The 144,179-nt window shown below is 34.0% G+C and overlaps 5 protein-coding genes, 3 long non-coding RNA genes, 3 other non-coding genes and 1 pseudogene across 23 annotated transcripts; 6 read left to right on the top strand and 6 right to left on the bottom strand.

Annotated features, from left to right (window-relative positions):
• Positions 1-26,720: 26,720 nt before the first annotated feature.
• On the bottom strand, positions 26,721-28,461 carry LOC121230625 (uncharacterized). The gene is made up of 3 exons (XR_005928627.1): positions 28,345-28,461; positions 27,783-27,870; positions 26,721-26,962 (listed from the first exon to the last, which is right to left on the bottom strand). It is a non-coding gene; the product is annotated as an uncharacterized lncRNA (long non-coding RNA).
• A 1,335-nt stretch (positions 28,462-29,796) lies between these two features.
• On the top strand, positions 29,797-34,343 carry LOC107961669 (signal recognition particle receptor subunit alpha). Its single transcript, XM_016897746.2, has 10 exons — positions 29,797-30,088; positions 30,563-31,551; positions 32,147-32,231; positions 32,324-32,419; positions 32,525-32,677; positions 32,774-32,881; positions 33,024-33,143; positions 33,296-33,421; positions 33,514-33,597; positions 34,076-34,343. The coding sequence occupies exons 2-10, from the start codon at positions 30,584-30,586 to the stop codon at positions 34,199-34,201; spliced, it is 1,866 nt and encodes a 621-aa protein (XP_016753235.1). The 5' UTR covers positions 29,797-30,088; positions 30,563-30,583; the 3' UTR covers positions 34,202-34,343.
• A 9,368-nt stretch (positions 34,344-43,711) lies between these two features.
• Positions 43,712-49,793, top strand: LOC107961668 (uncharacterized). 6 transcript variants are annotated; one of them, XR_005928626.1, is made up of 8 exons: positions 43,713-43,899; positions 44,012-44,140; positions 45,462-45,581; positions 45,928-48,301; positions 48,664-48,781; positions 48,973-49,055; positions 49,278-49,354; positions 49,536-49,793. It is a non-coding gene; the product is annotated as an uncharacterized lncRNA (long non-coding RNA). The 6 variants fall into 6 exon arrangements; XR_005928623.1 differs by having other exon boundaries at positions 45,462-48,301; XR_001701347.2 differs by having other exon boundaries at positions 43,715-43,899; positions 45,462-46,726; positions 48,165-48,781.
• Positions 49,794-54,764: 4,971 nt separating this feature from the next.
• TRNAW-CCA (transfer RNA tryptophan (anticodon CCA)) lies at positions 54,765-54,836 on the top strand. The gene has a single exon. It is a non-coding gene; the product is annotated as a tRNA-Trp (tRNA).
• A 9,968-nt stretch (positions 54,837-64,804) lies between these two features.
• Positions 64,805-66,604, top strand: LOC107961667 (1-acyl-sn-glycerol-3-phosphate acyltransferase LPAT1, chloroplastic). Of its 2 annotated transcripts, none has more exons than XM_016897744.2 (5): positions 64,805-65,047; positions 65,207-65,371; positions 65,471-65,877; positions 65,953-66,054; positions 66,135-66,604. In XM_016897744.2, the coding sequence occupies exons 1-5, from the start codon at positions 65,014-65,016 to the stop codon at positions 66,393-66,395; spliced, it is 969 nt and encodes a 322-aa protein (XP_016753233.1). In that variant the 5' UTR covers positions 64,805-65,013; the 3' UTR covers positions 66,396-66,604. The 2 variants fall into 2 exon arrangements, with proteins under 2 accessions (XP_016753233.1, XP_016753232.1); XM_016897743.2 differs by having other exon boundaries at positions 64,820-65,113.
• A 926-nt stretch (positions 66,605-67,530) lies between these two features.
• On the bottom strand, positions 67,531-72,411 carry LOC107961666 (uncharacterized). 4 transcript variants are annotated; one of them, XR_005928622.1, is made up of 7 exons: positions 72,182-72,411; positions 71,761-71,839; positions 71,496-71,665; positions 71,330-71,384; positions 69,177-71,222; positions 67,808-68,497; positions 67,531-67,735 (listed from the first exon to the last, which is right to left on the bottom strand). It is a non-coding gene; the product is annotated as an uncharacterized lncRNA (long non-coding RNA). The 4 variants fall into 4 exon arrangements; XR_001701345.2 differs by having other exon boundaries at positions 67,531-68,497; XR_005928621.1 differs by having other exon boundaries at positions 67,531-67,857; positions 71,156-71,222; positions 72,182-72,400.
• Positions 72,412-78,237: 5,826 nt separating this feature from the next.
• On the top strand, positions 78,238-78,309 carry TRNAW-CCA (transfer RNA tryptophan (anticodon CCA)). The gene has a single exon. It is a non-coding gene; the product is annotated as a tRNA-Trp (tRNA).
• Positions 78,310-79,164: 855 nt separating this feature from the next.
• Positions 79,165-96,275, bottom strand: LOC107961665 (transmembrane 9 superfamily member 10-like; annotated as a pseudogene).
• Positions 95,409-95,511, bottom strand: LOC121231298 (small nucleolar RNA Z279/snoR105/snoR108). Its single transcript, XR_005929360.1, has one exon. It is a non-coding gene; the product is annotated as a small nucleolar RNA Z279/snoR105/snoR108 (small nucleolar RNA).
• Positions 96,276-100,250: 3,975 nt separating the features above from the next.
• LOC107961664 (leucine aminopeptidase 1) lies at positions 100,251-104,343 on the bottom strand. The gene is made up of 10 exons (XM_016897740.2): positions 103,977-104,343; positions 102,964-103,378; positions 102,677-102,871; positions 102,315-102,540; positions 101,840-101,966; positions 101,558-101,653; positions 101,362-101,439; positions 101,195-101,255; positions 100,669-100,856; positions 100,251-100,561 (listed from the first exon to the last, which is right to left on the bottom strand). The coding sequence occupies exons 1-10, from the start codon at positions 104,202-104,204 to the stop codon at positions 100,433-100,435; spliced, it is 1,743 nt and encodes a 580-aa protein (XP_016753229.1). The 5' UTR covers positions 104,205-104,343; the 3' UTR covers positions 100,251-100,432.
• A 26,199-nt stretch (positions 104,344-130,542) lies between these two features.
• On the top strand, positions 130,543-134,109 carry LOC107961663 (probable GMP synthase [glutamine-hydrolyzing]). Of its 3 annotated transcripts, XM_041115644.1 has the most exons (7): positions 130,543-130,876; positions 131,101-131,902; positions 132,920-132,977; positions 133,091-133,174; positions 133,251-133,392; positions 133,575-133,709; positions 133,805-134,109. In XM_041115644.1, the coding sequence occupies exons 2-7, from the start codon at positions 131,428-131,430 to the stop codon at positions 133,883-133,885; spliced, it is 975 nt and encodes a 324-aa protein (XP_040971578.1). In that variant the 5' UTR covers positions 130,543-130,876; positions 131,101-131,427; the 3' UTR covers positions 133,886-134,109. The 3 variants fall into 3 exon arrangements, with proteins under 3 accessions (XP_040971578.1, XP_016753226.1, XP_040971577.1); XM_016897737.2 differs by having other exon boundaries at positions 130,548-130,876; positions 133,575-134,109; XM_041115643.1 differs by having other exon boundaries at positions 130,548-131,902; positions 133,575-134,109.
• Positions 134,110-135,491: 1,382 nt separating this feature from the next.
• LOC107963011 (probable WRKY transcription factor 32) lies at positions 135,492-139,130 on the bottom strand. Of its 2 annotated transcripts, none has more exons than XM_041115642.1 (5): positions 138,728-139,130; positions 138,524-138,573; positions 137,016-137,680; positions 136,735-136,893; positions 135,492-136,162 (listed from the first exon to the last, which is right to left on the bottom strand). In XM_041115642.1, exons 1-5 carry the CDS (start codon positions 138,975-138,977, stop codon positions 135,805-135,807), a joined length of 1,482 nt encoding a protein of 493 aa, XP_040971576.1. In that variant the 5' UTR covers positions 138,978-139,130; the 3' UTR covers positions 135,492-135,804. The 2 variants fall into 2 exon arrangements, with proteins under 2 accessions (XP_040971576.1, XP_016755101.2); XM_016899612.2 differs by having other exon boundaries at positions 137,004-137,680; positions 138,728-139,104.
• Positions 139,131-144,179: the final 5,049 nt, after the last annotated feature.

Below are 144,179 nucleotides of genomic sequence, written 5' to 3'. Positions count from 1 at the left end.
GACCTGATAAACTAAATCAGGTTAGATTAAGTTGATTCTAAGTATACTATCCTTTTGGCTTCATCTACCTAAGTGACTTTCTATAGTCATCAATTCTAGGGTTTATTCCACTTAATCTAATCCAACTAGATAGATGCGAAACCCTTAACCCAAGCTAATCAATCCCATTTCATATCATCAACCTTTCTAGGGTTTAGTTCCAGGCCATTCTAGATGCAATATCTCCTATCAATTTATTAAACATACAAATATATGTAAAGATAAAGACAAAAGAGAAAGACCACCCAGAATCTGAAGATCTTGAGGTGTGATTGAATCTTGAAACCCTTGAATGATATGTTGATTATTGAAATTGGTGAAGAAAAAATTCCAAAAATGAAATAGAAAATAAAATAAAACTAAATTGAGATTGAAATTAAAAGAAACGTTTACAATTGAAAAGAAATTAAAAATTAAAACTAAACCCTAACTAAGAACAAAAATAAATAAATTTTGAATGATGAACTAAGCTAGTTAATTAAGTTCGAGAGCTATCATTTATAGCGTTTGGGTTAAATGACCAAATTAGGTTAATTACAAGCTACTGAACATGTTAATTATGATTGTGCAAACGAAAAATACCCTTGGCTATCAAATAGGCCTTATTGGACCGATGTCGTGATACCTTATAGTTTGTGTTGCAACATTGAAGGTTGCATGCTCCCCTTCTCGCTCAAAATTGGATGTCGCGATATAGGCTTTTTGATGTTGCGAAATTGATGCATGTGTACTCTCTCTGTGGCTCAAAGTAAAATGTCACGATGTTGGCTTATGGATTTCACAACATCGATTGTCGTAGCTCAGCTCTTGGAGTTGTGCTCAAAATTCTTCTAAGTGTTGAGGTTAGCTTCATAGTCACAACATTCCCTTTTAATGTTACGACATTTGAGGTAGTCCACAGACTCATCAGTCTAAAATATAGTCCTACACACTTAATCAACATGTTAGTTCCTCCTTAGGTCCGTATTGGCCTAACAGGTCATAAAACAACATTCAAAGCTCATTTTGTTAAATTTAAATGCAAAGCAAACTAAGTCTAAAAACTGAATAAAGATATAAAATTACTTGAATACAAGCTCATTAAGTGTTCAAAAGAGCTTAAATTGCCACAATGAATTTTGATAGATCAAATTTCCTTACACTTAACTCTTTGTTTGTTCTCGAGCAAACAGAACAATCACATGCAAACAAAACAAAAAAGACGTCCCTTGAACATGTTTCATACAAATGGTTAGTTCGGAAAGATAGAAACTAGGAAGGCTTACTAAAACATGTAATTATAACATGAATGTAATATAAACATAGTTTTTAAATTCAAAAATGAGATTTCATTCCCATTCTATGCTTTTATTTCTCTCGCTTTTCTTTTAATCTTCACAATTCTTTTATTCTCACATTATTTTTCATTTAGGCACTCTTTTTGGAAAAATCCTACACTTAATATATCATATCGTTTCTTAATGTTTTCACTTTAATTTTTTTCTAAAACCTTCATTATGTATCTACCTAAGCCTAAATATCTACAGATCGAAATCTAAATTCATGCATCATAAAAACAATACTAAGAAAGAGATAAGTAGATTTTCTTTTTAGTTCAATGTTTTATATTGAGGTTCATCAAAAAGTGGATTAAGGCACAATTATGGGTACTAACATGCACATGCATAAGGTTAGCTTTTTAGGCTTTAGTTTTCACCAAACAATGCATTAGGTCATCCCTAGGCATCTCAACATTCATGGATTCAATCATGCGAGTAATAAAATTATAACTACCTATAGTTCAAAAAATACCATATATGTTTAAATATGCAGTCATTTATCATTTGGTATATTCAATTTCTTTTATCTATTTTACAGTATAATAAAGTGAACTAACTAGTCTTAAATCTAAAAAACCTAAAATACATTACTATCATGTCAAATTTACAAATTCCATACAATCACTTCCTATTAACATTCTCCTAACCAATCATTTACATTATTGCAAGAAATCAAGTGTTGGTTAGGGATTTCTTTATTGATGGCTAAGATCCAACATGTGTTGTGTATTCTAGATAGCTTGATCGAATAAAGTCTATATAAGCAACCCTAATGTATAGCTTGTTTAAGCGGCTTAAAATAGTACAACTTGTGTGAGCAAATCAAATTATTCTTTATTGACAGTTTAGATCCAACACATGTTGCAGATCCACAATAGCTTGAGTGAGCAGCATCGAATAAAGCTTGTATAAGTAAACTAGCTCTACAGTTTGTGAAAGTAAATTAGTTTCATGTATCCAAATTTAAAATGTTATAGTTCTTCAAACAGAAAACAAAAATTACATGGTAATGGAATAATTGAATGTGAATTCCTTTGATGTCCTTTGGTATCGAACAAGGTTAAATAGTATAACGTAAAGTAATTTTGTTGTAAATGTATATGAATTTAAATATCATGATCTTGTTATACGAGGTAGTAACCTACATGTTTTCTTGTGGAATGGTTTATGAATATATATTTCAATAAGGATGCCAAGGATATGTCATGTTGTGCCTTTGTGTTTCAATTACTTAAATTGTTATAATAACAAGGTAAGTTAAGTTAATTTATTATGAACTTGCTAAGCATTCAAAATGCTTGCTCTGTTGTTATCCTCTTTTTTAGAGTGTCAATTTACGAAACTCGTAGGTCAAATCAAATTAAAGAACCATACTATTCCATCATCGTGGCATGTATATAGGGCTAAAATATATGTTTTGGATAGTAATTTTGGATTGGTAATAATTATATGCATGTATAAACTTGATGAAGGATTACTAGATGTTTTATGTATGATTTGGTATTATGTTGGGACTTCATGAAAGATACTTTAACAATATGCATGGGTATAAAATATTAAGGTTTATTAATGTTATTGAATGATTGAAAGACATGGTTGAATAGGTTAAATAGGTATAAAATGAATTGATATGCTCAAGTGCTTAATTAATGCATAATAATTTTGTTGATTCTGGAAATGGTAACATAGATGTTTTGGGACATGTTTTCAATTAGTTTTATGTGGGGTTTAAGTCTGCATTTATGCACCAATTCTGCTAATAGTTTGGCTTGGCATGAAATAGGTGCCAAATGGCCTAAAGTGTACCAAAACAAAGTCCACGTTGAGATGAGAAACTCTCATCGCCTCAACGTCAATCGCTAGTTTGTGATGTCCCAACGTTGAGTAGCCAGAAGTGACAACATGAAAAACTATTTGGCGAGATCATGACATCGACCTTGGATTTTTAAAACTTTGTAATTTGGTTCTTATTTCATTTTAAGTCAATTTTAGAGCTTACGAAAGCTCGTACAAAGCTTGGAAAAGGTTTAAAATTATTTTGATTGACTAAAATGATTGAATTTAATAATTTTTTACTTGAGTTATCTATTAAAATATCTATAATTGTTCCATTTTTTTACTGTAGCATCCTGTAGCTCAATTTCAGTGATCGAGATAGAAGAGGGTGTAACAGTGAAGCTACCCAGATCTTTCAGCTTAGGGGGTGCATTTATACTTATTTGTTCCCCTCTAACCATTATTTATTTTAAGAACTTTACATATTTCATAATTTTATCAATGAGTTCTAGCAAGGTAGATTTACATTTAGGGACTTAAATAAGTTCATGAAACTTACAAATTTAGTGTCGTCCATTTTCTTCTTGTCCTCGAGCCTTGATGGGAATGTTATAAACTTACCACTCGAATTGGTACTCTCCTTCATTTCAAGTTCTGTTATGTTTTCCTCTACCTTCCGAGTCTCATCATCGATTTGGGAGTCCACAGGATCATCTTCCTCATTTCCATCTTCTAGAGCTAGAATACTCGGGTTATCTAGAATTGTACCCAAGCGGAGCATAATTTCTTCCACGTGTTCTTCCCATCTCTTCGAGGATTACTTTCAGTATTGCTAGGGATGTCCGTGCCAACTTTTCTCTGCATCATGTTCATCGTCTAGCTCAGTTGGGCTTGGATGTCAACCAAATGTGTATTTGTTTGGGTGCACTCAGTCTACACCTGTCTCAGCTCACTACATATTGACTGCACCTCCCCCTTGATCTTATTCATCCGCTATTCACATGAGGTATGATTATTAAGATGTCTCTCATATTCTTGAGGTTACACAACATGTGGAGGTTAATTAGGAGAAATTTGTCTATTCTGATTTATATTCCCACCTCCTTGGGTACCTTCCCATTTCAGATTTAGATGGTCCTTCCTTCGTGACTAAATGAGTTTATAATTAATAGGCTAAAAGTTTAAACTTAATTATAAATCATTTGAAACCATAAATGAATTGCATAAAGAATCAAATGAGCAAAAATGGATGGAATTTATAAAGTTAGAGAAATGGGTCATATTTAGAAATGAATGTGTTTTCTCACTAAGCATAGACATGACTTGAGAATTGATTTAAGTTTTTCAAATTATTATTAAATTAAATAATTAAAATTAAAAAATTAAATTAAATTGATTATTCATTTTGAATCAGTTGATTGTGGAAATTAAATATATTTTCTCATAGATTCTTTTACGGTAAAGTTGTTATGGCTTTAACGAAATTAGAATTGAGTTGAGAAAATTATTTAATTAGAAAATTAATTTATCTAATTAAATTAATTCATAAATAATATTTATTTTAGAAAATAGAAAAATATGTATTGGGTTGGATTAAATTATAAATGTTGGATTAAAAGTTGAAGCACATATAATTGAAGAGACCCAAACTCCCTTTCCCTTATATTACATATAAGGGGCAACATCCCTACTGTATTAAACTAGAAGTCTAGTTTTTCTATTAAATAATTATTGTTTATGTTATACTAATTCAACCAAGAATCTCTTAACTCTCCCTACAAATTGATGACACTAGTAGAGCTATTTACAACAATTCATACAAGTTTTAAATATTGTTATTCTGCCAAAAAATAGTGAGAGTTTACTTCTTACTTATAAATTCTATTTTTTTGGAAATAACAATTCTATCTATTTCTATTGAGAGAGAATTACGTTCCTACTAAAAGTAATAAATCATTTCTAGTTTTGTATTTGGTTTGTTCTCTACTGAGAACAATCCTAAATAGAACTACCTAAATGTTCCAAGCTTTCAACCGAATGACCTTAAACAATTCTCTCTCAATAGATCTATTAAGATCTATATCACATAAACCACAAGTACTTTTTCAAGGAAAAAGCTTATTGCTATAAATATCAAAAACCAGCTAGATTTTCAAAATTTTAATTTTCTGTTGTGATAGACAATCATTTTTAAACTAGATTTTTCTAAAAAAGAAAAACCACAATATCATGGGTTGGATTATGTTCACCTATTGGCGGACATGAAAGATAAGGTAGATTAATATTTCCATCTCCAATCCATTCTTGGAGAATTGCCTTAACTCAATCCAATAGAACAAAAGATGGCAGAGAAGTGGAGAATAAACATCATTATTTTGCCCCTCTTCTCACATTATCTCTTTTGGGACGCAAATTAGGTCGTGGTGGGCCTCTTTTTTCTCTACCTCCTCCCTGAATTGCATTCACTATAGGAGTATTTCTCCAGATGCGCCATATACTCATCAAACATTCCTTGGATACATACCTTCACCAACTCCTTTTCATCATGGGAATCTTGGTTGTCCAACACTCTGTGTAACACCCCTAACCCGTATCCGAAGCCAGAACAGGGTTACGGAGTATTACCGAACTTAACTTATAAAACCAGGCATTTCATAAACAATTATCATTCAAAGTAAAAACCATTCATAATCATTCATATGGTCCCTAATACGACCCTTCGAGGCTAAAAATAGACATTAAAAGTGGTTCGAGACTAAACCGAGTACTTAAGAAATTTTAAAGAAAACATGGAAAATTTTCAAAGTACAGGGGACACATACAGGTGTGACCAGGCCATGTGTCTTACACGGCCTACGGACACGCCTGTGTCTCAGGCTGTGTGAGCATTCAAAATAGGATTACATGGCTGTGTCCCAGCCTGTGTCTGACCCAGTGTAACTCACTGACTTAGGTCACACGGCCAGACCACACACCCATGTGCCAGGCCGTGTACCCTTCGAAATGACCTCACACGCCTATGTTCCAGGCCGTGTGCTAGGCCGTGTGAAGCTACTGACTTGGTTTCTAAATAAGTATTAGGGGACACATGGTCATGTCCTCTGGCCGTGTGTCACATACGGCTGAGACACATGCCCATGTCTCTGCCAGTATGGACAAAAATAAGTTATTTTTCAAGCCATTTCTCTCACCCAAAGTGATGCCAACCTAGGCTATCCAATGCACCTACAATCATAGCCTAAATAGGCACTTAAAACCAACCAACATCAAGCCTATATCATGTCCTATCCATACATACAACATGATATACATAAGCACATACCAATGATCACTTTACAACATACCAAATATGCCTCCAAAGTATACCTAAATGGTCAAACTCACTTATTAGACTTTGTGCCTAATTCAACATGCATACCTCATCTCAAATTCAATCATTTGGTACTCAAAATACCATTGCTCAATTAAGGCATTCACCAAACAACTATACACCACATACCAAAAGATCATTTATACATATATACGTAACCAAGTATACCAAAATAAGCCAAATCACATGGCTAAACACATAACCAAAACAACATGAGACATATAGGCCACATTAGTCAAAACACCTACACATGCCATTTAGCCTAAAATATACAAAATTCAAAGTACCAAAATAAGAGTTTGATAGTGCGATGCGATCTCCGACAACTTTCAAAACGAGCGAGCTTTTGAATCACTAAAAACACGGAAAAGTAAACAGAGTAAGCAATTAAGCTTAGTAAGTTCGTATGGCATAAAACTCAGCTTACCATTTAATCACCATTTAAGTAATTAAACATAACATAATGCAACTAAATTTGATCCACAAGCCTAACACATATTCATCCACAAAATTTAAGCATGAAGTTACCAATCTCATAGATTCAATTCTCACCTGATTTATGTATATACCTGTACTGGTTCATTTTGAATTTACATACTCTCATAACATCACTGTGCCCTTTGAGCCATTTGGAATAATATCGGATACTCGGGTTCTCACACATTAAATGTCAATACATGGTCGAAACCATCTCTATCTCATATCTCATATAGATGTTCACTCTCGAGCTAACACTAGGTCTACTCACACAAGCTAACGGTCAAGACGTACTTACATGGTACTGCTCACACAAGCTGACGAGTAACCACAACACATGCTGGGAATGTAACACTTCCTACCTGTATCCGACGCTGGAACAGGGTTCGAGGCATTACCAAACTAAAACATAAACATTCATACAAAACCGAGCCATAAAATGTTGTCCTAATTAAAACCATTTGTTAACATGCATATTATCCTTTATATGGGCCTACGAGGCCTAAAAAATACATTGTGGTGGCTTGGGACTAAACCGAGAACTTTCAGAACTTTTACAACACTTAGAAAAATTTTCTTGATTTGGAGGGTCACAAGGCCCTGTGGGTAGGCCGTGTGGTCACACACACGCCCGTGTAGCTTGGGACACGCCCATGTCCTCAGCCTGTGTAACTCTCTGTTTATGACGTCATCAACATAATAGGGTCACACGGTCAAGCCAGTCGCCCGTGTGCTAGGCCGTGTGGCAAATTTAATTTTCATGAATTTTCATAAATAAGGTACAGACTTCACACGGCCAAGGCACACACCCATGTCCCAAGGCCGTGTTTCTCACACGGCAATGTCTCGTACCCATGTGTTTACTACTAGGCATTCTATTTTTTAAAACTAAGATGCAGGGGACACACGGCCAGATCACACGCCCATTGGGCAAACCGTGTGTCACACATGACCTAGACACATGCCCGTGTGTCTACCTGTTTGGACAACTTTGAGGCTATTTTCCAAGCCAATTACCACCCTTATTTGCACCAAAACATACAAGACTTCAAAGGCACTTAACATCGCATAATTAAGTACTTAAACATCATCAAATAAGCCATTTTCCTGGCAACACCATATCAACTTATTCATGCTCAAGTTACCATACCTTATTAATTCAAGCTTACCATATCACATGTCATATGTAACATCAATTTACTCCATTTCTACACATTCATCTCTTAGTTATCATCATGCCATATACTCACATTTCCATCATCAAACATCCATGATCATATCAATAATTCAACCATTTCAAAATTTTTAACCACATCATGTATTACCTTGGCACATGCATGCATATATGAATAGGCTTAAAACCCAATAATCAATATAAGCCATATTTTATGGCCATATACAAAATCTATCATCAAATCATTATAAGCCAACACACTTGGCCAAATTAATATGACACGTAAACAAAAAGACCAAGTCCCCTATACATGCCATATTCAAAATATCAAAACCAATTATACCCATATGACCAAGTTGATAATGTGATCGATACTCCGACGACTTCTGATCCCCGAGCTAGCTTAGCGTCACTATAAGGGATAAAAAGGAAGGGGGTAAGCTTTAAGCTTAGTAAGTTAGCATGCAAATAATTAACAACATTATTCATGTATTATTATACACATAACATAATATAATTTATCACAATGTCATCAAGTATCATAGATACATCTTAAATCATTTCATTTACATAGTGTCCAATAAAACTCATGATCATGATTCATTCATTCACTTCTTACTGAGGTCTCATCGATTCATAATCTCAATATTTACTAGCTTTGTGTACATACCTGTACCCTTCCAACTTGATCATACCTTGTCATTTCTTTGTCACAATCTTTGGGTTACCCGTTAAACCACTTGGAATACAAAATGATACTCAGGAAATCTCATACATGTAGTAAGATGCCAATGCCATATCCTAGATATGGTCTTACATGGGATCACATATCGATGCCAATAGCCTAGCTATGGTCTTACACGATGTCTCATATCGATGCCATGTCCCAGATATGGTCTTATACGAAGCCTCATCTTCGAAGCCATGTCCAAAACGTGGTCTTACATGAAATCGCATAACGATGTCATATCCCAGATATGGTCTAATACAGAATCTCAATAACCCTAATGTCATGACATTTGTATCCTATCTATTCCTAAGGTTCAACCAGGATTTTGAAGTACTAAATCTTCGTCGGATCGTCATCGAGTCATTACTAACCAAATCCATAGAGACAAATATACATTTCATGCAACATCAAAGCATTAGATACATAATAACATGATGTTGAATTATTTACATACGAACTTACCTCGGTACCAAAATATGGCTAACTATTCGATTTAGTCCACAACTTTGTTCTTCCCTCGATTTAGGTCTGGACTCCCTTTTTCTTAATCTATAATAGCAAATTTCACTTATTTAATTATCACATTGTTCAAAATAGCCCATAAATCATACTTTGGTAAAATTACAATTTTGTCCCTAAACTTTTACATATTTACAAATTAGTTTCTAGGCTCGTAAAATGAAATGTACTCATTTTCTTTGTTACCCAAGCCTAGCTGAACCTATATCATACTTATAACAGCACACATTTTCTTTCAAATTAGATTTTTACCACCTATTTTATAATTTTTACAAATAGGTCCTTTTTAGGTGTTTTCGTGAAAAATATCTTTATAAAAGATGTTTATCACACATCAAACTTTCATATTCCTCCATTAAACAACAAAATAGATGCATGTCACACATGGGTTGTAACAGCTTGATTTTGGGCCTAGTTGGAATAGTGGTTTCGGAACCACTAATCTGAGGTCAAAGAAATTATTTTTAATATTATTTTATGTGTTATAGCACATTTACAGGGATGCATGGAAATTTTGATGAATTAATTTTAGCGATTGTGAGTTAAATTGCAAAAAAGGACTAAATCGCATAAAGGGTAAAAGTTTTGTTTTCTAGCAAATGGTGTTAAATAGTTAGAGAATCATAATTAGGGGTCTTTAAAGGGCAAATAGACCCATTTCTATAGGGGTGGTCAGCCATAGAGACAAATAAGAATAGAAAAGTCAAAATTAGGTGAAGTTGGTAGCTTATTTTGACTAGAAATAAAACAAAAAGAAAGGGGTTGTCATCTTTTTCATCTTCTTATCCATACCACCGAAAATGTCAGCCATTTTAAGGGTTTGGGGAGTTCAAAATTTTAGCCACTCTTTACTCTTGCAAGTAAGTGATTTTGATGGCTTTTCTTGATAATTTTTTGTACTTTTGGGACCCTTGTAGCATAAGCTAGATAATGGGGGGCTATTTTGCAAAAGGCTGAATGTAACAGCCCAATTTTGGGCTTAGTCAGAATGGTGGTTTCAAGACCACCAATTCAAAGTTGAAGAAATTATTTTATTATTATTTTAGAGTTATAGCATGTTTATATTAGTGCATGAAAAATATGGTGAAGTAATTTTAGCGATTTCATGCTTAATGCTTAATTACGAAAAAGGACTAAATTGCATATAGTGAAAAAGTCTTGATTTGATAGATAAGGGTGTTAAATTGCCATGAAACTTAAATTGGGGGTCCTTAAAGGGCAATTAGACCCTTTAGAGAGGCTTAGCCGGCTATAAGAAAAAGAAAATAAAATAGTTAAAGTGTTAGGTATTTGATGACCTAATGTATGATAAAATAATACCCTAAAGCCTAGCCTTCATCTTTTTCATTCATCCTTTCTTCTTGACCGAAAATATCAGCCATATGAAGGTTTTGGAAGCTTGAAAATTTTCAGCCACTTAATCTCCCTACAAGTAAGTGGTTTTGATGACTTTTCTTGATAATTTTTGTATTTTTGGGACCCTTGTAGCATGAGCTTTCAAATGAAGGGACTATTTTGCAAAATGGTTGAAAGTCTAGGGTTTTAGCTTGAGTGTGTTCATGTTGTGTTCTGAAATTTTATGGAATAAAATGAATCACGGTTGTGAAATAAACAACTTTTGTGAAAGGACTTTTCATGAAAGCCCTAATAGGACCATTTTGTAAAGTTTGTAAAATAGATAATAATGTTGTGAAATATTGGAAATTTGGGGTTTTCATAAGAGTGATAAATGGTTGGTTAGGCTTGGTTAAGGAGAAAATATGATAAAAATTGAGTTTCGGGTCTAGGGCAAAATGGTCATTTTGTCCCATTATACATTGTTGAGTACCTAGATTGATAAAACGATTAAATTTGGGAATTTTTATCATTGTAGATCAAGAATTACAAAATCTGAACCTAGACCGGGGGAAGGCCAAGCAAGTAGACTAAAATCGACTAGTCACCTACATTTTGTAATCCGAGGTAAGTTGTGTGTCAATAATGCAAGTATATTGTTATCATGTATGAATGAATGAATTTTTATAGCATAAATTATTTGATTGAGGAAATGACTAAGCATGGTGAGAATTGAAGAAGTACAACACTCGGTTGAGCTTTAGGAATCTTTGAATATTCATCCATGACACTTGGGTCATTTGTGTGCTAGTGTAAGACATGTATGGGACATGCATCGGCCACAGTATAAGAGCCAGTGTAAGACATGTCTAGGACATGGCGTCAGCTTGTTGTGTGTCAGTGTAAGACCTGTCTGGGACATGGCATCGACACCGATAGATGAGAGCCAATGTAAGACCATGTCTGGGACATGGCATCGGCATCTTAACCCATGTTAAGGCTATTGAGTATCCAGTAGTATTCCAAATGGTTCAACAAAAGGTTTATGATTTATATCAAAATGAGAAAAGTTATGACCATGTGATGAGTCGTACAGGTACCTAATTGAAATGTATGAGATATGGGCTTAATGTATGCAATATGAGTTGTATTGGATGGTGATGAGTAAGTTGTATTTACGTCTATTTCTGGTATTCATGAATAAGCTATAAAAGGTTATCAGCATATTGCTTTATGATAAGTAGTTGTTGTTTATTTTCATGCAACTTACTAAGCTTTATGCTTACTCCCTCTCCTTTCCATTTTCTTATAGTGCCGTCTAATTAGCTCGAGGATCATCGAACGTCTGAGGCATCGATCACACTATCATTCGAAGCACTTGGTATAGTTAGAGCTTTTATTTTGATTATGGCATGTATAGGACCTTAACTTTTGAGTATTGTGTTACTGTTAATTGGCCAAATGTGTTGGCCCGATTTAATATTTGATTTATTTTGTATAAGGCCATGGAAAATAGCTAATATTTAAAGTAATTATACAAATGCAAGCTAGTTTTTCATGAATGTGAAATTGTTGGCATGGTTGAATTTATGAAATGTATGTAGACATTAGTTATGGTTGTTTGGTTGAGAAATCATATTCAGTTAGATTTTCATATGTTGGTTGGTGTTAGATTGTGTTATAGGGTGGCAATGGCTTGGTAGATAGCCTTATATTATCCACACGGGCGTGGGGGAAGACGTGTTATTTGGTCGTGTGTCCCCTGCACGTAAAATTTGCAAGTCAATATGCATGGTAGTAAACACACGGACAAAGACACGACCGTGTGTCTCTGCCATGTGGAGGACGTGGCCTCTGGCCACAGGCGTGTGCCTTAGTCGTGTACCCCTATTTGGATGCTGACGTCAGAAACAGAATGTCAAGGTTTTTAAACACGGGCTAAGACACGGGCATGTCATGGCCGTGTGAGGGACACGGGAAATGGACACGGGCGTGTGTCAGGCCGTGTAAAAGCCCCTGTAGGTTTGAATTTACAATTTAATTCGCACGGGCATGGGACACGGGCGTGTCCCTAGATGCTTAGGTCGTGTGTGTTACACAGGCCATCAGCACGACCATGTTATAATGACCACTCGAGCGTGTTGCCCTACTACACAGGCGTGTGCCCTGTTTCAAGGGTCATTTTTATTAAGTCGGTTTAAGAAGTCGAGTTGGTTCCGAATGGCTTCCAATAAATGTTTGAGGCCTCATGGGCCCATATTAAAGAGATTTAACAAAGTTCGAAAAAGTTTTAAATTTGATCAAGTCTTGGTGACTCAGAAATGTTTAAATGCATGTGTTTAAGTTTAGTAACGCCTCGTATTCCATCCCAGCGTAGGGCACGGGTGTTGGGTGTTACATTTAGTGGTATCAGAGCCATAGTTTAGTCGATTCTAGGACTAACCTAACGAGTACGAGTTTAGCTATACATGAGATAACTATATTTTGATAGTGTGGCGACTCCTGACGAGATAAATTGTGTTTTTATTTATATAGTAAATAGATCCTGACGTTGCTACGGTGGATGATGTGGTGAGTAATGCGTTGACTCCCGTTATAGGGACCGCACCAGTAGATAGTGGGCCCGTGACCCTGAGTCAGGGCGGAGGGGCTAGAGAAGCTTACCTCCACATGATGGATGCTTGGTACACGGAGTTTGTTCGTGAGAATCTGAACACTCCACCTCCCCTACCTTCTCCGATTCCTAAGTATGCCCCAGAAGCTCTGCAAGAAGTGGATATGGTTAGGAGGGAGAAACCCCCAGTATATAAAATACGAAAGCAAGAGGCCGAGGAATTTCGATCTAATATTAATGATGACACAAAAAGAGCAGAGTTCTAGTTGGAAAATACTATTAGGGTATTTGATAAGTTATCGTGCACGCCTGAGGAGTGTGTAAAGTGTGCAGTGTCACTTCTACGAGACTCAGCCTACCAATGGTGGAATACTCTCGTGTTCGTTGTACTGAGAGAGAGGATAACTTGGAATTCTTCCTGGAAGAGTTCCGAAAGAAGTACATTAGCTAGAGGTTTATAGACCAGAAAAAGGACTGAATTTTTAGAACTGAAGCAAGGCCGTAGGACGGTGACAGAGTATGAGCGTGAGTTTGTGAGACTTAGCAAATATGTATAGAAGTGCGTGCCTACAAAAGCCATTATGTGCAAGAGGTTTAAAGATAGTCTGAACGAAGATATTTGTCTATTAGTTAGCATCTTAGAATTAAGGGAATTTGTTTGCTCATGGAGAGAGCATGTAAGGCAGAGGAATTGGCCAAAAAAAAAAGAAAAGCTGACATCGAGTCCCGAGAGTCAAGGAAAAGACAGATGAGGAAATCATAGCAGACCTCACCTAAGAGATTGAGAGAGTTTCCCACCCAATCAAACGCGTCAAGAGAGTTCTAGAGCAAGAGCAAGAACAAACAGCACACGACGTCTAAAGCTCAAACCACTTCTATCGCTAGTGTTGGTAGTGCTCGGTCAAATAGGCCAGAGTGTTCACAATGTGGTAGGCGTCATTTCAACATATACCAAGGGAATGAGAGGGGTTGCTTTAAATGTGGATCACTAGACCACTTCATCCAGAACTATCTGGAATTAGATGAGAAAGAGAAAAAGCAAGATATGAGGGCGAATAGTGCTCCTTCGAAGGGTAGACCACAGAAGAACCTAGGTAATGGAGCTAGCAGCCATCGTGTTCGCATTAAAAATTTGGAGACACCATTTGTATGGCGAGAGATGCCCAAGTGTTCACTGACCATAAAAGCCTCAAGTATTTGATGACTCAGAAAGAGTTGAATTTACAGCAACGAAGGTGGCTAGAGCTGATAAAAGATTACGAGTTGGTGATTGACTACCATCCCGAAAAGGCTAATATAGTAGCTGATCCATTGTGTAGGAAATCATTGTTCACCTTGAGGGCTATGAATACTCAGTTGATCGTGATTGATGATGGCTCGATTCTAGCCGAGATGAGAGCCAGACCTACGTTCCTTCAAGAGATTTGTAAGGCTCAGAAAGGCGATAGGTACTTGTAAGCTAAAATGGCTCAGTGTGAGATGGAAAATGAATTAGAGTTTAGTATTGGTACCGACGGTTGCATTATGTACCGAGACAGAATTTGTGTACCCAAGGATAATGAGTTTATTCAGAGGATTTTGCGAGAGGCACATAGTGGTCGCTTGTCTATCCATCTGGGTAGTGTAAAAATGTATAACGACTTGAAGAAAATGTACTGGTGGTCGGGGATGAAAAGAGACATTTCTGAGTTTGTTTCTAAGTGTCTAGTTTGTCAACAAGTGAAGGCCGAACACCAAGTACCCTCAGGTTTACTTCAACCTGTGATGGTTCCTGAGTGGAAGTGGGATCGAGTAACCATGGATTTTGTGTTAGGGTTGCCTTTGACACCTAGGAAAAAGGATTCAGTTTGGGTAGTTGTTGATAGACTTACTAAGTCGGCCGTCTGGCATAGTAGTAAACACACGAGAAGAGACACGGCCATGTGTCTCAGCCGTGTAGAGGACACGGCCTCTAGCCATGGGCGTGTACCTTGGTCGTGTACCCCTATTTGGATGCTGACGTCAAAAACAGAATGTCAAGGTTTTTAGACACAGGCTAAGACACGGGTGTGTCATGGTCGTGTGAGGGACACAGGAAATGGACACGGGCGTGTGTCAGGCTGTGTGAAAACCCTTGTAGGTTCGAATTTAGAATTTAATTTGCATGGGTATTGGACACGGGCGTGTCCCTAGATGCTTATGCCATGTGTGCCACACAAGCCATCAACACGGCCATGTTATAATGACCACAAGGGCGTGTTCCCTGTTTCAAGGGTCATATTTATTAAGTCAGTTTAAGAACCTGAGTTGGTTCTGAATGGCTTTCAATGAATGTTTGAGGCCTCGTAGGCCCATATTAAGGAGATTTAACAAAGTTTGAAAAAGTCTTAAATTTGATCAAGCCTTAGTGACTCGGAAACGTTTAAATGCATGTGTTAAAATTTAGTAATGCCTCGTATTCTGTCCCGGCATAGAGCACAGGCGTGGGGTGTTACATTGAAAGTTTAAGGTTTTTTCATGGAAGCTTTTGTGTGATTTACTAAAATATGATGGAAGAAAATGAATTATGGTTGTTAAAGAAACCACTTTTGTGAAGTAGTTTTCATGGAAACCCTAACTAAGGATCATTTTGCATAAGTTATAAATTATGTGGTAAATATGTGAAATAATTAGAATTGTGGGTTAATTTTAGTATACAAAGATTTCAGCTAGGCTTGGTTAGTGAGAAAATTTGATGAAAATCGATTTACAAGCCTAGGGGTAAAATTGTAATTTTGTGAAAGTCTAGGGGCAAAATGGTCATTTAGCCAAAATATAGTTTGTGAAAAGTCTTGATTAATATGATAATTAAATTAGTGAATTTTATCATTTTAGATCAAGAAATACGAAATTCGGACCTAGACCGGGGGAAAACCAAGCTAGTGGACTAAATCCAACTAGTCGCCTACTTTTTGTATACCGAGGTAAGTTGCACGTAAATATTAAAAATCTATTGTTATTATGCATTAAATTATTGATATTTCATGAAATACTCGATTTTGTTACGAATATGCATGACAAAATTTGATGTGGTGAGACTCCCTATTGAACCGTAGGAATAGATTGGATATCCATGCCGTGATACTAGGGTTATGTGAGCCAGTGTAAGACCATGTTTGGAACATGGCATCGACATTGATAGGAGAGCTAGTGTAAGACCATGCTTGGAACATGACATCGGCCTCAATATGTAAGCCAGTGTAAGACCATGTTTATGGCATCGGCATTGATAGGAGAGCTAGTGTAAGACCATGTTTGGAACATGGCATCGGCCTTGATATGAGAGCCAATGTAAGACCATGTTTGGAACATGGCATCAGCCTTGATATGTGAGTCAATGTAAGACTACGTTTGGAACATGGCACCGGCATTTTACCCTTTTGTATGAGGCTTGTCAGGTATCCATTTGCTATTCCAACTGGTTCAATAGGTAATTTAAAGATTATACCATGATTGAGAAAAGTTATGATTACGTTGCAAGTGGCATAGGTACCTACACAAAACTCATGAGAATGAGCTCGGGTTATGTATATGAATAGTAAGGATGAAATGAGTAAGTTATGGCTATATTCATTCAAGAAGCTTGTGTAAGTGTATGATATGTTATAAGTATGATGTTACTTGGTAAAGCAATGTTTATTATTTACTTGTAACTTACTAAGCTTTATGCTTACTCCCTCTCTTTTCCATTTTCTTATAGTGCCGCCAAACTAGCATTGGGAATCAAGAGATGTCGGAGGCATCTATCACACTATCATCTGAAGTTTTTGGTATAGCTAGTTAAATGTTTTGAGTGTGGCATGTATAAGGACTTGTTCTTTTTGTTTAGTGTCATGTTAGTTTAGCCCCAAGTGTTGGCTCATATGAATGTGATATTCATTTTGTATAGGCCATTAATGTTGGCTAATACTGATTACTATTAAATGCATTTGATGAAAATTCTTATGGATGTGGATGTTTGGTTGCGGCTATTTTGCTTATGTGTGTTTATGCTTGGATTGGAGATGTTTGATGTTGTGTAAGTTGGTGCAAGTAAGGGTGGCAAAAAGGCTTGGTAGATAGCCTTGTTTTTGTCTACACAGGAAGACACACAGGCTTGTGTCTAGGCCATGTGAAGGACACGGGCCATGGACACGGGCGTGTGCCAAGCCGTGTAAAAATCTCTATAGGTTCAATCGAGAAATTAAATAGCACGAGCTAGGGACACAGACGTGTCCCGATATGTTCAGGCCATGTGAGCCACATGGGCCTTCAACATGGCCATGTTAAGAAGACACACGGGCGTGTGCCCCTGCCTACTTTGAAATTTTAAAAAGTTTTCTAAAGTGTTTAGTTTATTCTCGAACCACTTCCAAAGCGTGTTTTGGGCCTCGTAGGTCTATATTAGGGTCGTTAAGAGGAAGTTTGAAAGTTTTAAAATCGAACGAAATTTTATGACCCGAAAATGTTTGTATGTATGTGTTCAAGTCTGGTAACACCTCGTATCCTGTTCTGGCGTCGAACTCGAGTAAAAGGTGTTACATGGGTAAGTTTTTTAACATGAACCCTAGCTCAAAATAATGGTAGAAATAGCTAGATCGGTTGATGACAACTTCAAAAATGCAAAGAACATTAAAAACAGGGCTAGGATGCACTTACTATCAAGCTTGGAAAGTGAAGAAACCCTAGCTATGGTTCCTTAGAAATTTCGACACCCACATGAGAAAGATGAGCAAATTTTGCTTGATTTTTCAATCTTTTATTAACCAAATGACCAAAATGCCCTTTTTACTAAACTTTCAAATTTTATCCATGCATGCCCATTTTTGTCCATAAAATTAGAAATTGGGAAAATTGTTATTTAAGGACCTCTAATTAATAATCCAATGCTATTCATACTTAAAACTTCTAGAATCTCATATTTTGTAACTTTTTCAATTTAGTCCTAAAAGTTAAATTGGACACTTATTCATAAAATTTCTTCATGAAACTTTCACACAATCATACAAACATGTCATGGACCTCAAAACAATCATAAAACAAATATTTCTACTTTGGATTTGTTATCTCAAAACCAATATTCCGACTAGGCCCAAAATCGGGATGTTACAGGGAAACTCAGCCACCGATAGAACGTACAGGACTAGCGCCTATAACACGGTAACCCCTAATGACATGTCATTTGTATCCCATCTATTCCTAAGGTTCAACCGGGATCCATACAATTTTTGATATCTCGTCGGGAATTTCCATAGTGCATTATCATTACAATTATATTGATTTAGCATGTAAACACATATAATTTCAAGCTTATTGATATACTAACTTACCTCGAATGAGTACAAAGACAATTGTCCGATCAATCCACTACTTTGTCTTTTCCTCGATTTACTTCCGACTGTTCTTTTTCTTGATCTATATAATCAAATTTAACTACTTTAATCACTATTCTATTCAATTCAATCCAAAATTCATAATTTGGCAAAATCATTATTTTGCCCCTAAATTTTTACTTATTTACAATTTAGTCCCTAGCTCATAACAAAGCAAATTCATGCAATTTAGTATATACTCATGCTAGTCGAATTTCATCCAAGCCCATAGCAGCTCATATTTTTCATTATTTCACACATTTACCACAAAATTTTTACATTTTATCAATTTAATCCCTATTTAACATTTTAAACCAAGATCACTTTACAAAACTTGTTTATCTAACAACAACCATTTATTTTCTATCATCAAACATCAAAATATATACACATTCATCAATGGTAAAACCCTAATACTTTAACAGTTTCACAATTTAGTCCCTGGGCTAGTTAGATTAAGCTACAACGACTCCAAAAACATAAAAATCATTAAAAACGGATCAAAACTCACTCATCAATTGAGCTTGCAAGCTTGGCCGAACCTAGCATGCATCCATGGTGTTTTTCATCTTTTATTTCTTGTGATGGATGATGGAAAAAGATGATAGACATCTTTTATTTTACTTAATTTATCATTATATATCTATTTACTAATTTAACTTTTAAAAACATTAGAATTTACACAAATACCAAGTCATTATCATCCAATAACATATTAATAGTCTAATTGTCATATAATGACCTCTAATTTAAGGTTCTATAGTTATTAAACACTTTTAGCTATTAGAACCCAATTTTTGCACTTTACGCGATTTAGTCTTTTTTATCGAATTAAGCATGCAAACGTTAAAATTTCATAGCAAAATTTTTATGTAATCATACTATCATGCTATAAACCTCAAAATAATAATAAAATAATTATTTCAGCTTCAGATTTGTAGTTCCAAAACCACTATTTCGATTTGATTGAAAACGGGTTGTTACACTATTTCTCTGAAGCACTAATATACTCTATAAGATCTTCTCTTGATTTCTAGTTCACTTTTCCCAGATAACCAAATTAACCTTCTTATGTGTGGAAAAGCACTTCTCACCAAACATCTTACACCTTTAGCTTCTTGACTCAACAAAACTAGGAGTAAGGTTGACCTACCAAGTGTATACCTTATTTGTTAAAGAGTTAGAAAATTCTATCAGCTTCAAGTCATCATCCAACCCAGCTACTCCAAGTGTTTCCACAAACTTCATCACATGTTCACGAGCATCATTGGTCTTCCCTTTAAATTGCTTGAAATTTGGACTAGTATAGTCATTGGGATATGGCTTTGCAATTACCTTAATCGGGTATGAGAGCTTGATATCAAACTCAGAAAAGCTTAAGCTCTTATTCTTCTCCTCAAGTAACCTCTAAAGCTCCTCCTTAATGTCATAACCCTAAGAAGTAGTTTTAAAAGAAATCATAGTAGAGGTGCCAGCAAAACTAGTAGAAGCACCATGAGTAGTAAAAGTTCAGTAATAGTGACAAGGGGATTAGCAATGTTGGTGTTGGTGTTTCCAAATGACAAAGGATTAATGGGTGTGTTGTTTCCATTTTTGGTGTTCACATTTGGAAGAATTTTTCCATCAAAAATATTCATATATCTATTCACAGGTTGAATTTGTGTAGCAAAAGAGGCATATGCAAGTTTGGAAATGGTTTCCATCATCTTTCTATTGTTCTCCTCCAAGCTTTGAATCCTCTCTTGAGAGGCTTGAATCATATTCATCAATTTTTGGATGTAGGCAAGAACAACTACACCTTGGCTTCTTGTAAGAGGTTCATGTTTTTTCGTAAAAAAATGAATGGAAAGGTTTCACCTAATATAATCATTTCGCCCCTAATGGAGTCGCCAAAATGTAGAGGGTTCTTTTTATGGAAAAATGAAGCATTTCAAACAAGTGAATGGGATATACTAGAAGAAGGTGGAGAGAAAGATTTAAGCAGATCTAGTAACACTGAATGCAGTGGTAGGTAAGGCAAAAAAGGGGAAATTTGAATGACGATTAGGCTTAACAAAGAAGTAAGTTGAGAGAATTTTAGAGAGAATCCTTAAGAGTGCAAAAATGCCGAATGTGCCAAAAAGTCATTTCACCAGTGATGAAAGGTGTGGAAAAAATGGGTTTCAAAAACGCAGCGGAAAATAAATTTAGGGAAAAACCAGAGTTTTAATTTTTTTTTCCAAAACAATATTTTGGTTGTGATATCTAAAGTAATAAACACTTAATCAAAATTGTACATTTTCGATTCATTTAGGATGAACGCTTTGACCGATTAGTCTTCGTCGTTATCTTCAAGCTCACGTTTGTAGAGTGTGGGCTCGCTTCGACTCAAAAAAAATTTCAAATAAATTACCAGTAGGGTAATTTTGTAATTTCTCTAAAATTTTGGGTCAAGTTGTAAATCAGAAAAATATCTCTAGAAATTTTCTGGAATAATCTCTTCAGAGAATTTTTTCTCTACAACTTTCTCTTGAATTCAAGTGTGTAAATAATGACCCAAAGCTCTCTTTATATAGGGAAAGTTTAGAGAGTTCAATTATGATTAAACTTAATCACTTTAATATTAAATTAATATAATATTTATCAAGATAAATATTAGATTAAATTTAATATTAAAACTAATAAAAATAATAGAACGTTTATTTACAAGATAAACATTAAATTAAATTTAATATTAAGATAGTCACTTTAATATTAAATTAATACAATTAAGATAAGTATTAAATTTAATTTAATATTAAACTATTAAAATAATATTATTTTTGGAATAATTAATCTAAAACTAAATTCTCTAGTAGAGTCTTAATAGGAGTGTAACTCTTCCACTGCTCAACCACCGACGACTAACCACCGCCGACCATTGGGATGCCACTGTCGCAGCCACCGGCATCGCCGTGACTAGTGGTGCAGATGCAACACCCTTACGGCATCCCGAGCCAGTTCGGCTACTACCAGTCCAGTCCGAGTTAATGACAACCTGAGCAGTCTGGTCTAGCCACAGGTTGGACCGTCAGTCCGATTTCACATACCGAGGCCAGTTATCAGTTTTTGGGTCTTGGTCTCGATTTTGGGCTCCCGGGCCAATTTACGATCTCAGGTCCAATTTTCAAGTTCAATTACCTATTGGGCCAATTGTCTGACTTGAAAATCAAATTCCAAAAATATCATATTAATTTTAATTAATTTGGTTAATTTAATTTTACTTGATCAAAATTAATTTTTCTAAAAATCACTTAGATTTTCCAAATTAAGTTTCCAAGAAAATTCTTTAATCAAATTCTCTAATTGAATAATTTTCACGACCACCTAATTTAATTCCACATTGAATAAATTGACTCAATTAAATTATTTCCAAAGGCGTAGAATTTACTTTTGATTCAAATGCAGTCTAATCAAGATTTTGTTGAGCTAGCGAAGGGACCAAGTAGACATATACAATTAAGCTCTAGTAATTGCAATTATGTTCAGAAGCATCATTCCAATAATTCGCAATTACTTAATCACGGAGTCGGTCCACAAGAAGTACCATGATTGAAAACTCATTGTTGTATACTCTTTAAGAAAGCAATTCATCCAACTGTTTTGTCTAATGATCTCGTCATGTTTGTGTTACCCTCATATGATATCCTTGATTCATTTGAGTTAAATCCATTCACTTAATACAATCGATTTTATCTCATTGTCACCATCGTGGCTTCTTAATAATTAATGTGATCACTGTCAACAAATGACTGTGATAAATTGCTCGTTCGAGAATAAGCAACTTGTGGTCATGTTTCATATTTATCAATCCACATAATGCCAATGAGAAGATATCATTAACTCTTTAATTGAGCTATGAATTCCACTGTTGCTAGTAAAGCCATGCCATACACAAGTCATGTACCCAACATACCGATTATGGGCTCAATCATTTTTAGGCCATAAGCCTCCACTTATATCGAAGCACATGAGTTGCATATGCATGGTTAGTGACTAACCCAGGATTTAGGTAAATCACACCATGAATGTCACAAGTGAATTAATTTACAAACGGATTCAGAATTAATTCATCTTGGGTGCAATCCAATGTATCATTCTATCAATGAATACATCTATATCTCTATCCGTGGTGTCAACTACTCTGATAGCCAAGACTAGCCATCTCCCCAATTGGAATTGTACACAACATAATAATCCTTCTCAGTATTTGAATCAAATATTCACTTTGATTCATTAACAGGACTACGGACTTATTTAGATTATCTACTAAAATAAGCTATCTTTTTCGTAATGTAAATGTTCTTTACAATGCAACTTATCTTCAATTTGAACTTTAGACAATCAATGAGCTAATATTTGCCTGTTACAATTTCGCTATGCATGCAAAATATAAAAGATAGAAAATACAAAAGACATAATAGTGAAATGTGAAATTAACTTTATTTATTTATTCATCGTTCAAATAAATAGAAAATAGTTACATGTTTACTACAATATGGATGCATTTCCCAACAAAAGGCTCCTATTTATCGTGTTCCAAGAATAAAAGTTACAAAGCTAGTAATTAATATGAATAATGTAATTAATTTTCAATTATAATTACATTAATGATTAACAATGGATAGTGAAAGGTTTTGTTGATGATGGTGAATAGTGAAGAAGAATTCACAATGTTCCTGAAATGAGGGAAAATACACTCAACATTATAGGAAAAGGTTAAGAGGAGAACTCTTAACTGCCTTCATATATTATTCATCAAGCCAAGCTCTCTAGGACATTCCAAAAGTGAAGATAACCCAAGAACCTTTTCATATTTCGAGGTTATTTCCATTTCTTCTACTTTGGCAAAGTAGTACCATGTGAAAAAATTTTCTCAGAACATCTCTTGAAATGCAAGACGATGGTTGCTCTTGGATAAGAGTTGTCCCCTAAATAATGACTATTTTGACTTGTTCCAAACGTGAGTTGTTCTTGGCATAATTGTTCTCAATGTAAAGGTTGTTCTAAATAAGTGTTATTCTATAGTGATGCTTTTCTTTGTAAAGCTTGTTCTAAATAATGGCACTTCCAAAAAAGCACAATTGTTCTAAATACAAATTTTTCCAAACAATGATTGTTCTAAATATAGTTATTCCTGAAACGTCATTATTCTAAACAAAAGTTGTTCTAGATTTTAGCTATTCTCAACAAGAGTTGTTCACAAATAACAACTACACTAGATGACAATTATTCTAATCGAAGCCCTATTTTGAACATAGCCATTCTGGAAATAACTATTCTTGAACAATATTTGTTCTAAACAACAACTACTCTAAACAAGAGTTGTTGCTTCGAAAGAGGTACGCTTAGTAGCACAATTTCTTAAAATATAATATTTTTTATCTCAAGAAAATGATAAAAATGTTAGTAGCCAAAACTGAGTATCTACAATCATAATTCTCAAAATTTAATATTTATATCATTTTGTATTCCTTTTTAAATATAAATATTATTGGAATGTTAGAAAATTTAATTTATGCATACAATCAAATTTTTGCATGACACAAGATAAAAAAAATTTAGTTACTATATAAATAAGATGGTTTGTTTTACAAGTCAATTTCTGTTCAAGTCATTTTGGCTTTATGTCAATTTTAGGTTTGAATCATTTTGGATTTCGATCATTTGATTTTGAGTTTTGGGTTTTTAGATTAAGTTATTTTTGTTTTAAGTTATTTCAACTTTTTGTTCAAGTTATTTTGATTTCATATCATTTTGTGTCTAGGTCAGTTTTAAGTTTGAATTAGTTTACCAACTAAAATCAATGTTTTTTTTTCAAAAAATTTCAAGGTAAAAAATATTTTTTAGAGGTTATTTAAGAAAAATGATTGAAAACAATTTATTTACCATAAAAAAACAATTCAAAAATGCTCAAATCTGATACCAAATGATAGAGGCAATAGACTGAGATAGTATTCAAGTTGTTCAACTCGAAAAAAGATTCGAGTCTAACCTAAAATAAATAAAAACAAAAAAAAACACTAAAAGAAGAAATTCAAGAATAAAAAAAATAAAGATTCAAAACATAGATAAATAAAAAAAATGTAAATTAAAAGGTGAAAGATGGATCGAATAAACCAATAGATATGGATAGAAGATAGTTGTCCAACTAAAGCTTCTGAGATATAAACCCTAACAAATTCAATTAATGGATCTAGTCAACCCTCCAAGAAATATAGAACTCCTCATAACTTTAAATACTTAAAAATATCTTAAAATTCGTAATAAATAAATAAGAAAATAATAAAAATTAATATATATATACAATATGAGGGTCATATATAATTAAAATTAGGCCTTAAACTCGAACCCAATATATTTAAACTTGAATTGAAGTTTGAAATCATAATTTCCCATAATAATCTCGTCCAAAAAAAATTTCGCATAGTCTTCAATAAAATGGTCATAACTTGAGCTCCTGGACTTGAAATTGATTATTAAAAGTGAATTTTGAAGCTAAGAGATAGCTTTTCAAAGTCTATGTAAACATCTCAGCCCAAAAAAGCTTGGATTCTATCCAAAAACTTGTTGCAAATTGACTAATCTTCTAAACTTGAAAATTGACAGCTTAGTAGAATTGATTTTAATAAATTTCACCCCATACACAAAGGCAAAGCCAGGGGGCTGAAATGAAATTTTAATTTTTCTATATTTTAGAATTTTTAAAGGATTAAATTAAATTTTCATAAATTTAAGTGAGGCTAAAGTGTAATTTTACCTTTACTAATTTAAAATTTTAAAATTTTCTAAAAGGTCAAAACAATAATTTTCCATTTTAGAAGAGGTTGGGCCCTTACCAATCCCTGAATTCGCCTCTAGAACCCAAAATAATAAAAAATTAAAAACTAATCCATCCAAAATCACTCAAAAAGCTTGACACGTGAATCTACCAGACTCAGATTTATCCGATTTGAAATTTGACCCACCCAATTGCTACCTCTAATGAACGTGATGCAGCATAAAACATGATTACGATGTAAAACACAGTGTTCCGTTACTTCAGAAATTTGCCGACACGTGGGGTACATTGTAACTCCAGAAACGCAGTTTTAATGGATTTTCTTTTCTTGTTTCTTAACTCCCACAAAATGTCTTAAAACCTCAAGTAAAAACATTGCCGTGACGTGGTATTATTTTATTTCGGTCTAATTCTGTATTCAGTCCCTATATGTTTTAGACTTTTGATGTAACACCCCTCTCCCTTATCCAACGCTGGGACAGGGTTTGAGGTGTTACTGGACTTAAACTCATCCAATATTAGAAAATCGAGCCATAAAATTTTGATCAATTTAAAACTTTTCATTTCATATGCAATTTGTCCCTTAATTGGGCTTACGAGGCCTAAAACATACATTCGAGGTGGTTCGGGACCAAATCAGGGCTCAAGAAAACTTAGAAAATTTCATGCTTTAAGGCTCCACACTCCGTGTGGGTATAGGGCACACGCCCATGTGCTTGGGACACGCCCATGTCCTGCACCCGTATGGCCAATTTAATTTTTTTACAATTTTTCATAAAACAAATGCAGACTCCACACGGCCTAGACACACGCCCGTGTCCTTTCACACGGCCACAACACGCCCGTGGCGCAGCCCGTGTGCAAAAACCTAGGTATTCTGTTTCTGATGTCAGCATTACACAACCACGGTACACGCCCGTGTACTAGGCCGTACCCTCCACACGGCTGAGACACACAGCCGTGTCTCTGCCCGTGTGACCCTTACCATGCATTCTGACTTGAAATTTCTAGGTACAGGGATGCACGGCCTTCTCGCACGCCCATGGGGCTGATCATATATCACACACGACCTAGACACACGCCCGTGTGTCTACCCATGTGGACAATATGAGGCTATCTACCAAGCCTCTTTGCCACCCTAGTGTACCTATTTTCATGTCAATACCAACCAATACCAAAAGAAGCATAATAGACATTCATTCAACCATGAAGATGCTTCTTTTATAGATTCAAAATGAAAGCCCTCATTCAAAGCTCAATGTAAAGAGTAGAATCTATTTTAAACCAACACATTTGGTCAATTCTCAAAGACACAAAATAATAAGGTCTAGCCCTATACATGCCATAATCAAAAATATAAATCCAACTATACCAAGTATTACGGCTGATAGTGTGATTGATATCTCTGACTCCAAAGGATCATTGAGCAAACAAATCGGCACTGAAAGAAAATGGAAAAGAAAGAGAGTAAGCATAAAGCTTAGTAAGTTGCATATAAATAAATATACAACAACAATTTCACCTCTAGTCATCATACTCATAGCACAAAGATAGGCATAAGCTTGACTTACTCATTTTCGTCTACTCTAGTCACATTTTCTATTTTGTGTTCATTCTCATGCATACCAAATAGGTACCTATACCACTTACAGCATTTTTATACTTTCCTTACTATCTCACTTTCATAACTTTTAAAGTTAAGCCTTTCGGAATACTACTGAATATTCTATAAGCCTCAATCATAGGAAAAGTTGTCGATGCCATGTCCCAGACATGGTCTTACATTGGCTATCATCATCGAGGCCGATGCCATGTCCCAGACATGGTCTTATACTAGCTCTCGTATATACGTGCTGATGCATGTCCCAGACATGTCTTACACTAGCACAACTCTTAGCCGATGCATGTCCCAGACACGTCTTACACTGGCTATCATCGTCGAGGCCAATGTATGTCCCAAACATGTCTTACACTGGCACTCATCTCTACGCCAATGCCATGTCCCAGACATGGTCTTACACTAGCACTCATAATATGGCCGATGCATGTCCCAGACATGTCTTACACTGGCACACAAGAAATCCTAATGTTATGACATGAATATCCGGTTTGTTTCCTAGGGTTCCAACTAGATCTTTCTACTATCTCAATCGTTAATATGCATTCTCAGTTCACAATCTAGCAATTCATATCATATCAATTCAATGAAAATTCGAATACATACATTAACAATGTATTTTTATTATTTATATACAACTTACCTCGGCTTACAAAATGTACTCGATTAGTCGATTTAGTCGATTTGCTTGACTTTCCCCCGATCTAGGTTCGAATTCGGTAAATCTTGATCTATAATAGCAAAAATGCACTCATTTAATCACTAATTACAATTAGGCAATCATAAATTCATTATTTTTGGTAAAATGACTATTTTTCCCCTAGACTTTGGCAATTTGACCATTTTACCCTTATGTACGAAATTCATTTTTTATCGAATTTCCTCTTATCTTAGGCCTAGCCGACCCCTTTTTACTCTTATAGCTACCCCAATTTCTCACTATTTCACACACTTACCACATATTTTGCAACTTATGCAAAATAGCCCCTTTAGGTGTTTTCATGCTAACACCTTTCACAAAAGTTGTTTAGAACTCTTCTAAGATTCATCTTCTTCCATAAAATTTCAGAAAACAACATAAACTCTCTCATGGTCAATCCCTAGACTTATCACCATTTTTCAAAATAGTCCTATGATTTGAAAGCCCATGACACAAGCATGCCAAAAATGTAAAAATCATTAAGAAAATCATCAAGATCACTTACATTATGAGAGGAATAAGTTGCTGCAAATTTTCAACTTTCAAACCTCCATATTTGCTGATATTTTTGGTGGAGAGAAGGGATGGAGAAGAAGAAAAATAATAGCTAGGCTTTTAAAGAGTATTTTTACCAAATCATGACATCACTTACCTAAACCTTGACTATTTGTTTAAAATTCATCTCATGGCCGGCCAACACAATTAAAAAGGGTATAATTGCCCTTTAAAACCCCTCAATTTTAGTTCTCTAGCTATTTAACACATTTGGGTACTAAAATGCAACTTTTGTCTTTTATGTAATTTAGTCCTTTTTTGCAATCGGGCTCACAAACATTAAAATTAACTCCCCAAATTTTTCATGCACTAATATAATCATACTATAACTTCATGATAAATAATAAAAATAATTTTCCCAACTTTAGATTTGTGGTCCTGAGACCACTGTTCTGACTAGGCCCTAATTCGGGCTGTTACATTTGAAACTTAATTTATTTATTTTTTAATTTCAAAAATTTAATTTTTTTACTTATATGATTTGAAAATTAGAATTCAATTGTTGGTTGAGTGTTAGTTCGGTTGTTATAGATATTATTACAAGTGCAGGAGAAGTTCAAGTGCATACTAAAGTGTATTTATTTTCTTATTTAAGAGTTAGATAGGGATTATGAGTAATTTTAAATATTGTATAAAAAATTAAAATTCAATTGGTAATATTATTAGCTCACTTGATAAACTTAAAAACTAAGTCTTGAATTTTTAAAGTTGAATTTAATAAGTATTTAATTTGAATTATAAAAATTGCTTCATCAAATTAAATGTTAAATATAATTATATTGTTCGTTTAATGTAAATGTTAAATTTTGAATGTTTTATTTTATATTTTTACCATTTATATGAATTTAAGTATAAAAAATATTTTATATAAATTAAATTTTTAAATATAAAAATATCATAAATTAAAAAATAAATATTTTTTAAAATGTCCAAATTAATAATAAAAATAATTATTTTAAATTATTATGGATTGATTTATAATTTAAAGATGAATGGATAATGAAAAAGACAAAAATAAAAGTATAAATTGAATAAATGTATTTTTTATTAAGTGCATCCCTCATTTTATTTTTCAATAGTTTTTTTTAAAAGTATAATAAGTATAAATATAAATTCAAGAAATCATAATTATTAAATTATTATAAATAAATAGTTTGGATAATTACAATGCAAAATTAAACAATAATATCATAAATAGATTAAAAATTGATACAATTTAGACTAAAGTTAACAGATTAATAGAATTAAAATTCATCTATAATAACCACACATAAAAAGACTCAAGACCTATACATAAAATTGTGCATAATCCTTTATACTTTATATTTGCTATTATGGTTAAAAAATTAAATCCCTAAAATTTTTTCAATAAATTATCAAACATAACATTATTTTAAATTAGGGAGTAAATTCATAAAGAAAGTAGAGTCATATTTAAAAAGCTTTTTTTTTTTTTAACAGTGGCGTGCGCCCATTTTTGTCTCGTTGAAGAAATCTGGTCAAGCCCAGATTCACTTTTTATTACCCTTCCAAAAACTCCATTTTTTTAAAATTTTATTTAATTAAACTGCCTATATATACACCCACACCATAAACATTTTCTCAAATTTTTTTTTTCTCTTTCAAATTAACCTCTTGTATTCTTTTATCTTTCTTTTTCTTTTTGTAGGATTTTAAAGATTTCCAAGAAACAGGTATTTTCCCTTTTTATTAACTTTTTTCAGTGTTTATATGAATCTGCTTTATGTTGATTTTGTTTAATTTTTTTTTCATTTCTATGCTTGCGTTGAGGTTTATCTTTGATTGTGATTCGGTGATCTAAGAATCGGCTTGAATTCGAACCTAGTTTCGTAGACTTTTAGGTTGAATTTCCATTGCGGATCATGATTTTCTTTCTTTTTTTAATAATTATTATTTTTCCTTAAAGAAAAGATCAAATCGATCATTTTAAAAACTCGTTTTTAAAGTCTTTTGCTTGTTTCAACGAATAATTTTCAAAGTCCATGCTTTGTTAGTTTAATTATTGAAACATGTCTCGTGATGTTCTGAACTAATATAGGATATGTTTTTCTAAAGGATAGAGAAAAAAACGTTAAGTTTTTTGTTTGAAAAGTCATTTAAATTTGTTGGGCATTTGAAATTTTGAGCTTTCTTTGATTTTATTGCAGGAGATTTATTGAGATTAAAGTATGTTAGAGCAGTTGCTGATATTTACCAGAGGAGGGTTAATCCTCTGGACTTGTAAAGAGCTTGGAAATGCTCTTAAAGGGTCACCAATTGACACCTTGATCCGGTCCTGTCTTTTGGAGGAACGGTCTGGTGCAGCATCATATAGCTATGATGCCCCAGGAGCTTCTTATACCCTCAAGTGGACATTCCATAATGAGCTTGGCCTTGTATTCGTTGCTGTGTATCAACGTATTCTCCATCTTTTGTATGTGGATGAGCTTCTTGCAATGGTCAGACGTGAGTTTTCAGAGATTTATGATCCAAAAAGGATGGTCTATAATGACTTCAATGAAACTTTTAGGCAGCTTAGGAGGGAGGCAGAAGCTAGGGCTGAGGAGTTAAAGGAATCAAAACAGACGGATAAGCCTGTCAATAATAAAAAGAAGCAAGGGCTGGTGCAGAAAGCTGGTTCTGATAAAGGAAGTAAGAAGAGTGAGGGTAGCTTGGCTACTGATGGTGGGGATGGTGATAAAGCGAAAGGTCGTAAATTGGAGAATGGACACTCCAATGGTAATCATGTTGAGATGGAAGAACCTAGGGCAGGTGTTGTTAATGGTAAAGAAAATACTAGCTCCAATATTAGTGCTTTTGATGTAAGTAAGCTTCAGAAAAGAACTAAAGGTGTAAAGAAAACTGATACTGTTGTTAACAAGGGTTCCAAGCCGGACCCTAAGAAAAAGGCTACAAAGAAGAATAGAGTTTGGGATGATGCACCTCCGGAGGAAAAACTGGACTTTACTGATCCAGTGGATGGAAATGGAAGTGGAAATGACAATATAGAAGTTGTTGCAGCAAATCAAGGCGAAAGTATGATGGACATAGAAGAGATTATCAGCAGTGATAGTGAAGGTGAAGTAGATGACAACGTGCAGAAGGATAGCAAGCCTGAAGCTAAGAAAAAGGGTTGGTTTTCTTCTATGTTCCAGAGGTAATTTATTGATGTAGTTCCATCATTTTGGTCCTTATTTTTATTGTTGGACACATCTATTCTTTGAAATTGGAGGGCCCTACCCCTTCCCCCCCCCCCCTTTTTTTTTTAATCCATAGCTTATATTGTGTTCACTGTTCAGATGTTTGTCACAAAGTTTGTCCTCATTACTTTTGATTTATTGTTCATAAAGCCACTTTCAACAGGAGCTGCAGATGTGGTTTAATGAGTTGATCACTTCAATGTTGTTATTATGTGGCTCAGTAGTAAACTGTGCAGGAGGTGGCATAAGTAGTCAATTTTTGAGATTTCTTCTCTTAGGCTTTACCAGTTAAAGAATGAAATAGTTAGACATCATTTTTTCATTCATTGTTACTTATTCTAGCCAAAAAGAGTTTTGAGTCTTTTTTGTTTCTCATCTTATCTTAAGATGACTCTTATTGTGCTAGCTTTAATTTGGAAAAAGTCCTATATGCTCCTAGGACATGTTTCATGTGGGCTTTATACAACTTGCATGAGAAGCTTTAAACATCACCATTGTTGAATTTACCATGCAATTGCATCATTTATTTTTTATCTATTTTGTTGGGCTCAGTATTGCTGGAAAGGCTAATTTGGAGAAGGAAGACCTAGAACCAGCTTTGAAGGCTCTCAAAGATGGGCTTATGACCAAGAATGTGGTATGTCTTCTGCTAATTTGACATACTTGATTTCTGATGTATTAGTGCGTCTGAACATTCTGAGGAACTTCCATTTTATGTGGCATTTACAGGCTGAAGAGATAGCTGAGAAGCTTTGTGAATCAGTAGCTGCTAGTCTTGAAGGGAAAAAGCTGGCCTCATTCACAAGGGTCTCTTCGACAGTTCGGGTCTGCAAATTTTCCAACATAACTTTTCTTTGTTCTTTTTCTTTTAGCTTTCCTGCCTTTTAATTTTCTATAACTTTACTTGTGTATTGTAATCCGTGACTGCAGGCTGCCATGGAAGATGCCCTTGTTCGTATTTTAACTCCCAGGCGCTCCATTGACATACTGAGGGATGTACATGCTGCCAAGGAACAGAGGAAGCCATATGTTGTTGTCTTTGTTGGCGTTAACGGAGTTGGGAAATCAACTAATCTCGCCAAGGTTAAGCTGATTTAACTGCTCTATATACAGTTTTGTACGTAGGGACATGCTTTCTGGTACAGTTGGCTAACCTTCAAATTCAATGTTGTTTTGTAGGTTGCTTACTGGCTTCTGCAGCACAATGTTAGTGCTATGATGGCTGCTTGTGATACATTCCGTTCTGGTGCTGTTGAGCAGTTGAGAACGCATGCACGTAGACTCCAGGTATCACATCAATCTTAAATGTTATATTTTCGACACATTTGGCGCCATTATTTTCAAAAGCTGATTGTTTCATGTACCAACATGTATTATTGGCATAGCTACAGTTTTTTTTATCTGACTTGCTACTTGTTGCCCTTGTCAGATTCCTATTTTTGAGAAAGGGTACGAGAAAGATCCTGCAATTGTAGCAAAGGAAGCAATTCAGGAGGCCACTCGTAATGGTTCTGATGTTGTTCTCGTCGATACTGCTGGTCGGATGCAGGTATCTTCTAAATCAGTTTATTTATTTTTGTACACTTTATAATTTAGCGTATTGCTTGGTGTGTGTTCTCTTCATAATTTTCATTTCTTTCTGAAGCCTGAATAAAAAAAATTATTGTACCTCTATAAGGATATTTATATTATGCTTATCAGGATAATGAACCACTAATGAGAGCCCTCTCAAAGCTTATATACCTCAACAATCCAGATCTAGTCTTATTTGTGGGAGAGGCACTAGTTGGAAATGATGCTGTTGACCAGTTATCAAAATTCAATCAGGTTTTACTTCCATATTTAAGCATTTGTATTTTCTAGTATTATACCTATTTGTTGTACCTATATATAAAGCTTTGCCCTGTTTTTTCTTGCAGAAATTGGCTGACCTCTCTACTTCTCCTACTCCTAGATTGATAGATGGGATTCTGCTCACCAAATTTGACACTATTGATGATAAGGTAAAATTTGATAAGGTTTTCCTATTGGAATGCACTGACAGTGTTTTATTTTTGTGACGACTTATCTTCTGGTTCCGTGATGGTGTACCACCAATGCATCAAAATATAGATATAGATTTTTTAGAGTTAATTGCAGCAAACGGCACTAAACTATTGCTTGAATTTTAAATTTTTATGTCCTTAAACTTCTAAACAAATAGAGTCTTCAAAGATTGTATTAGTTAGGTCTTTCCGTCAGTGTTGAATGTCAGTTTTATCCGACTGAACGTGAAAGATATGTACTTACTATATGGATTAAAAAATAATATCGTTAAAAATTAGGCTGACGGATTGAACTATATGTCTATAGAGTGGGTTGATTCATATGTTAATAGTTAGATGTAAAATAATTTGACAACGTTGATCTTTTGAGTTGGTCGGAGTTTACCAGCCTGCCATTAATGTGTTAGTTTTGTGATGCAACTGAAAATTGGTGTAGGTTGGAGCGGCGTTGTCAATGGTGTACATATCGGGAGCACCGGTGATGTTTGTCGGGTGTGGCCAGTCATATACAGACCTGAAGAAGCTTAACGTCAAATCAATAGTCAAGACACTGCTGAAATGAGTGAATGCACGGTGTGGGATAAAAGAACGAAAAAGAAAAACTCATAAATGCATTTTCAATGCTCCACTCTTTTATGACTTTGTTTTCTTTGATTGCGAGTTTGAGTGTTATTTCAATGGAGGTGCTTCAATCCCTTATTAAATTACACGTTTTAAAACTGTTAGTATTTATAATTATTTTGACTATTTTCTTTTCTTTAAAAAATTAAGTTATTGAAATTTCACAAAATTGGAAAATAATTAGAAAAGAAGTATAAGATATTAAAAAATTAGGGCCAAGCATAAAAAATCAAAAGATTAAAATGTTAAATAAGTCTTCTAATAATATTTAAAAAATAATTTTTTTATTGAGAAGTGCATTCAATTGAACAGTTTGAATTATGATTAGTAATTAATTGAGTTTTTTGAAATTATTTTTCCTTCAGTTAAAAGTAACGGTTGACATGATTACTTGTTTAATTTTAATTTTTTAAAAAAATTATTGTTGAAATTTTATTCAATATTATATATTATTATATAATTTTAGAAATTATTAGAGATAAAAATGATATGGAACGAATATGCTCTTGGAGGAAAATGACTCAATCTTTTCAAATTTTTGTTATTTCGGTTGGATAAGTGTAAGGCGTTTGTGGTTTCAATTACCAAAACATTGTGTTTTAATTTCTTTAGTTAAACGGTGCGTTGAAGGATATTTTACACGCACTGTTTTGGTCCATGTCTTTTAATTGAAACAATACATTTTGATAAAAGTTGTTTTGACAGTTATTAATCTGTTTTGATCCGTTATTCTCTTATTTTAGCACCAATCAAGCTAAAGGGAAAATGATTATGGAATGATAGTCATGACTTTTCTCTTTGCTCTCATCTTCTTCCTCTAAACTTTCTTCTCTACTTCTTTTCCTGTAATTTTTCTTCTCAAAATTTTCATTCTTAACAAAGGTATCAGAGCCTAGCAATCTTCATGGCCAACAAGAGTGTGACGACACGTTTATAGAAGGACATTAACCAATTGCAATAGGAGTTTTCTCAGCTAGATGCCGAACTTGATGTTTGTTTTCAAGAGATACAAATGACTTTGAAAAGAGAACTGCAATCTCTCTTGGACCAGTACATCGAAAATGGTTCCACCTTATCAGAAATGGGACTTAGAGGAGCATCCTCTCGGTTAGTAGCCTAGAAATTTTAACCAGAGGTTTTAAAATGGAGTGCCCTTGTTTCACTAGAATTGACTTCAGGGGTTGGTGGTCTAAGCTGGAGCAGTTTTTTGAAGTTGAATCAGCTCTTGACCATGCCAAAGTTCGAAAGGTGATGCTGTATATTGAAGGAAAGCTCTGGATTGGCACCATTTTTTTCTCAACATTAGGGAAACCTTCAACAACTAACATGGGAGATTTATGCAAATGGTCTCCAGGATCATTTTGGATCTGACACTTATTTGGATCCCATTGAAGAGTTGGTTTCTCTTAAACAACAGGGTATAGTGGATCAGTACCACGATCTATTTGTAAGTCTTCTGAACCAGTTGCATTTACCAGAAAGCTTGCATTGAGTATTTTCATTAGTAATTTGAAGTGAGAGATATGCCAATATTTATGGTTATTTAAGCCCCACACACTAATGGAAGGCTTTAAAATAGCTAGGTAAGTGGAGGGTCTTAGGGCTTGTCCTTATAGGAAGGCCCCTCTGATCAGTAGTAGGGGGTGTTTTAAACCTTATCTACACAATTTTAAAGATTATGCTTCTGTCCATTCTCTAATAGAGGTCAGAAAGAATTTTCCAACAACTGTAACTCTTAAACTTCCTACTACCAAGTTACTATCTCAGACTAAAATGGAAGATCAAAAAGGGAAGGGATTGTGTTTTTAGTGTGCCTCTAAGCACACTCAAAGGCATAAGTGTATTAAGTCTCAACTATATCAGTTCATGATAGAAACTTCTATTAAGTCTAAAGTGGATACTAAGTTCTAACCTCTTGTGGTGCTCCAAGATTGCCCTGATCAGCTTGAATTGGTGGATTCAGAATCTAAGGCAACCTCACCAATTCTGTTTATACATGCTTTTAAGGAATCCTAAAGGCATAATACCATGCATTTGCCAGCTACTATCAACCAGCAGGAGGTTATAATATTAGTTGATTCAAGAAGTACTCACAACTTTGTGAATTACAAGTTGACTAAGAGATTAGGTTTGCTTGTTACACCATCCAACCAGCTGAAGGTGATGATTGTTGATTGAGGGAGTTTGGCTACTTAAGGAATTTACAAGTCTATTTTGTGGGAATCTCAAGGACACAAATTTGAAACTGCCTTTATGGTCTATCTGTCAAATGATGTGATTTAGTACTTGGAATTCAATGGCTTCTGTCCTTAGGTTTGATTGTTTGGAACTTCGCTGCTCTCATCATGCTATTCAAGTATAAAGGCAACTCTTGTTCTTTACAAGGGATCATTCCCAGAGGTCTTCAGTTGTTGACATGTCCCCAAATGTCCAAGTGTTTCACCTTGTTGGATAAGGGTCCCAGTCCAATGCTTTTGGCTTTAAACAGTCATACAGTGCTCCATATGACTTCACAAGATCTTCCACTAGATTTACAACAATTATTGGTCGGCTTTGAAGATGTTGTTCAAATACCAAAAGAACTCCCTCTCCATAAGTTGCATAACCATCGAATTCTACTAATGGATGAGACTAAGGTGGTCAAGATTTGACCCTGTAGATATCCCCCTTTTTAAAAGGCAAAAATTAAAAAGCTTATTGGGGAAACATTAGGAGCTGGCATTATCAGGGACAATACTAATCCCTTTGCTTTTATTGTGGTGATGGTTAAGAAAAAATATGGCAATTAGTGATTGTGTATAGATTATAGATAACTCAATCAGATAACCATTAAGGATCAGTTTCTAATTCCTATCATTGAGGAATTGTTAGATGAGCTCGGGGCAGCTACACCCAAATTGGATTTGCAATCGAGTTACCACTAGATTCGGATGTGGGATCAAGACATCCACAAAACAACTTTCAAAACTCGTTATGGGCACTATGATTTTTTGGTGATGCCTTTTTGGCTTACCAATTGTAACACCCATAGCCCGTTTCCATCATCGGAATAGGGTTACGTAGTATTACTGTACATAATGGAACATTTATAGCCAATAGGAATTATTTTTTAAATTAATTTAATAAATACATATGAAATTCAAAATGTAATAAATCATGCATTTACAGGCATTAAATTTAGCCTACGTGGCCTTAAAAATAGCTTTCGAGTAATCAGGTACCAAATTGAAACAAATCAGAACATTTTTGGAAAACCTAAAAAATTTCACCTACAGGGGTCACACGGTCGTATGTCCAAGTCGTGTGATAGAACCCAAACTGTGTGGCTCAAAACATAGCCATGTGGCTATCCTACACGCCAGTATGCCTAATCGTGTACTCACCCATGTAACTCACTGACTTGGCTCACACGCTCGTGTCTTTGTCCATATGCTATCCCGTGTAAATCCTGTACCTAACATGCCTAGGGCACACACCCGTATGGGTTGCCCGTGTGTGACACATGATCATGTGACCCCCTGTATCCTAGGCAATGTGTGCCCAAACATGACCAAAATCATGTTATTTCCTCACCCAATTGTATAGGTACCTAAACCAATTCATAATACATGTTTACAAGTCTATAAACACACCTTTAAACAACCAAAACATGCAATTTTCAATAACCTAAAATCATGCCAAGTATCATATACCACAACTTTACAATACCATATTCCCAAATGATATAATTACCATATTAGTCCTTTTAATTATCTTTTTATAACTATTAGATAACTCTTAGTAATAAAGATCAACTTTCTCGACTTTTATGATTTAATTCTTTTACTTAATTGACTAACTAAATGTTAAATTTTTATAACTAAATTTAAATACCACAGTAAAGACCTCATAAATATTAATTAATACTTATGAACTAATACGTCAGAGTTATGGTCCTGAAACCACTATTTTCAATACCACTAAAAAATGGGTTGTTACACCAATGCTTCCTCTAACTTCCAAGCCTTGATGAATGTAGTGTTCAAGAGGCTCCTTCGAAAGTCAGTGTTTGTGTTCTTTGATGACATCCTTATCTACTCTAGTAGCTGGGATGAGCACTTGTCACATTTACAAGAAGTTTTGCAAGTGTTAAAAAGCAATAAATTGTTTGCCAAAATGAGCAAGTGTTGTTTTGGTTCTTTCAAGATGGAATACCTTGGTCATATTATTCAATAAGGGACAGTTTCCATGGATGCATCAAAGTTGATGGGGTTTTAGATTGGCCTCAACCATAATCTATCAAGGATCTAAGGGGTTTTCTTAGGTTGTCTAGGTATTACAGAAGATTGATCAGGAATTATGGAGGTACAGCCAAGCCTTTAACTGTTTTGTTAAATAAGAATGTTATGTGGAAGTGGAACACAGACACATAGGCAGCTTTTGAGCAACTGAAGCAAGCAGTTTGTCAAGCTCCTATGTTGACTCTTCCCAACTTTCAGGAACAGTTATGTGTGGATGTAGATGCTAGTGGCCAGAGAGTTGGGGCTGTTCTTTAGCAAAAAGGGAGCCCAATAACATATTTCAGCAAAAGGTTGGGTGTGAGATATCAAGCACTATCAATTTATGAAAAGGAGATGTTAGTTATCCTATTGGCAGTTAAGAAGTGGCATTCTTATCTTGTGGGAAGGCGCTTTCTGATAAGGATTGATCACCAAAGTCTCAGATTTTTATCTGATTAACAAGCCATAACCCCATATCAACAAAAATAGGTGGCAAAAATGTTAGGCTATGACTATTCTATCACCTATAAAAAGGGCATTTTAAATATTGTTGCAGATGCCTTATCTAGAAGGTCCCACGAATAGGAGGGTCAGCTACTTCAAATTATGGTCAACACTGTGTAGTCTGGTGTTTGGGATAAGGTGAGGGAATCCATTAGGTTGGATGCTAAGCTCTAGGATTTGATCAGGGAGCTTCAGCAGCAAGCCTCTTCTTACCTAAAGTTCACATGGGATGGTAAAACCCTTAGGAGAAATGGGAAAATTGTTGTGGGTAATAATACTAGCTTGAAGAGAGATTTGTTTCATTATTTCCATACTAGTTTGACTGGTGGACACTCTAGAATTCATGCCACCAAACACAGGTTGTCAAGTATGATCTACTGGAAAGGGTTATTGAAGGATGTTAAAATATGGGTAAATGAATGTTGCATTTTTCAGAGGTGTATGGCAGACTTAGCAGCATCACCTAGTCTCCTTCAACCCCTACACATTCCAGACTGAGCTTGGGCTGCTATTAGCATGGATTTTATCAAAGAGTTGCCTCATTCAAATGGGAAGAACACCATATTGGTTGTGGTAGATAAGTTGACTAAGTATGGTCATTTCTTAACTCTCCCCCACTCTTACGCTGCAGTCAATATAGCTCATGAATTTTTTATGTCAGGCTTACAAGCTCCATAGTGCTCTTGAATCCATTGTTTCGGATCGAGATAAGATTTTTATTAAGAACTGTTCAAGCACATGTTCACCAAGCTACATCTCTCCACTATTTACCATCCTCAAATTAATGGTCAAATAGAGGTATTGAATAGATGTTTGAAGGGTTACTTATGATGTATGACTAGTGAAAAGCCCAGCGATTGGGTGAGTTAGATTCCCTTGGCAGAGTGGTGGTATAATACTACCTATCATACAACCATACAAACCACACTATATGAAGCCCTTTATGGCCAATGACCTCCACTGCATCAACCCTATTTTGTAGGTTTTTAGTGTCTTGCTACTGTTGACTGTAGTCTACAAGCAAGGGAGTAGCTAAACACTTGCTTAAGTTTCATTTGAAGAAGGCTCAAGAACACATGAAGTAGTTTGCTGATAAGAAAATATTTGAGCAAGAATTCTAGGTTGGTGAATTGATGTATCTCAAGCTGCAACCTTATCATCAATGTTCACTCAAAAAAGTGGCCAACCAGAAATTATTACCAAGATACTACGGTCCCTACCCGATCGAGGCTAAAATAGGTCAGGTGGCTTACAAATTGATCGTGCCTGATGAATCATGAATCCATCCAACGTTTCATGTATCTCAACTCAAGAAGCACATCAGCCACACTCCTATATCACCCTTACTTCCACTGGTGGGCACTGATGGTGATCTTCCAAAAGTTCCAATCAAAATAGAATATCGATGTATGGTTAAAAGAGGGAATCAAGCTATCATCGAGGCCTTGGTGGAGTGGGCCAACACCTTTCCTGAATACTCTACCTAGGAAAGCTTCAGTGACCTTCCACAGAGATATCCAGCTTTTAATCATTGAGGACAGTGACCGTTTTTAGGAAAAGAGAACGAATCTACTCTTGGAGGGAAATGACTCCACCTTTTCAATTTTCTGTTATTTCGATTGAATAAGTGGAAAGGGTCTGTGGTTTTAATTACCAAAACACTGCGTTTTAATTTCATTAGTTAAACGGTGAGCTAAAGGATATTTTACACGCCCTATTTTGGTCCGTGTCTTTTAATTGAACGGTGTGTTTTGATGGAAGTTATTTTGACAGCTGACAATCTGTTTTGATCCGTTATTCTCCTATTTTAGCACCAATTAGGCTAAAGGGAAATCGGTTATGGAATGATAGTCACGACTTTTCTCTCTGTTCTCATCTTCTTCCTCTAGACTTTCTTCTTTGTTTCTTCTTTTCCTGTAATTTTTCTTCTCAAAATTTTTTTTCTTAACAAAAAAAATTCAAAAGATTATAAGAATTATTAACATTACAATATTTTTAAAATATAATAAAAAGTTTATAAAAGTAAACAATTCTTTAAATTTTATTTAAAATATTAAAAATTATAAAAAATTTGAAAATATGAAAAAGATTAATTTTTTATTTTATTTTATAGGTTTGGAGTTTTTGGTTTTGGTAATAAGGATATAGAGAAATAGAAGCGTCATGATGATCAGACTTGTGGGAGTGTTGAGTAAAGGATTTGAGTGATGGTGAGTTTAGTGCTTGATAGCTTAAGGTGAGTGATGGGTAGAAGTGTTTATGTACAATCCAACTTACTATTCAAAAATAATATATATATATATATAGATAAATATATATTTGTATATTTGTATATTTATAATTAAATTTGAAAAAAAATATTTTTATTATTTTTAAAATTGTGAAATAAGATATTTGGGCAGGCTAGGTTTAACTAGGCTTGGGCCTAAAAATATTTTAAAATCAGGCTTAAGCTTAGCTCGGTCCATGAACACATTTACATCTTGTTTGGTTTAATGTAATAGTTAAACCATTACAATTCTATTCAATGGGCCCACCACAAACAGCTTTTTGGTTGAATGGAATATTCTGTTACGGGTGTATTCCATTACAGACTTATGCAGAGAATAGAGAGCATTTATGTTCCCTCTCCTCCCCATAGAATGGTTCATTCCTTGTTTAGAAAATCATTCATGTCCCTAATTTTACCCTCCTCAATTTCTCACATTCCTTCCTTCCTTTCTTCTTTAAACTCCAACCAATAGCACTCCTCTCACTCATCTCCTTCTGGTAAACATTTTCCTCTCTTCCTTTGTTCCTTTCATTTTCCTCTCTACAAATTTTTCTTAGCCTAAATTTTTTCTTCTCTTTTTGTTATCCATTTGAGTAGATTTTGCTTCCTTCCATCGGAGTCTTCTTCAAGTAAATCTTTTCAATGTTCCATTGTTTCTTTCGTTTTCCTCTCTACCAATTTAAATAGAGTCTGTTGTGGTTTTTTTTTTCTTGATCTGATAGCTTACTTAAATGTCCAGTCATGGCTAAGAATAACACTAGAGAGATTAAAAAGCTTCAAATTTAATTACAAAAAATCTCCTCTTTTCCTTTGAAAGTAACCACCAATTCTTCAAAGAGGCACTACAGCAAAAACAGGTTTTTAGCGGCGTTTTTAGCAGCCCTTTTTGAAAAACACCACAAAAAAATAAGCACAATGCCATCATTTTATGTTGAGCTTTAGTCGCATTAGCAGCGCTTTTTGAAAAACGCCGCTATAGTTCGAGCATTAGCGACGCTTTTTGAAAAATGCCGCTATAAGTCGACCATTAGCGGCGCTTTTTGAAAAACGCCTCAAAAAATATTTTATCTGTCTATTTATTATTTAAATGGTTTATTTTTATTAATTAAAATACAATTTATTTTTAATTGTATATTTAAATTCTTCAAAAAAAATTTGGAAGAAAAAACATAGAAAAATATTTGTTAAAAATGAAAAAAATTAAAATACTATTATTTAAAATAATTTTAAATTTTTTTAGGTAAATCACTTATTGTTTTTTAATTTATATGTTAAATAATTTCTTATATAATCGTAAAAGAGAGAGTATTAATTTTAAAATATTTAATTAATTATCATTTTAGTTTATGGTTTATGGTTTAGGGTATATGATTTAGGGTTTAAAGTTCAAGAGTTACTATTTTAAGGTTTATAGATTATGAGTTTAGGGATTATAATTTATGATTTATGATTTAAGGGTCGGGGTTTAAGGTTTAGGTGATAGGGGTTAAGGGTTAAGGGTTGAGGGTTGAGGGTTTATAGTTTATGTTTTATGATTTAAGGTTTAGAGGATAGGGATTAGGGGTTTGGGGTTTAAATTAATTAGTGTTTTTTAATTTATATATTAAATAAATTTTTATATAATTGTAAAAGAGATAATATTAAATTTAATATATTAAAATTATGATTATAATTTAAATTATTTAAGAGATAATAGATAAACTTTATATATATTAAATGGTTTAGGATTTAAGGTTTACTTGAGATTTGTTAAATGATAAAATTTTATACAATCAGTTAATGCTTTTATATTTAAAAATATTTAATATAATTCATTTGATATATTTAAATATTTGATTTTAAAAAAATCATTGATAAATAAATAAATGAGTAACAGATTGATATGGATAAGTAACTATCTATTTTGGATAGGAGCAAATTATAACAAATAAAAAAAATACAAAAACTAAAATTATTCCCAGTGAAACATCTAGCAAAATAGTTATATTTTAGTTAGGAAAAAATATCTCTAATAAAATAGATATTAGATTGGAAAAGAATAATAAAAACTCATGATTAATGTCTCAATCTTTAATAGAAATTTGATATGTGAAAGATTGATTGCTTACATTGGATAATTCTAACTTAATAATTAATTACGGCCATTTAATCATTTATTTTCTTATTCAAAATTTATGATATTTATTTTGAGAGTACTTAATTTTTTTATTTATAAAAATTTAATTAATAAAAAATATTAATTAAAAATATTTTATAAAATTATTTAACTAATAATTTGTAGAAGACAAAATAAAAAAATTTTAACAGAGCAAAACAGCATGTTTTGTTTAAAATGAAATAATTTTTTGTGTCGCTTTTGATAAAAAGTTGCAAAAGGTAAACAATTCAAAAAAAAATCATTTTACATTATAAAAACCGCTCCGTTTTATCCCCAAATTGAAATAGAGCAGATTCCTAGTTCTTTTTTTCAAGAACTTTTTTGCGACCTTTCCGTGGCTTGTTTTAGGTAAAAAAGTGATTTCTCATTTTATTTTCTTATTAATCTAGATGGCACAACATGCATCTGCGCAAGGTGAAACTGGAATGCTTGTTGTCGACGCTGTGGTGAGTAAAGTTCTCTTTTTATTCAATTGCTGCTTTAAATTTGCCCACCTTTTGTTTCCATTTTTACTTCACTTCTTATTTCTGAATCTGAACCTACTTTTGTATACTTGAGCATTCAACAATGGACATGAGCATTCAACGTGTACCTTGAGAAAAAAAAAATCAAATCGCTTGATCTTTTCGTGTTCTAGATTTCTAGTCATGGCGGATCGCGCGTCCTACAATTTGGCTCCTCGATTAGGTTAGCTTTCTGCCGGTCTCTTTCACCTACTTTTTAGAAAAGAAATATTTATATAGAATATATTTGTTTAGATTTCCGTACCTTTTCCACGCGTTTTTAGTCTCAAATTTGCGCGTAGTTCTGTTATTCTCATTAGTGTTAATTTTACATTGATCCGTTTTAGGATTGTGTTTGTTTTATGGGGGTTTAAGCCTAGGGATGATAATTGAATTCTATTTACTGAGAAAAATGGAGTTTGAGTATAGAGATATAACTTAATTTGATTACTGAGACTGGGAGGGAGGAATTGTTAATTGTTAGCTTTGAAGAACTTATTATCATATAGGGAAATAGATGATTTAGGGTTTGATTGTCCAGTGATAGAATTAACAATGATTTGAGCTTTCTTCTGCTTGCATTGAAGAGTAGAATGCATTTTCATATTGATAACTTTGGTTTTGAAGTAAAAACACTTTGTATAACTTAACAAAGCTTTAAAGAGATATAGTAGTTTAGATTTCCATACTATATCAATGCTTTTTTAATCTCAAATTTGTGCGTAATTCCATTATTGTCATTAGTGTTAATTTTATATTGATCCGCTTTAGGATTGTGTTTGTTTTAGTGGATGATTTACAACTAAAGTCTAGATATATAACTTAACGGGATTACTGAGATTGGGTGCAAGAAATTGTTATATTGTTAGCATTGAAGGTCTTAATATCATATGGGAAAATCGACGATTTAGTGTTTGATTGTCAGATGATAGAATTAATGATGATTTAAGCTTTCTTCTGCTTGCATTGAAGAGTAGAATGTATTTTCAAATCAATTAACTTTGGTTTTGAAGTAAGAGCACATTTTATAACTTTAGAAAGCTTTGAAGAGATAATGCTAAAAAACTCTTATCAAATAGGCTTAATGAATTAGAGAATGTTCCTGGGTTCTGGATTGTTTCTTGTAATTTATATCAATTAATGAATTAGGTTATGCAGACAGAAGCATATGCATTATGAACAGTTTGCAGTTTTATCTCTCTTTAAGCACTCGGAATGCTCCAATGTAAAATTAACAATTGGATTACAAATAAAATTTTGCTTGGTTTGAGTTAGAATATCTTTCATTATCCAACTTTCTTGAGTTTTTGAGAGTGGAATATAGGTAAGGAATATTATTTAATGATAATACAAATGAAGCTTTTTGCTAAAATAGGTCTCTCTGTCTCTTGGACAGGTGTGAACTCTTATATGGATTAAGGTTTTCACGGTTTATTTCTCCATGTCATATGTTTGCTTGTGCCAATGAATCTTTTACTAATTATATTTTGTTTCCTGATTTGTAGATATTGAACAGATTTTACTAGAAGCGCAGCATAGATGGTTAAGACCTGCTGAAATTTGTGAAATTCTTCGTAATTATAAGAAGTTCCATATTACGTCAGAGCCTCCTACCAGACCTCCAAGTATGAACATTAATGTTTATTGTGGATATTCTTAACTATATTATGATTACTAAGTGCTTGGTAAAAGCATACAGGAATAATAATTTCAGAAGTATATTAATGTTGTTCTGTTGTCAACTTTGGTTGTTGCTTGCCTTTTTTCCTTTTATTTTTTTTATAGATATATATTTTTGCTTTCTTATACTTTACATTCCTAAAAACCTTGTGTTGTTTAATCATGAAAGGTGCACAGAAATGCTTTAAACATGGATGTTATCATCGTGAATTTTTTTTTTTTGTAAATGAAGTTATGGTTGATTTTAGGGTTAAACAACCAGACATATTGACATGAACTTAAAATTTTCAGGTGGTTCACTCTTTCTTTTTGATCAAAAGGTGTTAAGATACTTTTACCTGTAAGAAAGGGGATAATATCAAACTTACTTTTATATACTTGAGCATTCAACAATGGACATGAGACCCAAAGAAATTGTGCATACAGACCAATAAAGAAAAAAACATTTTGCATGTTTTTAGACACACATTCGTGTTGCACATTACTTCACTCAAGATTTTTGCACCTTGTGCCTCAGAAAAGATAAGAGTTCTAGTGCCTAATTTATTCCTTGTGCCCTTGACAACATAATATTTACCTCTGGCCTGCATGTTGATGTAAATCTGATGATCAAGTTATTTTTTATCTTTATAATTGGGTATCCTAGTTGTGCCCCATTATTGACCTGATGTAAGAGTTCCTGTAAATAATAAAATGTAGGCCCACCGCTTAAAGTTAAATATGATATTTTAAATTGCATACTAATAGAAATAGCAAAATGTGATATGTTTAGCTCTACTGAATTAAATGGTCTAGTAAATGAGGAACTTGATATCATTTAATGAAGTTGAATGTCTATTTATTTTCTTTGAAGTATATGAACTTGTGCTGTTAAACTTGTTGACAAAATACGGTATTTTGTAACTCTAAAAGAATGAATGCTAGAGCAGATATACTATGCATTTTTAACTTACAGGTGCATACTTTGGCTTTCTGTTCCGGTGATTTGGATTCTTTTGCGGTTAAATTGAAAGCATCAAAGGACTTCTCTAAGTTATATGCAGGCATTGCAATACTTTGGCTTCCTCTAAGCTTGAACCAGCCCTCTGTTGTATATTGTTTCTTCTTCTTTTCTAATCTTTTTCCTTTGATTAATGAATTTTGTTTTAGAAATAGTAATACTTTGTGAGTGTGTCAGTGTTTTTTTTTTTTATGTATTAAAGTACATATTGAATCAATGTTTTATGTATTACATTTAAATTCATTAATTTTTATATTTAGTTTTAAAGTTAAAATTTTAATAGAAAATTTAATTTAATTAATATTTTTTTTAATCCTTAAAAGTATATAGTTTAAATTTTAAATTTCAAAAATGAAACATAATATAATATTTATCATAGAAATAAATATTATTTAATTAAAATATTTTTTAAAGTCATGTTCTAGCGGCGTTTGTGGGAAAAGCGCCGCTAAAGGTCTGTTCTATAGTAGCGTTTTTTTAAAAAAGCGCCGCTAAAGGTCATTTTTTAGCGATGTTTGTGGGAAAAGTGTTGTTAAAGGTCCATTCTTTGTAGGAAAATTGTCGCTAAATGTCATGTTCTTTAGCGGCGTTTGTGGTAAAAGCGCCGCTAAAGGTCATGTTCTATATCGGCGTCAAAATGTTAGTGGCGTTGTTTTTAGGGGTTTTTTCAAATAGTTTTAGCGGCACTTATAAGCACTGCTATAGGCCCAAAAAATGCCGCTAAAAACCTATTTTGCTGTAGTGAGGAGTACTCATTTTGTTGTTGCTTCTAAGTTTTGGCCTGCTAGCCCTAATTTGAGTTTTTCTGGTTTTTTCTTTTTTTAATTCTCATGTTTTCTTTGCAATTTTTTATTTTTCTTGGGTTTTCTACAACTTCGATAGCTTGTAAATGTTATTTTTCTCTGTTTTCTTTGCAATTTTTGATTTTTTTCTGGGTCTTTTACAACTTTGATAGCTGGTAAATGTTAATTACTTGTATTTGGCTATGTCTAAAGGAGACTTTCGTTTTTTTGAGTTTAACAACTGATTTCTTTATAAATGGGTTGTGGAATCATTGATCAAATAATTTCCCTTGAGAAATCAAAGTTGGCCAAATGAGAATGATTGGAAAAATTTTGGGTTTTTAACAAAGAAAAAGAGACTTTTTTAATGATTAAATTATATGGTGCTTGCTGAAAAGTATTGTTTTATGTTATGAATGCTGATGTTCAATTCTTTTTGTGTAGAAATTGGACTCTTTTTTTTTATCTCTTTCCATAGTCTAGCTACTTGATTTTCTTTCTATTCAATAAAGCATTGCAATTTGAGATTTGTTATATTGACCAAAATTTTTATGCATCATATATGCTAAAAATTTGTAGTTTGAAGTACCATGTAGTGTAGGATTAAATTGGGTTTGGCAACCATTGATGAATGAATTTGAATAGAAAGTTCAAATTTTACTTGTAGTTGACATGCTGAAAGGGGTTAGAATGACCACAATATCATGCATTTTTGTTTCTAATTCAAACTCTAAAATGATTTTTAGGCTATGTGCTACTCTATTACCATGCCTGTGGATGAATACAGACTCAAATAAGGGCATCAATGCCCATGTCCCATTTATAAAGATGCCAACATAGGACAGGTCCATAATGTTGCTCCGAAGCCTGGAAATGATGCCAGGTGAATCACTTTCGATAATAACAATTAGATGGTTTTGAAGTTTTTGACTGGTGTATTTGTATTTGTTGCAACAAGGTTAGTTCTCATGGAATCCTATTGTATTATTTTGATAGTATCTATCCTTAATCTTCGGTTAATCCCCACAATGTTGAGTTTGGTTCGTTATTATCTTCACGTGATCGATTTTAACATGAGATGCATACCCAAATAAGATAGCTTTTCAAGTAGCGCAAAATTTTTAAAAGAGAATACGTTTCTTGATTTCAAGTTTTTCCATAAATATATGAGTTTCTTATTTCATGGTTTTCCTTATGAGTTGTATGGCTTTAATAAAAATTGACTTGAATTCTTCTCATAAACAGTAGACCAGATCTGCTTGATGCTGCATTACTAAGACTAAGTAGGCTTGATCGCCTCCGTTTCTGTGATTTTCCATCTCCGCGTGAAAGGTTGGATATTCTGACCTTTCTTTCAAGAAAGGTTAGTGATATTGTTTTTATGCCTCAGTTTTCTACGCTCTCTTTTATTTTTTTGTTTCATCATAGAAACTTAAGGTATAAAACTCTTCTTCAAGTATCTTTTCTTTTTGTTGATTGTTTATTTGTATGGTTTACTATTTTTTGTTTGTGTTCAGTGGATATTTGTATTGATTCTGCAACTTGCGTGTGTAGGGGAATCTACCAGTCGTATTGCAGGTCTCTTTTTGAGGATCCTTTGCTGGAATGCTTTGAGCTTGTTGATTTCAATTTTCAAGGTTTGTGGATTATATTTCTCTATGTTTTATAATTTGACATTGGTCATGACTCGAATGCATTAAATTGGCTTTGGATACGTTATTTCGTATGTTATGAGTTATTGAATTACTTCATTAAAGAACTCTATAAGGGGAGGTTGTCATAATTTAATAGAAATGTGCTTTGTTTCGTGTTGTTTTCTATATATGTTAAGACATTTGATGCTGTTCAACTTGTTTTAGAGGAGTTTGGTCGAAGCATGGGTGAAATTTTTCAGAAATTTGATGTAAATCATCTTGGTTCTGCATCAATTGCACAGGTATTACTTTTTCATTTCTTTACCTGGCTTGAAGTTTTATATAAGCATGCTGGGAAGGGTATAGGTTTATATATTTAAACATATAAAATCTTTGAAGGCTAAACATTTTCATTAAATTAGCTTCATGCTTGCCAACATACGGCAGGATATGACACATTTGCTGTTTTAATGCTACCATAAGGTTTAACAGTTTTGCGGGGCTCTCGGATTCCGGAAATAAGATAAGTGGATATACCTAAACATATGTTCGTATCTGAATTAGGCTCATCAAGCAGGATTGAGAGGTGATAAGATTGATGTTGTTGTTAAGGTGGAAAAATAGATATCTATATTCACACTGATGTTTCTTGCAAAACACATCTATCCTTCTTTTATGTATTTTTCAGATTATGTAAATTGAGAATATCGTTCCACTTGGATTTGGATTTCTTTTTTCTTCTGCATGTTGTTAATTATTTATCTTTTGTGTTATCAAGATCGGATATGAGTTTGACTTTCTAAGAGAAGCCAATGCTATGGAGAGAATTTGTTATTTCTTATACGAGAATAACATAAAGAACTATGAGTTTTTGAATAACAAAGGACTATGAGTTTTGATTTTTTTATTTCACATATGAAAAGAACTAATGTTACTAAAATTTTGTAACTTTTATGTAAAATTTGAAGGTATTTATTTCACCAAAAGATTGCTATAATAATTAATTTATTAAAGAGTATACCTTATAATTAATTGTTGTTACCATGTTATTATAAAGGATAAAATAAAATATAAAAAATATGTTTTTTTATTAAAATTGACTATTAAAATAAAATGTTATTAGAGGATTATTATATATTGTGACTTGAGAGAACAGGTGGGAGGCTAGATTAAAGCAAATATGTTAGGTATTGAAATATTCTTAATAATAATTTTATATTGAAATTATTAATAATAATTATTAATAATTATATTAAGAATGTTATTAAATTATATATTATTTTATTAAATTGTATTTAATAATAATTATGTTAAAATATGATTAAATTATTTATTTTTATTTTTATTAAAATGTATTTAACAATAATGTTATTAAAATTTAATAACAATAATCATCTACCTACAAAAATTCTGTTAAGGGCACTTTGGTTATTTAAGCATTTTCCTTATACTATTACAACATCTATTTCATTCAACCAAACACAAGAATTCTATTACAGTTCTATTTCATTCCATTCAACCGAACAATTGAATTACTGATTACAACTATATTCCATTACAACTTTATTCTATTACAGCTCTATTCAATTATAGTCCTAGTCCATTACAGTGAACCAAACGTACCCTTAATAACGGATAATGTTTTAATTGAGGAAAGTTAATTTTATAGAAGTTGATAATGATGAGTTGAGGTATGATGTAAGACCATTTGAGAGAGGGAAAAAAAAGAGCAATATATTTTTATGATTTTTATAATTTTTAAATAATTTCAATAAGTTTTATATTATTTTCTATCTTTTTATAATTTTCTAAGAAACTTATAACTTTTAAAATATTTCTATAAATTTTTTTATAATTTTTAATAGTTATTATAATATTTTATAAATTTTTAATAATATTTTATTATTTATATTAAAAAAATTGAGAATTTTTAATAATTTTTAATTTGAATAAACAATTAAGCTCTTGTAAAATACTTAAAAATTAATTAAGCCCTAGCAAATTAATAAATATCAATTAAGCACTCTATGTCATCTTTATTCCACATTGACATGCCATATCATTATTTTTCCCTAACAGCCACCACACAGCTTGCCACGTCAACCACTTCAACACTTATAGTCTGTCAAGAGTTTCAATGGAAAAATGAATTCAAAGAGCTCAATTAACTACCAATCTTAATTTAAAGGATTCAATTAAATTACACTTTTGAAAAGAGTTTAATTAATTTTTTAATTATTTTCGGAGGACTTATTTAGTATTTTAGCAAAAGAAAAGGGAATTTGAACTTTTTTAGGTTTTATTAGTTTACTTTGGTTATTATTAAAATATATTCTGTTAACAAGTTAAATTCGTTATTATTAAAATCAAATTGAAATTTCCTTTTTATTTAATTTTTATTACCTAAAAGTATTTTTTATTTAAATTAAGTGTGTTTGAAAATTAAAATTTTAAGTATTGAAAAATTAAGTACTGAAAAATTAAGTACTGAATTTTTACTACAATATATTTTTAAGTGTTGAGCTTATAATAGAAATTGATTGGTAAATTAATATGTTTTTATATGTGTTGAATATAATTATGTTGTTTGATAAAAATAAATGTTAATTTTTAAAATATTATTTTCGTCAATTCATAGAATATCATAGAAAAATAAATTCTTCATACAATAATTACTTTAATTATTTTATATAAAAGACTATTAAATATATATATATCATTCTTTTTTGAATTGTATCATCGTATAAAAGTAAAATAAATTATTAAATTTAAAATTAAAATAATTATAACTTGAAAATTTTAATTATTTAAATTCGTTAGAGCCCACCTTGCTCAATCCAAGCTTGAATCTAAAAAAATTTGAGACCAAGAAATCTGAGTCTAAAGTAAACCCAATATTAGCCTACTTATTTGTCACCTATATAGAGATGGCAAAATATGCCTGAACAAGAAAGTCTGCCCATTTCAATATGAATCTGAGAAAGCTCAAGCTTGTAATAAATCCAAGTTCAGAACAGCTCAAACTCAAGACTATTTCGGCTTGAGCCCAAGATAATTTCGACCCAAAACTTAAATTTATAACTGAACAATCATAATACACATTAATATTTAATATAATTTTATGATATTATTTTAAAAATAAAATATAAATAAATGATCAGTTTTTGAAAATAAATTCATAAGAATTATATATTTATATGAAACTTTTATTAATATGAAAAGTAATTAATAATAAATTTTATATTAAATTATAAAGTGAAATAAATTTTTAAAAATATAAATTAAATAAGATAATATTATAATTATATATGTCTAATAAATATATAAATTTTAATAATTATTAAAATCTATAAAATTAAACTTTAATGATAATATAAAATATATAATAACATAATATATTAATTTAATAATACTATAACTTGTGTTATACTGATTACAAATGACTAAAATTGATTTACTATACAATAATAATAACATTAATAATAAATTTAATTTTAAACCAATATCTTTTAATAAAAAAATATCTATAACAATATTAATTAGAAAATTTAAAAGTTGTTTAACAATTAAAAAATAAAATATCCAAATAAAATATATTAATAAAAATATATTTCAAAATACATAAAGTCATATAAATATACAAATCTGATTTTTAATACAATTACATAAAATTAAGTCATCATCAATGAGCAACATTTGAAATTTAAAATTTGAAATTTGAAATTATAAGTTTTGTAAATAATTTTTTAAAGAAATTTGTATAAAAAATATAAAAACAACTAATTAAAATGTAGAATCTCAACATTCTTCATAACTCTTCTCAACTAAGGCCTTGTTCCGTGGAATTTTTTTATTACTATATAAATAAGGTTGAACAATCAATTTTTATCTTCAAATAGATAGTATATGGTGGAACATTTTCAATATATATATATAGTGTTCCTATAGTTGCAAATGAAAAGATATAAGTAAGCAAAAGTTATGTCATTTGATTATTAATCAAAAGTTGTCACTATTTATTGATATCATTATTATGCTCTGTTCATTGAACTGTTTCCGTTAATACAAAACGTAAATAATAATTGTGTTTCATTATATCCTCGAGGTTTATTTGTCAATAACTCTTTTACACACTATAATATAGGTAGAGCAGATAGAACCTTAAAGAAAACAGCATCGATACACACCTTGAAGGCAAGGGTGAAGCCAAGGGGCTGGCATGGGCCCCGGCCCCCCTAAAATGTAAAATTATTTTTTAGGCTCTTAAATTTTTTTTAAAATTTTAAATTAATAAAGGTAAAATTACACTTTGACCCCCCTAAAATTATAAAAATTTGATTTAATCCTTTACAAATTATAAAGATATAAATTATAAAAAATAAAATTTTATCCGATCCCTAAAATTTTTTTTCTAGCTTCACTCTTGCTTGAAGGAGTGGTTAATTTCTCATAAATGTACTTTTATGCCTACTGTACAAACAACGCTAACATTTAGTTTGGGTAATTCGGTTTTAATTTTAAGTTAGATGAAGGGGTCTATTAAGATGAATATATACATCTTTTAAAGTTATCTACTTTTAGAATGTATTTCACAAACCGAGGTGTGTTATAATATTTCCCCAAATCCTAATAAATATACTTGGTATTTAAAGGAAAAGTATTTCATTAACAGTTAGTGGAATTAAAATTAATAATAAAAAATAGAAAAAGGAATATATAAGATTGGACACACGTCACCTTTGGACACAGTTTGGTGGCACTGGTTATGTGTTCCTAAAAATGCCAGTGGCCTTGGTTTCCGAGATCTTGGCAAATTCAATATTGCCTTGCTTTGTTGGCGTCTTCTTAGTGCTTCTACCTCTCCCGTTGCCGGAGGTCGTAAAGCTAAGTACTGATTTTCTTAATTCGCAGCTTGGGACTAACCCATCTCCTACTTGCCGATTCATTTGGAGTGCTACAGGGTTATTGATCAATGGTTTACAATAATGGTGAGTCAGTTTCAATTTGCAGGATAAGTGGTTACCTGCACCATTTAAACTTTTGGGATGATTTAATTAATGCGGACACTAGCTCATGGAAAATTGACTTGATTCATTGGATTCTGTATATTCCTCTTTCTTCGACTGCTGCAGATGATATTTGGTGTGGCAACACAAACATTCTGGGATGTATACCGTTCGCTCTAGCTATAAAGCCACTCCTCTCCAGCACTACTGCTTCTTCGTTATCCTTACTGCTTACAGACACCGAAACTCAATTTTACAGGAAATTGTGGGACTTACATCTACCTGAAAAACTCTAGGTTACAATTTGGAGGGTCTTTATGAAGAAAATAGAAGTGTTTTTAAATTAAAAACAGCTATTTCTCATATCTTTATTGCCAATGAGAAAACAGCTAATATATAGCTTTTACAAAAGAAAAACACAGAAAAAATGTATTAACTTTCAAATCCTCCAACTCAAAAAAAATATCCATATTGAACTTATCTAGAAATTTGTTATCTTTACTTGGATTGATTCGCTTTATGAAACTAAAAAATATATATTTGATCTATAGGAAAACAATTCAACTAAAAAAATTCATGAATGAAATACAAAAATTATCACGTATGGTATAATAAAAACTCAAATCTCCCCAAAAACTATGAAATCAAATCAAACCTCGTTCAGGGACTTTTTTCTTTTACAATTACATTAATAAGATAATCCCAGGGATCCGTGGCGCAATGGTAGCGCGTCTGACTCCAGATCAGAAGGTTGCGTGTTCGATTCACGTCGGGTTCAATTCCCAATGTATATTTTAAATAATCACTTTCAGTCCTTTTACGCTGGATTATTTTCGGATCAATCACTTTCAAGTTTGAATGATTTAAGTCACTTCTGCTTCGGAATTTTTCAAACGGTTTGGATTAGTTTTGTGTTCATTATCATTCAATAGGGTTAGTTTGGTCAAGCCAATCTAGATTGAGTAATTTTAGTTATTTTGATTTGAATCAGTTTTAAATTTAAATTATTTTAAATTTAAATCATTCGGGATTTTAAAGTAAGACTATTATAGGTTTAGATCATTTTTAAGTACTTTTATGTTACTTATTTGTGAAGTACTTCTAACATGTGATAGAACTCTAAATGGTTTAGCCGGATATATTGATTCTAATTATGCAAGAAACTTAGATCAAAGAAGCAAGAGACTTGGATCGAAAAAGGTCTCTCATATGTTACCTATTTGTTTTTGGGAATTATGTCATTAGTTGGAAAGTGACACTTCAAGCTACAGTAGTTTTGTCGACTACTTATGTGACACTTTATACTCGACCTAGTTGTTGGATCCAAATAAAAAATGTCACATTTTGTTGCTGAAACAACTCACTTTTTCGTTTTTATTTTGAAAATGAAACGTACAGGTAAAATTATTTTATAAAAATTTTGGCAACATTTTTGCCTATATTACGTAAAACCCCCTGCAAAATAATTTAGATTTTCACAAAATATTCACATTCAAATTATCTTCCAAATCAATTCTCAGCACTACGATTTCTCAAAACATATCAATAAACTAGATTTATACGCTTTACTATTTTATCAAAACATTAGTTATAAAATACTAGCTAAGAAAACATAATGAAAATACTTAAATTCATTTTACGACATAATATTATATATATAAGCCTAGGTACATGCCATTTACATCAACTATAAAGTAAACTTTTCACCAATATTGTTTGAGCTGAACTTTGGTTCTTCGTATGTTGTTGGAACGATCTAACTAATCTAACTACCTACGCATGGAGAAATAAACAAACCGTACGCTGAGCAATTTTTATACTCAGTGGTGCTAATATCATATAAATCATTACATAAGTATTTGACACAAATTAATTGATAGAAATAAACTAAAACATTATTATAAATATCATTAATAACATCACAATAAAAGAAAATTCTAATATTAATAAACTTTAATATTTTGATATTGACAAATTAAATAAAGAAAAAAAAGCTTTTTAATTAAATTCAAAATTGCGTGATTAATTTAATTTGCACAATATGAAAATTCAAATAAATTCAAGTTCTGTTTTTGTTTTTCTTTCAATTTAGACCCCGTACTAAAGTTTAAACTCATAACCAGATACACGAATCCGCGACCTCGAATTGTTCGACAACGATGGCTATCGAAGTAGTCCTCAACCCTTTGGGAATTGGGACTGCCCACAACCCTCTGGGAATTAGGGCTAACAATAATAACAACTGACCGACTTGGCCTTTTCTCCCTCAACTCTCTGGAAATTGAGGAGATCTAAATTCTCTTATATAAAGACTCTATGGCATGCCAACTATATCTAATTTAGTCTAACTTAGTGAAAAGGGATAAAAACCAAATTTCCTGATCCATTTTAATTTCATTTTCATATAATTCTCATTTCAATACCGTTTCATGTTCAAATCACATATCGCCTAATGTAAAATAGGCTTCCAATTTGATATATATTAAATATTTTCTTGCTCAATCATCTAAAATCATAATACTCAAATCTAAATCATAACCATGAATTCACTAATTTAGTCTTATGAAAAACATAGTATTCATCTCAAAACATAATTTTATAAATATTAACTAAATTATTCAAGCTCATCCAAAACTCATAAAAATAAAATAAAATAAATATAACTAGTCATATTAAATTAAATATTTTAAAATTTTATGTAATGAAAGTAAGATATTAGCACAAACTGAAGCTTTAATCGCTTTACTCCTTTTCTTTGCTTTTCTCTTTCAAGATTTTCTTTTTGTTTTTAGCTACAATAGGAGCAATTCAATACGAAACAACATCATTTATCCATTCTAAAACTAAAACTAATAAAAACAAACTTATATATGCATGATTATTCATATTGACAACGTAAGTTTTCTAGTTCAAAATTCGCATATCTTTTGACTTGATTATCCATTTTCAATTCTGTCTTCTCCAGAGTACTCACTGCTTCACAAGCTATTATTTAGCACCAATATTACACAAAGTGATCAATGTTCTCTACTTCCTATTTAACATGACCAAATATACCAATTAAATTTTTTTATCTATTTTTGTTTCTTTTTCACACTTCTAACAAGTTAGAACTCATCTTCTAATAATTTATTATTAAAAAATATATCTATTTCACTTAATTTTTCTAAGCTTCCATCAATGCCCTTTAATGGAAACTTCCAAAATACTTGATAAAATAAAAAAACTATTGATATATATATGTAAAGCAGGCTTCAAAGATTCAAAATCTAAAAAAAATTGAAGAAAAATCATACATTACACTTGAATTTGAAGGATAATGATGGAAGGAATTTTTTCTTTCTTTCCCCCTTATTCTGACGTGAAAAAGAAAGAAAGATGAGAAAGATAACATCTTTCTCTCTTTTTCTCTTTTTTATGTATTATAATATTAATTAATAAAATATTATTACTTAATAAAAAATTTATGTGAAAGTCATCATGAAACCATTAAATTTTTTAAGTAATGAAAAAATTGTCATTAAGTCCTTTCCATCAAAATAAAAATAGGATAATTGCACTTTAGTCTTTATATTTTTCTAATTTATCCCTGAACTCGATATTGAATTATTAACTTAACCACATACTCCTACTAATAATCCTCTATGTTTTCATATCTGACGGTTTTATCTAAAAGCGATCACAATTTCTTATACTACTATTTATTTATAGATCACTTATTCAAGGACTTCTACCATCTTCTCTTCTTTTTTTTTTTAAAGTGGAGATGTTACAACTTAAGTGGAATACATGACAATTACTGAAGCAATAAAAAAAAACAATTTGGTTAAGGGGTCTGTTTAGTGAACTGGTAAGTGGAAAATGGGCAACTGTTGTATATTGTGATAGTCAAAGTGTCATACATCTCACCAAAAATCAAATTCATCACGAAAGAACAAAGCACATAGACATTCGTTATCATTTTGTTCGAGAGGTGATCATTCAAGAAGATGTTCAAATTCTAAATATTGGCACAAAACTCAATTCAGCCAACATGTTGACAAAGAGCCTTCTAGTTTCAAAGTTCTAGTATTGCTTGAACTTGGTAATTATTAGATGAAGAATCAGTTAGGCCCGTAACATAATTTTTACTCTAGGTTTCTGTTAAACTCAGATTAACCTAGGGTTGTTACAGTCATATATGCTATAATTTTCAACCTATAAATATGCCTTAGTTACTCTAGGTTTCAACATAAATATTGAGATTCAGAGAATTATGTTTTTTTTTTGTTTTGAAGGGTTTTTCTTGTAGGGTTCAAGTTTTCCTTTAATTCTCTTCATCTTTTGTACTCTCATTTATTATAATAAAATCTCCTTTTACTCGTGATTTTTTATCCTCTTTTTGAGGAGTTTTTACACGTAAAATTTGTGTATCCAATCTTCTCAATTTTATTATATTACTTGTTTGTTGCATATACGGACTAAATCTCTTACATTCTAATTAAAATACTGATGTAAAATTTTAAGAATTGTTAATGTCATTAAAATTCTCTAATAAATAATGTCATTTTTTTACATGGATACCAAGTAAGGTTTTTTAAAAAAATTTAAAATATCAAACCAACAAATTTAACAAAATTTTTTTAACAATGTTAGTAAATGAACTTAAATTTTTAAATTTGGACTAAATTCTTGAAAATAAAAATACGAAAAATAAATTTCAAATAAAAAAAATTAACTTGGCAAAAGTAGTAAAAATTAGTCATTTAAGGTGTTTTTTTTACATTATTTAGAAAAGCGAACCGTTTTTTAGAGCCAAAAATTGACGTGGCAAAAAGTGCATCATGTAAAAAACGCTTTTCAAAAAGCACTTAATACCAAATGCGCTTTTGTTAATATATTAATTTCTTAAGTTGGTTAGTTAAATACTTTGCATATTCTACTTGTAATTTCTCATTTGATCCCCTTCCATGTTTATTTAAATTTTTTTTATTCTAACTAACGTGGTTTCAAGCTCTTTTTTAATTAGTAAGCATGTTATTTTCAAGTTATAATATATATATGTAATTACATAATGAAAACAATTATTTTTATTTATAAAAAAATCAAATAACCATTTCAAATATCATTATTTTTAGTAAATATTTTTTATACGTAAAATTTTTTTTCACTTACATTGTGGGTATGTTAAAATATAATATTATAAGATCAAATAATTATTTCAAATATAATTATTTTTATATGTGATATTTCAAATAATTATAACAAATATCATTATATTTTCATTTATGATAGAAACCTAGTAAGCTAATAAACTCTTGAAGAAAAGTTACAAAGAATAGAAAAAGATTTATTCAAAGATTGTTATGCAACTTTGCTTCCATTGAATTGTGCCCATATACACGTTTATATACACTTGAAAAATCCTTCACTGTTGTTAACAATTTACCAGCTTGTTAACTGCCTAACCACCTAACTAATCACACATTAATCACATGTGTAATCTCATACTATAAACATTCATCCAGCTTCCTCGATTGGGACGACTCGAAGAAGATGACGAAACCGGGTAAACGTCAAAACAGACAATGGTTTAGTTAGAATATCTGCCACTTGGTCACATGCGGGAACTTCTCCAACAACCAATTCGCCACTAGCCACTTTCTCTCGAACAAAGAACAGACCAAGTTCAATATGTTGGAACTTAGAGTGCAGAACTGGGTTAGCTGCAACAGCTACGACACTAGAATTATCACACCACACTGTCGGAAGATCAACCGAACTTAGTTTTAACTCTGTTAACAGCGAGACCAGCCACGTAACATCACTAGTGGCTGCTGTTAAACTTCGATACTCAGCCTCTGCCGTAGACTGAGAAACAACTTGTTGTTTCTTAGAACACCAAGAAATAGGTGTGTGACCAAAATACACACAGTATCCTGTAGTAGACCGACGATCATCGAAATCAAGTCCCCAATTCGCATCAGCATAACCAACCAAAAACAGCTTATCAGAACTTTGGAAAAGCAAGCCATGAGAAAGAGTACCACATAAATACCGTAAAATTCATTTTAACGCTACCATGTGTAGTGTAGTGGAACCGTATATATAATATCTGGCCGTGTCAAAACGATATACTGAAGAGCTCCAGCAATACTGCAATATTCAGTTGGATCAGCAAGGGGTTCACCCTCATCCTTTGACAATATAGAAGAGCTTACCATCGGTGTATGAACACTTTTAGCATTAGTCATAGAACTCCAGGCAAGAAGCTCACGAATGTATTTGCGCTGACATAAATGAAGACTACCTGAGGAAGATCTACTGACTTCAATTCCCAAAAAATAATGGAGCTCACCCATATCCTTTAGAGCAAACTTGTTGTGTAGCTGCTGAACAAAATAATTTATTTCAGCAAATGAACTGCCAGTGATAACAATATCATCCACATATGCAAAAACGTAGAGAATGTGACCATAAGAAGACCGAACAAATAATGAAACATCTGATTTTGACAACGTAAACCCAGCAGAAATAAGAAACTATTTTAACTTGTCAAACCAGGCACGAGGAGCTTGCAGTAAGCCATACAAAGCTTTAGTCAGACGACATACTAACTTTTCACCATTTGGACCAGATTGCACAAAGCCGGGAGGTTGCTGCATAAACACGTCATCGGTTAGATCTCCATTCAAAAAGGTATTATTGACATCAACCTGCCGGAGATACCAACCCTTGGTCACAGCAATAGATAAGATAGCTTGAATGGTAGCAGGTTTGACTACTGGACTGAACGTCTCCTTAAAATCGCAACCATGTACCTATGAGTACCCCTTGATGACCAATCGTGCCTTCCGTCGGTTAATCGTCCCATCAGAATTCTTCTTGATCTTAAAAAACTATTTACAACCGATCGCTTTCCGTCCAGGAGGGAAGGGACTAAGCTCCCAGGTCGAGTTAGCTAGTAAAGCATCAAACTCAAGTTGGACCGCTAGACGCCAGTCTGGATGAGCAAGGGCCTCCTCAACAGAACATGGCTCAACCTCAACATTGTCTGCACACAATGCTTTGGGCTTAAATATCCCAGCTTTAGACCTAGTAACCATAGTATGAGAATTAGTAGTAAAGACGGGTGGAACAGTAAGATGCTCAGTAGAAAAAGTTATAGTAGCGAGAACCTCCTCTCGAACAATAGATCCTGAATCAGAACTATGTTGAAAAGTACTACACGGAGCAAAAGAGTCATGCTGAGTTGTGTCACCATTATGACTATCTAGAGAAGCCCCAATTGCAGACTCAAGATTTAGACGAGTCTCTTTAGGGATAACAGACCGAATAACAGGTACATACGTAGTAGTATTCAGAGACAATTATCACTGGTAGTAGTAGAAAGTGAAAACAGAAATCGATTTTCATCAAGAACAATATGTTGAGAAACAATGACTTTCCCATCTGGCGTTAGACAAAAATAGCCTTTATGATGCGGGCTATACCCCATGAATGTAGATGGCTGAGACCGAAACTCAAGCTTGTATTTAACAAATGGATGTAAGTACGGAAAACAACAACAACCAAACACTCTGGGATGATCATAAGTCGATCCACAACCAAACAGTCTTTGAAACGGGGTCTTCCCTTCTAGAACCGAAGTGGACAATCGATTAATGAGATGAACCGCACTACAGAACGCATAACTCTAGTAAATCAGTGGTAAATTAACCTGAGCCAAAAGAGTAAGACCAGTTTCCACAATATGTCTGTGTTTACGCTCAGCAACACCATTCTGTTCAGACGTGTGACGGCATGAAACTCGATGAAGAATCCCCTGATTAGCTAAAATTGGAGGAAAACGCACGAAACTCACCTCCCCAATCACTTTGAAATCTCTTAATATGCTTTCCAAACTGAGTGAAAATCATATTCTAAAATTGACCAAAACACTCTATTGCTTGAGATTTGCGACTTACCAAATAGACCCGGGTAAAACGACTAGTCATATCAATGAAAGAAACATAATACAAATTCCCTTCACAAGTAACAACGACTAGTCCCCACAAATTAGAAACAACCAATTCAAACAAATCAACATATTTAGTGCTAGAATGTGAAAAAGGCAACTTATGCGATTTACCTTTCTGACAAGCTACACAGACACCATCAAGATGACTTTTATTTAAAGAAATCTGACATTTTTCAAAAATATTTTTTACAATATTATCAGCAGGATGACCTAGCTTTTTATGCCACAAGCTAAAAACATCATCAGTCGGAGAGCAACCTTGAAGAATAGTATTGGGAACAGAAGGGAACAAACTTCCCGAACCTGCCGAGAAATGGTAGAGCCCATCACAAACTTGGGCCTACATTAAGATTTACTGTGTCTGGATGTCCTTAATCACACAATACGAGGGGTGAAATTCAAAAAACATATTGTTATCAATAGCAAACTTAGATACAGATAGTAAATTCTTTCGAATGCTTGGCACACACAGCACATTCGAGAGATATAGTAATTTCTGCTTCGTAGGTATAATTGCACTCCCAATAGATGAAATTTCAGTGGTTACCCCATTACCCATTAAAAGAGAGGACTTGTCTGAGTACAGGGTGGAACTATGTAAATCCGAAGTATCTCTGCAGACGTGATGAGTAGCCCTTGAGTCCAGGTACCATGACGTACTTCCTACTAGAAATTGAACATAAGAGTTAGTAGTATTAAAATTGGAATCATATGCGGTAGCATCAGAATAATCCGAAGCGTGCAACTCAGGAAGCCAGGGGGAACCCCAACAAATTGAGACGAGTCATATGAAGACGAATCCACATTAAACAAGCGAACACGTGGTTTTGTTTGCCACGGAGCCTCAGGAACAGTATGCTAGGATCTATCAACATTTATATAGTTAGTAGAGGGCCTAGGCAAAATTTGATCATCATTTGGCCGAGATTGGACTGACCCACTAGGCCCACGTGGTCTGGAAGCCAGCCCACCATACTGGTGGCCCAAAAAATCACCACCAAGTTGTAGACCAAAAGTACGTCGCCCAACACCAAAATCATGCCCATAAGGTCCAAAATTTAAATTTGGGCCATCAATATTATTCTGCCCATTACCATATTAGACAAACGGATGGAAACCATTATTTCCATAGCTTACATGTGGCCCACGTGGAACAACATTATCCAATCCACCATTCGGCTGAAATTGAAACTTCCAATTTTGACCAAGAGACCTCCAATTTTGACCATACTAAGGAGGTTTGTTCTTACGCTCTAACTCTCCCCTAACCACACCAAACGCAGATCCGCCATGTCGCACCACCGGTGCTTCCAACTGCGACTGCCCATCACGATCATATCTGTAGTAACACCGCTGCATGAGATGACCAAACCTATTGTAGATCTGACATTGGATTCGTGGACGAAAGCTTCGACCACGGCCATGAACAGATGAGCGACCACCACGAAAATCCCCGTCCGTCAGCTGCAACTGAGTCCCCTCCACAATATTCGCAGCAACCAAAACATCATGAACGGACTGAATTTGTCGAGCTTCATATTCAAGTAGAGCATTGACAAGTCATTGAAAAGGTAACGAGACCGGGGAGAGCGAAGCAGAAGAGACGATGGCCTCGAACTGAAAGGAGATTCCGGCAAGGAGAACCGCCGTCTGTGCAGCCTCTGAGATCGGAGATCCAGACGCTGCAAGGAGAGCGCACAAGTTTTTGATCTTGTCAACATACAACCGAAGAGAGATTACTTTTCCGGAGAGAATGAAGCTCATGGCGCAACTGCAACTGCTTCGCACTAGTATTGGCCGCGAACAAGCTATTTGCCATGATCCTGACATCACCGGCAGTCCAAACGTTCGTGAAGGAAGACAAAAAAGAGGAGCTTATCGTGGACAACAGCCACGAGGTAAGTAGATTATCTTGTTGATCAAAAATTGATGCAGACGGATTGGCGACAAGAGTACCATCGGAGGACTAGACAAACCTCGGCAGAGCCGTCAACGTACCATCAAGAAAATCGAGCAATTCGTAACCACGAAGAATGAGACGGATCTGCTGCTGCCACTGAATGAACGAATCAGCATCAAGTTTCACAACCTCATGTCGAGGAAACGACGTGACCACACGATCACCAAGAAATACCGAGCCATTAGGCTCAACGAAATCAGATTCGGCCAAATGCGTGGTAGCCATGCCCGAGAATCACCGTGCGATTGATACCGTGATAGAAACCTAGTAAGCTAATAAACTCTTGAAGAAAAGTTACAGAGAATAGAAAAAGATTTATTCAAAGAATGTTATTCAACTTTGCTTCCATTGAATTGTGCCCATATACACGTTTATATACACTTGAGAAATCCTTCACTGCTGTTAACAATTTACCAGCCTGTTAACTGCCTAACCAGCTAACTAATCACACATTAATCACATGTGTAATCTCATACTATAACAATTTACATTGTGAGTATGATAAATTATGATATTATAAAAATAAATATTTCAAGTATCATTATTTTTATATGTGAAATATTTTAAATAATTATATAAAATACAAGAGGAAAGTATTTAACTAACCGACCAAGCTAAATTGTCAAAAAGAAATCACGTTTGGCATAAATTCTTTTCTGGCAAAAAAAATCACTAACTTCGGCTATAAAAACTTTTAAAACTTTTTTCTTTATAATTTGATAAAAATAAATAAAAAGGACAAGCAAGATTAAAGTCCGGCGCAAAAAAGCATAAATGCAAATGAACAAAATACAAGAACTTAGGAGTAGGCTGGCACAGTCCCTTCAAATTGAAATAGGCAAACTCTAAAACGCCATGCCCCAAAAGCTTCTCCTTTTCACCTTGCCGAATGCATGAAAGGCCAAAATCTAAAACAAATCCAACAACACACACTTAAACTACCGATTTGGGATCTGTAAAGACACCCACAATCGGGGGCATCACAACGCATTCGCTATGCAACTCTCTACACTTTCTCTTTTCCCTTTCTGTAACTTCCTCACTCTCTCTATACACTTTCCCATCTACCTAATCCTATCTTCTTCTTTATGCAAAAGTGATTATTTTCTTCATTTATTATACTTTTTAGAATGTTTAAAAATGGTTACTTGAGGGCTTACATATTAGCTTGTCTCCTTTGTTCTGGCAGCTGTTCCCAAATTTCTGCATATTAAGGCGAGCCGTGAGCGTGAATCTCGGTGTTATTTTACTCTAAATCAGGGATTCAATAGATCAAACAAATTGTCCAGATACATAGTTACAAGATCTCAACTTGGTGGGACTGGGATCCTTGATGCTACCAATTCTTTATCAGGTTTTCATTGAAGAGCTATTTTATTTAGTCACTGACCCTTTTTCTTTAAGCTCTTGCTGCTTCCCCATTTTATTAATTTTCCCAACTTTTAACGTGCAGAAATTAAGCCGAGTCCGAAATTTAGAGGAGTATGCTTCTATGGTATGACAGTTATGGCAGGCGTTTTACCGTTTGGGATACTGATAGTGGCTCATCCCTTGGCGCTCATCTTTGATCCCTACAAGACAAAATTTTACAATCTTATTCCAAAACTATGGGCAACCGCAAGTATTGCTCCCTTCTTCGATATCGAGTTGGAAGGATTGGAGAATCTGCCCCCGCAGAATGCTCCTGCGGTGTATGTTTCGAACCACCAGAGTATCATAGACTTCTATCCGCTGTTAACTCTGGGAAGAAGCTTCAAGTTCATCGGCAAGAATACGGTATTTCTTTATCCTGGAATCGGGTGGGCCATGTATATTCTGGGTATGATTCCGGTAAAGCGCATGGACATCAGAAGCCATTTGGTATATTAATTTACCTTGTTTTCTCTATTATTGTATTGTTGTTGTATATGGATTTGAAATGGTATGGGCATGTAGGAGGCTGTTAGGAGATGTATGGATCTGGTAAGGAATGGTGCCTCCGTGTTTTTCTTTCCAGAAGGCACCCGGAGTAAGGACGGCAAGTTAGGTGATTTTAAGGTACATAAACTTAATACTCTATGCATGTAGGTCCATTTGTTTGGATCATCATCATCATCATGCTTTATCATGTTGCGCAGAAAGGTGCATTCACTGTTGCAGCAAAAACCGGAGTGCCTGTAATACCTATGACCTTAATCGGCACCGGCGAAATCATGCCTGCAGGAATGGAGCATATCGTCAACTCAGGCTCCGTTAAACTCATCATTCATAAACCCATCAAAGGAAACGATCCCGAAATTTTACGCCTACTAGCTAGAAACACCATTTTAGATACCTTAAGCATCGAGGCTCAGAAAAAAAAAACGGCTCTCATAAGCTCAAAACCATCTATCATTTAAATAACTATCCATCATCTGTTATTTGGACTAAAACAATTCCCTTTTTCTATTAAATCAAGCTGGCGAGGATGGAGATGAGAAGTTGATAAATTTGAAACTTAATAGTGTCAATTAGAGGATGAATAATGAGAAGAGATTGTACGAAACTATGATTCCATATTTTTATTCATTTCTAATAGGAAAATGGGAAATCAACTTTTTCCTCTTTATTTTTAGCATTTTTAGCTAGATTTGAATTTTTTCTAGAGGAAAACATTGAAAATCAAGAAAAAAAATTTTAATTTGTCATTCTCCTATTGAAAATAAATAAAGATGACATGAAATCATAGTTTCGTATAATCCTTTCTCATAAATAATATTTTAGTTGGTAGCGAATCATAAAATAGTTTCACATATGCTTTCATGTTATCAAAAATGTGTGTTCATCATATATGCCTAACATTCTTGTAAGATTGTGGAAGGATCGTATGGAGGATTTTGACGTCACAAATTATCAAGTTGGCCTTTGGTTTCAAACATCTCATTGAAAAATTAAATATTCAGAACATAGGTTTTATAAATTTGAAAACTAAAGGACTGTCCAACAACTTAAGCAAAACAAGTTATCATTTGTTACCAATTGTCATGTAAGGCTCAAGGCTAAGTTTATTAACAAAGTCCAATCTTCATTATTTCACTAGGAAAACAGATTTTTAGCGACGTTTTTTTTTGCCTTTAAGCGCCGCTAAAACTATTTGCGGCGTTTTTATAAGCGCCGCAAAAAACGCCACTATAATTAATGCCGCTAAAGGTCATAAAATTTAAAAATATATATATTATAAAATATTATAAAGGTCATGAAAAATTAAAATTTATTATCAAAATATTGAGAAGAATAATATTCATGATATAGATATAAAAATTTTCTATTAAAATTCTATTAAAATTCATTATCAAATTAAATTTTCTATGAAAAATTTAACTTTAAAACTAAATATAAAAATTGATAAATTCAAATTTAGAATTTAAAATAATAAATTAATAACACAATTAAAATCCAAAAGTTAGAACTCAAGTTAGTAAATATTAAAATAAAAATAAAAATATAGAATCAAAACTAAAATAAATAATAAAAATTAGATTAAATATAAAGATATAAATAAAATATAGCAAGTCTTTTACTAACAACAAGTTCAAATACATCATCTTGTTTGCGAACCTAAACAACACTGAAAATGCAAAGGTCTTTTATAAAAGACAAATTGCTAAGTTTTCAACTAGGAATTCTAATACCTCGGAGGACAATGCAAAGGTTAAAGCTTCATAAACTACACTCTCATCAAGACAAGATGCCAATGAACCTACAAACAGAGGGAAAAAAATATTATAGATTTGAATAGTCTGAAAGTGTCTAAAGGATTTTTGTACACTACTCCAGTCTGTTAATACAGAAGTCGTTGAAAAGGCTGTGCATAATATGTACCTACAACATACAAAATAATGTAACGTGAAACCTAAATCCGTTAACTACAAAATTGCAGGAAAAGAGATCTCTTTTCCAGCAACTAAACACTTCAATTTGCAGCGATAAAACATCTCAATTTCCAACAACTAAACACTTCAATTTGCAGTACTTAAAACACTTTAATTTGCAACATTTAAGCACTTCAATTTACAGCGTTTAAACACTTCAATTTGCAGCACTTTAACATCTCAATTAACAACATTTATATAACTCAATTACAGCGATAAATCATCTCAATTTCCAGACACCAATTTACAACATTTAAACACTTCAATTTACAGCATTTAAACACTTCAATTTGCAGCATTTAAACAACAGCAGCCATCAATTAAATAAGAGGAATTTTAAACATTTAATAGTCATTTCCATCATAATCGACAGCAAATTATCCACCATTTAATTAGCTTAGTTTCAGCATTAATTCGGTAATGAGCAACAATATACAGCAGCATTCAATCCACTATACAAAGATATTTCAAACATCAATTTACTCAATTCTGGACCTCATTAACAGCAGCAATTTAACTGATTTCTTTCATACAGTTCTTCCAACCCGAAACAGCAAGATTAAACCACCAAGGATTGATCTTACCTAAACCTGATAAACCATGTTATTAGGATGTTGAAATTTGAAAACCAAGATCATTGCTAGTGCTAATTAATAAAAACAACAAAACATCTAAACGTTGCAAGACAATAAGTCAGGGAAAATAGCGCATGCTTTCAATACTTAAAGGCTAGCTCAAAATGTTCCTAAGTTGCCAAAAGGACTACTAGAGCACTGAAATTTAGTAGGGACTTGAGACAGCTAGAGTTCCTTTCTTTCTACCTTTTTCATTTCATTTTGTCCTCTATATAAATTAATTAGAGCTATAATTTCTCTTGCAAAATTAAAAAAAAAAATACTAGCTGCTATCATGAACATTTAAATACTTGTGCACATAACGAGATGAATTATTTCAAGGAACAATTATTTAAAAAATTAAAGAGTTGTTTCAAGGAACAAAATAATAAATACAGAGCATGTTCTGGGTAAAAAATTAACTTTGGAATAAATTATAACACAAAACTAGCAACAGTTTTAAGCTCAAACTTATACATTTATTCAATTATATAATTAAAACAACAATCTTATATAAAAATAATAATATAATATTTAATAAATATTCATAAAAAATGAATAAAATATGTAATTACATATTAAATTAAATGAAATAAGCCGACACTTGGAAGTGTAGAACATAGAGATATAAATATAAATCTCAAGGATTTCAAACCTCAAAAACAGGCTCTAATTGGTTCCTTAAAGTTCTTTTAACAAGCGATATTAGTATACCCATATGCTTTCAAGTAGAAAATTTTATTCAAGGGGGTTACTGTTTATGAATGAAATGCTTGTGATATGCGCCTTGGTGTAGGATCTAGTCACAGGTCTAGATGGGAAAGAATTCTTACTTCGACCTATGGTTACTCAAAAGGCAAATTCGTTCTTGACTGAACCCCCTCTCAAAATAACGTTTCTTTTGATAGAATAATTGCTTACCTCTTTATTTCATATTGACAGCCTTTTATAGACCGTTAATGACAAAGGAAAGAGTCCTAATTGACATAAAATAGAATTCCTAACTTAGAGTTTATGAAGGAAATAAAAACCTAATGTAATAGATAAAATAAGTAAAACTAAAACTCTTAGTAAAACCTGATATATAATAAATAAATAAAACTAAAGACTCCTACTGCAATTAAAGTGTCCATATCATTACTCCCCTTCTCGGAATTCAGCTTGTCCTCAAGCTCAAATTTAGAATAAACTTCAGAACTTATCCAAAATCATCTATCTCATCATCATCTTGCTTGCCTTCAACATCTGATACTTCCATCCAAAATAACCTTTTACATTTGTGTCCCATGGAATAAGACTCGTCACAATTATAACACAACCTTTTAGCCCTTCTTTCTGCCATTTCTATCCGTGTCAATCTTTTAATAAATGGTGCAGAAAAACCTATTTTGCCGTTGTTCCCTGTTGGTTCTATTGTTTGTCCCCCTCCCTTTGTAATGTTCTGAGTTGTTGGAATGATTAAATTGCTATAAGTGTTTTGGGAAGTTGACCAGTTTAGATTGGTTTGAGATAACATCTTGAAAGAGACTTTTTGTTTACGTTCCAAAGCTCGAGCCATATTCATTGCAACTCCAAGCTTTCCCGGTTGTTGTATCTCAATATCAATTCTAAGTTCCTCTACCAATCCAGCAGTAAAAAGGTTTACTTGTTGTCGAGGTTTAAGATCAGTAGTCCTAGCGAGTAGTGATTGAAATTGGCATTGATATTCTTCTACCGTCCCAGTTTGTCTCAAGTTTGCAAGTTCCCCCAAGGGGTTATTACTCATAGGTGGCCCAAACCTGATATGACAACACTCTCTGAAGCGTTCCCAATCCAGATTTGCCTCCTCTTCTTCGATTTGATCAAACCATAATTGTGCCTCTCCTAAAAGATGGAATGAAGCTAGGCCGACTTTGTCTTCTTCGTTGGTCCGTTGATTGCCAAAAAAATTTTCGTATCTTTTTAACCAGCCTAAAGGATCTCCAACCCCATTATAAGTAGGAAATTCCATCTTAGAGTATCGTGGCACCATGCCCCCACCGTGTTGCCAATCTGAATTTCTTTTCTTGCCTCCACTACTGCCTTGTTCTTCATTATTTTTTTTCTGAATCTCCTTTCGTTGTCTTTTGGACTGAAAGAGATAACATCGCCACCTGCTCCTCTAACGCTTGTTGCCTTGTAGCCATTTGTTCCATGAATGCCTCCAACTTGGCTATCAAAGTTTTTTCGTCACCCATGACAGCTGGCTCCGATACCAAGTTGATATGCGCCTTGGCGTAGGATCTAGTCACAGGTCTAGATAGGAAAGAATTCTTGCTTTGACCTATGGTTACTCAAAAGGCAAATTCGTCCTTGACTGAACCCCCTCTCAAAATAACGTTTCTTTTAATAGAATAATTGCTTACCTCTTTATTTCATATTGACAGCCTTTTATAGACTGTTAATGACAAAGGAAAGAGTCCTAATTGACATAAAATAGAATTCCTAACTTAGAGTTTATGAAGGAAATAAAAACCTAATATAATAGATAAAATAAGTAAAACTAAAACTCTTAGTAAAACCTGATATATAATAAATAAATAAAACTAAAGACTCCTACTACAATTAAAGTGTCCATATCAGCTTGTTAAGTGCCATCTATTAAAGACTACTTACAGTTTTCTCAAGTCCTTTGCGAACTAGTGGATCACATTCAATAACACCATATCTTCTACTGCCTTTGCTGGTAAAGGATAAACACAAAAAAATAAGAATTCTATTGTGAGTTATAAGTTATGAGGTAAGGCACAAATAATGAAATATAAGCATTATTTAAAGAATAAATCATACCAAGTATGGTAGCAGATATTTCCAAAGATTTCAGGTAAATTTCATTACTGGGATCCTACAAATACAAAGCTACCAAGTTAAAAAAAGAGCATTCAAGCATTGAATCTATAGATCCATCCATAAATGCAGTAATTGATACTTTAGCCAAACAAAACTACAGAAAAACCTCATCAACTGCTTGTTGGAAATATTGAGCTGCCTTTTAGAAGTAAGGCCTGGCCTCATCTTCCTTGTTAGTCAAAAATGCAAAAGAAGTCTGAGCATTTCCCAAACACCATAAAGCATCATGCTTCTTAGGGTTAATCTACAAAGCCTCCTCTAGCTTCGAAATAGCATCTATTCACAATTAATTTTTAGTAACCAAGAAAATTAATATTTGAATTACTAATGAATGAAATTAAATTTATTATGTGCATATATATTATGAGAACCTTGAATCATTTTTTGTGAATCTGGAATGCTTTGAAACTGAGACAACTCAAGTAAAGCTCCAGCCCATCTTGTTAAGTTCTGTAAACAATAAATATAAATTAGCTAAAAATCAATTTTAATTGAAAAAAAAGATGAAGAAGAAGAAGAGAAAAACGGATCAACAGAAGGAGGAAGCCAGCGTCGGCATCGAGAGGATTGGAAGCATAAGTAGCTTCGGAAATTTTACGAGCTTGCTCGAAAAAGTGCAGCCTATCGAGCTCACTCGACGATTCCATGACTGCTCGTTCTAACTTCTTTTTCTTCTTCTTTTATCAGGTTCGATATTTCTTATATAAATAGCTTGAAGATAAAAAATAAAAATAAAAAGATAAAATAAAACGAGAGAGAGTCCGGTGAAGGAAGTAAAAAAGCAGCAAATACCTAAGAACGAGCAACAAAGATAATCACACTCTCCATTTGCTTTACTTCTAGCTTTATTGTTCAATTCAAGAGTTACTGCTGTTGATGAGGGTGGTTGAGAAGAAGAAGAGCTTAAAGTAGCAAAAGCGGCAGAGAGAAAGGGTGCTTTGAAGATTCCGATTTTAGGGGAAAAATTAGGAGTTTCAGGGGGGAATTTGGGGATAAAAAGGCGCCATTTTTTTTTAAGTAAAATGATTTTTGCGGCGTTTTTTATAGCTTATCTTTTGCGGCATTTTTTATAAAAACGTCATTAATCTCCATTTTATATCTTAATTTTTTTGTTATCAATGTTTTTATTTATTTATCAATTTTTTTTAGGTCTAATATTTAAATACATCAAATGGTTTAGATTAAATATTTTTGAAAATAAAAGTATTAATTAGTTGTATAAAATTTCATCATTTAACAAATCTCAAGTAAACCTTAAATCCTAAACCATTTAATATATATAAAGTTTATCTATTATCTCTTAAATAATTTAAACTATAATCATAATTTTAAGATATTAAAATTTATATTTCTCTTTTATAATTATATAAGAAATTATTTAATATATAAATTAAAAAATACTATTTAATTTAAACCTTAAACCCTTAATCTCTAATCCTTAAACCCTAAAATCCTAAAATATAAACCATTAACCTTAAACCTCTAACCTCTAAAGCTTAAATCCCAACCCGTAAACCATAATTTATAAACCTTAAAATAGTAACTCATAAACCTTAAACCCTTAACCATACACCTTAACCCGTAAACCCTAAACTATAATAATAATTAATTCAATATTTTAAAATTAATATTATCTTTTTTACAATTATATAAGAAAATATTTATCATATAAATTAATAAACACTAATTAATCTAAACCCTAAACTTCTAATCCCTAATTCTTAAACCCTAAATCCTAAAACATAAACACTTAACCCTAGACCCCTAACCCCTAGCCCCTAAACCTTAATCCCCAACCCTTAAACTATAATCCCTAAACCCATAATCCATAAACCTTAAAATAGTAACTCAAACCTTAAACCCTTAACCATATGCCCTAAACCGTAAACCCTAAACTATAATGATAATTAATTCAATATTTTAAAATTAATACTATCTCTTTTACAAATATTTTAAAATTAATACTATCTCTTTTACAATTATATAAGAAAATATTTAACATATAAATTAAAAAACAATCAGCTATATACTAAAAATCTTTAAAATTATTTTAAATAATAGTATATTAATTTTTTTCATTTTTAACAAATATTTTTCTATGTTTTTACTTTCAAATTTTTTCTACATGTCATTATTTTTTCTGAAGAATTTAAATATTCAATTAAAAATAAATTATATTTTAATACAAATAATGTAACGCCCCGTACCCGAGACCGTCGCCGGAGTCGAACACGAGGTGTTAACAGACTTAATTCATTACTTAAACAGCTCATACAATTCATTTCAAAATTTCCAGACAAGCTGGCTAACTGCATCACAGTCGCTTTAAAAATCATATCTCGAGTTCCGAAACTCGAAATCCAATTCCGTAAATTTTTCCTGAAACTAGACTCATATATCTATCTACTAATTTTTTTCTAGAATTTTTGGTCAGGCCAATTAGTACAGTTTATTAGTTAAAGTCTCCCCTGTTTCAGGGTTCGACTACTCTGACCTCTGTGTATTACGAATCAGATATCTCCCTGTACAGAGCTTCAATGACTATGCCGTTTGTCTCTAATAAAACTAGACTCAATAAGGAATCTTTACATATAAAGCATGACTTCTAATTATCTTTGTAAAATTTATGGTGAATTTCCAAAGTCAGAACAGGGGATCCAGAAATCGCTCTGTTCCTGTTTCACAAAAATTTAAACATCTCATAAAATATAGCTCATATACCTGTCTCGCTTCTTCCATATGAAAATAGACTCATCAAGCTTCAATTACATAACTTATTCATTATTTAATTCCATTTCTACTATTTTTAGTGATTTTTCAAATTCACATCACTACTGCTGTCTGAATCTATTTTATGGTAAATTTTACCTATTTCATGGTTTCCATGGATTAGCTAGCAATTTGACATACATAACACCAAATATGATCATGATTAGCCATTCCAATGGCTAATCATTACCAAGCATTTCCATACCACTCAATAACCATATCATAAGACCATATATACAAAATGATTATAATGCTATACATGCCATACTCAAAATATACAAGTCATTATGCCAAGATGGTATACGGATAGTGTGAGCGAGCCTCCGACCGTTCCCGATTTCCGAGCTGGCTTGTCAAAACTACAAGGAATGAAAAGGAGGGAGTAAGCATAAATGCTTAATAAGTTCACATGCAAATAGCAAGTAACATAACCATATAAGCAAACATAAAACATCATTTGCATAATCATCACCAAGACATTCATATCACATTTTCATTTATCATCTTACCATATTGTTGTTATATCGATTTTTCAACCCGAGGGTTAAGTACATACCTGTTCAAAGTACCCATTTCACAACACTTACCAATACGTCCCTTTCATCTTGAGTATTCCTCCATTTCAGTAGAACTTTACCCATTGAACACATCGGAATATAATTCGGATACATGGAAAGTTTGCACATAAGTGCCACATATGTAGCCAAGCTACCATGTAACCCGCCCATAAGCGAACTCGGACTCAACTCAACGAGCTCGGGCGTTCGCATCCATAAGTGAACTCGGACTCAACTCAACGAGCTCGGATGCCTAGTTACATCTCACGAACTCGAACTCAACTCAACGAGTTCGGACGCTCGCATCCATAAGTGAACTCGGACTCAACTCAACGAGTTCGGATGCCCAAATATCCCAGTGACATGTCACTTGTATCCTAATCCATTCCTAAGGTTCAACGGGACATTTTTCCGAATCATATGTCTCAACCATCTTTTATGGAATGTCGATACCGATAGTCAGTAGTATTTCATATTTTCCAAGTATATCACATAATTTGACATATTATCAAACAATTGTCACGAGTATGATGTTTCATAATAATTATCATATCATTTAAATAACATTAAAACATTTAAAACAATAACTATGTTACCAACATTTACATATGAACTTACCTCGTATGCGAAAATGGCTACTTTTACCATTTCATTTCGTCCACAACTTGGTATTTTCCCTATTTTAGCCCGAATTTCAGTTTTCCTTATCTATCATTTAAAATATAGTCTAATTAGGACTCACATTATTCAAATTGACCCAAAATCATATTTTGGAAAAATTACAATTTTGCCCCTAAACTTTTGCATATTTACACTTTTGCCCCAAAGCTTGTAAATTAAACTTCAGCCTATTTTCTTATGTTTTATGACATGCTGATCATTTTTTCCTTCTATGGCAACATCAAATTCTCACTCTAACATGTACTTATGACTATTAGGTATTTTTACCAATTAAGCCATTTTGCTCGTTTTCACTTAAAACCGAGTAGCACAAGTTGTCTAACATAATTTAAAACCTCATATTCTATCATAAAACACCAAAATACACAAATTTCACCTATGGTTATTTTTCCAAATATAAACCCTAGGTTAAATTATTACTAGCATAAGCTAAATCGACCTACCGGGACTCCAAAAACGTAAAAATCATTAAAAACGAGGCTAGAACGGACTTACAATCGAGCTTGGAAGCTTGAAAAACCATAGCCATGGTTTCTCCTTGCTATATTCGGCCATGGGGTTGAAGATGAGCAAAATTGGCTTTTAATTTTGTATTTTAATTCATTTTACCCCTAAATGACCAAAATGCCCTTACTACTAAACTTTCCAAAAATTCCATCCATGTCCAATTTTTGTCCATAGACTTAGAAATTGGTAAAATTGCTATTTAAGACCTCCTAATTAATATTTCAAAACAATTTCATACTAGAAACTTCTAGAATGCAAGTTTTGCAAATTATTCGATTTAGTCCCTAATTTCAATTTAAGCACTTTATGCATAAAATTTCTTCACGAAATTTTCACACAATCATGCAATCATATCAGAGACCTTAAAATAATCATAAAATAATTATTTCTATCTCGAATTATGTGGTCACGAAACCACTATTCCGACTAGGCCCAAAATCAGGATATTACAAATAAACCAGTTAAATTATAAATAGACAGATGAAACGTTTTTAAAAAAAAAGCGCTGCTAAAGCCACTAAAAGCTCAATATAAAACGAAAAACTTTTTGTGGCGTTTTTAAAGATCAAGTATTAGCAGCGTTTTTTAAAAAGCGCCGCTAAAGGTCTACCTATAGTGGCGTTTTTCTAAAAAGCGCCGCTAATACTTGATCTTTAGCGGCGTTTTTTCTCAATATAAAACGACGACATTGTGCAAAATTTTTAGTTGCGTTTTTTCAAAGCGCCGCTAAAGATCGAGCATTAGCGGCGTTTTTTAAAAAGCGCCGTTAATGCCACTGAAGCTTAGTTAAAACGACGGCATTGACCATAAGTTTTGCGGCGCTTTTTGAAAAAGCGCTGCTAAAGGTGAACCTATAGTAGCGTTTTTAGGAAGCGCCGCTAATGCTCGATCTATAGTGGCGTTTTTAGTTCAAACGCCGTTAAAAACGCCGCTAAAAGTCAGTTTTGCTATAGAATTTATATGTTAATGTTTAAATGAAATATAATTTTTTAAGAAAATAATGTAAAATTTGGTATTAACTATTTATCTATAGTTCAACCCTAACAAGTTAGTAAATATTCTAATTAAATATTGAGTTTTACAAGTTTTATAATCGAATTTTTAATGTGTAAACTACACCGATAGTCATCCAACTATTAGTGAATTTCTTTTTTGGTCACTTAACTATGAAATGTTACAAAATGGTCACCCAAGTATTTGACATTTTTCTTTTTTGATCATCCAACTATTTGAATTTTTCTTTATTTTATCTCTTGTTGTTAACTTACTAATGGAAAGATAACTTGGCAACTTTTAAAATTGACATAATAACAACTTTAACCCTTAATATTTACACATTATATATATATATTGCAGTTTTACTTTTATTTGTGACATAGAGGGTTAATTTTAAAAGAATGAGAAAAAAATGAAAATTATTATCTTAGATTTTAGGTGTTCCTATTTTGGGGATATTTACGGTCAAATTTAGTTGATAGATTTGTTTTTCTTTTTAGCTTTTTTGATGAAATTGTCACAAAGAAAAGCAAAATTAAAATAAAAAATAAAAAACAAATTACACAATGTGTAAACATTGAGGGTTAAATATTTTAGAATCAAGACTAAATTGACACGGTATATAAATACTGAGGGTTGAAGTTGCTATTATGTAAATTTTAAAAGTTGTCACATCATCTTTTCATCCGTCATTAAACGATTGTTGATTAAAAAAGAAAAAATCGAATAGCTGGATGACCTAAAAGAAACTTACCAATAGTTAAATGACTAAGAGTGTAATTTATCATTTTTAAGTAAATGAAGAAATAGAGATTTAATAAATTTTTAAGTATTATAAAATTCTACTAAAAAAACATTTTCAAAACCTTCAACTCAAAAAATATCGGAATTGAACTTATCTAGAAATTTGTACTTATGTTGTCCAAACTTAAACTCTTAAAATTAGATTGATTCGTTTCAAATTGAATCATAAAACTAAAAATGAGAAAATTGTTGGATGAAGTACAAAAATTATCACAAATTGGGTGATGTTACAAACTCTCCTAGGTTGGTTTTAGTTGGTGATAATACAAAAGCCTCCTGAGCTTAGTTCACTGCTGTAGATGCAGATATGGATATGAAGGAAATGAAGTATACTCATATCCATTCATAAAAAATCTGAATTGGACAAATTTTATATATATGTAGTGAGATACACTTCACGTTGTAAGATACATGGTATAATAAAAACTCAGATCTCCCCAGAAACTACGAAATCAAATCAAACCTCGTTCAATGACCTTTTTTCTTTTACAATTACATTAATAAGAAAAGACATTTGTGGATTACTAATACAAGGGATCCGTGGCGCAATGGTAGCGCGTCTGACTCCAGATCAGAAGGTTGCGTGTTCGATTCACGTCGGGTTCAATTCCCAATGTTTCTCTTATTTGAAAATTTTCACTTTCAGTCCTTTTGCGTTGGATTATTTTCGGATCAATCACTTACAAGTTTGAATGATTTTAGTCACTTTTGCTTTGGAATTTTTCAAACGGTTTGGATTAGTTTTGTGTTCATTATCATTCAATAGGGTTAGCTTGTATGAAGCCATAGAGGAAGTCATTTAGGTGTTTTTAATTTGAATCAGTTTTAAATTCAGATGATTTTATAATTTAAATCATTCAGGTTTTTAAATTAAGACCATTATGAGTTTAGATTATTTTCAAGTTATCTTATGTTATTTATTTGAGTCATTTCTATTCAGTTATTTTGAGTTTCAGTTATTTTAAATCATTTTGAGTTTGAATCAATTTATATTCAAATTAATACGAATTAAAGTTGAACATATTTAAATGATTAATTTTTTATAATCAAATCAAATTAAATCGAATTTAGATTCAGTCTGAACATTCAAAAACATTTATAAGTTTCATATGCTTGAATATAACGAAATTACCATCAGGATATTATGAATCCGACGTGAATATGTTTGGGTCATTATTATTAACTCTATGTTCTATATGCTGTGAATCCTCTACCCACTCAATTGCTTCATAAAAAACAGTAACAGTAAATTAAAAAAAAAAAAGAGATCGAGTAAAAGTAATGGATCCAATTAAACAAGTAGAAGAAAAACACGAGAGTTAAAATATGTTTTCAAAGAATTTAATCTCACTTTCATTTTCAAGAATTAATCCTTCAATTTTTTGGATTTAAAAATATAACTTCAATTATAACATTATTAAAATTCTTGAGTCAAATCTTTCCTTTTATATATATATATATAAAAGAGTATAGGAAAACCAGTAACACCAATGAACCTTTAATGCTAAAATAATTAAACAATTTGTATGATCAATGATTCAAAAATTGAACTCAAATGGCAATCTCCATGGCCAATGATTTCCTGCATTTCTGATTCTGTTTGGGATAATACCTTTGATGAAACAAATTTGCAATTTCCCCTCAAAATAGATCATTCAATCTTCACTGATGAGTATATGAGCCTCGTGAACCGGAAGCATGCATAGAAACCGATTGTCCCCGTCAGCACGAAGAATGAGTAAGACACGATCAACATGTACCCGAAGTACAAGACTCCGGATACAGGCTTGGTGATGTCGAGTTTCGTGAAGAAGTAGAAGGCAGCGTAGAGGAATAAGTAGAGAGCAGAAGAACCTGAAGTCAAGTAGGATCTCCACCACCATCGGTAATCCTCGCTGCATAGCTGGAAGTAGCAGAGCACAATCGTGATCTCGGCGCAAGTGACAATGAGGATGACAAAGACAATGAAGAGGAAGCCAAATATGTAATAAAACTGATGCAACCATATCGAAGTGAGGATGAAAAAGAGCTCGATGAAAACAGCCCCGAATGGAAGTATGCCCCCAATTAAGATGGAGAATGTTGGGTTCATGTACCAAGCCTGTTCCGGGATTTGCCTTGGGATTTTACTAGTTTTCACTGGATCCTGAATTGTTGGCTTCTGAAAACCGATATGACTACCTATGAAAACGAGGGGGACTGAGATACCAAACCATAGCAATACCAGAGCAATCATGGTTCCGAATGGCACCGCCCCAGACGATTTCTGTCCCCATATCAGAGCATTCAAGGCGAAGAAAATGGAAAAGACGGTAGCAGGGAACATAAAAGCCGTTTTGAGTGTAATTTTCTTCCATTCTGTTCCCTTGAACAGCTTATAAAGACGAACTGAGGAGTATCCGGCAAACAGGCCCATGAAGACCCAGAGTAGAAGCATGGCTGTCATTAATCCACCTCTATTTGAGGGTGATAGGAAGCCTAGGAGAGCAAAGATCATGGTAACAAGAATCATACCAAAAAACTGAACCCCGGTTCCGACATACACACAGAGCATGTCAGAGTTTGCTGGAGCCCTAAAAAACATCTCCATGGACCAACTTCCACCCTGTCTCCTCTTGGGCTTCTTCTTGGATTTCGAGTTGGTTATACTTGGAGATATCCCGATAAAGAGTTCGCAGCATGATCATAGCCACCATTCCTGAGAGGAAAAGGACAATCATCAATGAATTAACGATTGAGAACCAATGGATCTGATCATCAGCCATCAGAAGATAGGTATCCCATCGGTACGCCCACTTTACATCACTTTCCTGCAAGACGACAACAAGAACCAAGTCAGTTAGAATAAAATAACATCAGGTAGAGTAACCAAGCTATAAAAAGCAGCACGCATTCTCTTTTTACGGAGTGGCACACAAGGCCTTACCTGGAACTCGACATCATATGTAAATATGATTTCCCTTGTTTCTTCAACCTCCTGAGGAGATTCGGAACTAGTAACTGCACGTTTTGCCTGGGGATCACAGGTTGTCAGACGGGTCTTCTCATTCCACTCACCCTTGTGTAGCGACGTAAAAATTTTAGCTTAGCTTGGTCGCTAATTGTGGCGATTTATTGAAAAAAAATTTGAAATTTGACGTTTGATTTTTGAAATAAACAGGGAGTCGCCACCGATCCTTTTTCCTAGGTGTGATCGGACACCTATTAGATCTCTTATTTAAACAAATAAAAGGCTAAGTTTAGGTCTACGTTAAAATCTAGAGAAAATTTAGGGTTCGGGAGTCGGTTACGCACGAGGAAGGTATTGGCACCCTCGCGACGCCCAAAATTGGTATCTTATTAAACACATGTTGTCTTGATTTTCAAAAATACGAATTCAATTTGACATTTAAGTGTGATCCGATTGAAGGAAATGAGAAGTTGCAAGTTTTTTGTTTTTTAGAAGGACGTCCCGTTTTTAACGCGAGCCGATTAATTTCACCCAACATAGCGATGAAATCAATGACTTAATGTTAAAATCGGTACATTGCCTTATTCTTAAAATTAAAATGTAAAAAGTTTTTAAAATGATAGTAAAAAAAAATCCAAGAATATTATTGTCAAAAAAATGCCAATAATGATGTGAATAATAAAATATATAAAATATAAAATATTAAAATATCAAAATATTAGAATAATAATAATTAATATTGACAAATAAAAAATAAAATAGAAATAAAAAAAATGTACATAATATATATTAGAAATAATAATGATGTTTAAAAATCAATACTATTAATAATACTACATCAATATGTACATATATAAAAAAAATAAGTGATAATATTAAAAATATGTACATAATATAGTGTTAAAAATACATACATAATATAGTTAAGATATATACATAAGATAACATGTAAAAATATATATATATAAATAATATAATATTAAAGATATATACATAAAATAGTATAAAATATATATACGTAATATAGAATTTAAAATATACCTAATATATTAAAAGAATATATATAATATAATATTAAGAAATATAATAATAACAAAAAAAAGGAGAGAGAGGGAGAGGGTGGATGATTTTCGGCCACAAGGTCGGCCATCGTCCGGTCACCGGACCGCCGCCGGCGCCACCGTACGCAGCAGCCGGACCTCAAAAAAACTTTTTCGGTAAAAATGGGTAAGCTTCCTCCTTTTATTTTTTTTTACTTTCGTATAAAAGAAACAAAATAAGATTGAAAGGAAAACAATAAGTAAACAAAGAACTTAAAATGAGAATAGACAAAGAAACCTCTTTTGCTTTGATCTTTGATTAATCTTCAAAAAAAAACTAGCTTCTCCAAAAACTAGCCTTCACAATAACTCTTCTCCTTAATTACTTTAAAAAGAAACCTCTCCAAAAATCCTTTACAATAACTTTCTCTCCCAAAAACTCTCCAAAAAAAAATCCCCCCATATACAAAATATGAGAAGGCTTATATAGCCATTTACAAAATATTTTTTTTATTGTTTATGTCTTCATTTGTAGGTACAAGTGGTGGTGGAGAATTTGTGGCTAGTGGAGTTGGTGGTGGAAAAAGAGTGGCTAGTGGAGTTGGTGGTGGAAAAGGTGTGGCTAGTGGAGTTGGTGGTGGAAAAGGAGTGGCTAGGTTTTTTTATTTTGATTTGGGCTTAGGGTTTGGGCCATTGGGGTTTTGATGTAAATTGGGCTTTGGGTAGTTAAGATTTTGGGTTTTGGGTTTAATTTTAGTGGGTTAGGTAAGGCTAAATTGGATTTTGATGTAAATGGGCTAAAATTGGCCTACAACAGCTGTCCCTCTTTGCTTATTATCGTGTAACGAGAATAGAGCAAAGATATAAAGAAAGGCCAATTTTGCCCGGTCTTGCTAAGTATGGACTTCTTTGGTGCTCTTCTCATCCAGGTAGTCTCTTTCCAGTTCATCGCATCTTGTAGCTTTGGTTCAATCCACTGCAAATTCGGAGATATGCCTTGTAGCTTCAATCTGTTCCAATGTAATTCAATATGCTCTTCTATCGCTTCAGTGAGATAAGGTTTTGGGTCTTCTCTTCTGCCACTTTAGAAAGGCAAGATCTGATATCCTCGATTAACTCCACTGCAACTTCAGGGAGTCAAGACTTGCAACTTTGACCTGCTCCATTGCAACTTCAGGGAGGCCACATTTGGTGTCTTTCATCAACTTCAATCTTTATTCTTTACTCAGCATGTAATCTTGAGCCCAACTCATTACCTCAGCGTGTCCTGAGGCTCAACTCATTTCTCGCAATATGGGTTGAATTTTGAAAAGCAGAAATTGAAAATACCTCAACGTGTCTTGAGGCTCAACTCATTTCTCGCAATATGAGTTGAATTTTGAAAACAGAAATTGAAATTACCTCAATGTGTCTTGAGGCTCAACTCATTTCTCGCACTATGAGTTGATTCTTTCAAAAACATAATAATGAAAACAGAAATGGAAAATACCTCGGTGTGACCTGAGGCTCAACTCACCTCTCACAATATGAGTTGATTTTTTTTTTGAAAAACAGAAATCAAAAGGCTTAATTGAAAATACCTCGGCGTGTGTCCTGAGGCTCAACTCACCTCTCGCAATATGAGTTGAAATTAAAACACAAAAATTGAAAATACCTCAGCGTGCCCCGAGGCTCAACTCACCTCTTGCAATATGAGCTGATTTTGGAAAAGTAGAAATTAAAAGGTTCAACCCACCTCTCGCAATATGAGTTGATTCTTGACAAACAGAAATTGAAATTACCTCATCGTGTCCTGAGGCTCAACTCACTTCTCGCAATATGAATTGAAAAAAATAGCACAGTGTGTAATCTGAAGCTCAACTCACCTCTCGCAATATGAGTTGATCTTTTTAAAAACAGAAATTGAAAATACCTCAGCATGTGAACCGAGGCTCAACTCACCTCTCGCAATATAAGTTGATTTTTTTTTTGAAAACAGAAATTGAAAATACCTCAACGTGTCTTGAGGCTCAACTCATTTCTCGCAATATAAGTTGAATTTTGAAAATAGAAATTGAAATTACCTCAGCGTGTCCTGAGGCTCAACTTATTTCTCGCAATATGAATTGATTTTTTTTTAACAACAGAAATTGAAATTACCTCAGCGTGTCCTGAGGCTCAACTCACCTCTAGCAATATGAGTTGATTTTGAAAAACAAAAATTAAAAGGCTTAACTCACCTCTCGCAATATGAGTCAATTTAAAACATAAACTAAAAATACCTCGGCGTGCCCCGAGGCTCAACTCACTTCTCGCAATATGAGTTGATTTTGAAAAAAAAAATTAAAAATACCTCAACGTGTCTTGAGGCTCAACTCATCTCTCGCAATATGAGTTGATTTTCCTTGGAAAGCATGAATATTAAACATCAAAATACCAAAACCAGTCCTTTGGTAGAACTCGGGTATCTTTTCCTTTGATTCAGTGCGACTCTCATTCAAGATTTCTTGCTTTACTGGATTATCTGTATATGCCATGCATGATGTCATCATGATATACACATGTTTGTCTTAAATGCCTTTATGCCTACATGATTATGCAGTGCTCCTTAAGCATATTGGTCGTATGTCATTTTCGCCATAATTGTTGAGGATCTGCGTTCATTGCTTTGATTCTCGACCTTCTCTTCAGGCCTCATACCTGTCTTCGAGCTTTACGAGTAATCGACGTTTCTCAGATATCACCCTTTTGCCATTGGTTAAACTTTGTTCTTGTTTTGAAGATCTTGCACTTATCAAATTCTTATCCGGGTAATGCTTGACATTTCTTTTGTTTAGAGTATGTCATTTCACTATTTATCATTAAATAAACACATAATGAGATGCATGAAAATGGTCAGGTAGGGACAAAAAGGATATCTCATATTCCTTTATTTCAAATGTGGCAAACAAAGAAAGTTAACCAATGAGAGTAAAAATGTCAAAAAGAAAGAAAAGGTCGTATTCAACGGATACAAATGCTCTAGATATTCAACACATGAACTCTTCCACGTTCCTCAATCAATAATCTTTTCGAGCATGGCTTCTTGCGTAGAAAATTTCGAGCTTTCAGAAGTGCTCCAAATACTGTAGTCTCACTACTTGACCTATCGTTCGACCGCCAGGTTTGTTTCATTAGGACGCCCTCTCGGGTTTTCATCCTAATCTTTTTATACTAATCAAGACGCCCTTTTCGGGTTTTCGCCCTAATCCCTTTTTTTTTAAGATGCTCTTTTCGGGTTTTCATCTTAAGCATAATATTTCTTCACCGCATCTGAATTCACCGAATTCGGTAACTCCTTCTCATCCATCTCGGTAAGGATTAAAGCTCCTCCTGAGAATGCCTTTTTTACAACGTATGGTCCTTCCCAATTTGGTGCCCATTTTCCTCGCAGGTCTTTTTGTATTGGGAGAATCTTTCTCAGAACGAGTTCTCCTTCATGGAACTCTCTTGGTCGTACCTTCTTGTCATGGGCTGCGATCATTCTCTTTTGGTACATTTTCCCATGACAAATTGCCCTTAGACGTTTTTCTTCAATGAGGTTCAACTGATCATATCGAGCTCGAACCCATTCTGCTTCTTCTAACTTTGATTCCATCAATACTCGCAGAGAGGGGATCTCAACCTCGATAGGTAGCACAGCTTCCATTCCATAGACTAGAGAGAAAAGAGTTGCTCCCGTAGATGTTCGCACAGATGTGCGATATGCAAACAAAGCAAATGGAAGTTTCTCGTGCCAATCTTTATATGTCTCAGTCATTTTCCCAATGATCCTCTTAATGTTCTTGTTAGCTGCTTCAACAGCCCCGTTCATCTTTGGGCGATAGGGCGAGGAATTATGATGCTTTATTTGGAACTGCTCGCACACTTCTTTCATCATCTTATTGTTCAGATTCGTGGCATTATCTGAGATGATTCTTTCAGGCAAACCATATCGGCAAATGATTTCCTTTTTCAAAAACTTGCACACTGCAGTCTTCGTCACGTTGGCAAACGAAGCGGCTTCAATCCATTTTGTGAAGTAATCGATAACCACAAAAATGAATCGATGTCCATTTGAAGCTTTTGGAGAAATTGGCCCTATGACATCCATGCCCCACATAGAAAAAAGCCATGGAGAAGTCATGACATGAAGGGGTGAAGGGGCTACATGAATTTTATCGCCGTAGATTTGACATTTGTGGCATTTTCTGGCAAAATTGATGCAGTCACTTTCCATTGTCAGCCAATAATAACCGAGTCTCATGATCTTTCTGGCCATATTGAATCCATTGGTATGCGTTCCGCAAATTCCCTCATGGACCTCTTCAAGTATTTTTCTGGCTTCAACATCATCCACACATCTCAAAAGCATCTGATCCTTTCCTCTTTTATACAGGATATCCCCATCAAGAACAAATCCCGCTGCCATTCTTCTAATTGTTCTTTTATCGTTCTCATTCACTTGTTCGGGATACCTTTGATTCTTGATATATTCTAAGATATCATGGAACCAAGGCCGTCCGTCTACTTCTTTCTCAATGCTACAACAGTGTGCAGGGACCTCGTATATGCTCATTTTGAGGGGCATTATTTCTGCTTCTCTACTTGCTTTGAACATTGAAGCCAAAGTGGCTAGGGCATCAGCTAGTTGGTTCTCTTCTCGTGGGAAGTAATGAAAAGTTATTTCTTTGAATTCCTTGATCAATCCAGCCACTAAATCGCTGTACTTAATCAATTTTGAGTCCCTCACTTCCCATTCTCCACGGATTTGGTAAATCACTAGGGCTGAGTCCCCGTACACCTCCAAGATCTCGATGTTTCGTTCGATAGCTGCACGAAGCCCCATGATACAGGCCTCATATTCTGCGATATTATTGGTACAGAAGAAGTTCAGTCTTGCAGTGAACGGATAATGATTCCCGTCTGGTGATACCAGGATTGCTCTAATTCCATGCCCTAAAGCATTTGACGCACCATCAAAGCACATCTTCCATGACTTCTCTTTTGATGACTCGGATTCTATTTTTGTGATGCACATTAAGTATTCGTCTGGGAAATTGAATCTTAAAGGCTCATATTCCTCTGTCGTTCGAGTTGCTAAGAAGTCAGCTATTGCGCTCCCTTTTATTGACTTCTGACTTACATAGGCAATGTCATATTCCGAAAGGAGCTGCCATCGTGCCATTCTTCCTGATAGTGCCGGCGATTCCATCATGTATTTTATTGGGTCCAGCTTTGAAATTAGCCATGTCGTGTGATACAACATATATTGTCTGAGTCTCCGAGCTACCCAAACCAGAGCGCAACAATATTTCTCAATGGACGAATATTTTGCCTCATATTCAGTGAACTTTTTGCTGAGGTAGTAGATCACCTTTTCTTTTCTCCCTGACTCATCATGTTGCCCCAGTACGCAACCCATTGAGTTTTCAAACACGGTCAGGTACAAAATTAAGGGTTTTCCAGGGGTCGGTGGTACTAGCACAGGAGGATTAGACAAATACCGTTTTATCTTATCGAAGGCCACTTGGCACTCCTCGTTCCATTCTCCCGGGTTATGTTTTCGAAGGAGTCGAAAAATTGGGTCGCACTGATTGGTAAGTTGAGCAATGAATCGAGCAATGTAATTCAACCTCTCTAAAAATCCCCTGACTTCCTTTTGTGTGCGCGGGGGAGGTAATTCTTGGATGGCTTTTATTTTATCTAGATCAACTTCGATACCTCTTTTACTAACAATGAAGCCTAGCAATTTTCCCGAGGTAGCCCCGAATGTACATTTGGCTGGATTACGCTTTAGCTGAAACTTTCTCAGCCTTTCGAACAACTTCTTGAGGTTCATCACATGTTCTTCTTCTCCTCGAGATTTAGCAATCATATCATCGACGTAGACCTCTATTTCCTTATGCATCATGTCATGGAATAATGTCACCATAGCCCTCTGATATGTTGCCCCAGCATTCTTTAACCCAAATGGCATCACCTTGTAGCAGAACGTTCCCCACATTGTTATGAAGGTAGTTTTCTCCATATCCTCAGGGGCCATCTTGATCTGATTATACCCCGAGAATCCATCCATGAAAGAAAACAATGAATGTTTTGCTGTGTTGTCCACCAACGTGTCAATATGTGGCAAGGGAAAATTATCTTTTGGGCTTGCTCAATTCAGGTCACGGTAATCCACGCACATTCGTACTTTTCCATCTTTCTTTGATACCGGGACTATGTTAGCCACCCATTCTGGATATTTGGAGGCTTGTAGGAAGCCAGCGTCAAATTGCTTCTTGACTTCCTCTTTTATTTTCAACAGCATTTCGGGCCTCATCCGTCTTAATTTTTGCTGGATGGGCTTGCATTCTGGCTTTAATGGGAGCTTATGGACCACTAAATCTTCATCTAGCCCTGGCATGTCCTGGTATGACCACGCGAAAACATCTTTGTATTCGTGGAGTAAAGTGATCAAACTATGCCTGGTACTTTTTGAAATAGAAGTCCCAATCTTCACTTCTTGTTTCCTCTCTTCAGTGCCCAAATTTATTGTTTCCACAGATTCTTCATGAGGCAGAACCTGTTTATCCTCTTGTTCCACCATCCTTAACAATTCAGGAGACGAGACATAATCTTCAGCATTTTCTTCGGCTTCAAATTCTCCTAAGTAAACAGCCTTCTCAAAATCAATTTCAAGATTCGTAACGGGCTTATTCATGTCGTCAATATCTGAGCACCTGAAAGTTGAATGGAAAAGGAAGCTATAGGGGGACATCCAAGTATTGGAAACAACAAACAAATGTTATGTCATGGCAATGAGGCAAATGTAAGGATGAGAAAATGATTATGAAATTAGTGATAATGCGAAAAATCGTGACAAAATGCATCTTTATTGATATTCATTTAAACGATAAAGGGCGAATGCAAACTCTTACAAAAGAATTCTATTATATCTAAGGACACAATAGAAGGTTTATGTTTAGCATTACTCTGAAGGCTTATAAACTACAAGAAGCTCCTCAGCAATCCAATTGTTCAACATGAAACCAGGAGGGCAAGGGCGTATCCTCGAGACATCTTTACTTGCACCAGCTTCTTTGTCAATGACATTTATACTGACATTCTGAAAATCCCTTTCAATTAATCCCAGCATGTTTCGTGGATCATCTTGTCCAGGGTACATCATTCCCGCAAATGTAAATGTTTTTGACAAAGGAGGGTACTCTATTGGTTCCCATTTTGGTTCTCGGCCCAAAGTTCTTGCAATTCTTCTCTCTTGATCCTTCTTCCACTGTCTTCTTCTTTGGCGCATGTCAGGCTGGAACCCCAAACCGTATCGGGCCTTGTGCTGCACTGGCTTTAAAACCCTCACTATTCCTTGCAGATGTCTCCCTAAACCTCTTCTCGCACGAGCTTCCCTTCCTACGGTCAACTTGACACCCATTCTGGTATTTCTCAACAGTTTTGGCATCGAAATTCTATTTCCCTCAGCGACGAAAGTGGCATTGATGAATTCAAGGGATCGAAAGGAACATTCCACTGCGTCCTTGCTTACTTCCAAGTATGGCGCATCAGCAGAGATAGATGCGATGATGTCTTCTTCGCCCTCGACTGTGACCAAACAGCCATCCATGATGAATTTCACCTTTTGATGGAGGGATGATGGGACTGCTCCAGCAGAATGAATCCAAGGTCTTCCCAAAAGGCAGTTATAAGAGGGTGTAATGTCCATGACTTGGAATTCGACCTCATAGATGTAGGGACCCACTTCCAAAGGGATTTCGATCTTTCCCATGACTTCGCGCCTCGTCCCCTCGAATGCCCTTACCGTGGAATGACAGGGCTTTAAGTAGGACAAATCCATCGGTATTCTGGAAAGCGTAGCCAATGGCATAACATTTATCGCTGACCCATTATCGATGAGTACGTTCGGTATTATGTAGCCCTTGCAGCGGGTCGTGATATGCAGCGCTTTCACCGAGCCTCTACCATTTGGCGGTATCTCATCATCACTAAAAGAGATGAAGTTGTCCGCATTCAGATTGTTTACCCACCTATCAAGCTTTTCGACAGATATGTTGTTGGCCACGTAAGCTTGATTTAACACCTTCAATAAAGCGTTCCGGTGTGGCTCTGAATTTAACAGTAGAGATAGAACTGAGATTCGTGCTGGCTGCTTGCTCAATTGTTCCACCACACTATATTCGCTGTGCTTAATAAATTTCAAGAATTCTTGAGCTTCTTCCTCATTCACAGGCTTTTTAGTTTCTTGCACGGGTGGAATTTCTTGCTTGACTTCGACCTCGTACATCACTGCTTTCCCTTTTTGCTTCGAGTCGCTACTTTTTTTTACCGGTTCAACTTCTTTAGAATAGCATCGTCCACTTCGAGTAAAATGACCTACCTCCCCAACATATTCAGTTATGGCTTTGGACTTTTCAACTTCCGGTGTAACGATATTAACATCATATCTCCACGGTACTGTTTTGTTGTCCTTATACGGGAAAGGAGATGGTACTTCAATTACCATCTGTGGTTTCAATGGCTCTCTCATCGCGTCGTAATAAATTACCAACAGTCGATCAGCACTATAAGGGGGCCCTGATGATTGGCTATCAGAGACGCATACTTCTCTTTCGTTGGCATCTTCACTCTTGTTAAGGACCTTGATCTCCTTATTATCCATCCGGTCTTGAAGTAACCTTTTAAAGTCCTCACATGACTGAATGTCATGTCCAACAATCCAATGAAAATTGCAAAAACTTTGACCTTCTTCTCCAAAAATTCTATCAGAGTGACAGAGCAATCATTTCTTAACCAATACCTCCCAGATTTTCTGCAGAGGCGTCCTTATTTCTGATACACATCTTCTGACCTTCCATTCATCCACTTTCCCCACTATGCTCACATCCCTTTCGATATGGTTAGGGAATGGGTTCCTAGTTGCATTACTGGCACTATCGAATCGTAGGATACCTGCATCAATGAGCCCTTGAACTCTTCTCTTAAAGGCTAGGCAATTTTTCGTGGAATGTCCCTGGTTTCCCGTATGGTATGCACAACTAGCGAATTGTATGTTTTAACCTCAGCGAACGAGTATGGAATATGCAATGAATGAATGAATGCATGAATGTCAAATGACTGTTAGTCATGAAAGAAATGCAAGAAATTGGTGTTAATTTCAAGATAGCCCCTATTTAGGCATTTTCTTAATCAAAAGAGTCTATTACACAACGTTTCGGTCACTCGTGTAATTGACTCCTCTATCAGAAACCCCTTTTTGGCAACCAATCTCTAATCAACCCTTTCCTAACAAGATGTATATGATGCATGATGAAAAATAGAAATACAGACAAATAACATTGGTTAGCAAAACACATATGATCAGAGAAAAATTGTGGAAAATTTAACAAATTAAGCTATTTGGTCCAATGGACTCGATTCCCTTGCATAGAAAGCGAAAGTGCAAAAGGTAAGAGGCGTTCCTCCCGTGCACTTATTTTGGTAACTACTAAACGGACGGAGGTTCAGCATGGCTCTAGTTAGGTGGCTCGTATGGTTCATTATATACGGTTTTGGTTCTAGATAGGTACTCGAATTACCCGTACTATCATCTACTAAGATTAACACAGAGCCTCGGTCATAGCCTATCACAGGCTCACGAGTTTAATTCGAGGGATTACATTTACTTATGCCTATGCGAAGGGACAAGTTAACTCACGAAAGCATAAGTCATATGTAACCCGAAAGTATTCACTAGCCTGTGCGGAGGGACGAGTTAACTCACGAATGCGCAGCGTTTACTTTCACTTAAACTAACGGAGCCTGGGTAGAGAGCTCATGTTATGCGAAAATGCAAGTGCACGGTGTGTGGGGAACAACTCATAAACCTTTACGTTTCACTTAAAGAAACTAAACCAAAATTAAAACCATAAAAATTGAAAACTGAAAAACAACCAAATAAGCAAGTTAGAAGAAATATTTACAGCACGATATAAATGCATGAATTTTGAAAACGAGATTTTCGGATCACGACCAAATATTTATTTTGAACAAGGAAATTTGAAAATTTTGACAAAACGTGTTTAATTCCAAACACGACTCTCAAAAAGGCTGTCCCCAGTGGAGTCGCCAGCTGTAGCGACGTAAAAATTTTAGCTTAGCTTGGTCGCTAATTGTGGCGATTTATTGAAAAAAAGTTTGAAATTTGACGTTTGATTTTTGAAATAAACAGGGAGTCGCCACCGATCATTTTTCCTAGGTGTGATCGGACACCTATTAAATCTCTTATTTAAACAAATAAAAGGCTAAGTTTAGGTCTATGTTAAAATCTAGAGAAAATTTAGGGTTCGGGAGTCGGTTACGCACGAGGAAGGTATTGGCACCCTCGCGACGCCCAAAATTGGTATCTTATTAAACACATGTTGTCTTGATTTTCAAAAATACGAATTCAATTTGACATTTAAGTGTGATCCGATTGAAGGAAATGAGAAGTTGAAAGTTTTTTTGTTTTTTAGAAAGACGTCCCGTTTTTAACACGAGCCGATTAATTTCACCCAACATAACGATGAAATCAATGACTTAATGTTAAAATCGGTACATTGCCTTATTCTTAAAATTAAAATGTAAAAAGTTTTTAAAATGATAGTAAAAAAAAATCCAAGAATATTATTGTCAAAAAAATACGAATAATGATGTGAATAATAAAATATATAAAATATAAAATATTAAAATATCAAAATATTAGAATAATAATAATTAATATTGACAAATAAAAAATAAAATAGAAATAAAAAATGTACATAATATATATTAGAAATAATAATGATGTTTAAAAATCAATACTATTAATAATACTACATCAATATGTACATATATAAAAAAATAAGTGATAATATTAAAAATATGTACATAATATAGTGTTAAAAATACATACATAATATAGTTAAGATATATACATAAGATAACATGTAAAAATATATATATAAATAATATAATATTAAAGATATATACATAAAATAGTATAAAATATATATATACGTAATATAGAATTTAAAATATACCTAATATATTAAAAGAATATATATAATATAATATTAAGAAATATAATAATAACAAAAAAAAGGAGAGAGAGGGAGAGGGTGGATGATTTTCGGCCACAAGGTCGGCCATCGTCCGGTCACCGGACCGCCGCCGGCGCCACCGTACGCGGCAGCCGGACCTCAAAAAAACTTTTTCGGTAAAAATGGGTAAGCTTCCTCCTTTTATTTTTTTTTACTTTCGTATAAAAGAAACAAAATAAGATTGAAAGGAAAACAATAAGTAAACAAAGAACTTAAAATGAGAATAGACAAAGAAACCTCTTTTGCTTTGATCTTTGATTAATCTTAAAAAAAAACTAGCTTCTCCAAAAACTAGCCTTCACAATAACTCTTCTCCTTAATTACTTTAAAAAGAAACCTCTTCAAAAATCCTTTACAATAACTTTCTCTCCCAAAAACTCTCCAAAAAAAAATCCCCCATATACAAAATATGAGAAGGCTTATATAGCCATTTACAAAATATTTTTTTTATTGTTTATGTCTTCATTTGTAGGTACAAGTGGTGGTGGAGAATGTGTGGCTAGTGGAGTTGGTGGTGGAAAAAGAGTGGCTAGTGGAGTTGGTGGTGGAAAATGTGTAGCTAGTGGAGTTGGTGGTGGAAAAGGAGTGGCTAGGTTTTTTTTATTTTGATTTGGGCTTAGGGTTTGGGCCATTGGGGTTTTGATGTAAATTGGGCTTTGGGTAGTTAAGATTTTGGGTTTTGGGTTTAATTTTAGTGGGTTAGGTAAGGCTAAATTGGGTTTTGATGTAAATGGGCTAAAATTGGCCTACAACACCTTGTATTCATGTTTAACACTGCATTTATCAAAATGATTTGCCAAGAAGCATAAAAATAAACACACCATTGGTAGGAGAAAGTAAAGGTAACAAATAAGAAAAAATTAACCTGAATGGTTTGACCTCAAATCCGACAATCCTAGCCGAATCCGCATGTGGATCCTTGTGATATTTGACTGTAAATGTCAAGTGATTGTTGATAAACTGTTTTTCTTCCTTGCTCTGCAAGTAAGAACAGCAAAACAAGCATTGCTTGCACGGAAATAATATTCTGACCAGTAAATTCTAAAAAGATGCCGAAATGCCGATCAATCAAGCACTTACACCAGCATAACGTCCTTTGAGACCGACATGAAATCCATGCTGATACACTACACCATTTTCCTGGTTGAACCTTCTTACAGGAACAACCAATGGAAGGTTATCCAAAATCCTATCAATAAGACGTAGTAAAAATCAGTCACTAACCAAAGAATAAACGGAAAACTACAATTAAGATTTTCATAATGAGATCCTCACATGTTAACTCTATATTCATCATCGATCTTCTCCTTGAATGCCTTTGCAGTTTTCTTATCAAGAACTTTACGACATACGATATTGCACATTCGTGGTTCTCTCATTTTGAACTGCAAACAAATAATCCTATAAATCTCTAAGGAAACAAAAATACATAAAAGAGACATACACAAGTATGATCTAAGGAGTTAAAACTCACCTCATAAGGGGAGTTTTCGATTCGATCGCCTCGAAGGACTTCCCCAAGATTCTCAGCATTGTCAACTATACGCTCGGGCTGACAATAAGGTAAGGAATAGTAGGAAAATGGGAGTTGTGTTTTAGTTGAAGTCAGCTTATTCACTTTTACATACAACGGATCCCCCTGCATAAAAGGAGATAAGGATAAAAGTACATTATACCCTCACTTGGGTTAATTCGAAAATCCGCAATGTTGATTATTGAGCATCAAAGATCCATAATCTTTAATCAACGTAACAACGTTTAAATTTCGTAAATGTTCCTCAATTTTTAAGCATGAAATAAAATGAACTCCTTTTCCGAATACAAAATTTAGGTGAGTACTGAAACATATCTCAGATAAGCAATGTATCTATGCTCTTAAGAGATTAATACTTATTCCAGCATCATTTATACTATGAACATATCCAGACTGAAGATTGTTAAAGCTTGAGATATGAAATCCACTTATCTTAAGCATTTCAGGCTTGGCACAACTGAAAGGTTGCTTGATGGTTAGTTAGGGCTAAGTGTTCAAGTTGCAAAAAGTAGGAATATAGTTGCTTTTTATCCAAGTAATAAACAATTGGAAGAAATCTCCAAAATATTGCTTGAAAGATCATGTTTCAGGGGGCTTAAAGAACCTTTTCATTTCATGAAAGATCATTGGACATTCGAAGCTCCGGTCAATGTAAATGAAATTTCAGGTCTTCTAAATTTTAGTCAAAAGGACATAATTCTGTTCCAATGGCATACTAGATACGTGGAGGAAAAAACCTAAGATTTGGCAAATTATCTGCAATCAATAATATATAAGGTAAACGAACTTAACGATTCAAAATGAATTTCTGAAGGATCATGTTTTCTCCTCCATTGCCAGAATTTTAAAAACTGGTGTTTTAGACTATTAGAGTTTCTTGGATGGTTTTGCTCAAGGGTTCAATTGGTAAAAACCTATTGGGAATTGGCAACCAAGGTCGAAGGGGATCAACCTGAACTGGGTCACCAAACAGCAACAAGAGCCTAGCCATCCACAACACCACCATTAACCAGCCAGGCTTTAATCTGGGCTAAATATTGTTCTTGTTTTAATTATAGTATTCCTTCAAGATTGGGATCAGGTGGTAAAAAGGAGAGCGCCCGAGTGTCGTCACCAGGCTTTGGGGCGTACACTCATCCCACATCGATTGTGAGAAATAACCACTTATCATATCCCGTTACTGCCTGAAGGATCATACCTTTGACCGGATTCGCGCATCTACTTTATAGGAGATATTAGCTCATACCTCGTCTCGCTAGGCGGTGTGGGATTACCAGTGCACCGTAAATTTTAAAATTAGCTTAGGCTTTTGAGTTTTAGCCAAGTAAATCAACAGATAATTATAATTTAATCTTCTCTTATTCTATTAGGGTAATTATGTGGTCACAAATTGATTCGAAACTTTTCCTATTCTCTGTATGGACAATAAAGTACAGGGAAATACAACTTTTTTATGTTAAATATGTTTGATAATCTTATTCATAACCATTGAAACCAAAATGGCGATTCTAGAGATGATAAAACGCAGATCTAAACAAAATCCAGTAACAGAATGGAAAACACAAGTCAAAATGTATGATGATGATGTTAAATCAACTATGCATGCATGCATACGAAGAAACTGACCTTTTGTAAATCTTCAGGGGCAACACCAGGGAGGTAGAAGCAATGGGCAGGGAAGAAGAGTAAGAAGAAGCAGAGAGGGAAAACGGAGAACACCCATCCCACCTGAAACCTATGACCCTCCATGGGTTATGCTCTGATCTAGACCCGATTATCCGAATTCTCACTTCCCCCCTCTATCTAAAATGGTACTAATTATATATATATATATATAAACAGCCTGCTTTGCTTTGCAATGCTATGTTTTGCTTTGCGTTTGGTGTTTATTAAGTTTAAATTTTCTTGTTTGTGAAGCAAGAAACAAGAAGAGGGAGAAAGGGTTGTCAGTTGGGAACAACAAGAAGAAGCAGGCCGATTGTTTATACATGGTTAAATTAAATTCTAGCATACCTCCCCAACCTATCTTACTTATTTCAAACCAGTCTCTAAATTCTAAATTTTCTAATTGAGTCCCTTGAAGTATTAGTATTGTATCACTAAATGCAATGCTTTAATAACCGAACTGATCGATTCAACCACTAATTTAATAATAATTAAATAAACAATTAAGATTCATAAAAATTTAAATATATATATATAATGGGATGGTTTCTAGTTTCTTTTAACAGTTTCAAATGGTTCGTTCAGAGATTAGTTTAATCCCTATTATCTAAATAGTATACTAACTGATTTTTAATCCAACCGGCCAGTTCATCCCAATTAAAATAACACTGACAAAATGTTAACCTATTGGTACCTGACTTTAACTCTCTCTTTTTTAACGTAATACATGCCTTGTGTTTTATTTTTAATGTTAATGTGCTACTTATATTTTATAAAATTATACATTTTAGTTCTCAAAAGTAAATGTATTTTAATTTTTTAATTTTAATTACAAATTTTAAAGTTAATTTAATAAAAATTAATTGTTTAAATCTTTATGATTTTATTAATAGAATAGATTTGGTGTTAATTATGAATTTATTTAATATAGTTTGATGGCTATGAATTTTTCAAAATTTTAAGATTAATTTGATAAATTAATAATGAATTTTTATCAAATTAATCCTAAAATCCAAATTAAACATAAAAAAACTAACCCATTATTTTCAAATACCAAAAATATAATTTTTAACAAATAAAAACAAAACATATTTAAATTGGTGAAATAGTAAATACTTATAATTTAATTTCATATTCTAATTATAATCCACGTGGCTCACATTTAAGCATTCGAATTAATGATTAAATTGATGTAAAAAAAACTAAATTATTTATCGATCATTTTTGAATTCGAATATCATACAATTATCACCGATTTCTAGTAACAATTTTTTTTTTAAAATTCATTGAAAGTTTTTAAAAAAGAAAAATCAATTTTTTTTGTATGTAATTCGTGTTTAGAAAGTTACTTAGTAACTGTATTTGAGTGTAATTGTACAATGATCATATATTTGGTTAACCATTGTAATTTGTGAATCTTACTAAATTGAGTGTAATTGAAGCACCCAATTACATTTTTCAGTTCTTAATAGGGTTGAGAATCGAAATAATTACGCAACTAATTACCCTTAAATCCAATTTATGTCTTTTCAAATACTCATACATGATTTAATTTATAAAAGATCTATTTTTATACAATTTTAAGTTATGAAAATTATATTATAAATATGAATACATATGAGTGTTTGAGATGATTATAACAAAATTTTTCTATAATGATATTATAAATCCTAAAAATAATTTATATGTATTTATAAGGTTATAACCAATAATTATATTGTTTAAATCTTAAAAATCTAAAATTATGGCTAAAAAAATATCAACATACATTATTTATATGTTAGTTATATTATAAAAAATAATATACTTAATTTTTAAAAAAGCATTATAATTTTTTTACCATAATTTATTTATAAAAATGATTTTTTAGAGTTATGATAAAATATTATATTATTTATAAAGATGATTCAACACTATATAATTTAATTTTTTTACCATAATTTATTTATAAAAATGATTTTTTAGAGTTATGATAAAATATTATATTATTTATAAAGATGATTCAACACTATATAATTTTTTTATATAGGTTACATATATTATTTTTAAATTAGTTTACGAATCAAGGGTTATTATATAGGATAAGTCTTTCTCCAAATTAGTTTTATGTAAGTTTTTATAATCTAAGGTGCAAATTGTTTGCACCGTAAATTGTACATGGAAGAAAGAGATTTTGATAATCTTAACAATACAAATTCGATTCAAATAACGAACTCGGTCAATGACCAATAGATAATGATAAAGACTTTGTGTTGAGTGTAAATTGAATATGATGCTTATTTTCTTATTATTTTTATTAGTAATCATATTACCAACTACTTTATTGGATTAATACATTTTATATGATGATTTTATTTTAATTTTTGTTAGTTGTTAAAAAAATTTATCGTATTGATAATTTTTATAATAATTAATGTTCTTTTAAAAAATATAAACTATGTAATTATAATTTTGTACTACCAAAGATACATGGGAAATACAATATAATACTCTCTGTCAACCAAATACGTTTACGGAATTACAGTTTTTTGTAATTACAAAAGGATGCAATTACTACCCTAATAATTACATTTTCATTCAATTACTCTATGTTATCTAAACAAACCCTTAATATGTAGTAAAAATCACGAGGAGAGACAAGTTTTTGACAAGAAAAAGAACGGCATAATACATAATTTCATATTCAATTTTGATATTTTTTAATATAATACTAGTATTTGATAAAAAAAATTATTTTAATAGCTAAAATTTATAATGTTAATTTTTTAATATTAAACTTTCATTGAATTAACTTTAAAACCCAAATTAAATACTAAAAAATTGATATGATTATGTTTTAAGACTAAAATCGTGTAGCCAAGCTTACCCCATTAAATCATTCTATTTAAACTCTTTAGTTATTAATTGAATGAAAAGGTTTCATTTTTTGACCGTCAAACAAATAATAATGCAATTTTGATACTTCCAAAAATTTATAATTTTATCTCAATCTCCTTAAATAAACCTTTATCTTGTGTATAATTTTGTCAAATATAAGTATCAAATTAATTAAAAATAAATATGAGGGTACCAAAAGAATATTAAACCAAAAAGAAGATGAGTTTACATGTTTTTAGAATTGGTTTCAAGCTCATTGTCAGTCTCTATCTAAATGAACATGAAAAGGAATAATAATTGCAGATTGAATAACCCCTTTATTATCAGTTCTATCATATTTTCCCAGAAAAAAAAGGAAAATGATTTAGACCTCTCAAACATGTATGATTTTGATGCCCCTTTTCTGCTCTATAACGTGTAGTAAAACAATGGGAAGCAATGTGGATAGTGAGAGAGTGATCTCCTAACAGAGGAAGACATAAGCTCATCATCAAACCTTTAAGACATGAAAGGGATGGGATATTTTGTTTATGCACAATAATCATTCAACGAAGTTGCAAGTAACATCATCATTTCTCCAACCAACTTAAAATATTGTTTTGTTTACAGGCTAGTTAGATCAAAATTTGATGACAAGTTTATAGATTGAAATGGGCTTAATTGTTAACTTAAGTGGATAAAAAATATGTATCAAAGTGAATTTAATTATCAAATTCAATTGCTAAAATTAACTTAATCATCCTTATTTCAGTCTTCGGTAGCTTTTTGGGTCCAATCCAATAGCACCTAAAACAAGTAGAGTTGAAGCAAGGCTGCTCCAATCCTAGGGAAGCTAGCCAATGTGTCGAACACACAGCTATCTGTCACAAGTCTGTTTTGGTGTTACTTATTTGGACAGTCTTTTCTTGTACAACTTAGTTCCTAACATAAACAAATCACCGCAGTAGATAATTCTTACACCTCAAACTCATGAGGTGATATGTGAGATAAACACCAATAGATCTAAGCCTAAAAAACCTCATGATGTGATTTGTGAGATAAACAATTATAGTCCTTTTTAGGCCTCAATCCTCGCTACAAGGTGATGCTTGTGGTAAAAGCACTTTATCTTTCTCATCTTTTATGTACCAAAAGAAACTAAAAAACTTGTTCACATAGAGGAGAAAGTTTTCAATTTATAGTACTTTTCTAATGTGTGAATAGAAGAACAAGTATCATACACCAAGATATTTTCTGTCTATTTTATGATCTATAAAAAATTAGTTTTTCAAAATTTGTGATTATCCTTTCCAACAATTAAGCTTAAACTTACGTTTATCCAAGTTCTTCACTTCACAAAATATCACAAACATCAAGGTAGAACACAATCACCATGAAAAAGACTTGGTTCCATAATTTTACTTTAAACAATCTCAAAGGATATATACACACACGTATATATGTATATATCTAGCTTCCCTTTCCTTCCCCCCTTAATTACCAAATGTTTTATTCATGAAATGGATCTCACGGTACCCAACAAACAAAGGTTTTCAATCCTTCTCAAGTTCTTCATTTAAGAGGAGTTTTTCAGCACCCATTCCACCAAAGTTGAGACGCCAAAGCCGGTTGCTACGCGCTTCTTTTCATTCCAGACAGGGCCAGCCAAGTCAATGTGCATCCATTGTACTTTTTCATCAACGAACTGTGAAACCATAGTTCAATAATCAAGTTTTAGCAACCAGTGTAACTAAGGGATTCAAATATTCAAGTGTGTAAAGTGCAGATAAAAATGTCAAAATGATCACTTACCTGTTTCAAGAACAGAGCAGCTGTGATAGCACCACCTGGACGACCACCGGTATTTACCATATCAGCAACTCCTGATTTCATAGACTCCCAATAGCTTTCCTCTAGTGGCATCCTCCAAAATTTCTCACCACTGATCTCTGAAGCTTCGAATACCTCCTTTGCAAGTTCATCACTAGGTGTGAAGACGCCTGAAAAAAGAAATAGAACCCCGAAGAATCAAACATGGAGGGAACTTTTGCTTACAATTGAGCAACAACAAATGAAAATGAAATGGCCTTCTGAACTATGAATCGAGAAAAAACTTTCCACGGAAAGAAGGAAATTCTTTGTAGTTATCCCTACCATATGCATGATTAGTGTGCAAAACATTCAGATACCCTATTGCTTCTCCAAGCTTAATTGTCATCGAGAAAGTGATCATCATAATTATTAAAAAATAACAAAATCTTTAAGTTTCCAAAACTAACAAAAAGGACGCATAACACTATTTTCCAGCAATTATAGAATTCAAATGTCATGTAAATACCTGCAATCGACGGTCCAAGAGCAACAATACAAGCCCCAGTTAGTGTTGCCAGGTCGACTATCTGCAATATAAGCAAATGTAGTCTTAGAATACAATTCCAATCGTCCATATAAGATCAGGTTTAAAACTGTCATCACAAAAACCGGATGTGCATCATTTGGCTTTACCTTCTCGACACCTTGGTTGCAAGCATATACCAAAGCATCTGCGAGTGTAAGCCTGCCTTCTGCATCAGTGTTATTAACCTGAAAATCAGCAAAGTGAGCAACAAGCCACTTATTGCAGTTATAAATGTCACAGCACCAAATAGTTTATGAATACTTCGATTTTCCTTTCTTTTAATCAAATCAAACAGAGCATTACCTCAATAGTCTTTCCATTTGATGCTGTGAGGATATCTCCAGGTCTCATACCCGTTCCACTTATCATGTTTTCACAAGATGCAACAATAAAATGAACCTGCATGTAAGGATAATTTTACTAAGTGACAACATAGGTTCCATGAAGAAATCGGAAAAGCATATGAACATGAATGAATAAATAAAACACAAGAAAAGAGACCCTTTTAAAATATAACTTTCAAAAGGATACAGCGAGAGTAGTGGAGCAGAATAATAGCAAAATGAGACCAAGCAAATGACATACCTCAACTCCAGGAGGTTTGATTTGCCCGAGAGCTTTCGCTGCACCAAGAACTGCTGCAGAACCTCCCATGTCTATCTTCATGACATCAATTGAGCAACCAGGTCCAGTCTTGATATTGTAGCCACCACTAAGAACATTTAAGACAAGTATTAAAAAACTATATGGTATACATACCCACCAGGGTAAAAAAGAACAAAGGTAGTATTCCAACCACTCATTTTAGAAAGATCCCAATAGCATTAAGAAGAAATTTTGTTCAAATTATTCGTGTAATATACTGCACATAGAAATAAGTGAAAAAAGGGGAAATGAGATCCCATGTTTAGTGGTAACACTAGAGATGTGCGCATAAATATACTTAGTGAAGAACAAGTTATTATGGCATCTCGTCTTTATCCTTGTTTTATTTCCTAACGTAACTAAAACATGAAATATCTTCTTACTAGTATATGCCAGTAAGTACATATGAAATTACCTGTCAAAAGTCAATCCTTTTCCAACTAATGCTAACTTGGCTTTAATAGGTCCACTCGAGGGTTTGTAGCACAAATGGATGAAATAAGGGGGATTATCAGATGCTGCAGCAACTCCCAGGTAAGATCCCATCTTCAACTCCTTGCATTGCTCTGCGGTCAAGATGTTTGCATATATAACATCGCTGTACGAGGAAGCAATTTTTGAAGCCTCTTCTGCTAGTGCAGCTGCAACAAGAAAAAGACACATTAGATCAAAATTTAATATTTCTCTCATCTTTCTCAAACAAAAGCAGCCCTATCACCAAGTTAGAAATTCAGTTTTCGATACTTGATGAAAAGCAAGAATAGCACTCATACATACCGGGGGTAAGTACATTGGCTGGTGAGTTCACAAGCTCTCTTCCAAATACTATGGCAGAAGAAACATCTTCAGCATACTTGAGCTTCTTCTCCAACTCTGGTCCAGTTCCAAGACCAAGAATATCCAAAGATTTAAGCTGTGGTTTCTTTGACTCTGACTTGTATCTATTATCTTCGTGTAATCCCAACACCGTTCCTATGAGAATGCAAACCATTCAACATCGATCAATCTCAATCTTTGCAAATAATAACATCAGTCATCATATTAAGAAATCATAAGAGCACTACCAGATGCTATTGCTGAAGCAAACCCAAGCTTGGACTCATTTGAGAGGCCTTCTGATGAGGCAAGGACCACAGCCACGCTATTGGCTTGAGCAGTCTTTGCTGCTGCAGCAACAGCCTCGCCGAGTCCACGGAAAGCAGATGGTGATGAAGCTGATTGTCCAAGACCAATCAAACCAACCCGTTTCGAGCCAAGGCCAGGAAGTCTAAGAACTGTTGATTGGCCAGATTTCCCTGTGAAATCCTCCTCGGAGGAGACCTCAGCTAAAAGACCACCTAACAGCCTGTCTAAGTTCTTCAAAATTGAGTTTTGAAACTTGGAGTTTTCATCCTTGGTCATGTCTTTCTCAGTGACACCAACAGCAAGCATGTCCCCTTTCCATTCTCCCACATCGATCTCTTTTGCAGCAAATGCGATCTTTCCAGCATTTTTCACAAGAGAGACAACAACCATTTTAGTATCATTGTCTTGGAATTTCATTACAGTGAAACATACACAAAGAAACAACCTTTACATATTGAAACCAAGAATGAACCCAAGGATCTAATTAAGATTATCTTACCATATTAATATTAAATACTGACAAAGTTTAGCTATAGCCCTCAAAGATCAATTCTTTAGAAAACAGAATTATCTCTTTTGCAGCAAAACCTATATTTCCAGCATTTTTAACAAAAGAGAGAACATCCATTTTAGTACCATTTTTTTGGTATTCACTAAAATGAAACACACACAAAGAAACAACCTTTACATATTGAAACCAAAAGTGAGGCCAAGGATCTAAGTTAGATGACCTTATCATATGAATATTAAGTAGTGGCAATTAAGCCTATTTCCCTCAAAGGTCAATTCTTAGAAAACATAAGTATATCCTAAAAACCTACCAAAAAGTTCACTTTTTTTTTCTTGAGAAAGATATCCCATTAGCAAAAGGGTAAAAACAATCAACCCAAAACTCTCAATCTAAAACCCATTTTTTTTCTTAATCCCACGAGAGCAAAAAAAGAGAGGTGACCTTGGGGCTTTCGATGTTGGCGGGCTGAGTAAGACCAAGATTGGCGGAAGCGAGAGTATGTGCCATAAACTTGGCTCTTCGAGAACACAAAGGAGCAACTGCAAAAGAAAATCTGAGCCTTGGTGAAGACCGTAACTTGTTGAAAATCAAAGACGAAGTAGAAGAAGAGTGAGCAACAGATGAAGCTAAAAGAAAAGAAGGCAAAGACGCTACAATGGTGGCCACCATTTTTTTCAATGTGGGATAGTCTATGTTACTTATAATGAACCCCCAATCTCAAAAGCATTGCACTTTTTAAACTGATTGGTGCATTGACACCATTTTCTCGGCCATCCCATCTGATCTATTTCACTTTTTGGGACCTTATGTTATAGTTCTGGGCTCTTGATGTTGAATTCTTAAACTTGTTTTCAGTTGGGCTTCATCAAAAGCAAGTCCAAATAACTTAGGGCCTATGCCAGCATCAAGCTCCTTTGCAGGTGCTCACTAATATTGCAGATTTTCCCGGGGAAAAAAAGCCAGAAACTCTACAGAACCTCCCAACAGCACTAGCATATGGAATTACTGCACTGGTTGAAAGGTTAATATTAATAAAGTTAGAAACTTTCTTGCACCATTTGCTTAGATCAATGGTATTGCTGTTGCAATCTGTGTATTAGCTCAGGATTTCACTTGATATGGATGTTTGAAATAAATACCCTTTTACAAAATGAAACTAATGCACCTTTGCAAAACCTTTGCAAATGGTTGTTGACATAGCCCATGTCATCATCCATTGATGAAATTGTTGGAAGGAGGTAGAAGCGAAATAGCTTTTTAGAAAAGAAATGAACACACTTTGTATTAAACTTTATCTTCTTTATATTGTCTCTTTCCATGTAACACCCCGAACCCGAGACCGACACCGGAGTCGGACACGAGATGTTAACAAACTTTGAAAAATTTTTCCAGACACTGCCCAGTCTGAGTACTAGTCGCTTCAAAAATCATATCTTGAGTTTCACAACTCAAAAATCAGTTTTGTGATTTTTCCCTGAAACTAGACTCATGTCCCCATCTATGGATTTTTTTCTAGAATTTTTGGTCGGGCCAATTAGTACAGTTTATTAGTCAAAGTCTCCCATGTTACAGGGGTCGACTACACTGTCCTTTTCCCATTACGACTGGGATATCTCTCTGCACAGAGCTTCAATACTGATGCCGTTTGTTTCTATGGAAACTAGACTCAGAGAGGAATCCATACATATATGGTATGACCCCTAATTATCTCTGGTCAATTTATAGTGAATTTCCAAAGGCGGAACAGTGAATCCAGAAACTGTTCTGGCCCTGTTACACAAGAACCCGAATATCTCTTTCTGTACTGTTCCTATAATTGTTTCGTTACTTCCATATGAAAGTAGATTCATCAAGGTTCGATTACATAATTTATTCACTATTTAATTCCACTCCTACGAATTCTTGTGATTTTTCCAATCCACACCACTGCTGCTATCAGCTTCTGTTTTCAAAGTGAACCTTACCTAATTTGGGGTTTCATGGACCAACTAGGGCCTTGTCATACATAAGCCCACATATGATCATACTTAGCCATTCTAGTGGCTGATCATTTGCTCAACACTTCCATTCCAACATAGTTACATCATGAAACCATCTATACATTCATAAATACGAATGGTCTAATGCCATACTCCACTTCTACAAGCCATTTTCGCATGGCTGTACACTTATACATTTCATAAAGTACTCGAAAGACAACAATGGGTAGTCCTATACATGCCATATCAAAATTCAACCAAAATAGTACCCAAAAGAGCCTTTGATAGTGTGGGCGACTTCGACTTCAAGATCCCGAGTCCGATAGCTGGAGAACCAAAAATCTATAAAACAGAGGAGCAATGTAACGAGTAAGCAATTTATGCTTAGTAAGTTTGAGCAAGGAATTCCAGCATGCACAAAGAATAGCACACATTTAGCTAAACGGAATATTTCATAATACGCAATTTACCGATATCAAACTTGCTTCACAACATTAATAACCCTTATGTACATACACAATAAACTAACTTGGCCGAAGGCCGGTAGCTCGTTTATCAACTGAGCGAACATTTATTGTAAGGGCTCGATTAAATTCAACACATACGTAACATATCCCCATATTGGGATGTTTTTCGAGTATTCGCTGGAATTTTACAGCAAGCTCATTCATTACCAAATCACGTACCTTCGGGATTTAACCGGATATAGCTCCTCGTTCAAATGCCTTCGGGACATAGCCCGGTTTTAGTAACTCACACAATGCCTTCGGGACATAACCCGGATTTAACAACTCGCACGAATGCCTTCGGGACTTAACCCGGATTTAACAACTCGCACGAATGCCTTCGGGACTTAACCCGGATTTAATAACTCGCACGAATGCCTTCGGGACTTAACCCGGATTTAGTATCTCGCACAAAGGCCTTCGGATCTTAATCCGGATATATTCACTTAGCACAAAGCCTTCGGGACTTAGCCCGGACAGCATTCAATTAATCATGCACATCTAACAATAATTCATAGCACATTCATATTTCATTTTCGTTTACGAAACTCAAACACAAGGCACATATTGTCCTTGCACATTCGGCTCAATAGCCACACATAGAGCATGATTTAATCACATCGAAATTTAAGATCTCTTACTCAAGAACTTACCTCGGGTGTTGTCGAACGATTCCGCTAGCTATTCAACCACTTTTTCCTTCCCTTTATCGGTTTTATTTCCCCTTTGCTCTTGAGCTTAATCAAACAAATAAATTGATTTCATCATTTTAGGCATCAAAAGATGAACACAAGGCACTTAGCCCATATTTATACATTAGACATTAAAGTCTCATACATGCAAAAATCATGCATCAACACAACATATTAGCTAATTTCTTTCCCCTTGGCCGAATATGCATGTCCATTTTTGGGGTCGATTTCAACACTTAATACACACATATACACACTAGTAAAGCATCCTCCCCCTTTTCATCGATTTAACACATGCATTGCTCATCAACATGCAAAGTTACATTCGGCCTTAGCACACATCTTGCTAGCCGATTCTTCTCCCTTTAGCAACCAATGCACATATGTGCTCACACAAAAATGCTAAAAAGGAGGTTCAAGAATCATCAAGCCATCATCACATGCATCATTAACAAGCTTCATATTTTGCATGCAATGGCATTAACACAACCTCCACCTAGGCCGAATCTTAACTTATCCTCATGCCTCATCACCCCAACATCAAACACCAACCAAGAATGATGCCTCCATGGTCAAGTGCCATTTCCATCACATAGCAAGATTTAGACCATGGGCTAGGTAGAACTCAAGCTAACAACTAAAACATGCATGCATCTCATGGAACATCATTAAACATACCTTGGCCTAGCTACATGCATGGCCGAATCTCTTCACCTTTCTTCTTCTTTCCTCCTTAAAATTTTTGGCCAAGGATGAACCAAAGGATGAGAAATTTTTTTCTTTGTTTTTCTTTCTAATTTAGGCTAAAATGGAGGTGAGAAAGGATGAACACAAACTTTTATCCTTTCTTCTCTTGAGCTCACGGCAATGGGGGGACAAACACCACACACACATTTTTTTTCTTTTGTTTTCCATTTCTTTATTACCCATACTCCTTATTTTATTCTTCCACTAACAAAACATGTTTCATGACATGTTTTGCCCATCCTTCCTTGTCATGGCCGGCCACTACTCATTAGGGGGGGGAATTTGACATGCAAGTCCCCCCCTTTGTCCACATGCACTAGTAGGTCCTCACACATTGACCTATCATATTTTAGAATTTTCTCACATAAGTCCTATTGACTAAATTCACATGAAATCAACCCAATTGAAGCTTGAAATTTTCACACATTCATAATTACATATTCTACACAATAAGTATCACATTCAAACATTTCGGTGACTCGGTTTAGCGGTCCCGAAACCACTTCCCGACTAGGGTCAACTTTGGGCTGTCACAACTCTCCCCCACTTAAGAAATTTTCGTCCCCGAAAATCTTACCGGTAAATAGGTTTGGGTATCGTTCTTTCATCGAGCTCTCGGTCTCCCAAGTAGCTTCCTCGATCCCGAGTTTGAGCCATAACACCTTTACTAGCGGAACTCTTTTGTTTCGCAACTCCTTCACTTCACTAGCTAGGATACGCATCGGTTCTTCTTCATAGCTCATGTCGACTTGAATTTCAACCTCTGATGGGCTAATTATATGCGATGGATCAGATCGATAGCGTCGAAGCATCGAAACATGAAAGACATCATGAATCTTTTCAAGCTCCGGGGGCAAAATCAATCTATACGCAACCGGACCAACTCGTTCAGAGATTTCGTACAGCCCAATGAATCTTGGGCTCAACTTGCCCTTACGGCCGAACCTGAGTATCTTTTTCCAAGGTGAAACCTTAAGGAACACTTTGTCTCCCACCTGATACTCGATGTCTTTTCGTTTCAAATCTGCGTACGATTTCTGACGATCCGTGGATACCTTCAGACTTTCACGGATTACCTTTACTTTCTGTTCAGCATCTCTAATCAAATCAACTCCGAAAATTTTGCTTTCACCGAGCTCGGTCCAAAACAATGGTGTACGGCATTTACGACCGTACAAAGCCTCATAAGGTGCCATCTTAATACTTGATTGAAAACTATTGTTATAAGCGAATTCAATCAAAGGTAAATACCGTTCCCATGAACTACTGAACTCGAGGATGCAACATCTCAACATATCCTCAAGTATCTGAATTATCCGCTCGGATTGACCATCGGTTTGGGGGTGAAAAGCAGTGCTAAAATGCAACTTGGTACCCAGAGCTTCTTGCAATTTCTTCCAAAATCGTGAGGTGAATCTCGGATCTCTATCCGACACGATAGAAACAGGTACCCCGTGTAATCTCACAATTTGATAAACGTACAATTCAGCTAGTTTATCCAATGAAAAATCCGTACGTACGGGGATGAAATGAGCCGACTTAGTCAGTCTATCAACAATAACCCATATCGCATCCTTCTTACTTGCTGACAAAGGCAGTCCGGACACAAAGTCCATTGTGACTCGATCCCATTTCCACTCGGGTATCATGATCGGCTGGAGTAATCCTGAAGACACTTGATGTTCCGCGTTCACTTGTTGACATATTAAACATCTCGAAACAAAGTCAGAGATGTCCCGTTTCATACCATGCCACCAAAATTGACGTTTCAAATCGTTGTACATTTTCGTACTCCCCGGGTGAATTGACATTCGGCTACAATGGGCTTCGTTCAGAATCATCAAAATGAGTTCCGAATTCCTTGGAACACACAAATGATTTCTGAACCTCAAACAATCATCATCATCAATTTGAAACTCCGATTCCTCGTTCGGAAACACTTAGACCGTTTTGCAACCAATTCATCATCGACTTTCTGAGCTTCACGAATTTGGTGAGTCAATAATGGTTTAGCTTTTAATTCAGCTACTAACACACTGTCTGGTAAAACAGACAAATGCACGTTCATCGCTCGTAAAGCAAACAATGACTTCCGGCTTAAGGCGTCCGCAACCACGTTAGCCTTTCCCGGGTGGTAATCAATGACAAGCTCATAATCTTTCAACAACTCAAGCCAACGTCTTTGTCGCAGATTCAAGTCTAGTTGAGTCATCAAATATTTGAGACTTTTGTGATCCGAAAATACATGGCACTTCTCACCAAACAGATAATGTCGCCATATTTTTAAAGCAAACACGATGGCAGCTAGTTCGAGATCATGGGTCGGATAATTCCTCTCGTGTGGCTTCAATTGTCTCGACGCATAGGCCACGACTCGACCTTCTTGCATCAATACGCGACCCAACCCAAGTAGGGATGCGTCACTATAAATGACAAACTCTTTACCTGATTCGGGTTGCACCAAAATTGGAGCTTCAGTCAAATGAGTTTTCAGTTGGTTGAAACTTTTCTGACATTTCTCCGTCCACTCGAACTTAACATCCTTTTGAAGTAGCTTCGTCATTGGTGTGGCTATCATCGAGAAACCTTTCACAAATCGTCGGTAATAACCGGCGAGCCCCAAAAAGCTCCGAACTTCAGTAATATTTCTCGGAGGTTTCCAGTCAAGTATGGCTGAAATTTTGTTCGGGTCAACTCGAATACCCGACGCGGATACCATATGACCCAAGAAGCTAACCTCTCTTAACCAGAACTCACACTTACTGAACTTAGCATATAACTGCTTATCCCGCAAAATTTGCAGCACTAGCCTCAGATGCTCAGCATGTTCGGTCTCATCTCTTGAATAGACCAAAATGTCATCAATGAACACAACTACGAACTGATCCGAATACGGTCTGAAGATCCGATTCATCAAATCCATAAATACCGCAGGGGCATTAGTGAGCCCAAACGGCATCACTAAGAATTCGTAGTGACCATATCTCGTTCTGAAGGCAGTTTTGGGAATATCTGGATCTCGAATTCGCAACTGATAATAGCCCGATCTCAAATCTATTTTTGAGAACACTGAGGCTCCCTTCAGTTGGTCGAACAAATCATCGATGCGCAGCAACGGATATTTGTTCTTTATCGTCACTTTATTCAGCTGACGATAGTCAATGCACAACCTCATGGTTCTGTCCTTCTTTTTCACGAACAATACTGGTGCACCCCAAGGTGAGAAACTTGGTCGAGCGAAACCTCTCTCCGTCAGTTCTTGCAACTGAGCTTTCAACTCCTTTAACTCGGTTGGTGCCATACGATACGGACCTATCGAAATCGGCGTAGTCCCAGGTACAAGCTCAATACCAAACTCTACCTCCCGAACATGTGGTAAACCCGGTAATTCTTCCGGAAAAACATCCGGGTATTCACAAACCACCGGCACAGATTCGGGTTTCTTTTCTAATTCTTTGTCATCAAGCACATATGCAAGGTATGCTTCGCACCCTTTTCTTACATATTTCTGTGCCAACATTGCTGATATTACAGCTGGCATCCCCTCCAAGTCCGCAGACTCAATTCGGACTACTTCGTTATTTGCGCACCTCAAATCAATAGTCTTGCTCTTGCAATTCACAATCGCATCATGCGCAGTCAACCAATCCAACCCAAGGATAACATCAAATTCATCAAACGGCAAAAGCATCAAGTCCGCTGGAAAATAGGAACCTCGAATTTTCCAGGGGACATTTCTTACACACTTTGTCGACAAGCACGTAACGACCCAAGGGATTTGACACCCGAATTACAAACTCAGTAGACTCAATAGATAAAGTCTTACTGGATGCTAAGGTTTCACATATGTAAGAATGGGTAGAACCGGGGTCAATCAAAGCAATTACATTAGTATCAAAGAGGGTGAATTTACCGGTAATAACATCAGGCGAAGAAGCATCCTCGCGGGCACGTATAGCATAAGCTCTAGCAGGCGCACGGGCTTCGGATCTGGTTATATCATCTCTAGATCCTCTCTGACCACCACCAGCATTGCCCATATTTCCAGATGGTCTACCTCGAGCAGTGGTAGCACCCGGTCTCCCACTCTGATTTGCATTCTGTCCTGACAACCTCGGGCAATCTTTAATGAAGTGGTCCACTGATCCGCATTTGTAACAGGAGCGGTCAGGAAATCTACAACTCCCCGAATGCCATTTACCGCAATATCGGCATTTCGTCCTGTCTCGACGTTCATTCCCAACACTGGCGACCGAAGTGCCTCGTGTACCCACAGGGGGTCGATCACGATCTCGTCCAAAAAGGCCCGAAGTGCCTCTAAACTGGCCTGCATCATCTCAAAATCTCTTCGATGTCTGTTGAAGAGACCTCCCCGAGGATGTTTTACGAAACTCTCCAGTTCCCTCATCAACTCTTTGCTTTTCTTTTCTAAGCTCTTCGGCTTTACAAGCTCGTTCAACAAGTACCACGAACTCTTGTATTTCAAGAACGCCAACGAACATTTTTATATCTTCATTCAGCCCATCCTCGAAGCGTTTACACATAACAGCTTCGGACGGAACACATTCCCGAGCGTATTTGCTAAGTCTAACAAATTTTCGCTCGTAATCAGTAACCGACATGGAGCCTTGCTTAAGCTCAAGAAATTCCTTCCGTTTTTGATCAACAAATCTCTGACTGATATACTTTTTCCGAAACTCAGTTTGGAAAAACTCCCAAGTTACTTGCTCTCGGGGCACAATAGAAGTCAGAGTACTCCACCAATAGTAGGCAGAATCACGTAGCAAGGAGATAGCACACTTTAGGCATTCATCGGGTGTACAAGATAGCTCATCGAGTACCCGGATAGTGTTGTCCAGCCAAAATTCAGCTTGCTCGGCATCATCGCTATCCATAGCCTTAAATTCAGTAGCCCCATGTTTTCGGATTCTGTCAACTGGGGCTTATGTGACCTTATTTGGTCCGTTACCGGCGGTATTGTAGGTGCGGGGGTAGTATTTGTTCGGGAATGGAGGTTGTGGAACAGCCATATTAGTTCGAAAGTATTGGTTAAACCAATCATTCATCACGCTATAGAATGCTTGTCTAGCTTCATCATTCTGATTACTAGCATTAGGTTGAGAGTTTGCCGGCACTGTCCCTTGTACGGGAGCAGACGCTACACTCTCAAGATCATCAGCTACCTCTCGGTCACGATCGGGATCCATTACTATAAATAAACACATTTACAATTGTCGGAAATCACCACACTATCAAGTAATCACATAAAATGGCATGTATAGCTAGACCCAAAACATTACGGTAGTCCTAGAATCGACTAAACCGTAGCTCTGATACCAATAAAATGTAACACCCCGAACCCGAGACCGACACCGGAGTCGGACACGAGATGTTAACAAACTTTGAAAAATTTTTCCAGACACTGCCCAGTCTGAGTACTAGTCGCTTCAAAAATCATATCTTGAGTTTCACAACTCAAAAATCAGTTTTGTGATTTTTCCCTGAAACTAGACTCATGTCCCCACCTATGGATTTTTTTCTAGAATTTTTGGTCGGGCCAATTAGTACAGTTTATTAGTCAAAGTCTCCCATGTTACAGGGGTCGACTACACTGACCTTTTCCCATTACGACTGGGATATCTCTCTGCACAGAGCTTCAATACTGATGCTGTTTGTTTCTATGGAAACTAGACTCAGAGAGGAATCCATACATATATGGTATGACCCCTAATTATCTCTGGTCAATTTATAGTGAATTTCCAAAGGCGGAACAGTGAATCCAGAAACTGTTCTGGCCCTGTTACACAAGAACCCGAATATCTCTTTCTGTACTGTTCCTATAATTGTTTCGTTACTTCCATATGAAAGTAGATTCATCAAGGTTCGATTACATAATTTATTCACTATTTAATTCCACTCCTACGAATTCTTGTGATTTTTCCAATCCACACCACTGCTGCTATCAGCTTCTGTTTTCAAAGTGAACCTTACCTAATTTGGGGTTTCATGGACCAACTAGGGCCTTGTCATACATAAGCCCACATATGATCATACTTAGCCATTCTAGTGGCTGATCATTTGCTCAACACTTCCATTCCAACATAGTTACATCATGAAACCATCTATACATTCATAAATACGAATGGTCTAATGCCATACTCCACTTCTACAAGCCATTTTCGCATGGCTGTACACTTATACATTTCATAAAGTACCCGAAAGACAACAATGGGTAGTCCTATACATGCCATATCAAAATTCAACCAAAATAGTACCCAAAAGAGCCTTTGATAGTGTGGGCGACTTCGACTTCAAGATCCCGAGTCCGATAGCTGGAGAACCAAAAATCTATAAAACAGAGGAGCAATGTAACGAGTAAGCAATTTATGCTTAGTAAGTTTGAGCAAGGAATTCCAGCATGCACAAAGAATAGCACACATTTAGCTAAACGGAATATTTCATAATACGCAATTTACCGATATCAAACTTGCTTCACAACATTAATAACCCTTATGTACATACACAATAAACTAACTTGGCCGAAGGCCGGTAGCTCGTTTATCAACTGAGCGAACATTTATTGTAAGGGCTCGATTAAATTCAACACATACGTAACATATCCCCATATTGGGATGTTTTTCGAGTATTCGCTGGAATTTTACAGCAAGCTCATTCATTACCAAATCACGTACCTTCGGGATTTAACCGGATATAGCTCCTCGTTCAAATGCCTTCGGGACATAGCCCGGTTTTAGTAACTCACACAATGCCTTCGGGACATAACCCGGATTTAACAACTCGCACGAATGCCTTCGGGACTTAACCCGGATTTAACAACTCGCACGAATGCCTTCGGGACTTAACCCGGATTTAATAACTCGCACGAATGCCTTCGGGACTTAACCCGGATTTAATAACTCGCACGAATGCCTTCGGGACTTAACCCGGATTTAGTATCTCGCACAAAGGCCTTCGGATCTTAATCCGGATATATTCACTTAGCACAAAGCCTTCGGGACTTAGCCCGGACAGCATTCAATTAATCATGCACATCTAACAATAATTCATAGCACATTCATATTTCATTTTCGTTTACGAAACTCAAACACAAGGCACATATTGTCCTTGCACATTCGGCTCAATAGCCACACATAGAGCATGATTTAATCACATCGAAATTTAAGATCTCTTACTCAAGAACTTACCTCGGGTGTTGTCGAACGATTCCGCTAGCTATTCAACCACTTTTTCCTTCCCTTTATCGGTTTTATTTCCCCTTTGCTCTTGAGCTTAATCAAACAAATAAATTGATTTCATCATTTTAGGCATCAAAAGATGAACACAAGGCACTTAGCCCATATTTATACATTAGACATTAAAGTCTCATACATGCAAAAATCATGCATCAACACAACATATTAGCTAATTTCTTTCCCCTTGGCCGAATATGCATGTCCATTTTTGGGGTCGATTTCAACACTTAATACACACATATACACACTAGTAAAGCATCCTCCCCCTTTTCATCGATTTAACACATGCATTGCTCATCAACATGCAAAGTTACATTCGGCCTTAGCACACATCTTGCTAGCCGATTCTTCTCCCTTTAGCAACCAATGCACATATGTGCTCACACAAAAATGCTAAAAAGGAGGTTCAAGAATCATCAAGCCATCATCACATGCATCATTAACAAGCTTCATATTTTGCATGCAATGGCATTAACACAACCTCCACCTAGGCCGAATCTTAACTTATCCTCATGCCTCATCACCACAACATCAAACACCAACCAAGAATGATGCCTCCATGGTCAAGTGCCATTTCCATCACATAGCAAGATTTAGACCATGGGCTAGGTAGAACTCAAGCTAACAACTAAAACATGCATGCATCTCATGGAACATCATTAAACATACCTTGGCCTAGCTACATGCATGGCCGAATCTCTTCACCTTTCTTCTTCTTTCCTCCTTAAAATTTTTGGCCAAGGATGAACCAAAGGATGAGAAATTTTTTTCTTTGTTTTTCTTTCTAATTTAGGCTAAAATGGAGGTGAGAAAGGATGAACACAAACTTTTATCCTTTCTTCTCTTGAGCTCACGGCAATGGGGGGACAAACACCACACACACATTTTTTTTTCTTTTGTTTTCCATTTCTTTATTACCCATACTCCTTATTTTATTCTTCCACTAACAAAACATGTTTCATGACATGTTTTGCCCATCCTTCCTTGTCATGGCCGGCCACTACTCATTAGGGGGGGGAATTTGACATGCAAGTCCCCCCCTTTGTCCACATGCACTAGTAGGTCCTCACACATTGACCTATCACATTTTAGAATTTTCTCACATAAGTCCTATTGACTAAATTCACATGAAATCAACCCAATTGAAGCTTGAAATTTTCACACATTCATAATTACATATTCTACACAATAAGTATCACATTCAAACATTTCGGTGACTCGGTTTAGCGGTCCCGAAACCACTTCCCGACTAGGGTCAACTTTGGGCTGTCACATTCCATGCTTCACCACTATTTATATAGTAGTTGTAAGTGAGTATTGGATTCAACACATTCATGTATCCTAATTAAATACATGCATGACTACTAGATGCATCTTCTCAAAATACATTCATTAAATATAAATACATGCAAGTAATGCGTAAATATATTCTAGAATGTTACAAATTATATCCAACAGTTCCCTTTAATTTGATCTTTTCTTGATTACGCCAAATTTATCACGCATTCTTCGAAAACCTTCAACCTTGAGAGGTTTTGTAAAAATATCCGCCATTTAATCTTGAGTCTCCACAAACTTAAGCTTCACTTCCTTCTTGCCAATATGCTCTCTAATAAAATGATATCTTATGTCTATATGTTTGCTTTGATCATGGAACATAAGATTTTTCACAAGTGCTTGTGTAGACTTGTTATCAATGCAAATTTTGGTTGCTCCTTCTTGTGGCAATTTGTAACAGCCCGATTTCAATGGTGTTGGAAACAGTGGTTTTGAGACCACAATTTTCGACAAGAAAGTTAGTAAATATTATTAATTTAATATTTATGAACAATTAGTAAAGTTGTAATACCCCTTATCTGTATTTGATGCCAGTAGGATACGAGGCATTACCAAACTCATATCGCAAACAAACATACAATTTCGAGTCATAAATTTTCATCCAAATTAAAACCATTTGTATTCAAACATAAAGTCTCTAACCTACGAAGCCCAAAACATGTTTCAGAAGTGGTTCGGGACTAAACTGACAACTCCAAAAATTTTTACAGAACTTAGAAAATTTTTGCTATGAACAGGGGTCACACGCCCGTGTGCCCCGTGTGGGCTGGCCATGTGGTCACACACGCCAATGTCCCTAACTCCTGTAACTCTCTGTTTTGCAATGCATAAACAAATTGAGATTACATAGCCAAGTCATACGCCCGTGTGCTAGGCCGGGTGGTTAATTTAATTTTCATAAAAAAGGTGCAGACTTCACATAGTCGGGGCACATGCCCGTGCCTGAGGCTGTGTCCCTCACACTGCTGAGACACACGTCCGTGTCTCTGCCCGTGTGCTCAATTCTAAGCATTTTGTTTCTAAAAAATTAAGGTGCAGGGGACACACGGCCGAAACACATGCCCATGGGGCAAGTCGTGTGTGACACACGGCTTAGACACATGCCCATGTGTCACCTGTGTGGACAAAATAAAAGCTATTTACCAAGCCATTTGTCACCCTTATTTACTCCTACACATGCCCAAGTTCAAGGCATAATTCATAGCACACTTGAACAACCAATACATCCACAAATAAGGCATATACATGTCATTTCATTATCCACACTCAACATATTTACATCATCATATTTTACCAAACCAAATCACACCAAACTCACATGCTACAAGTTTCAACATGGCTACCAATAACATGCATAATTTTACTTAGTTTTCTTAGCATACCAATGAGCCATCCTTGACCATTAAACAACAACCTATTAAGTCACATTCAACCATTTATCGAGCATTTACAAACCACATCACACAAGAGATAATTGCACATGTATGTATATATATATAAGCTTACAACCAACTCAACCAAAATGAGCCAAGTTACATGGCTAAATACCACATCAAGCCTTTGATAGTTACAAGCCAATACATTTGACCAAGTTCATAATGACACATATAAAAAAATGACCAAGTCCTATACATGTCATATTCTCAAAATATTTAAAATCATCGGTACCCAAAATAGCAGTTCAGTAGTGTGATACAATCTCCGACGATCTCTAATCTGAGCTAGCTTGGCGACACTATAAAACATGGAAAATAAAATGGAGTAAGCTATATAGCTTAGTAAGCTCGTATGAAAGAAATAAGCTAACCTTACCATACATTAACATGTAAGTAATACATCATAAGGAAATGTAATTTACCATATTCTCATGATCATAAATTCATTCCATCGCAACTTACCTTGAGTTCCTCATTTAGAGAATTTAATAAATCATAAGTTAAAGTACATACCTGTACCATATCGTAATAATTTCATACTTACTATCATCGTTGTCATACCCAATGAATCACTCGGAATAATAATATCGGATACACGAGAAACCTTGCACACAAGGTGCCACATATGTAGCTATTGTTGCCTTTATCTCATAACACATATGTGCTCGCTCTCGAGCTATCAACGGGTCTGTTCACACAAGTTGTCAGTCGAGACGTAGCTACACTGTGATGCCCACACAAGCTGTCAAGTAACCACAACATATGCCGGTATACTTAGCCACCGGTAGGACGTACAGGACCATCACCTGTGATCACATAACATAAAACTCTAGTGACATGTCACTTGTATCCTAATCTATTCCTAAGGTTCGATTGGGATTTCTCGCTTGTCAAAATGTCATTAAATGTGTCTGTAAGATCGATTACACAATTCATGCATAAATTAAAGCATTTAGAATACATCTAAAGTAAAGCCTATTTAACATACAAACTTACCTCTGTTACAAAAACGACCAAAGGACCTATTCGTCAAACACTTTGTCTTTCCCCCGATCTACACTCGAACTTCATTTTTCTTGATCTTTAATACTACATTTAACTTATTTAATCATTACATTATTCAATTCAGCCCAAAAACACATTATGGAAAAATTTATATTTTTGCCCCTAACTTTTCAACATTTTACAATTTAGTCCTTAGACTCGTAAAATGAATTTCATCATAACCCTAGCCTAGCTAATTATTATTTATACTCATAATAGCCCAAAATTTTCATTTATTCACACTTTTCTACACATTTTATAGACTTTTACAAATAAGTCCCTATTTAACATTTTTATCAAAAATCACTTTGCAAACGTTGTTTAACTAACAACGAACATGCATTTTCTACCATCAAACATCAAAATACAAGCATATTTAACATGGGTAAAATTTTAGACTTTAATTTTCTTTCAAATTAGTCCTTGAAATAGCTAAATCAAGTTACAATTATCTCAAAAATATAAAAACTGTTAAAAAAAAAAAGGGACAAGAACGGACTTACAATAGAACTTAAAAGCTTGGCCAAACCCTAACTATGTCTCCTCTTTTAATTTTCGACTATGGGGACTAAATTGAAGAAGATGACATCTTTTATTTAGTTATTTTGGCTTTATTTACCAAATTACCTATTTACCCCTCACTTAAACTTTGAAATTTTACCTACTCCATATCCATTTTTGTCCATTCTAAAGTATAATGGTCTAATTACCATTTAAAGACTTCTAATTTAGAATTTCATAACAATTTACTACCTTTAGCCTATAGAACTTAAATTTTGCACCTATTGCAATTTAGTCCTTCTAGTCAAATTGAGTACTCAATCGATAAAATTTCTTAACGAAATTTTCACACAATTATTCTATCATGCTGTAGACCTTAAGAAATAGTAAAACAAATATTTCTACTTCGAATTTGTGGTCCCGAAACTACTGTTCTGATTTGACCCAAAAACGGGCTGTTACAAAAGTTATATTAAACTTTAGTTAGGAAATTTAAACGTTTAAAACACTAATTAAGCAAAAAGGATTAAATCGTAAAAACAAAAAAGTTAAATCCTATTAGTTAAATAAATTAAATGGTCATGAAAAGGGAAATAGGTGGACCTAAATGGCAATTATGCCATGTCAATGGTTAGCGGACAGTTTGGTGACCAAACCCTTGATATTTTCATGATGCAATTATAATATTAATATATTATTATTAGGTATTAAGTGATAAAAAGGAAGGAAAAAAAATCAGTCGCCAAATTAGGGTTACGGGGCATTGTAGTACAAATCAGGACATTTATCATCAATCTAAAACAAAATATGTAAAATAAATAATAACATTCAATAGCTTATAAAAATCAGGGTAAAAATACACTTACGAAGGACTTAAATCGAGCTTACGGGGCCTTAAAAATAGTTTGGGAACAATCTGGGACAAATTTGAATCAAAACAGGCAAATATGCAAAAATTTGAAACTTTAGAAACAGGAGTCACACGGTCGTGTGGCCAGGCCGTGTGGAATAGCCTAGGTCGTGTGGTTTCACACATGGCTGTGTGGAACATCCCAGGCCATGTGCACCTTAAAAAGCTTCTAAAACAAGGTAAACTTTCATCCAACCCCTAGGTTCCAAGCCAAATTAAAAACCAACAATTTCCATACTTTAAAAACACATTTAAATAAGCTTAAAACATGCCAAAACAATTAATACTATTCACATTCAAAAGGGCATGCATAAGAATTTAACATCACATATCTATACCATGTTTACAAAACATCCTAAAAAAAGGCAATAAAACACAAATAGACTTGATACCTAATCAAAACAAACCCAGATAATATTTAAGCCCTATTACATGCCATTTATAACCTTAACCAAAGTAACTGAAAGCTACAAAAACGATGATTGGATAGTGTGATTGTGCTCCAACAAAATTCCAACCGATAGAGCTTACCGATGATCTACAAGAAAAGAAAGACACATACATAGGCATATAATGCTTAGTAAGCATGTATAAACTTAAACAAAAACTTACCAAATAGGCTCAATTTATAAAGTTAATGCATTATTCCATTAGCATGCTCATATGTATAATTGATTCCTAATTTCAATCACCATTCTTACAAGTTAGTGAACCGGTACATAACATTCAACATATATGTAACATTTATACATCTCACACATTTGCTTAAACTTTAATACTTATTGAACCAAATGGATTTACTTAGGATATACGGGAACTATGTTCACACAAAGTGTACCTATACATGTAAGTATAATTGTATCATGTAATGCTCACATGAGCTGTGGGTCAGGATGTTAGGCTATACGATGCTGCTCACACGAGCTGTGGAGAATCCGTAACAAATGCAGGACCTCAGCCATCGACGGGACACCCAAGAGCAGCACCCGAAAATGTATAATCTCTAATGACGTGTCATTTGTATCCTAAGTATTCATAAGGCTCAAACGGAGCATGTTTCCATATCATTCCCTAATCCTCAATGTTTTACACACATTATCTTAAATTACACAAACTTACAATATCACCCAAATATCAAATTAACAATTTATATACAAAGCGCAATATAAATAAATTTTCCATCAAATTACAAGGTTGGTTAGTTTACCATTAAACGAACTTATCTCGTCTACACGATCGCATAAAAAGGTACTGACGACTAATCTAAAACTTTGGCCTTTCCACAATTCAAGTTCGGTTGTTACTTGTCTTGATTTGAATAATAATTTTATTCAATTAAATCATTCAAAGTCATCTTAAAAATAATTAATTTGAACCCATAACCCTTTTGAAGGTGATTTTACAAAATTACCATCAACACTTTAACATTGGTATAATTAAGTCCTTAAACCAAAATTCACAATTTAACCATAATCCATGCAAAAACCAAACTAGCCAATTTTTCTATGTATTCAATTCAACCTAAATTTTCTATCATTTCCTATTATTCATATTGCATTTTACTATCCTCTCAAATAGGTCCTTAAACTTAAAATGATAAAAAATCATCTATTAAAAATACTTATACTTAACCTTCAAACCCAAGGATTTAACAACCAAGTTCACAGGCTTACTTACCATATTCATGGTAAGTCCTTAAACTTCTAACGATTTCACAAAAAAAACCCTGGGATAGCTAGACTAAACTAAGACGAACTCAAAAACATGAAAATCAAAAGAAATGGAACTTAAAAACTCATCCAAGCTTAGAAGAGAGTTTGGCCGAACCTTCTTTGCTCCAAAAATGGAGTTTCTCACGTTTAGGAAGATAAACAAAAGAAAAAAAAAATGTTTTCCTTCCTTTTATCACTTAATATCTAATATTAATATATTAATATTATAATTTCATCATGAATATATCAAGGGTTTGGTCATCAAACCGTCCACTAACCATTGACATGGCATAATTGCCATTTAAGTCCACCTATATCCCTTTTCATGGTAATATATTTAACTAATAGAATTTAACTTTTGTTACTTTTATGATTTAATCCTTTTTGCTCAATTAGCGTTTTAAACATTTAAATTTCCTAACTAACGTTTAATATGACTTTACTAAATGTTTGTAAATATTAAATTAATAATATTTATTGACTCTCTTGTCAAAAATTGTGGTCCCAAAACTACCATTTTCGACACCATTAAAATCGGGTTGTTACACAATTGAAGTTCTTTCAACAATTCTCTGAGTCAAATAGCATAACAAGTACAAGAAGTTGTTGCCACATATTCAACCTCACAAGTTGAAAGTGTCACAATAGGTTGTTTCTTAGAACTCCAAGAGATACAACAATCTCCTAAGAAAAAAACAAATCCAATTATGCTTCTTCTATCATCAATGTCACCGGTAAAATCACTATCACAAAATCCCAAGAGTTGAAAGTAATAAGAAGATGAGTAGAATAACCCAAATTTAATCGTACCTTTTAGGTAACGAAGAATCCTTTTATTAGCCTTCATGTGAGCTGAGGTAAGAGCTTTCATGTAGCAACTCACTACACCAACTGTAAATAAGATGTCAGGCCTTGTACATGTTAAATATCTCAAACTTCCCACAAGACTTTTGAAAATAGTTGGATCTTCTTTTATTCTATCATCAAACTTTGAAAACTTCACTCCACACTCCATTGGAGTTTCAACAGGATTGCAATCAAGCATTTTGAATTTCTTCAACACTTGTTTTACATAACCTTCTTGCGAGATGAATATGCCGTCATCCGTTTGTTTCACTTCTTGGCCCAAATAATAAGACATGAGCCCCACATCAGTCATGTCAAAAACAAGTGACATGTGCTTATTGGATTCTTCAATTAAATTTAGAGTGTCTCCTATAAAGATCAAATCATCCACATAAAGACAAACTATCAAGAATCTCTACCATCATTTATCTTGACATGGAGTGCATGTTCATGAAGAAACTAAACAAATCCATTGTCGCGAAAATACTTGTTGATGTGGCTATACCATGCATGAGGTGCTTGTTTTAACCCATATAATGCCTTTTTCAACCTTATGCATTTATCTTCTTGTCCTAGGACATTGTATCCCATGGGTTGCTTAATGTACACTTCCTCTTCCAAGAAATAGTTAAGAAATGCCGATTTCACATCAAATTGATGTATTTTTCACTTTATTTGAGCCACTAAGGAAATAAGTAAATGAATTGTTTAGATAACTCCTAAGTGTTATTTTTCTCAATGGATTTTATTTCTTTATCCATGACTAGTCTCCATCTTTCGGCCTTCATGACATCATCGAAATTAAGTGGCTCACTATCTACAAATAAATAAAACAAATCATTAATAGCTTCAGTAGCATCATACAAGTCATATATACTTTTCATTTTTCAAGGTTTTTCAGTCGGGCTTTCTTTTGAAGTTGCTTCATTGATTGAAGTAGGTGAAGATAAAGGAGTCATGTCTTGCACCAGTGCCACTGTGTCTTATTCTTCCTCAAAATAAGAAAATAAATCATAAGCTTGTTCTTCTTGGGCCTCCCAATTCTGACTTGCTTGTTTATTGAACTCAACATATAGACTTATGATAATCCTCCCATTGCTTGGGTTATACAACTTGTAGCCTTTGGAGTTTGAGTCATAACCAGTGAAAACATATTTTGAACTTTAATCATCGATCTTCAATCTATCTTGGTTGCATACATGCGCATAAGCAATGCTACCCAAACACTGGTAGATGTCTAACACTTGGCTTTCTTCCACTCCATGCTTTTTGAGGTGTTATACCATTCATGTTCTTTGTTGGTGAGTGGTTGGACAAGTAAACTGCACAAGAAACAAATTCGACCCAAAATTCCTTGGGCATATTCTTTGCCTTCAACACACATCTAGCCATGTTAAGAATAGTTCTATTTTTCCTTTCTGCTACACCATTTTGTTGTAGCAATCTAGGTACCGTTAAAGGATGGTGAATTTTATATAGTTTGAAAAATTCATTGAATTCATTGGAAGTGAATTCACCTCCTCTATCAGACCTTAAAGATTTTGTCTCATAACCACTCTTTTTTTTTTAACAAAAGCTTTGAAATTTTTAAATGCAACAAAGGCTTTAAATTTTTGCTTCAAGAAGTAAACCCAAGTCTTTCCACTATAATCATTAATAAAAAACAAAAAGTATTTACTTTTACCAAATGATGGCGGATTGATTAGTCCACACATATTGGTATGAACAAGTTGAAGAGGCTCGGTTGCTCTTGATGTTGCTTCTTTCAGAAAGCTTGATCTTGCATGCTTGCCCAGGAAACCCTCCTCACACAATTGATTAGGATGGCTAATTGTTGGAATTCCTTTAACCATCTTCTTTTCTCCGAGAACCTTGAGTGCTCCAAAATTCAAGTGGCCAAATCTCATGCGCCAACACCATGCTTCATCCTTCACGCTAGCCTTCAAACACTTTACTTCAATTTTCTTGAGATTCAATATAAACATTCTATTCTTCGACATGGATACTTTAGCAACCAAGTTGGAATATTGAACTCTTAGCCAAAAGAAACAATCTTTTATCTGAATTTCATAACCCCTTTTAAGTAGTTGCCCCAAACTTAAAATATTGTTTTTTAACTTAGGAACATAATAAACATCGGTAATAAGGCTATGACCACCATCCTTTAGAGAAATTAGAATGGTACATTTCCCTTGGTTTGGACTTTCGAAGAGTCTCCAAATAAAACATTGCCTCTAACCTTCTCATCAAGTTCCACAAAAGCCTCTTTGTATCCGCACATGTGATTGCTTACTCCATTGTCAAGATACCATATGCATGCATCAGTGCTTTCTTCATTCTTGGGTGCTAACAATAAAGTTGGCTCTTCCACATCTTGCTGATCTTTAATGAGATTGACCATCTTTTCATTTTCATTAGAGTCATTTTGGCTTTCCCAAGAAAAATGGCCAAATTTATGGCAATTGTAACATTCAACACTAGACTTGTCATACCTCATTTCATTTGATCTTCGATAATTACCTGTTCCTCTTCCCCTCGTTCTTCCATGATTTCTAGTTGATGGGCTCTCATTATCGTTGTTGCTATTTCCACGATCACTTCTTCCATGTCCTCATTGATCATAACCTCTCATCGTCTTCGTACTCATCCTTGTCCGCATTCGCGTTCGCGTCCGCGTCTGCATCCACAGCCTCTACATCTTTGGTTCTTTTCTTCTCAGAAATCTTTCAAAGATACCTTGTCTTTGAGAGTTTGTTCTAAAGACTCATCTTGTCTCCTTTTGAAGTTGTCTTCTTGTGCTTGAAACTCACCCATTACGTGTTCAATAGTCATAAAGTCTAAATCTTTTGACTCAATGACACAAACCACAAAATCAAACTTTGGAACCAAAGAAGGAATGATCTTTTCAATAACTTGAACATCTTCTAAGGTATCTCCATATCTCTTCATTTGATTAACAATATCCAACACCCTTGAATAATAATCCAAAATTGACTCAAATTCCTTCATCCGTAAGTTTCAAACTCATATTATAATACTTGGAGTCAAGCCTTCTTCACTTTGTCAACTTCTTGGAGAGAAATTTACAAAATCTCTCACGTTTCCTTGTCATCGCCAAGGTGTCTCTATTTTGTTGCGACAAAGATGCCTCGTCTTGAGGAAAATCATAACCATTTTGTGTGATCTCCTACACATCTTGTGAGCCAAGTAGAGCTTTCATAAGGAGGCACCAATTTTCATAGTTATCTTTCATAAGATGAGGAAATTGAAATGGAAACATTCCATTGTTGGTCATCACCTTTTACTATCGAACCAAGCTCTTGATACCACTTTGTTGGATGGAGGTGGAAGAGAAATAACTTTTTAGAAAAGAAATGAACTCACTTCGTATTAAACTTTGTCTTCTTTATACTTTCTCTTTCCATGCTTCACTATATACAACTATTTATATAGTAGTTGTACGTGAGTATTGGATTCAACACATTCAAGTATCCTAGTTAAATACATGCATGACTACTAGATACATCTTCTCTAAATATATTCATTAAACTAGATACATCTACTCTAATACATTCATTAAATATAAATACATGTAAGTAATGAGTAAATATATTCTAGAATGTTACAAATTATATCCAACAGAAATAGCTGATGCCATCATTCCTCCAACAGCAAAGAAAGCACATTTAACCCTAATCAACCAACTTGTGATGGATAGTTACATTGGAAGGTAAGCATCACCACCTTATGTTAAATCGAGTGATAAGTACGTTTCAATTTTGAGTTTTGTGAATATATATATATGAGTTTTAACCCGACTTAATTCCAAATTTAAAAGTTGAAGTCTAATATAATTACCAATCACATTAGAAATCTCAAACAAAAGAAAAGTAGATATTCATGGTTAAAATTATGGTTTCACAGCAAATTTTGATTTGTGATTGATACATGCATAGAAATCATGATGAGTGGTAGGCTACATTTTATGCTTTTTTCCATCTTGAGTAGAGACCAACAACTAAGTAAATCTTTTTTGATTTGAAGTTTTGAAGAAATGAAACCTTTGTCTTTTTTTTTCACTCCACTTTTGATTATATGCAAGAAAGGGTTTTGACATGCTTTTTCTTCTTTTATTTTATTTTATTTTATAAACCTTCTTTCACATATTTTAACTTTGATCCTTTCTTCTGATATACTAATGATAGGTATATATTTGTCGATGGAATGGCAAAATGAGAGTCCCACCCACCCACTGTAAAAGAAAAATCAATGGCAGCCATTAAAATATAATAAAAGTGATTGGTAAGAAAACTTGATTCCTTCCTTCCCCATGTTTCTCGGTTGATGGCTCCCACTTCAAATCAAAACTTGATCTAATGTATCAATCTGCTTAATAGGTTACTAGGTTTCAAATTCTATAATGCTTGGTTTTCATCTTTATTATATTAGTGGTGCTAGTTTTTCTTTTCTTTTCTGAAAAGTGAAATTATGCTATTAATATCTTTAGACTGGTTTGTATATTTTAATTGGGTTATTTTTAATTTTTATATTTTTTAATTTTTCATTTTACTATAAATAATGGTCATTAAATTCTACTATTTTGAAATTTTTATGCGGCAGACATATTATGTGTAATATGATGTCATCTTCCTCTTTCCATTGAAGATTTATAAAAAAGACTATATCATTTTAATTAATGGAGTTATTGATTATTATTCAAGTCATGATTAAAATTTTAAATTTTAAAAATTATAAAAATTAAAAACATCAAATTAGATAATAGAAGTTTACGCATGATAAAGATGAATAGCAAAATTTATTATATCTACTTTAACTACTATTATTTAGTAGGAATTAAAATTGATATTCAACTTACAGATAGTGCATGATCTAAACATATAAATCCCACAAGCTTGAGGAAGTGGATTGTAAAAGTGCCGTGGTGGTTTTTGTATTGGGAGTGTGATTCAAAAAATATCAAATTAGTTTTTATATATTAAATTAAAGTGTAAATTAATCTTTTCATTAAAACTTTTATCTATAAGTGTTGACTTCACTAACAACGCAATCAGATAATGATACGTGGTGTGTATCTAATACTAATATAAAAAGACTAATTCAAATAAAATAGAATGAGTATTTTTATAATTTGACATAGAAAAATGGGCGATTCCTATTTGACCTGTTTTTTTAGTTGAAAATACCTTACACCATAAAGGTAAGAAAAAGTTGAAAAATTGAGTAGACAAAAGAGAAGATTACTCACCTAAATACCAATTACCTTCAGTTTTTGGTGAGATGAAATGGTATGGTTTGGGTAAATTTGACTGGTCAACAAAGATCACCTTCAATTCAAGCATTACTCAAAAATGGGTACTACTATTTACTCTACATCCTGCAAAAACACCATGAGTTTTCCTTTTCAATAGATTAAGCTGCCAACTTTTTTAATAATTTTTTTTCTCTATTTCAATCTTTTTTGGTTGATATATATTTTTTCTCTCTAAATTTAGATATTATGTTTATTTTTATATTTGTATTTTTTTTTCTAACCTATTTTGATACATGAATTTAGTAATTATGTTCATTTTTATTTTTAAACTTGAATTTCATCAATATTTGATAACAAGACATTTTAAGATTTTCATGTAATAATATGACCTAATTTTAAAATGTGACATCTTTAAATTTTGATCCTAAATATAGAAAATTTTCTCGAATTTGTACCTAAATTTTTTTGTTCACATTAATTTCTAGAATTTGATAGATTTTTTTTTATTGATTTGCTTGCTAAAAACTCAAGTTTAGTAAGTGTTCGAACTTTTAAAAAGTGTATTTATTGAAAATGTTGGAACTTTATAATCACTGAAAAAGTTTTTAAAGGTGGGTTTGAATGGGTGGTGTGTTTACTTGCTGTTAGTGTAAAGATAACAGTGGCGGTGAAATTAGATACTATAACTATATTGTAGCGTGTGATAAAAAATAAGTTAAACGCACCGCACCGCACCGCACCTCACCGTCTATCCAAACCCACCCTTAATTTAAATGTTTTCAATTTGGTAATGATTAATCTCAAATCCAATGTAAGTTTAAAATTTTTTGAATATTTTTTAAAAAAGTCAATACCGTAATTGATCCCTCAATTTTGGAATTTTTTCTCATACTGATATTTAAATTTTTTGTTCACATTAGTTTCTAGAATTTGATTTTTTTTTCCAATTTGTTCATTAAATTTGAATTTCATTAATATATGATGAGATGAAATTATAGGATTGTTTCACATGATCATATAAAAAATTTTAAAAAATAATTATATTATTTTATTTATTAAAATTTTTAAATATTTTCATATGATGATCTCGAGTATTAAGTCATCATTCCTCAATGAAATTCGGCTAAATTAAAAAAAAAATTGTCCGATAAAAATGTGGAAAAAAGTTTAGTAATGAAATTAAAAAAACATGATTAAATTTTGTTTGATCAAAAAAAAAATATACACAGTAAAAACCATGTGTTTATATTTGGTTGAATGAGTCAAAGTGATTCTGACATCACTAACTAAACCCCAAAAATGAAATGTTCCTTTTTCTAATTAGTTGTTTGAGTAGAGACAAGTAAATTGAATGCCCATGGTGAAGGATCACATAGGATACTATAATTCAAGTTACACCTCTGCTCATTGATTTCTATAATTTAATATTCATCTAATTAAATAATATGCATAATCTAGCTAAATTTAAAATTTGAAATTCGATATCTAACTCGAGATATGATTGAGTTATTTGAGTTCAATTTAATTTGTTTATCAATTTTTATATTCAAGTTCAACTCAATAATTAAATTTAGTATTAATAATATATATTAAGGGTAATAATATAATTCAATATGTAAAAATATGAAAAGCTTGATAAGGCTCGTAAGCCGTTTGAGTCAAGTATTATTAAGTTCAAAATCGACTCGATTGATAACTCGAGTTGCTCAAGCTCGACTTGATAACTACCGAATCGAGTTTAAAATATTTTTTGAGTCAAACTCAAATAATTTACAAGCATTAATGTTTTGCTTACATCCGTGATATGAAACATTAAAAAAAAAACTCATTAAATGAGTTATTTGGTGCACCAAATCTTTTTTCTAATCAATAAATACAGAGTTAAACACCTATTGTTTTTAAGGACTCGGTCGATTTCTTCTTGAAGAAGTAGAAAATTTTATTGTTAATCTGGTGTGATTCACAAATTAAGCTATATGTATCGATTTTAATTTTTTTGTTACAAAATTTGAAACATTTTGAGCAATAGCATGATAAAAAAATAAATATAAATAAAATTAAATGTAGAATAAAGATAATAAGAATATGATGAATTTATAATAAAAGTTAAATAATATTACTAGATAATAAAACATTGAAGGTGAGAGAACTAATAAGGTAAGAGAATGATTGTGGAATAGAAAATTTTTGAGGAACCTTGTTAGGCGACCCATGACATTATGGTAACTAAAACTTCCATTCCAATGATAAGATAGGATGAACAAATTTCTGCACTTCCGAATACATTTTCTATTAAATGCCTAATTAGAATTTTAAAATCATTTCTTTTCTCTACACATTAAAAAAATCTTAAATAGACTATAACCATAATAATTTATTAAATTAATTCATACCAACTTAAATAAAAACCCAAAATTTGTTATAAAAGTAGTTATGTGTTTTTTTTTTAAAATTATATAGCATAAAATAAATTTTAAAATAGTGAATAGTGAAGTTGAGAAATTTAAAATCAATTGGGTTTGAGTTTAATCTTTAACATTCATGTTAGAATCTAATATATTTGTAGTATTATTAGACAATAGTATAAAGATGATACAATGTTTATGTTTAAGAAAGATCAAAATTTTAAAACAAAGAAAACATAAACTTTGATGCTTAAACCTCAATTCTTACCATCTGTGATGAAATGGAAGGAAGTGAAAGCAAACGTTTTTTTTGACTCCCAAAAACAGTAACCCGGAATAGCAAGTAATAAACAGGTCGCTCTCTATTCTCAAATGCAAAGAAAATACTGTGAATAAAAAGCCAATCTTTGCTTTTCTCTCTCTTCCACGCTTTGGCTGCTTCTCTTTTTTACTTCCGTCTCTGAATTATATAGATAATAGTAATGTAGAGAGAGAAACTTTCAATCTTATAGATCGAACCCTTTTTTTCTTGTTGTCTCTTCTAGCCCCTGATCGAATTTTCTCGGTTACTTTCCCGCATTTTCTCGGGAAAAGAAAGGAGGAAGAAAAATATGGACTTGTTGCCAGCAAGTGTGTCAGCTTTTTTCATCAGCTAGTGACTGAACAAAAATACTACAAAACCCCTTTTTTTTCCTTTAAGGTCAATAGAAATTAGATACTCTTTTCTCTCTTTTTTTTTTTCACAATGCAGAATGGACTCTCTGTTTTTTTTAATAGGCTAAATTTGTACGCTTTAAATGAATATGTATACATATAACATGATCCCATTTTCCCTGTTCTTTTTGTTTCTTTCTTCTTTAGCTTTAAAGTTCGACCCTTTATCTGATTTTTGGTTTTAACTTTGGTTTGGGTATTGGTTTTTAGGGTTCCCAAGCTGGTTTTTTGGAAGACTTTGAGAGTGAAGGAAATGTGGGTTTTGTGTGGTAATGTGGGATTTTTTTAGGGTTTGAATGTAGCTTAGAATGGTAGAATTGTAAATTTGATTATGTTTTCTGGGGTGAAAAGGGTCAAAAGCTGAGATCTTGTGTACTGTAAGTTCAAGCTTTGTTTGTTTTGAGTAATATGATGATTTTACTGGTTTTCATAGTTTGAGGGTTGGATAGGCAATGTTTGATAACTTAGGATTGCTTTGAGATTCCGGGAACACCGATATCCTGATAATTAGTGTTGGTTTAATCGGTTTCTTGATATATGTTCGGTCCTCCGAGACTGAGGTCCATGAATACGGCCGATTCCGAGGCAAGGCCTGTATTGGGACCAGCGGGGAATAAGACAGGTTCTTTGAGCGCAAGAAAACCAGGTTCAAAGCCTTTGAGGAAGATTGAAAAGTGTTCAGCTGAGGCCACTTTAGCAGAGGAGAAAAATGGCCTTCCATCATCCAAAGTTAATTCCCATTCTGTTAGCGTTGTTCCTTCGGTGCTACGCCGCCATGAACAGTTACTACATTCTAACTTATCATTAAACGCTTCATGTTCGTCTGATGCTTCCACGGATTCATTTCACAGTCGAGCATCTACTGGTAGGTTAATTTGGTCTAATAGTGTAGGAACTAGGAGGAAGCCATTCCCATCAACTCCGAGAAGTGTTGTTTCGGATGGCGGTTTGGATTCACCGCCTGGTGATTCACATAGGAGGAAGAGATGCGCGTGGGTGACCCTAAATACAGGTGCGTTCTTTTTTATTTTTTCAAATATTGATTAGAAATTATATTAACATTATTTTCTTTTCAAATTTATCTCTTAGGACACGGAATTTTCCCCTGCACTAGGAACACCTTTTGTATTGTTTATGCCTTTCGAGTTATTCAATCGCAAAACTGCAGTATTCGGTTAGGTTCGATTTACAGTCAAAGGCGCAAGAAAAGCTTAGCATCTAGCGCTATGAACCAAATACGGTTGTATCTCAAATTTTCTACTTAGACAAAATGTAAATGGTGGCTCTTCTCTTATTACGATCACCGAACTTTACTGTTCTTATCGAAAAACTGATCTTCTAATGCATATAGTTGTTGGTTTCGTACAAAACATTACTATGCATGAGGTTTGCTTGTAAACGGAGGCAATGATACAAGTTACGTGAGTGAGTTTGCTATATCTTGTATGCATTTCCAAAAGATGATTCTTTTGGTTTTCGACTGGTTCATTATAGTGCAACTCGATATTGTACCGACCTTTGACCATTGGAAACCACTTTATCAGCCTGATACCAGAACAGAACTGGTGGAGGCATTCTGAATCTGGAACGTGTTAGATTAATCAGTCCTGAGGTTTTCCTAAGCCATGAAAAAGAAATTAGCCTAACATGCTCAGTAGTGCCATCTAATAACAAATGTTGTAACTCGATACTATTTTGATATATTTTTATGATTTAAATCGAGCAATAGGTTAAAATGTGTTGTATTTTATCTTTCCAACTTTCATCTGCAATCCGTTTACTTGATATTTCTAGATTTTGCACACTTGTACATGGTATTGCATTTTAATAGCATGAATGCAAATTGGTTATGCATTTATAGGTTCAAGCATTATATTCTGAATGAAACTGTCAGCTCCACGGCATCACTCACTAACTTTTGATGGAGTTTTTATTCCATTGAATAAGCATGCTTATTTCCATGATGCTTTAATTGCTCGTATTTCTTGTTTCCATTCACCTAGTTTTCTTTTTTCTTTGTTGGCATCAGATCCGAGTTATGTTGCTTTCCATGATGAGGAGTGGGGAGTTCCCGTACATGATGATAAGTATGTGATCTTGAATTTGCTCGCATCTGGTTATCACTGATTAAATGAGTACTCTGAGAAAAAAGCATTTCATTTGATGAGTTCTTGCTCAAAATTGTTTAATCCACATGCAGGAAACTGTTCGAGCTACTCGTACTTGCGGGTGCATTGTCTGAACTTACATGGCCTGCTATCCTAAGCAAAAGACACATATTTAGGTGTTGTTCCGATTGAAGTTTGATCTTGCTTCCATTGAATAAGCAGACTCAATTCTAAAGTACAAATTTATTGCAGGGAAGTTTTTGCCGATTTCGATCCTCTTGCTGTATCAAAATTGAATGAGAAGAAGTTAATAGCTCCTGGAAGTACAGCAAGTTCCTTGTTATCGGAACTAAAGCTGCGTGCTATTGTTGAGAATGCACACCAAATATCTAAGGTAGATTCTAGTTCTTCTTTGCACCATTTTCTAACCTTGGTTGGCATGAAAACAGTGCTCCATAAATCACTTGTATGCGGTACTTGCCCCTTGTTGCTGAAGTAAAAGTACCATAACTGATCTATCCATAGTGGCTATGATTATCATTGCGGCTAACTTTTTGCAGGTTTTGATGATGCCAGGTTATAAACGAGTTCGGGTCATTTGACAAGTATATTTGGGGTTTCGTGAACCACAAACCTATAGTTAGCAGATTCAGATATCCTCGACAGGTTCCGGTTAAAACTCCAAAAGCAGATGTCATAAGCAAAGATTTGGTAAGAAGGGGCTTTCGCAGTGTGGGGCCTACTGTCATCTACTCTTTCATGCAAGTGGCAGGAATAACAAACGACCATCTCACAAGTTGTTTCAGATTCCAGGACTGTATAACAGCAGCAGAAGGAAAAGAAGAAAATGGGATCAAAGATATGCCCGAAGAGAAAAAAAACAATGATAACATGATCGAATCAGAACTATCCATATCCATCGATGAATTGAGTTTCTCCTGAGAACGAGGTTGGATGCCTGTAGATGGTGCTCCAGGTTCGATCATTGGTTTGATCACATTGACTGATTCACTAAGCTGGTTGTGTATAAAATTTCATGAACACTCATGCATCATGAATTTGCTACATTGTAGATCTTAAGTAAATTAAAATTACCTGATGAAGTTGCTAATACTGATGGGGCCTGTCTGTCATGGAAGTTTTACAATATGATGTACAATTTTTCCGGTCCCTGTATAGCTAGAATGGTTAGTAATTACATGTGATGTTTTACAAGCTAGATCCTGGCATGGGGAGCTGCAAGAAACTGGATTTGCCACCGGATCTGTCAACATCGGATTATCAACCATACGGTTAATTAGTGGGACTGGTTGAGTGCGAATCAATTTAAGTGTTAACCCTGTAAGTTGTTGGACAGCTAAAACGTACACTGACAACTTCATTTGCTTTAAAACGATGGCAATAATGGTTAGGGGCAAAATGTTTGTGCCCTAGCCTTGGGCAAGGGCTCCATCTTACAAGACATGCTTATATTGTACCTAATACTACTAATGATGTTGGGTCCCTTTGTTTCCTTCTCTTATTGAGATAATAATGTCTTGGTGGGTGTCTTGTCTGAAAATGCCTAGAATACTTCCAAGCTGTACCTATTTTATCCTACTAAGCTTTGCACTAGATCTGGATAGTAACCACTAGATTTTTTTCTTACAAATCTCGAGTCATATCAATTAAACCAAAAAGAAAAGAAAAGAAAAGAAAAGGATATACTTGAGGGCTTAAAAAGGGATTTGTAATCTAAATAGTTCTTTACCATGTGAAATGGCAAATATCACAATCTTAGCCCCAGTTAAAACTTAGGAATCCAGGCATGGTCATGAAATGTTAGAAGATTAACATGTAAAATGCTAGGGTTCGATCTTGGGTTGCCAAATAGTGATTAAAAAATTGTTACAGCAGTAGTGCTTAGAAGCATGCACCTCTTTCAATATAAAGTCTAAAAGCAATACTTTGATTTTGTACAGATTAAAAATTATGCTGTATCTTTGAAGCAGCTTTTTTGGGTAAACCAGATTCCTTTAATATCAAAGGAAGACAAAATCTAAAGTTTAGGTGAGGCACCTCCAAAAGAATATAAAACCAGTGACCAAAAAAAAGGCCGACAGAGTTTTTCGGTGTATTATTTTAATGGGTAAAATACACTTTCTTTTTGGTAATTTGAGTGTACCTATGCTTTCTTTTCCAGATTAGTATCCAATTATGGCTTTTGTCCCACGTTTTAATCCATATTTGTAACTCTTAAAACTGGAAGATGTGGACCAACATAAGCTGATGTACTTGCCACATGTCTAAACCTAATTGGTCCACATCATTCAATTTTAAAAAGACTAAAATGTATGACAAAGGCCAAATTTGGGTATCGATCTGCAAATGAAAAACATAGGTACCAACTAGAACATTGAAGCCAAACTCAAAGTAGTAAAAAATATATTTACCCTTTTTTCATCAAATCAGATATGCATAGATAAGCTCTTAAATGCTGCAGCTGTACGCCTGTAACCCCAACAAATATGCATACCTTAGCTAAGCTCTTAAATTCCAGCTCATGTGACATAAAAAGGGAAGGGAGTAATTGGAACATAGTTCCAACTAAGGTGACAAGAAGAGGGTTGCCACTCAAATCTATATTTCTTTCGCAACTATAATAACCTTGCTCCTACCAGATTGGGAGGGAATACAACAGAAAAACATTCAACTTCACAGGAAACTAGAGCACTAATAAGGAAAATTACAAATACGAAAAATCAAACCTGTGTTCAGTATTTATAGAGTGATATGCCTGATGTTAGCACAAAAGCTCCATTTAAGTTCAGCATGGCTTGATTTCGAATCCAATACTCAGAAGTGTTCGAGCTGATTCTATTGCCTTCTCACCTCCTAGATCTAGGGCCTCACCAGTTAATTCACCTTCTGTACCTACTGACCACTGGGTTGATGTAACTGGGCTTTGCCCTCCATCGGTTTTTTTATGTTGTAAGTTGTTCATAGAAGCAGGTGCAGCAGCGGCAACAAGAGGAGCAATTGGTTGGCCATGACGCTTCTTTGGTACAGGCATGTCATGGTCATGAACACCTTTATATGTTATAATGATAGCATTTGTATTATCTACAGCTGTCTCAATATGCTTACGTACAGGGCACCCAGCAGAAGTGCATCTATAGTAGTTCCTAGTGAACATTCATCAGCCAAAAAAAAAAAAAAATCAAAACAAAACCAATAGAACGTGTACAGGTTCAAGTAAATTGGCACATAACAACTGAGTTAAACAAAATTACTTGGAAGGACCAAATTGGTCATGCAGAGAATTAACAGAAGCATCATAAAGGCAGGCTCTTTTACAACAGCCTCATAAGAATATTTTGCATTGGTTCGGAAGAGATATAGAGATGCACATATAATGACAACATTTGTCGAACAAATAAACTTACAAAGCTTTACACACGGTAAAAGGTGTGCTGAGACCAAAAAAGCAAGGACGAAGGACACTGGAACACTCTAGTATAAATTCCAACAAAACTCTACTGTACAAATGAATGGTTTTTCTAGTATTTCAGTACAGCAAAGAAATGTTGTAAACCTTGAGATTGGGTCCCATACTACAGACCCATAAAAGAAGCAAGCCACCATAACATAAATTTACAATGATGACAAGCCTGAGCAGCCATATGAATTGACTAATTATTTAAAGGGATAAAATAATGAAAACTTCTAGGGAAAAATATGAGAAGTGAACAGGCACCTAGGATTAGGATTTCCTTTCACCATTTTCTGTCCATATTTTCGCCATCTGTATCCATCACCTGAGATCCCTACATCACCAGCTGCATGCACCACAAATCTAGGTTTCTTCCGAGTTTTCGGGACAGAATCAGAACAAACTGTATTGCCTTTCTTCATACTGATTATCAAAAACAGTGAGAAACAATTAAAACCAGACTCACAGACTGGATGCGCATACATATATGTATATCATGAAGCAAAAGAAAACAAAGGCAATGAGAAGCTTACAGGAATGCTTGCCTTTTTTTTGTCTCAGGTTCACTCATGAGCTCTTCCTTCACTTGCACATCACCATTCCCATCAGAGCCACTAGAAAACAGTCCTTTTCTTTCAGGATTTACAGTTGTTTCAGGTACAGATTCTTTAGAAGATGTGGATGGGTCAGAATCATTAAATATTCTGATGGGCTGAATATTATGTGAAGCACGTGCAGCAGAAGATACAATCTTACTTTCCCTTGTAAAGTTATTTTTTCGTGGTGGTTCATGACTATGCATGCCTTTATTGACAATCTCTATTACATGGCCAGTGTCATCAGAGCATTCTATCTTTTTGGCCTGACAATCAGAGAAAGTGCATTTATAATAACTTCGAGAACCTTTAGGACTCTTCACTTGCTTCTGACCATATTTCCGCCAATTGTAAACATCAGACACAGGTGTCTTCACAATGGGAACAACAGATACCATTTTAAGATTATAAGATTTTTGCTGCTTTGCTTTTGGCACAGTTGCACCGTTAACTTTCTGATCATAAAGGCTTTGTCCTTGTAGGGTTGGAGTGGGAGCAGATGATATACCTTGTGTAACAGAAGTTGGTGCTTGTTGTGACAAAGAAGTTGGAGCTTCAGGACTCAGGACAGCCAAACTAGGGGAAACTTCCTGGTCAGCTGTGTTAACCTTCTCCTAAGAAAGTTAAACCAAGATGAACTCCATTAAAAGAACAATTCAATCACAGAGAAATTGAACTGTACATATGTCCCTTTCTCATTTCGGGCATTTTTTATAAGTTTGTTTTCTCTGAGAGAACCTTAAGTAGTAAGACATGCAGTTCCAAGAAAAAATTTAAAGCAATAAAGACCTTTTACATCATTGCAATTGTTCTGAAGAACTTATTCAACAATCAAACGTGAAGGACAACATAAATAATCACTAAAAAGATCAAAAGGCAACAACATTTGAAGCTATAACTGCCAGAGCTTCGATAAGGATAATCCAATGTTAGCAGGGAATCATTCTGCATCCTTTTGCACATTTATTTTCCAATTTTATATTTGCTTTTATCCATCTGGCTTATGTTTCTACATTTAAAGTTAAATTCAATCCTTGAGTTCCCTCGCAATAACCCACAAATTTCCAAGAATTCTTTCATTAAAATGATCGGGAATAAGTTTTATTGGATTCCAAAGATGAGAACTTTTAACAACAAAAAGAACAGACTGCATATGAGGTGGTACCACATCCTATAATTCAACTATAGAGAAGAACCATGGGGTGTACTGACTACTTATGAAAGCTAAGATAATCAAGTCCAAAGTACTTGATTCAGTTCACTATAACTTCAGGTCATGATAGCATAAAGGCGAAACACTCTTAAGGAAACAAAGTCATGCATTTTAATTCCTTGTAAAGAAAAGAAGACCCTAAAACATTGTCAATGAGAACAATAAAACATAATCTCAGACTTTGAAAAAAAAACGAAATGGAAGTCTTAAATATTACGATTTTAACTGCTAAAAGAAAACTAACCTTAAATTCAGCTCCTTCCTTGGATTCCGAAGTAGAATTTACCTGCAACCCTGAGAGATCACCATATACTCCCTCAAAACAATTACAACATTATCCTTAATAAAAGAGCTTACTTTATGGAAAATTATGGGAAAAGAACAAAATTCTTCCGTAAAAAAAAAAAAAAACACACACACACACACACACTTAAAAAAGATAAGTTACCCTCGGGAGGATCATCATTGGGTAGGGTATCCAATTGAGAGTGTTTCAATCCAGCATCATCACTCGGAGGCGCGGCGCCAGCACCCTGTGACTCACTGACTCGACTCGCTCCTTCTTCTTCCTCTTCATTCTCCAATCCGTCCTCTTCTTCTTCTTCTTCATCATCATCATCCTCTTGTCCTTCAGAATCGTCGTTTTGGTGATGGTGATGTCGTTTCGTGGGAAGTGCTTGGCTCTCAGTCTCGGCCATGCCCGATTTTCCCTCGGCGAAAAAAGAGAGTAAAGTAACCAACCAGTTGGCTTTCGTGCTCTTTTTTAAAAAAATATATATAAAAAATCTGATACTCTCTTTTCATCTAATAATAATAGGTTCAAATATGCCAAAGTCACTGTGTAATCTTTTGAAATTTAAAATTTTAATTTTGAGATATTAAATTGCTTGTGGTTTTTTTTTTATCCAAAAGTCTTGGTCTCTTCACCTGAACTTTCATTAAAATTAACGGTTTCAAAAGTAAAATAATTTTTTTATCCCTAACTTTTATTTTTTTTCAAATTGATTCTTATTTTTTAAAAATACATAAAAGATTTAATTTTTTTTTCATATTTTAAATAAAGACATAAAATTTTTAAAAATTATATATATATTTCAAAATAAATAAATTATGAGAAAAATAAAAACACTTTTTAAAATTCAAAAATAAAAAATAAAAATGATTTTAAACATTTTTTTAACAAAATCTAAAATTCAATATTATCTAAACAGGTCCAGATCAACCAGCGAGAGATAAAAAATCGATTGATCTGTGAACTGGTACGGATTGATAGAACCAAGCTAAAAATCGGTTGAATTGATTTCGAATTAGCCTGACCAATGGGTTCACAGAACAATTGATTTGACTGTTTCGAAGCAAGTAAATTATTAAAAAATAAAAAATGAAAATTTATAAAAATTGGTTTAATTGCCAATTTAATTGATTTTTTAGCTCGGTTCAATTAGTCTATATTGATTGCAGGTCAACTAAATTTTCACTTCTCACTGGAACATACCTCAATTGATTCTAGATCCAATCGGTCTAGTCCGCTTTAGATAATATTGAATTTTGACATTTTTTTTATATATTTAAAATATTTTTACAAAAATATTTTTGAATTTTGAATTTTAAAGAGGTTTTTATTTTTATTTTTTATATATGTAAAATTTTATGCCATTAAATTGATAATTTCCTAACCCTAACATACAAATTAATCACCACATTTATCAATAATAAATATTCATCTATAAATGTTAAAAACAATTTGCATAACAATCGCATGCATACATAATATTTTAAAAAATAAAGTCAAATTGCTTGCAATGATTTTTTTTAAGAATATCGCTTAGTATTTCATATAAATATCTCTACACTAACATCCAAAACATACATATAAATATTTTATTTATTTAAATATAAGTTATTTATAAAGATGAAAATGAAGAAAAAACACTTTATAATTTCACCTTGTTAATACGGTGTTCCGAATTGAAATTGATCACATGTATTTTTGTACTTTTTGATGGATTATTTTGGTAGTTTAGGTTTTTCGGGTGGTTTAGAGTTGAAAGAAATAAGGAGCTTAACTTTTTTTTTTGGCCATGCTTCGATATATATATATATATATTTTTTTTTGCCGTGTTGTGAATTTCTCTTAAGGGGGGAAGGGTTTATATAGTGGGACCGAATGTTTAAATTTTTACCCATGTTTGTGTTGCTTTGTGGGGGCAGAGAATCTCTACCCAAATAAGAATGGAGCAAGTATTCCAATTTGGGCATAGATTCCGCTCTGAACCCTCCCTTACCACCTTATGCTACAATAAAAAGAATCGATACAAAGACCAAGGCTCAAGAGGACACCTTCTCTGCACCAGTCTATTTATTGTACGAAACATATTATTTTGGTAAAAATTTTTGAACCCATATTATTTTAGTAATAAATTAATTTTCTTATCATTTTAATAATTTTTTTGAAATTATGTTACATCATCACTTAAAAATTAAAAAATATAAAATTATATTTGTTAAAAATTTCAAGTGATAACGTGACGCATTCTTAAAATGTTACACTATTGCATTTTTTATGGAATTCAAGTTTAATGACTAAAATGGAAAAAAATATCAAGTTTAGGTATCAAAATAGACCAAAAAATTATAGGAATCAATGCGAGCTTAGTAGCTAAGTTCAAGGGCTAAAAGTTACATATTAACCTTATCAATCTTAAGGGTAAACTACAAAAATAATCATTTACGTATAGTTTAAATTACGTTTTGGTGATTGAATTTTAAATTGCTACTAAATGGTCATTAATGTTATCGTTTTATTGTAACACTAAAAAATTTTTGGAAAACCAAAATTCAAATAAATGCTTGGAATTTCTAAATCGAGCCATTTTGAAAAGTTAAACCAAGAGATTTTCAGGAATGGGCAATATGTCAAATTAACAATTCATTAATTAGCTAGTTATGAGTATTAAGTTGTATTAATTAGTTGGTATTTAGGAGTTGGGATTTTGGCCTATGAATTAATTTGTAAAAGAGATAAAATTAAAGAGGTCAATGTCTAAAAGTGTATAAATAAGATTAGAAATAGGAGAGGTTCTTATGTGGTAGTTAAACCAATGGTATAAGAGTATAATTTCCAGTTGGGATATGTAAAGGGAACAATTATTTTCACAAAAACCACTTTCATCTTCTACACAAATCTTTCTTCATTTTTTCTCAAATCTTCTCTTGCATTTTCTTCACCCAAATCTTGATTTCAAACCACTCATTTTAAATTGGTAAGTTAATTTCTATTAATCTCTTTATTAAAATCAAGTTTGTTTAAAATAAAATTTAACATTTCCTCTTCATTTTCCTAAAAATCACCCAAAACTTACTACCTAAACTAAGCTAACAAGTCATTGCAGAAAGTAATCTTTCTATCTAAGATTTGCTAGACGACTTTAATCTCATCTCAAAATTTGGTGATGACTCGACTATGAGAGTCAATGGAAGCACTAAGGTGATCAACCATTTTTTGATTAAATCCAATTGGGTTTTGTGCAAGGTCAATTAGAGTGGTTGCTAATAGAGTAACTAGTGTGATTTCAGTTTCATGATCAACTCATTCAACTGAATCAATATGGGTAACAATGGCATCAGGGGCTCTAACCCCCACTAAGGTGGAAATTTTTACCTTTAGTACCTTTATAGTTTATAAAATTTTAAATTAGTATATGGTAAAATTGCACTTTGGCCCCCTCAAAAATGAGAAGATTTTGATTTAATCTTTTAAAAATTATAAAGATACATGCTAGTAAAATGATGAAATTGTATTTTTTATATCATAAAAATATACTACTTAATTCATGTAACATTCTGCCTCTTGAAGCCTTAGTGTTCGAATACTGTTGATAGAAGTAAGGCATATAGAGTGACTTCTGAGTAGTAAGGTGTTCAATTCAACTAAGTTTAAGTATTCTTTGAGTGCGCCTTTGGACAAAGTCTGCATTAGGCGAGCTGGGTGGTTTGGTAGACTTTTCTGAAGAGTATATGCCACCCTAGCTGTTAGAAGAAATGTTAAGTCCTTAGTGTTAACACTTTAACTTGAAAAAAACCATATGCTTTATTATTTTTTCATTATCCTGGTTAAACAATTTGGTTAGACAAACGAGAATTTGGTTAGTATAGAACTAAGTTTCTGTAACTTGTCAGACCCGTATTTATGAAGAGAGAAATGTTCTTAGTCATAATCGATAAGAGGTTTGGAGGGAAATCAGATTTATCCACTAAGTTTTTCCTTCCATGTATGTTTGTACAAAGTAAGCTTTGGCTTTATCAGCAAGTTTTATGCTTTCTTTGGCAACCATATTTTCTTCCAAACTTTCTCTGAAATTCTCTTGGAAAATCCTAGACCTAAGACTTATATGAAGATTCGAGTTCGCTATACTTAGCCAACTCCATCGTCGTTTGGTACTTGGTAAATATCGATGAAACTCAAATTATTTTCATGGTTATTTACAGGGCCCTAGGGTTTTGTGCTTTAGGGTTATTTGAGGTGTAAGTGAGGAAACTTCCAGATTATGGGTTTCCTGTTAATTTTCTTATTTAACTTGTTTAGTTTTTCTGGTAAAATGATATGATAAGTTAACTCTTTATTTTATAGCTCAATAAAATTCTAAAAACTCTTATGATAAGGGCAAGAGCTCTGCTACCTAATCTTGCTACATTTTCTGGTGAGTTCCTTATTGCTTCCATGTGTGTGTTTTAGATTCTCATTTTTGTTTAATCAAGGTAAGCTCTATTATTCCATAAGAAGATATGTTGTGTATGAGAATGAAGGATCATGGCTATAAATCTAAGTTAGTTGTTTATGTAATAAAGTAAGGGCCTTCCTTTATGATTAAGCTATTACCCATTGTCTCTGAAATGAACAATATGAACTGAGTTATGAAAATGAAATCTTGGCGATGCCTTCAATGAAATGAGCATTGGACTGGCAGATCGTGATACATGAAAAGGGATTATGTAGCCTCTAGTAGGGCATGTGTTAATGCAAACCAGATTAGTAAATAATGATGGAATGAATGAAATGAATGCCAAGACTTGATCATGGACTTGGTTGTGGTTGGCATGAAGGAGGTAGTCTGCATGGTTGCATGGGCGTAGTGTATACGCCAAAGGAATAGTGTTTGTAATAGAGTCTGTTTGTGAATAGTACTCGCCAATAGGCAAATTGTATGATTTGTTGAGTTGGAAAGGTTTATTGGTGATATATATAAAGCAATTGAGATGTATGCTCTGGAACTCACTAAGTTCTTTAAACTTATTTAGTTATCTTCCTTTCTTAGGATTGCTGAAGAAGTAAAGGACTTCTCGAAGTACATCTATTCCGTGAGATTTTTAAGTATTCTGTATTATACATGACATAAGGGTGGTGTCATTCAAAGACTGAATTTTGTATTTTAAAGCTACTCTTTTGAAATCGTTATTTCAATGAAAACTAAGTGGAGTGATTACGTTTTTGCAAAGTATCAAATTATTTACTTCGAATTATTAATGTTTGTCTAATGTGACAGCCCAAAGTTGACCCTAGTCGGGAAGTGGTTTCGGGACCGCTAAACCGAGTCACCGAAATGTTTGAATGTGATACTTATTGTGTAGAATATGTAATTATGAATGTGTGAAAATTTCAAGCTTCAATTTGGTTGATTTCATGTGAATTTAGTCAATAGGACTTATGTGAGAAAATTCTAAAATGTGATAGGTCAATGTGTGAGGACCTACTAGTGCATGTGGACAAAGGGGGGACTTGCATGTCAAATTCCCCCCCCTAATGAGTAGTGGCCGGCCATGACAAGGAAGGATGGGCAAAACATGTCATGAAACATGTTTTGTTAGTGGAAGAATAAAATAAGGAGTATGGGTAATAAAGA

The sequence above is a fragment of the Gossypium hirsutum genome, chromosome A06 (assembly GCF_007990345.1).
Source record: "Gossypium hirsutum isolate 1008001.06 chromosome A06, Gossypium_hirsutum_v2.1, whole genome shotgun sequence".
Lineage (NCBI taxonomy): Eukaryota > Viridiplantae > Streptophyta > Magnoliopsida > Malvales > Malvaceae > Gossypium > Gossypium hirsutum.
Note: the sequence above shows the minus strand (reverse complement) of the source record. Positions and strands in the feature narration are given on the sequence as shown.

Excerpts from the sequence above, each read along its gene's own strand:
- LOC107961669 (XM_016897746.2), top strand. The coding sequence starts at position 30,584 with ATGTTAGAGCAGTTGCTGATATTTACCAGAGGAGGGTTAATCCTCTGG. Across the intron at positions 31,552-32,146 it reads TTTTCTTCTATGTTCCAGAG|TATTGCTGGAAAGGCTAATT; the intron begins GTAATTTATTGA and ends TGTTGGGCTCAG. Across the intron at positions 33,598-34,075 it reads TTGACACTATTGATGATAAG|GTTGGAGCGGCGTTGTCAAT; the intron begins GTAAAATTTGAT and ends AAATTGGTGTAG.
- LOC107961667 (XM_016897743.2), top strand. The coding sequence starts at position 65,014 with ATGCAACTCTCTACACTTTCTCTTTTCCCTTTCTGTAACTTCCTCACT. Across the intron at positions 65,114-65,206 it reads ATCTTCTTCTTTATGCAAAA|CTGTTCCCAAATTTCTGCAT; the intron begins GTGATTATTTTC and ends TTGTTCTGGCAG. Across the intron at positions 66,055-66,134 it reads GCAAGTTAGGTGATTTTAAG|AAAGGTGCATTCACTGTTGC; the intron begins GTACATAAACTT and ends CATGTTGCGCAG.
- LOC107961664 (XM_016897740.2), bottom strand. The coding sequence starts at position 104,204 with ATGGTGGCCACCATTGTAGCGTCTTTGCCTTCTTTTCTTTTAGCTTCA. Across the intron at positions 102,541-102,676 it reads AGCCAATGTACTTACCCCCG|CTGCACTAGCAGAAGAGGCT; the intron begins GTATGTATGAGT and ends TTCTTGTTGCAG. Across the intron at positions 100,857-101,194 it reads TCTTGGACCGTCGATTGCAG|GCGTCTTCACACCTAGTGAT; the intron begins GTATTTACATGA and ends TTCTTTTTTCAG.
- LOC107961663 (XM_016897737.2), top strand. The coding sequence starts at position 131,428 with ATGTTCGGTCCTCCGAGACTGAGGTCCATGAATACGGCCGATTCCGAG. Across the intron at positions 132,978-133,090 it reads GTTCCCGTACATGATGATAA|GAAACTGTTCGAGCTACTCG; the intron begins GTATGTGATCTT and ends ATCCACATGCAG. Across the intron at positions 133,175-133,250 it reads AGCAAAAGACACATATTTAG|GGAAGTTTTTGCCGATTTCG; the intron begins GTGTTGTTCCGA and ends AATTTATTGCAG.
- LOC107963011 (XM_016899612.2), bottom strand. The coding sequence starts at position 138,977 with ATGGCCGAGACTGAGAGCCAAGCACTTCCCACGAAACGACATCACCAT. Across the intron at positions 137,681-138,523 it reads AGGAAGGAGCTGAATTTAAG|GAGAAGGTTAACACAGCTGA; the intron begins GTTAGTTTTCTT and ends TAACTTTCTTAG. Across the intron at positions 136,163-136,734 it reads AAAGGAAATCCTAATCCTAG|GAACTACTATAGATGCACTT; the intron begins GTGCCTGTTCAC and ends AATGTTCACTAG.